The sequence below is a fragment of the Calypte anna genome, chromosome 13 (assembly GCF_003957555.1).
Source record: "Calypte anna isolate BGI_N300 chromosome 13, bCalAnn1_v1.p, whole genome shotgun sequence".
Lineage (NCBI taxonomy): Eukaryota > Metazoa > Chordata > Aves > Apodiformes > Trochilidae > Calypte > Calypte anna.
Window position 1 is genome coordinate 2,056,040 of NC_044259.1, and position 104,882 is coordinate 2,160,921.

At 55.0% G+C, this 104,882-nt stretch overlaps 7 protein-coding genes and 1 long non-coding RNA gene across 13 annotated transcripts; 4 read left to right on the top strand and 4 right to left on the bottom strand.

The window, feature by feature from the left end:
* Positions 1-314: 314 nt before the first annotated feature.
* Positions 315-8,963, bottom strand: IK (IK cytokine). Its single transcript, XM_030458888.1, has 20 exons — positions 8,917-8,963; positions 8,098-8,164; positions 7,817-7,909; positions 7,327-7,386; positions 6,571-6,738; positions 6,382-6,496; positions 5,304-5,374; positions 5,161-5,207; positions 4,785-4,948; positions 4,594-4,702; positions 4,193-4,232; positions 3,836-4,001; positions 3,499-3,517; positions 2,955-3,033; positions 2,630-2,710; positions 2,209-2,266; positions 1,738-1,826; positions 1,448-1,556; positions 893-927; positions 315-538 (listed from the first exon to the last, which is right to left on the bottom strand). Exons 1-20 carry the CDS (start codon positions 8,930-8,932, stop codon positions 511-513), a joined length of 1,614 nt encoding a protein of 537 aa, XP_030314748.1. The 5' UTR covers positions 8,933-8,963; the 3' UTR covers positions 315-510.
* Positions 8,964-9,065: 102 nt separating this feature from the next.
* Positions 9,066-11,440, top strand: NDUFA2 (NADH:ubiquinone oxidoreductase subunit A2). The gene is made up of 3 exons (XM_030458891.1): positions 9,066-9,217; positions 9,342-9,448; positions 11,246-11,440. The coding sequence occupies exons 1-3, from the start codon at positions 9,117-9,119 to the stop codon at positions 11,335-11,337; spliced, it is 300 nt and encodes a 99-aa protein (XP_030314751.1). The 5' UTR covers positions 9,066-9,116; the 3' UTR covers positions 11,338-11,440.
* Positions 11,441-11,508: 68 nt separating this feature from the next.
* Positions 11,509-19,639, bottom strand: TMCO6 (transmembrane and coiled-coil domains 6). 2 transcript variants are annotated; one of them, XM_030458890.1, is made up of 12 exons: positions 19,344-19,639; positions 18,500-18,612; positions 17,336-17,445; positions 17,036-17,177; positions 16,147-16,251; positions 15,617-15,702; positions 15,028-15,144; positions 14,001-14,112; positions 13,714-13,891; positions 12,940-13,034; positions 12,197-12,373; positions 11,509-11,883 (listed from the first exon to the last, which is right to left on the bottom strand). In XM_030458890.1, the coding sequence occupies exons 1-12, from the start codon at positions 19,426-19,428 to the stop codon at positions 11,719-11,721; spliced, it is 1,485 nt and encodes a 494-aa protein (XP_030314750.1). In that variant the 5' UTR covers positions 19,429-19,639; the 3' UTR covers positions 11,509-11,718. The 2 variants fall into 2 exon arrangements, with proteins under 2 accessions (XP_030314750.1, XP_030314749.1); XM_030458889.1 differs by having other exon boundaries at positions 17,036-17,219; positions 19,344-19,463.
* Positions 19,640-20,851: 1,212 nt separating this feature from the next.
* Positions 20,852-24,279, top strand: LOC103534772 (toll-like receptor 2). 3 transcript variants are annotated; one of them, XM_008500762.2, is made up of 2 exons: positions 20,852-21,295; positions 22,094-24,279. In XM_008500762.2, the coding sequence occupies exon 2, from the start codon at positions 22,104-22,106 to the stop codon at positions 23,457-23,459; it is 1,356 nt and encodes a 451-aa protein (XP_008498984.1). In that variant the 5' UTR covers positions 20,852-21,295; positions 22,094-22,103; the 3' UTR covers positions 23,460-24,279. The 3 variants fall into 3 exon arrangements, with proteins under 3 accessions (XP_008498984.1, XP_030315316.1, XP_030315315.1); XM_030459456.1 differs by lacking the exon at positions 20,852-21,295 and adding an exon at positions 21,319-21,383 and having other exon boundaries at positions 22,094-24,278; XM_030459455.1 differs by lacking the exon at positions 20,852-21,295 and adding an exon at positions 21,628-21,915.
* Positions 24,280-26,432: 2,153 nt separating this feature from the next.
* SLC35A4 (solute carrier family 35 member A4) lies at positions 26,433-29,148 on the bottom strand. 2 transcript variants are annotated; one of them, XM_030459251.1, is made up of 3 exons: positions 29,075-29,148; positions 28,895-28,993; positions 26,433-28,780 (listed from the first exon to the last, which is right to left on the bottom strand). In XM_030459251.1, the coding sequence occupies exons 1-3, from the start codon at positions 29,087-29,089 to the stop codon at positions 28,583-28,585; spliced, it is 312 nt and encodes a 103-aa protein (XP_030315111.1). In that variant the 5' UTR covers positions 29,090-29,148; the 3' UTR covers positions 26,433-28,582. The 2 variants fall into 2 exon arrangements, with proteins under 2 accessions (XP_030315111.1, XP_030315110.1); XM_030459250.1 differs by lacking the exon at positions 29,075-29,148.
* Positions 29,149-36,609: 7,461 nt separating this feature from the next.
* Positions 36,610-43,843, bottom strand: TMEM173 (transmembrane protein 173). The gene is made up of 7 exons (XM_008500759.2): positions 43,632-43,843; positions 42,860-43,104; positions 42,156-42,336; positions 41,259-41,367; positions 40,866-41,101; positions 38,548-38,734; positions 36,610-36,971 (listed from the first exon to the last, which is right to left on the bottom strand). The coding sequence occupies exons 2-7, from the start codon at positions 43,102-43,104 to the stop codon at positions 36,778-36,780; spliced, it is 1,152 nt and encodes a 383-aa protein (XP_008498981.2). The 5' UTR covers positions 43,632-43,843; the 3' UTR covers positions 36,610-36,777.
* Positions 43,844-50,506: 6,663 nt separating this feature from the next.
* Positions 50,507-79,340, top strand: UBE2D2 (ubiquitin conjugating enzyme E2 D2). Of its 2 annotated transcripts, none has more exons than XM_030458833.1 (7): positions 50,507-50,859; positions 59,340-59,403; positions 64,218-64,249; positions 64,341-64,418; positions 64,508-64,613; positions 75,815-75,908; positions 77,621-79,340. In XM_030458833.1, the coding sequence occupies exons 1-7, from the start codon at positions 50,836-50,838 to the stop codon at positions 77,664-77,666; spliced, it is 444 nt and encodes a 147-aa protein (XP_030314693.1). In that variant the 5' UTR covers positions 50,507-50,835; the 3' UTR covers positions 77,667-79,340. The 2 variants fall into 2 exon arrangements, with proteins under 2 accessions (XP_030314693.1, XP_030314694.1); XM_030458834.1 differs by lacking the exon at positions 50,507-50,859 and adding an exon at positions 50,909-50,986.
* Positions 79,341-88,137: 8,797 nt separating this feature from the next.
* LOC115599077 lies at positions 88,138-90,626 on the top strand. Its single transcript, XR_003988132.1, has 3 exons — positions 88,138-88,218; positions 89,536-89,714; positions 90,381-90,626. It is a non-coding gene; the product is annotated as an uncharacterized LOC115599077 (long non-coding RNA).
* The last annotated feature ends 14,256 nt before the right edge of the window (positions 90,627-104,882 follow it).

Sequence of the window (104,882 nt, forward strand, 5' to 3'; positions counted from 1 at the left end):
AAGCACAGACCCCCCCCAAAAGCCCCCCTCCCCCAGTGCCACCAGTCAGAGGAGCTTGGCCAGAGCTTGTGCAGGGGAGACAGTGACATTCCCACCCTGTGGGCCACCAGGTTCCTCCCGAAGGGTCTCATTTCTCCCTGAGGCACAGGGGGGCTCAGCCAGGATTATTCCCCCCCCCCAGACAAGTTTAGTTGTTGATTTTACTCAGGGCTCGACCCAAAAGGCTCTCCTGCCAAACCCCCGTGGCCAGGGCTCACCCCGTGGGAGCTGGGGAGGGGGCAAAGGGGCACAAGGAACCCTGCAGAGCTCAGAGCTTCAAATCGACTGCACATTTATTATTGCCACCACATTTACACAACACCAGGGGCTGTACAGAGGGGAGGGAGAGCCTCAGAGCAGCCCCAGGACACAGGGCTGGGGGCCATGGGGGGCAAGGAGAGCACAGCAAGAAGCTCAGGGGCAGCAGCAGCTGGCAGGCTCCTGGAGCTGGAGGAGAAGAGGCTGGAGACATCAGTATTTGGGTCGTTTCACCTCAACCCTAGAAGAGACAGAGGGGTAGAAGGGAGGTGAGGATGGGGGCAGGCAGCTTTGCCACCCTCCCACCCAAAGCTCAGCTCTGAGGTCCAGTTTCACCCCACACAACAGCCCAACAATTCCTCAGGGCACCCAGGAGGAGGGTGGTCAAGAAGTCCCAGCAGGGTGCTGGGGTCTGCTCAGCACCACCCCCCACCCAGAGGAGAGGGGTCCCACTGGCTCTGCTGAGCGGGGCAGGGCAAGAACACCCCGAGGGGTCCAAATATCCCCTGCTCCCCTTCCAGGGTGGTCTCTGCCTGCTGCAACCCCAGGGAGAGGTGGCAGGAGGTACCAAATCCCAGCACCAAAATTTACTGACCCATCAGCCTCCAACTTCTTCCTCTTCTCAATGATCTGCAGAAAGAGCACAAAGTCCTGTTACCCTCAGAGCAGCTGCCTGCCCACCAGCAGAAGGGTGCAAGGGGAGCACTGGAGCCAGGCAATCCCAGTGAGCTAAAGCTGCCCACCAGCTTCCCCAAGTCTGGAGAAGTTGGGCCTGTCACCCCTTTGCTCCATTTTGGTCACCAAGGACCATTTGTTCTCCCCCTCCCCGAGTCCAGGTCACACTTGTGGCCAGCTCACCCTGCTCTGACAGTTCAGACAAGTGCCACTAAACCTGTCTTGTCCCCACCAAGCCCCTCTGGGTGGCTCAGAGCTGCTGGTATGGACGCAAGAAAGTCCCCTGATGGGGACTGCTTATGGAGCAGCAACTCCAGACCCAGCTCCAGCTCCAAGTTATAAAGGCCCAGGGAGCAAACCAAACTTTTGAGAGAGAGTCTGACTGCTGGGACATGGGCTGGGAAGAACTGGGAGCAGGACAGGGAGGGCAGGAGCAGGGGGCAGCTCTCCTGGGCTGCAGTGGGTCAGCACTCACTGCACTGATCTTCTTCCACTGCCTGTCCAGCTCTGCTTTGTCATTGGTCTCCTTGAAGCGACGGGTTTTCCTTCCCTCTGACATCTTGATCCCGTACTGGAATGCTGCCCTGGGGGAGGGACACTCAGTGAGTGGCACTGAGAGCAAGGACAAGCCAGCAGGCCCAAGATCCACAGCCCCTTACCAGGGGTTCTCATAATTTAAACTGCAAGAGGACCAAGGTTGGCCAGCACTGCCACCCCAACCCCCCCTCAGACTCCTGGCTCAGCCCCTGCCCAGGCTGCACTCACTTGGGCAGAGCCTCCTTGTTGTTCATGTATTCACTGTACTCCTCCTGGGTATCAAAGTCCCAGCGGCCCAGAGGTCCTTTCTTGTTACCCTGCAGTGAAAGAAAGACCCAGCAGCTCCTCAGCTGGTGCTGGTCAGGGCTTCTCATGCAGCCCCACACACTCAGCCAGGATCTCCATCCCCCAGTTCAACAGGTTTCTGCACCCAGCCTGGCCTCGGCTCCCAAATCCCCTCAGAGAAGCCTCAGACAGGAGATTCTGTGGAAGGAGGAGCTAAGATGGACTAGCACACCCCCCCCCAAACCCTCTTAGAGCCACACGGGTGCCCCCTGGACAGCAGATCCCACCCAGCCCCAGGCAGAGTTCAGCAGATCCCAAATCCCACTGAGCACCCAGCTCCAGGGCACCCAACCCCTGTGCACAAGCCTGTTTGTCTCCTCCAGTGATTTGTCCTCACAGCTGGAGATGCCATACCTGATCCATTTTGCTGTAGTCCACCTCTTCATCACTGTCCACAGCCATATCATCCATCCTGAAAAGAAAAGAAAAAACAAAGAAAGGGTTTAGAGCAGGTCCATGGATCAGGAGCTGGTGGGAAGCTCCTCCAACTGCAGACTCTGCAGCTGAGCTGGACCACAAAGGCAAGAGCTGTCTCCAGGCAGCAAGCTTGTTCCTCTCCTGCTGAGGGACTGCTCTGTGGGCAGAACTAAGCCCAGAAGACTCCCAGGTACCCATTTCTAGCAGAACCAAGGACTTGAGGAGCAGCTGGATCCCCAGAGCCAAGCCTGCTCCTCTCCCCACACACAGGGCTTGGCATTTGGGAGTCCTGGTTGCAAGGGAACCCCCAGCCCAGAGCACACCCCACGCCCACCCCAGCCCCTCACCACCTCCTTACGTGGCAGGGTAGCACTCAGCATAGCTGTTGGACATGCCAAAGAAGTCCCCCAGCTGCTTCTTGTCTTCTGGTTTCTTCAGAGTGACAGCAGTCAAGGAAAGCAACACTTCAGAGCCTCCCAGCTGCGGGATGGGTTATCTCCTGAGCCATCTCCTGCCCCAGCACCACCCACCTGGAGGCTCCTGGGGTTTTATTTGGTGAGGAGCAGCAAGGTTTGGGTGGCCTTTCCTTGCTATGGGAGGAAGATCCTGCCCAAATGAGGACAGCCTTGTGAGGGAAGCCTGGCCCTGCCACCAGCCAGGCTGGCACAGACACTAAAGGATATGACTCTGCTCCTTCCCAGCCTGTAGCTCCAGCAAACTTCTCGTTGATGGATTTGATGAGCTCCTTGGCTGAGCCAGGTCCTGGGTCAGAGAGAGCAGCAAGTTGAGATTTGGGGGCAGAACAGCTCAGTGCAAGACAGACAGGGCTGAGCAGAGCCCCTTTTGTGTGACCAGTTCACTGGGATGGGGCAAGAGGCAGGACAAGGTGCATGGGAGGAAGGAGAACACTGAGAAGCAGTAAACCAGCTGAAGCACAGACAGGGGTGGGATGACCCCAGGAGACCCTCAGTCCCCCTCAGCTTACAGCCAACATGAAGTTGTTGGAGCTGCTCTGCTGCCAGGGAAGGATCTGCAGCCCCACCTTGGGCTGGGAGTGCCAGCATGTGGCCACCAGACTCTTCACCCCCAAGCCCCCATGGCAGGAGGTCCCCTCTGTCACAGCAGCCTCTGGGGGAGCAGGGAGCTGACCCAGGCCAGTGAGCCAAGCAGTTCTGCAGTCTGCAACCACACACAGCCCCAGCCAGATGTCCACACCCCTTTACTCACCTTTCTCAATGTCTGTGGGCTGCAAAGAGAGAGAGAGAGACAGAGGCACCATGTCACTTGGGAGGGCTGGAACAGCCAAGTGGCAGTGCTGCACGAGCTGCAGTTCTGCTTTCAGACTGTGGCAAGCCCAGAGCTGAGCCATAACAGCACTTGGCTTGTGCTGGACTCATTGAAGGAGAGGACAAACTCCCACCCAGGCACCCAGCAGCCCCTGACAGAGCTCAGCAAACCCGGTCACCTGTGGGAGCACGGCCAGAGACACCCAAAGTCACCGGGGTGACCACACCAACCCCAAAGGGCAGAGCTCAGGTCTGAGCTTCACAAAGCAGAGGCTCACCTCATCATCAGCCTTGGGCTTCTCAAAGTAGCTGTGTCTCTTCTTCTCCTCCTCCCTCTCCCTCTCCCGGTCCCGGTCCCGCTCTCTCTCCCGGTACCTCTCCCGCTCCTTCTCCCGGGGCACCTTGGCAGTGGAGGGCACATAATCCCCAATGTCCTCAAAGATGCTGCAGGGGGGAAAAAGAGCCACAGTGGTGCAAAAGAAGAGGCCACAAGCATTTCCCTCTGAGGAAGGAGCCCTCGGCACCAGCACCTGAGGACACCCAATAGAACTGCTGCCTGGTCCTGGTAGCCCAGGACAGGAGAGCCCTTGCCTGCCTCAGGCTTGAAGAGACAAACCAGTGCAGGGAGCACTTACTTCATATCAGCTTCAGGGGGCTTCTTCTCATCCAGCTTCCCTGCAAGGACACAACAGCAGTGAGAGGCTCATCATCCACTCTGCCACCTGCACCTTTTCCCTGTCCCCATCCAGGCTTCCAGGCCCCAAAGTGGTGACTTGGGAGGGTGTCCTTCCCACCTCCTCCATGGTTTCCACATCATACACAGCCCCCTCAGGAAGCCACTGTTGTGTCCTCCCCACAGGGGACAATTCCCCAAGGAACTGGACCTTAACCAAGACCAGAGCAGCATGAGCCACCCTCAGTTTCTCTGCTGGTCCCCCATGGCCCCACCATCAACCTGCCCTGAGGCTACTCTAGGGGATGACAGGGAACACATTTCCCTTCTAAGTCCTTCTGCTTGATTCACTTCAGCTCCCACCTTTGTCTTTCTTCTTCAGCTTCTTGTTTCGGGTCCCCTGCCTGAGGTAGGAGAGGATCTGTGTCAGTTTGCTGATGACAATGTCATTGGTGGTCAGCGTGGTCTGTGCCTGAAAAGAGAAACCCCCGATGGATTGGATGCCTCCCTGCTCAGAGAACCCCTCCTGGCAAGACCCGGGGCAATTTGGGTACCTCCATGGTGGGGCAGTCAGCCTTGCTCCTGATCAGGGTGGTTGGGATGTCAGTATCAGCATACTCATCATCCAGATCCACCACGTAGGCCATCCTGCCTGGCAGGAACAGCTCGTTCCTCTCGTAGGCTTTGCTCTTGAAGAGGATGCGGTAAATGTTGCGACCTGGGGGGGCAGGGAACCCCTGTGAGAGCTGCTCTCAGCACAGCAAGAGACCTCCTGAAGCACCTTAACTCAATCCCTAGGGACACGCTGCCTCCAGCCCTCAAATTCAGGACATCTCCAAGCTCAGGCTCTTGTCCCTTCATTCTGCCCCCCAGGATTTCTCCCCCCTTCCCAACAGGAGGTGGGGAACAGCCACACCCACACAGCCTTACCCAGACGGGTCTTAAATTCAATTTTGTTCTCTGGATCTTCATCTTTCCTGAAAATAAAATCAGAAGAAAGGTCTCATGCTAAGCAGATCCTCCTCTGCAGGGAGGCAGCTGTGCTTGGGAGTGCAAAATCCTCAGCCACTCACTTGGTTTCCTTCTGGGGCTTCTCCATCATTTCCTCCTCTTCCTTCTCCTTGCTGGCAATCTCAGCCCGTACCTGCCCAGAGGGAATCCATGCATTACAGACCCACCCGTGCCACTGCTGCCCACCAGAACCCCTACCAGGCCCTCAACTTTTCATAAACCTCTCCCAGAAAGAAAAATTCACACTGAGAAGATCAAAGCACCCCTAAGTGGCAGCTACTGGGAACAGGGAAACTCTGTCCCCCCTCCTCTCAGCCTGTGGCAGCAGGCAGGGTGTCCTCGTTTGGGCCAGGATCAAGGGGATTTTCTGCCTTGTGCTTTTGCTTTCAGCTCAGTCTCTTGTCAGGAGCTGCACTGCTGAAATGAACAGCAAGGTTCTCAGGCAGTGGCTGCTGCTGGGACTGAGCCCACTCCATGGTTAGAGTTACTGCTGGAGCCTGGGCTGCAGAACCAGGGACACTGCTCAGCTCTGAGGAACATTTTGCCCTCCCGAAGGAGAAAAGGAGTCAAGAGGTCACACCTGAAACCCTCCCTTCAGGAGGAACAGACAAGAGAAATGACCAGAATTGACCAAGCAGAGGATTCCATCCCATACACCTCATACTCAGGATACCTTTGAGGGATCACCAGGCTCAAACCCCTTCCTGATTCCCCTTCTTCCCCTCTCCCTCTTTGCTTCAGCACCCTGGGAGGATTCCATCCCTTCCTCTGCCTGTGCTCCTGATCCATCCCAGCCTGAATCTGTGTGTTCCTGCCTCCAGCTCCCAACTGCTGCTGACCCCAGGATTCCAGCCTGGACTTTCCCAGGGCTGCCCTGCAGCCTCGGTGGTGATGTGAGAGTGATTGGGGGAGAGGGGGGAGGAACCTGGGATCAATTTTCTTGTGTATTTGTATAGATTTAGTAATGTTTCCTATTTACCATTCCTGTTTCATTAAAGCTGTGTAGTTCAGTTCCCAACCCATCAGCCTCTCTCCCTTATTCTCTCTCCTTTCTTCATCAGGGAGGGAGATAATTAGAGAGCATCTGTCACTGGGTTTAATTGCTGGGCCAGCGTGACACAGGGCAGACACAGAGCTCACCTTCTGCAGCAGAGCAAAGTCTAGCCCCTTCACCAAGTGAGTGTGCTCCATGTCACCACCCAAGAACTTGGACTCCTGGATCAACTGCCTCCTCTTCTCTGCAGCAGATTTGTCCCTGGTGCCAGAAAGATGGTGGCAGTGAGGAGGCAGCCCCTCCACAGGGCCCCTGCCACCCCCAGGCTCACGTACGCCTCCGCAGTGGGTCCCACAGCTCTGTAGTTGGCAGTGGTGCTGATGAGCTCTGTCTCCTCATAATCCTTGTTGACCCCATCTCTCCTCTCCTTGGCTCGATCCCGGTACTTCTCAGCCAGTTCCCTCTCCCGTTCGATCTCCTGCTGCCGCAGCTTGGCGTAGTAACTGGGAAAACAGCTCAGGGTCAGAGTGTTCTGGGTGTATTGCTGGGGTGACGGTCCCCAAAGGCCCCAGGTCTGCCTGTTCTGCTCCTGAGCTCTTCCCCAAAACACCTCCTAAAGCACCAGGGGACACAGCACACCCAGGGGACACCAGGAGCTGCTGGAGCAAAGCTCCCTGAGGAGCTCAGTCTGCCCTTCCCAAGGGAAAAGGCTGGGTGCAACCTTTGGGGCAGATGTGTCCCTAAAAACATGACTGCTGAGGTCCCACCCCTGCCCTGCTCTGACAGGACCCCCACACAGCCCCTCCTGCTTCTTCCAGAGGTGATGCTTCACCCTCATCCTCCTGTCACCCTCCCACAAGCAGTGACAGTGACCAGTCTGAGCTCTTCTCACTCTGCCTGGCTCCAAAGCCCTCAAATAATCCAGGCCATTCAGGGGCCTTTTTGGGAGCCCAAGAGCCCAGAGTGAGAGAGACAGAATGTAGGAAGGGAAGGGAATGATTCCATGGGAAGGACAGAGTGTAGGAAGGGAACGCTTCCATGGGAGGGACAGAACGGAAGGGAACCCCCAATGCTTTGCTTTTCCTATTTACCTTTTTTTCTTCCTCCTGCGAGCTGCTGGATCTTCATCTTCGTTGTACTCCCGGGGCATCCTGGAAAAGGGTGAAGAAAGCACAGGTAGAGTCTGCAGAGCCAACATGGGCAGCTGGACAGCACAGTCCCCCAGACACAGCAGAGCACCCAGGAGGTGGAAACAGTACAGTTCTGTTTCTCCCTAAGCCCACCCCATCAGCAGAGAGAGCAGGAGAAGCACTGATTTTCACAGAACAAAACACAAATCTGCCTTTTGCATGCAAGACTCACTGTTATTCCTAACAGCCCTGACCCTCCTGTTTCTCCACTTAACACACATGGGCAGCTGGCATGGACGCGAGCACAAAGCAAGGGCAAGACCTGCACACTTGTTAGCAAAACCCCCTTTAAATCCTCTGCACAGGGCCAGTCAGTCAGGGAAGAAAGAAGCCCCAGAGGGAAAGCAGCCAGGGTTTGTTCCAGAGCCCTGCAAAACACAGTCCCACTCACTCATGGTGGCGAGATTTGGAGGGTGGTGCAGATGTTGGTGCAGCCCGCGGGGTCATGAGAAGCTTCCTGAAGTCTTCATTGGTCAGCTTGGATCTGCAAGGGAGAGGGGAACCCCAAAACTGTCACCTCCCAAGCAGCTTCCAGAAGGCAAAAGTTTCACCAGCACATCCTGGGTGATGGAGCTGGGGGCAGGGTCTGGGGGGAGGTGATGATCCCTCACACCCTCTGGATGGGGGAAGCAGCCTGGGGGTCCCGCAGACCCCTCCCACTCCCATACTCACTGGTGGAAGGAGTGGGAGTCGTCCACATCGTGGCCATCTGGGGCCAGAGGGTTGGAGAACGGTTCATCTGGGAGGGGAGGGAAAGGAGTGCTCAGCACCGCACACATGGCCCCGACCCCCCCAAACCCCATCCCGACCCCCCCAACCCCGCATCCCGAGCCCCCATCCTGACCCCCCAACCCCGCATCCCCAGCCCGCCATCCCTACCCCCCGATCCCTCATCCCGACCCCTGCAACCCCAAATCCCCAGCCTATATCCCGACCCCCCAACCCCCTATCCTAACCCCAGATCCCCACCCCCCCATCCCGACCCCTCATCCCGACCCCCGCAACCCCAAATCCCCACCCCACATCCTGACACCCCCAACCCCGCATCCCGGACCCTGCTCACCCCCAGCTTCACCCGCACCCCTCCAGGTCCCCTCCCCTGGGGAGGATCAACACCCTGCAGGGCCCCCCCCCCATCCCGCATCCCCCTCCCTCCATCCCCGCACCCCCAGAAATTCTCTTCCCCACCCCCTCTCCCCTTCCTTCCCGTCCCGCAGCGACTCCTCCCCCGCCCTGAGCTCCCCGGGAGCTCCATCCCGGACACCCCCTTCCCCTCCTCCTCCTCCTCTCCCCTTCCCCTCCTCCTCCTCCTCTCCTCAGCGCCCCTCACCCCCTCCCACCGCACCTCGCTACCCCCAACCCGGGCTGGGCCTGCACCGCCCACCCCTATTGCGCTACTCGGCGATTCCCCGGCACCCCCCGCCCCTCTCCCGCATTCCCGGGGTGTCCCCTCTGTCCCCCCCTGTCCCCGGTGTCCCCCTCCCCACTCACTGTCTCTCTCCGGCATGGCGCCCGCTGCCCCCTGACCACAAACACCGACACCCGCACGTCCCGCCCACCCTCCCCCTCCTATTGGTCAGCCGCCGGCAGGAGAGCGCTGCCATTGGTCAGCTTTATGATTGACGGCTTCCACCATGGGTTCCCGCCGAAAGCCCCGCCCCCTCGCTGTGGCTGCCCGGCTCAGGGAGAAGATGGCGGCGGCGGTGGTGCGGGGCCTGGGGAGCTTGGGACGCGGCGTGCGGGAGCTCCGCATCCACCTCTGCCAGACCTCTGCCAGCAGCCGCGGTGTCAGGTGAGCCGGGGCCGGGCTCAGGGCGGTCCGGAGCGGGGTAGAGAGGCAGCGGGTTGCCCTCAGCCCCCCCCCCGCCGTGCTCGCTGCCAGCCCCGCGGCTTCCTCCTCCTCCTCCTGCCCTCAGGGAGTTCATCGAGCAGCACTACGTGAGCCTGAAGAAAGCCAACCCCGAGTTCCCCATCCTCATCCGAGAGTGCTCAGGGGTGAAGCCCAAGCTCTGGGCTCGTTACGGTGAGTCCTGGAGGGACGGGGAGGGAGGGGCTGAAGTCTGGGTATGGGAAGGGGAAAAAGCCACGGAGGTGGGGAAGGGTCTGGAGAACCCCAAAACTCTGACCAGGGGTTGGAGCATGTCCAGAGAACGGAATGGAGCTGGGGAAGGGTCTGGAGAAGAAGGATCAGAACTGAGCTGAGGTCACAACAACCCTGGGTAAATCTCCAGGTTTGGGAAAAGGGGGAAGTTAAAAGAAAAAAAAAAAAGTCCTTCTTGAGCCTGTCAGGAATCTCAGCTGTGTCCTGGGATCACAGAACAGCCCATTACTACAGCTCAACCATTACTGAAGTCTCAGGCCTGAGTTCCAAGGCAGGAGGGGTCAGTTCTCTTTAACACCTTTATCAATGATCTGCTCAGGGGATCAGGTGCCCCTTCAGTCGGTCTGCAGGTGACACCAGGTTAGGGGGGGAGAGCTGGGGGGTTTCAGGGTAGGAAGGGTCTGCAGAGGGACCCGGGCAGCTCTCCAGGTTTGGGAAAAGGGGGAAGTGTCCGGGGGCAAAGGAGCTGAGGGTGTTGGTTGAGGCAGGAAAGCCCCCCTGGCCCTGCGTGGTGTCAGTAGGAGCAGGGCAGGGATGGTCCCTGTGCTGGGCACTGCTGAGGCTGCAGCTCCAATCCTGGGCTCAGTTCTGGGCCCCTGAGGAGCAGAAGGAGCTTGAGGGGCTGGAGAGTGTCCAGAGAAGGGAATGGAGCTGGGGAAGGGTCTGGAGAGCAAGGAGAAGGTCTGGAGAAGTTGTGAGGAGCAGCTGAGGGCCCTGGGGGTGTTGATCCTGGAGCAGAGGAGGCTGAGGGGAGACCTTGTGGCTCTCTGCAACCCCCTGAGAGGAGGTTGGAGCCAGGGGGGGTCGGGCTCTGCTCCCCAGGAACAAGGGATGGGACAAGAGGAACTTTTGGCACAATCAAGTTGTGCCAGGGGAGGTTTAGGTTGGAGCTGGGGAACAATTTCTCCCTGGAAAGGGTCTCAGGGCCTGGCCCAGGGGGATTCCCCATCCCTGGGGGGGTTTCCAAGCCCTGGAGATGTGGAGCTGAGGGACGTGGGGCAGGGGTGGCCCTGGCAGTGCTGGGGTAATGCTTGGATTTGATGATCTGAAAGGTCTTTTCCAACCAAAATGATTCTATGACCTGGTAAGACACAAAGAGAGGTCTGTGGTACATCAGGTACTTTGCCAGCTTGTGCCTGTGGATTCCTCTACAGAAAACCATCTCTTTTCCTTTGTTTTCACTGCATAATCAGTGAAACACCCAGAAAAGCTCTGTAAAGGCTCCGTGTTCTTCCTAAAGCCATTTGAGCTGGAAAAAAAATAACTCAAAACTTCTTCAAGGAGGTTTCAATGACTTTAACCGTGTGCTTCTCGGTGCAAGCACAGAGGGCAGCAGAGCTCCTGGTGTCTGTGTGAGCTGCAGCCAAACCAAACCCCCCCAGCTGGAGGCTGCTGGAGGAGCAGCAAGTTTTCCAGCACTGTTTTCCTGAAGTGCTGGTGAGGATCTGGGTGGGAAAAGGCCAAAAGCCCCCAGGTTGCTTTGGGATGTGGTGGGGGCCTCTGCCCAGCTGCTGTGCTGCAGAAGTTAACAAAAAGAGGGAAGGAAATGTGTTGGGAAAGGACAAGAGAAGGTGGGAGGAGAAGGAAGGTGCCAAAGGGTGGTGGTGGGAGCTTGGGTTGTGACACCTTGGGAATCCCAGCAGGAGAACTCTGGGTTGGCCTTGCAGCAGGAGGAGACTGAGGCACTTGCTGCCCCTTGGCCTCTTGTTTTTCCTGCAGAATTTGGCAAGGAGAAGAGCATAGCCCTGGACAACCTGGGTGTGGATGAAGTGGCCAAGGCCTTGGAGAAGATTGTGAAAGGCAAAGTGTGAAGAGAGACAGTAAATAACAGCCGTGCTGCAGCCTGGGCTGATGGATATTTAATGTAAAATGTAAATCCTTTAACTTGTCACTTGTATAAACAGCAGATGATGACCCTCAGCTTCATTCCCCTCTTGACTTTCAAGGCAAAAAGGAAAAGCTGAGCTAGGGGGGGTCTCACCCCACCCCTCAGCACCCAGAGCCCCAGCCCTGAGCTCTGGGGAGGCAGGGGGCAGCCTGCAAGGGATGGGGACAGCCACATCCTGGCCAGACCCCATCCTCCAGTGCTGCCACTGGTGTCTGACCCCTGCCCAGCCCCTGGGGCAGCAGGGACAAAGGGTTTGCTCCTCCTTGGAGCTCAGGGTGGGAGGAGGGAAGGGAGGTGGAGTGGCCTAGGAGGAGGCAGGCAGTGTGGTGGGGCAGGGAGTGCAGGCAGAGGTTCCTGGGGGCTGCCTGAGCATTTCCAGCAGTGCTCCTGCCCTCTCCTGCAGCTCTGGGATGCTCTGGTGCTGCTCCAGGACCTGGTGCCCACCCTGCCTGAGGAAGTCAGCAGCAGCCTGTGCCAGGGGAGAGGGGGCTGAGGGAATGGCCCCAAGCCATGGGGAAGGGCACAGAGCTGAATCAGAAAGAATCCTCACCAGATAAAGGGGACAAACAACCTGCCTCCCCCCTCTAAAAAAAAAAACAAACCCAAAACCAAACCAAACATGCTCATTGTCAATAAAAAGGAACCCCCCAGGGACACAAGAGGTTCCACATGTGTCCCCCTTCAGCCTCGTGTGGGGGGGGGTGGCTGAAGGTGCAATTATTTCTTCATCATCATCATTCCCAACTTTACAATCTCCTAGTGGATTCTGGGCAGGCTCTTACCTCTGGGCAGTGGAGGAAGAGGAGGTGCAGCAGCTCCAGGCCCTGTCCCAGCACTTGGGTGTCCCCAGGTGGTGCCAGGAGGGGCAGGAGCAGGGAGAGGAGCAGGGGCAGGGCCCGGAGCAGCTCCTGGCAGTGTCCTGCTCCCTGCACAGCCACATTGCACAGCACTGTCAGGACCTGGAGGGAGGAGCCAGGAGAAGGAGGGGACAACGGGGACATCCAAAAACCCTCCCTGTCCTTCCTGGAGGTCCCGCCAGGTGCTTCCCCAAAGTGCCCACCAACCAGATGGCTGTGGAAAATGCTCTTCAAAAGCCTCCTCCATCTCCACCCCCAGGCACTGCTCAGCCCCCTGCCTTGGCTCAGCCACCACCTTGGCAGAACCCCCCTTCCAGGACCCCCTAAACCCCAAGGGGCTTCCAAAAGAAAGTGGCAGCAGCCCCCCCAGGGCCACTGCAGATCCTCTGCCTTGGGACCCCTCTTCTGCTGGGACAAGTCTGGCAAGGGCAGACACACCAGGAGTTCAGGGGAGGTGACCACACTACCAGAGCTCCTGCCCCAAAACCAACCCCAACCCCAGGCAGGTGGGGTTCAGGTTCCCAAGCTCCTGCCCCAAAACCAACCCCAGCACCAGGCACGTGGGGTTCAGGTTCCCAAGCTCCTACCCCAAAACCAACCCCAACCCCAGCACCAGGCAGGTGGGGTTCAGGTTCCAGCCAGGCCTGGGGCAGGAGCTGAGGTCTTACCAGCACACGGACCACCTGGGAAGAGGAGAGGAGCTGCAGCAGGGCTGGGAGCAAGTCCAGGGAGAGCAGAGCAGAGCAGAAGAAGGGTTCATCAGCTGGGGTGGGCAGAGAAGGAACACACAGCATCAAAGTTCCTCAGGGAGATCTTGGAAGCTTCTCCAGGGAAGTTCCCCCTGTAGTGATGGTTCCGCAGCCCTCAACACGAGGATGTGGAGCTGGTGGAGCCAGTTCAGAGGAAACCACTAGGATGGTCCTACAAGGGCTGGAGCAGCTCTGCTCTGAGCCAGGCTGGGAGATTTGGGGGTGTTCAGCCTGGAAAAGGCTCCAGGGAGACCTCAGAGCACCTTCCAGTGCCTGAAGGGGCTGCAGGAAAGCTGGGGAGGGACTTGGGACAAGGGCCTGGGGGGATGGGATGAGGGAGAAGGGTTTCCAGCTGGAAAAATCCAATGCTGGGACAAAGGATGATGGCTTTAAAATGGATGAGAAATTTAGATGAAGTTTTAAGAAGAAATTGTTTGGTGTGAGGGTGGTGAGTCCCAGGTTGCCCCCAGAAGCTGTGGCTGCCCCATCCCTGGCAGTGCTGAAGGTTGGATGGGGCTTGGAGCACCCTGGGCTGGGGGAGGTGTTCCTGCCCATGGCAAGAGGGTGGGAATGGATGGTCCTGAAGGTCCCTTCCAACCCAACCCAACCCAGTCTGTGGTTCTGTGGTCCCTGTGCTCAGGACTCCAGCACCAGCCGTGGGAGGGGGCAGCAGCAGCTCCAGGGGGAGCTCACCCGTGAGGTTGTTGAGCAGGCAGAGACATTCCTGGGCCATGAAGGGATGGTGCTGGAGGAAGCTCTGCAGGATGAGGAAGAGGGCGACGAGCAGGCGCTGGTCCAGAACCTGGTTCTGACAGCAGAACCCCTGCTCTGCCAGCAGATTGCTGAGACACCGCAGCACCGGGCACACCAGCTGCAAGGAGGGGGGGAAAAAAAACCCCAAAAAACCACACAGAGCTCTTGATCCAGAGCTCATCCCCACAGCAATACCAGGAGCAGGGGGCACCAGGCTCCTGTCTTACCAGCTCCAGGCCCTCGGGAGGGTTTGGGGGGATTTCAGAAGCCAAGTGGAGCAGGAGGGAGGTGAGGGCAGGCAAGGCCCCCAGGGACAGCAGTGACGTGGTGGCTGTGTGGCTGCAAAGGGAAGGGACAGGGTGGTGGCTCTCAGCCAGGACACAACAGCCAAAATAAGAAGGTTAGGTTTGTCTTTTTTTTCTTTTTGGCATTCTAGCTGGTTTGGCTCTATAAACCAGGGTCCATAGAATATGTTGTGTTTTTGTAAAAACACTGCTCAGTGTTACCACTGTGTCCTCCTTTACTTCTAACACTTTTTCATACACCTGTTGTGCCAGTTAATGGGCTCAAGAACTCAGAATAAACCACCAGTAGTTCTGGTTGGTGAAACAATGAAATATGAAAGCAAACTAAAAAGCCCCCCCATCTCCTGTAAATCAGAAATATTCTAAAGCTTGCCACCAGTTTGTGTCTTTAGTGTGAAGGGGGTGGCCCAGGTTGTCCCCAGAAGCTGTGGCTGCCCCATCCCTGGCATTGCTGAAGGTTGGATGGGGCTTGGAGCCCCCTGGGCTGGGGGAGGTGTCCCTGACCATGGCAGGGGGTGGGAATGGGATGGGCTTTAAGGTCCATTCCATCCCAACCCAAACCAGTCTGGGATTCTGGGATTTCTTTCTTTTTGCTGAGGCTGCTGAAAGAGATGGCACCAGAGCAGCCACCCCAAGGCAGGCAGGGACAAGGCCAGGTGACAAAACTTAGAAGATGGAGAATTTAGGGAGCTTGTCTTGGGGTACAGGCCCAGACATGGGGGGGGCAGGAGGGATTTCAGAGCACTAGGAACAGCCTGCTCAGGTTTGTCACCCTGGAAAGGAGCTGAGTGATCCTGCGAGCAGCATGTGTGCACTCAGGGACAGCACTTTCCCAAGGGAAGAGAGCAAAGGGAAGCAATCCAGGTCCTCCTGCAGGACCCTGAGCCTTTGTGCCTCCTCTGTCTGGCTGCCCCCAGGGGACTCCAGATGAGGAGTGAAGCAGCTTTACCTACAGATGATGTAGTGCAGACACCAGGCAAACTCCACGGCTGCTCCTGTCCCAGTCTTCAGACCAGAGCAAACCAGTCGGAGCATGTGCTGGGGGAGAGGAGAGTCCAGCACCAAGCTGGGGGCAGAATGGCAGAGTTAGCAGAGAAACCAGGGGACAAGCAAGACACACAGACAGCTGAGAAGGAGACACGAGCCATGGCCACCCAGCAAGGAGCCTCCAGAAACACCCCCGGGAGAAACTCTGGCACAAGGTCCCCCTGTCCCTGTGGGACACCTTGTCTGGGGTCACCCTTTGGGCACTGGGAGTTGCTCTTTTCCTTCTGAGGAGGAACACAGCCAGAATTTTGCTGTGAGCCTGTCCTGCTCAGCACTGCCCTTCACTGAAACACCCGAGCTCTCTGCTCAGGTCAGGCTGAAGGAAACGGGTTCTGCACCCTGATCCCCCAAAAAACCCACCATGGTTCTGTTGGGCTTCGGCTCTGCACCATTAGTGTCACTGGGATGGACAAAGCATCCTTGTCCCCAGCACAGGGGGGACATCAGCCCAGGGCCCCTCCTGAGGTGGGGGTGAGGAGGTTGGGACTCACGGGATGATCTCTGTGGGGGCTTCCTTGGCTTGGAGGAGCTGGGAGAGGGCATAGCCCAAAGCTTCCAGCACAGCCTGGTGGGGGGACTGCAAAGAGAACAGTGGGCAGTGTAGGGGCACAGAGCAGAGGGGGGGACAAGGGGTGACAGAGCAAGCTGTGCTCACACTGAAGCTGAGCTGTCCCCCCCCCCATCCCTGCAGCCTTAGGGATCCAGGAGCCCAAAGAGCACAGCAGAACTGCTTTGGGTCTGCAGAGGACAGCCCTGGGGTGGCCTCAGGTACCACCTGGAGCCCCTGAGGCTCCCCATGTCACAGATGATTTATTTGATGTGAGAGATTCAGCTGGGGGAGAGCACAAGGTCATGGTGACCTGGGCCCCAAAAAAGCTCAGGAGAGCCCTGAGAGACCTTCAGTCCCAAGGGAAGAGCAGAGGGGACTCTGCAGCAGCTGTAGGGAGAGCTGGGATCTCAGTCCTGTCAACCAGAGCCCAGAGAGGCCAGGAAAAGCCTTTTTGGGGCAGAGCTCACCCACCTGGATGCAGGATGCCAGCACTGGAATGATGCCCTGAGGCAGAAGCTGTTTCCTCACAGCTTCACTTTCCACCACCAGGTTGCCCAATGTGTACAAACACAGCTCCTGAAAAACACCCCAGAGAGGAGGTCCCTTCCCCCTTGGGGACTCTCCAGCCCCTGGATCACTGTGTTCCATCCCTCTCAGAGTCTGAAAGCCCTACTTTACTTCCTCACACTCAAACTAAAACAAGCAGCTTCAATTCATCCTCTTCCTAGCAGGCCCTGGTTGGGATCTGATGACTTTTACTTTGGAGGTGATTTCTGTGCCATTTCCCCAAGACCCCTCTGATTCCACTCCCTTAAAATGTCACCATGGCCTTGGGCTCCCTCCCTGCCTTGTCCCTGACCTCAGATCCCCTCCCAACCTGCATCATCCCTGATGTGTTCCTGCTTTCCCCAGCACAAGGACACCAAGGTACCCCCTGGCCAGGTTCACTCTGCATCCAAGAAGCCAGAGCAGACACCTGGTGATGGAATTCCAGCTTCCCCAAGCAGAGTTTGAAGCTGGAGAGGAGGAACCCACTGCAAATGGGGCCAAACTCTGCATCCCTCCCAGCCTGGGTGATGCTTGGGAGCAGCCTGCAGCTACCAGGGAGGGAATCTAAACACAGTGGAACCCAACTCTTCTTGGTTTTGGGATGGGGCACGGTGAAGAGGGTCTCCATATTTCCAAGAAAAAGCCACACTGCCCTGGGATAGCACCAGGGACAGTCCTGCTCCCAGGGGAAGGTTGGACTGGAGACTTCCAGACATCCCCTTCCCACTACCTTAGGTTAAGGCTGCCCAAAAGAGGACAGCACCTGAGTGCTCCCCAGGGATCATCAAGCAGACACAAGCCTGGATCTTACCATGAACTCCACGCTGTGTCCTGAGAGGTAGGTGAGGAGGTAGGGGGTGGCTGGCAGACATGCCTCAGCCACAGCAGGGTCACTGGAGTGGGACAGCTCGTGGAGGCAGTGGGCAGCTTCCATCTGGATGTCAGCCAGGGGGCTGGTGAAGACCCCAAGGAGTGTCCGGATGCTGCCATCCAGCCTGGGGGAACCCAAAGGCTGCTGGCACCCCCTGCTCCCCACCCTTCATCCCCCACAACAAGGGGGACAAAAAGCCACTTTGGACTTTGCTAAGAGCCCTGCAGTGTCAAACCTGACCTGACAAACTTCTGCTGAGTTTCCTTGTTCCTCAGGGCCCTGTGGAGCTGTTTGAGGGATCTCTTTCTCTCCTCTGAGCCCCTCTGCATGCCCTTGAGCAGCTCAAGAACCTATTAAAAAATTAAAAGATGGGTCAAGCAGGGACAGCATTGAGGTTTCACCCCATCAATCCTGGACCACAAAGATGCTCACAGACTCATCTGGGTTGGAAAGGAGCTCTGGGATCATCAAGTCACTACTCATTGATCCACTCCCCCCGTGGTTCCCAGCCCATGGCACTCAGTGCCACATCCAGGCTCTTCTTAAAAACCTCCAGGGATGGAAAATCCACCCCCTCCCTGGGCAGCCCATTCCAGTGTCTGAGCACCCTCTCTGCAAAGAATTCCTTCCCAATATCCAACCTAACCCTCCCCTAGCAGAGCTTAAGCCCATGCCCTCTTGTCTTGCTGAGAGTTGCCTGGGAAAAGAGCCCAACCCCCCCCTGGCTCCAACCTCCTTTCAGGGAGTTGCAGAGAGTGATGAGGTCTCCCCTGAGCCTCCTCTTCTCCAGCCTCAACACCCCCAGCTCCCTCAGCCCTTCCTCACAGGAATTCTGCTGGATCCCTTCACAGCCTCCTTGCTCTTCTCTGGACCTGCTCCAGCACCTCAATCTCCTTCCTGAGCTGAGGGGCCCAGAACTGGACACAGGACTCAAGCTGTGGCCTCACCAGAGCTGAGCACAGGGGCAGAATCCCTTCCCTGGACCTGCTGGCCACGCTGTTCCTGAGCCAGCCCAGGATGCCATTGGCCTTCTTGGCCACCTGGGCACACTGCTGGCTCCTGTTCAGCTTCCTGGCAATCCAGACTCCCAGGTCCCTTTCTGCCACTCTGTGCCCAGCCTGGAGCTCCCCATGGGGTTGTTGTGTTGAACCTCATCCCATTGGGATCATCCCAACTCTCCAGTCTGTCCAGGTCCCTCTGCAGAGCCCTCCTGCCTTCCAGCTGATCCACACTGCCCCCAACTCGGTGTCATCTGTGAATTTCCTACTGGTTCCTACTCAATCCCCTCACCCATGCTCACACAGAACCTTTCTGGTTCTCACCCTCTCTGTACAAGTGGCTCAGCAAACCCTCCCAAACCCCCCCAGGGGCTGATGCAGACCCAGGGAACACCACATTCCTCACCTCAGCCTCCGAGAGAGGCTCTGGCACCATCTCTGCTCCATCCTCTGCCTCTGTCTCCTCCCTCAGGAGCCTCTTGCTGACCAAGTGCTGCTCCCGACGGGCTTTCCTCAGGGCTGACACCAAACCAGGTCCCTGTCACCTCCCCAGGAGGTGGCCTGGAGCCTTCTCCACCCCCTCCAGGGAGCTCTGTCCCTCCTCACGGGGAGGGATGTGGTGGGGCAACCAGGATGGGAGGTTGGGTTCCCCGGGGGTGAAGCTGGGCAGGAGGGACCCAAAGAGCCTTTTCCTGGGGAATCCCACCCAGCAGGGAGGGGGTGGAGGGAATGGGACCTCTGGAGCAGAAAACACCCGGAGATGAATGAACACAAAAGCTGCAGAATGCTTCTCAGAGCAGTGCCCAGGGTCCCATAGAACCCCTGGGACATATCAACCCACTCTGGGATCCCACAAACCTCCTGGGACCCACAGACCTGCTTTGGGGGTCCCATGATCTCACCCTGAGGTCCCACAAACCCCCCAGGACCCAAGAACCCACCCTGGGGTTCCACAAACCCACCCTGGGGTCCCTGATCCTGCTCTGGGAGTCCCACGAACCCCTCAGGACCCAAGAACCCACCCTGGGGTCCCACAAACCCACTCTGGGGATCTCACAAACACCTCAGGACCCACGAACCCACTCTGGAGTCCCACGAACCTCCTCAGGACCCACAGACCCACTCTGGGGTCCCACGAACCCACCCTGGGGTCCCACGAACCCACCCAGTGGTCCCACGAACCCCCCGGAACCCGCTCTCCCCCCGCACCCCAGCCCTGGGTTGGGGTTCCCCGCACCCCGGTTCCGTACCCGCCTCTCGTTCCCTCCTCCGAACCCGCAGCTCCTCCGCCCCGAGCCCTCCCGGTCCGGTCCAGCGCAGCCTCCGGCCCCACATGGCGGCGGGGGGAGGAGGAAGAGGCCGGGCCGGACCGGGTCGGGGCGGAGCGGTCCCCGGCAGCCCCGGGAAGGCGGAGCCGGACTCGGATTCTCCCGGGACACCCCGCGGGTTCTGCGGTTCCGGAGAAGCGGGTCCCGCTGGGTAGGAGGGAACTGGGCCGGTCCTGATGTTGCCGTTGGTGTTTGGGTCCCGAAAGGCGGCGGAAAAAGGGGATTTCGGGGGTGATGATGTTGTTTATTGCAGGTTTTGGGGGGGTGTCGGTGGCTTCCCACAAACCCAGCATCCCAAGGGAGGTTTTCCATGAGGTGTTGCTATATTAATTAGCTAATTCGTTAATGAGTGACGTCCCAGAGCCACCCGCTTTGCCCTGACCCGTTAGCAGTTTCCATATAGAATCAGGGAGCCATAAAATACATAGGAGTGGAAGGGACCTTAAGGATGATGTAATTGTCCCCTAGTTTTAATATCAGTGCCTCGACTATAACGTGTGATCAGGGTCCTCACCTGAGGACCTTTTTGGGGTCTCTTTGAGCTGGAGGTGTGATTTTTTTAGGATTATAATAGGCTAAGTTTACCTAAAGGACACAACATCACAGGTTCTATAGCACCAGGGCTGGTTCTGCACTCAATCATCTTGATTTTGGTTCTTTTTTAACACCTCCTGCATTCCTTAGGCACAAATATCCATATAGACCATGAATCTTCTCTATCAAGTTCGTGATGTACAGGAGACACCCTTAAAACCTCTAAGAAATTCCCTTTTTCAAGGCCAGGTTGTGCCAGGAGGTCCTTGCTCCCTGCTGCCTGTGACATTTTGTCCCTTTCCAGCCACCTTTTTAACCTGCCTGTATCTAGAATCATAGAATCATAGAACTGGCTGGGTTGGAAGGGACCTCAGAGATCATCAAGTCCAACCCTTGATCCACTCCCGCTGCAGTTCCCAGCCCATGGCACTCAGTGCCACATCCAGGCTCTTTGGAAAGATCTCCAGACACACAGCAAATGGGGACTTGTCCTGTCCCCATCCTACACGGGACACATGTGGCTGTATCTTTAGGGTGCTGGGGTGGCCCAGGTTGCCCCCAGAAGCTGTGGCTGCCCCATCCCTGGCAGCGCTGAAGGTTGGATGGGTCTTGGAGCCCCCTGGGCTGGGGGAGGTGTCCCTGACCATGGCAGGGGTGGCACTGGGATGGGTTTTAGGGTCCCTTCCAACTCAAACCATTCCCTGACCTGGGGATGGTCTGGGTGCTGGGTATGACAGTGCCTTTCTGCAGGGTGCTCAGCACCCAGTGGGTTCTGGGGTACAGCGAGCCCAGAACATCCAGAACCCAATGGGCTGGTCCTGAGTGTGCATTTAGGACACCTTGACCCCACTCTTTGCCCTCATCCTTCCTCAAGAAGCCATCAGACTAAACCCCTCCCCAGCCTGCAGCCATGCCCAGCTGGAAGATCCCCTGGTTACTGGGAAGAGAAGCAGAAGTGTCCGAGGTGGTTGCTGAGCAGTGCCCCGGGGTTGGCCTCATCCTGCTCAGGAAGTCACCCAGGGGGGGCAGAAGCAGCACCCAGAGCTTGGCTCCTTCAGCCCCGACCCAGCCGGCTCTAGGGGCAGCCGGAAACCCCAGAAACAGCTGGAAACCCCAGGAACAGCTGGAAACAAACCCCAGGAACAGCTGGAAACACCAGGAACAGCTGGAAACAAACCCCAGGAACAGCTGGAAAATACCTGCAGGCTCTGAGGTCTCCTGGAGGGGAACAGGGGGTGCTGGGGAGAGCTGAGCACCTGCAGAGCCTCTGGCACCCAGGAGTTGGCAGCAGGGAGAGGAAGGAGCCGTGGGGCAAGGAAATTTTGGGTGTGAGCTGGCAGGTGAGTCAGAGACAAAACCAACCCGGCTTGGGAGGGGAATTTGGAGCCGTGCAGGAGGGCGCTGGAGCCCCGGGACAGCCCCGAGCAGGTAGGGAGAGCTCCGGCCTTGGGATGGAAAAGCTGCGGCTGATCGGGGTCAGTGCTGGGCACGGCTTTCCTTGGGGAGGAGACCTCCCAAAACTCCTTGGCACAAACCCGCCCGGCTGCTTGGAGACTGCTGAGAAAGCACATTCTTATAAGCCTTGAATCTTCACTTGCTGCCTCTTTCTTTTTTGTTTTTTTGGTTTTTTTTTCTTTCAATCTGTGGAGAGGTCTGTCCCAAAGCAGTTTCTGGGGTGCACCCAGCCCCTCCGCCCTGATTCCCTACTTTCCCCTTGGAGGCTGTGGCAGGGAATCAGATTGTTGGGGGAGAAAAACGAAACCACGAAGCCTCTGTTGCAATTTCCTGCTCCAGATGACAGAGAAACAAACAGAGCTGGGGCTCTCCCACCCTCCTTGCTGCCGGGCTGACCCATCTTCCTTCCCTGCTTAGAACTCAACATTCCTGGCTTCTCCTGACCCGTGGGGTTTCTGATCCTCACCCAGAACCTGCCTGCCCAGAACCCCCTTTCTGGGATGGGGTGAGACCAGTGCTCCTGGATGAGGGGCTCTGGGGGTCTGAGCTGGGCAGGAGGGGTGAGGACAGCTCTGTGTCCCCCAGCAGTGGCTTTCTGGGGCTGGATGTACCCAAGCCAGCCCTCCAGACACCTCATCTGCCCCCGGGGTGCTGCCTTTCACTGCTTTTCTGCTCATTTCTAGGGTGCTCACCATGAGGGTGGCCGTTCTCCTGCTCCTGGGGGTGGTGGAGGCAAGAGGTCCCTGTTTCTTCAATCGCACCCAGGAGCACTGTGTGTGCTACAACCTGTCCCAGAAAAGCATCGGGAGCCTCATCCAGTGCCTCGCAGCCTCAGTTGTGGAGTTTTGGGGGGGAGAGCTGGAGAGATACACAGCCCAGCCCATCACTGACCTGGAGGATGCTCCCGGCGTGCTGGGCTCCCTTATCATCAAGAAAATCGTTTTTGGTGATCTCCTGGTTCCTGAGGTGCTCCTCGCCCAAGTCCTGAGGTTCTTCTCCTACACCCACGTGGAGGAGTTGGTGTTTAAGAGCTGTGTTTTCCAGGGCAGAGGCAACTGGGCTGGCATGGCTGGCCAGGGCTTGCCCATCTTGTCCCTTCAGTTCCACAATGTGACATCTGCCCCTCTGCTGGGGCGGGAGGAGGAATTTTCCAGCCTGGGGACCTGGCTGGAGACCCTGCAGGAGCTGGCTGTCACCGAGTCCCATGTCACCAGCCTGCCCTGTGGCATTGGAAGGCTGTTCAAAGCCCTGCACTCCCTGGATTTGGCAGGGAACAGCCTCGGGGATGAGAGTTTGCTGCCCACCTTCTGCCAGGGGGCTTTTCCCCAGCTCCAGGTGCTGAGCCTGCAGCACAACGAGCTCACATCCTACCCTGGTGTCTGCCAAAGCCTGAAGCTGCTCCCGGAGCTCCAGCACCTGGATCTCAGTCAGAACAAACTCCTGGCAGACCCATCCTCCTCCTCCTCCTCCTGCCAGTGGCCAGAGACCCTCCGAATTTTCAACTTGTCAGCCGTGGGTTTGGATGAAGTCCTCAGACCTCTGCCTCCCCACCTGGAGGTGTTGGACCTGAGCCGTAACCACCTCCGGGCTGTGGACATCTCCCTCAGCTTCCTGAGGAAGCTCTTCCTGAGCCAAAACCTGCTGGAAGCTGCTCCCTCCCTCGGGAATTGCCCCAGGTTGGACACCCTGCACCTGGAGAACAACTCCATTGCGGAGCTGCCCTGGGAGGAGGTGAAGCTCCTGGGGGTCCTGCAGGAGGTGGCTCTGGATGGGAATCCCTATTCCTGCTCCTGCTCCGGGGCTGGGGGGCTCCAGGCACTGGCAGCCACGGGGCACCTTGGCCAGGGCTGGCCCCAGGACTACAGGTGCCACTTGCCCCCTGGCTACCAGGGCTGGCAGGTGAAGGATGTGCCAGTCTCAGGGCTGCAGTGTCACAGCGTGGCTGTCATTGTCCCCATCACTGTTGTCCTCATCCTGCTCGGCCTGGCCGGGGCTCTCTGCTTGCTCAGATCCAGACTTGGATTTCTCCAGCCCTGCTGCAGGGTGTGAAAGGGGAGGTGGGGACTGTCCCCCCCCCGGGATGCAGGGCCAGGAGCTCCGTGGGAAGGACCTTCAGGTGATGGTGAGGGCTCCATCCGTGTGTCCCCTGGAGAGCAGGATTGTCCCCAGCAGCATTCCAGGCATTGGGATGGCCCAGGACAGAGGTGGAGTCCCCATCCCTGGAGGCATTTAAAAGGCATTTGGAGCTGGGCCTTAAGGACAGGGTTTAGGAGCTGACTGTGGTGTTGGTCACAGGTTGGGCTGGATCAGCTTGGAGTTCTCTTCCAACCCAAATATTCTGTGATCCCAGGGTGGCTGTGCCTTTGCCCAGCCAAGTTTTGGGGCAGAAAGCCCATTGCCATGCTCTGACTTGGGGAGGGCTCCTCTGACCCCCCCTGCACCCACTGACCTGCCCAAGAGGAGTCCAATTCCAGGAGATCTGGAGGTGCTCAGATGCTCTGGTTCCACCACCCCCAAAAGTCTCACCCAAACCTTGTAGCCCTGTGTCCCCTGTCCCTGCTGCTCGGTGATTTAACACTGGATAGAAACCTCAAGGGACAGGGAAATGAACAAATTAAACACCACCACTAATGAGCAGGAGGCAGCAACCAAGACCTGAGCTCTTGAGGCACTGGGGGATGAGCCCCTCGAGTGTGGCTTTGAAGAGGTTCAGCCAGAAACTTTATAACTGGTAAGAAGAAAATGGGTTTATTCTGCCTTCTGGTTAATTCAGGAAATGCCTCCAGGGAAAGAGAAAAGGGATCTGGGGAAGCTGAGGGAGATGGGGGGACACAGAACTTACCATGGAGCTCTGATGGGGAGGGTCAGAGGGAGAAGGGTTCTGGGGAAGGAACAAAGATGGAAAAAGGGGCACGGGGGAGGAAAATGGGGCTGGTGGGAGGCAGGCAGCACTGAGCTGTGCTGTGGCCCCATGCTCTGTTCTGCCTTCTCATTAAAATCTAATCCTGGCCATTTGCTGTGTCACCTCACCCTCTGTGCACACACTGGGCTGGGCTCACCAGGGACTGGGAAACCAGCCTGGAAAATCCAGGGCTGGAGAGGGACAGTGGCTGGAAAGGACCCAAGGTCCAGCCCTGGCCCCATGGTGGCCTTTGGGGGTCTGCTGCCTGTTTGGTGGCACCCAGGGGTGCACCTGCCTGTGGGGAGCCCCTGGTTGGGGTCCACCCCCCTGTGCTGATGGGTGCCACCAAACCTGGTGGTCCTGTGTGCATCTCCACGTTGTCCCTGCTCCTGTCCCAGTGCAAGGGGCAGGGGCTGTCCTGGGACCTCTCTGCTTTCTGCCCCACTCTACATTTCCACAGAGCACACAGATCCTCAGCATTTCCTTTTGTGCTTTCCTGGTGGGATTGATCCCAACGTCTGGGATGCCCAAGACTGGGATTGGGTATCCCAATAACTGGGATTCTGGGGGTTGGGGTTGTTTCTGGTGTCCAGAGAAACCTTTATGCCAGTCCAAGGTCCCTCACCTCCTATCCCAGCTTGCACAGATGTCCCTCTTGGAGCCAGGAGCATCCCAGTGGGGTGAGTGGAACCCCAAAACCAAGCATTGGGCTGGGCTGGGAGCAAGCAGAGGATGACTAAGGGGGTGCTGGTGTGCAGGAGGAGGGGGGATGTGACCCTCCTTGGTGGCTCTTGTCTCTCTTGGCTTCCAGGATGGTGGAGGAGGCACTGGCAGTGGCTGTGCCCCATGCCCAAGCTGCCAGCAGTGCCTGTGCCTGGGGGCTGGGGGCTCTCCTGGCCCTGCAGCCCCCCCAGATGGGTGCTGAGCCATGCAGGGGTGAGGGATTTGGCTCCTCCGGATTGGGCCCTGGGGTGCTGGGGTGTCAGGGGGCTGGTGACAGCTCATCCCCCCACCCCTCCCCAAGGCCCAGCAGCACCCTCTGCACTCTCACCCTGGAGCAGGAGGTGGAGGGTGGCAGAGTCCTGGCATCCCCTGAGCTGTAGGTACTCAACCTGTCACCCCCCAGGTGACCCCGTTGGGCCTGGAGGCAGCAGCTGACCTGGACCTGGAGATTTTGGTGCAGACCCAGAAGCAGGGGATGCAGAACTGCAAACAGAACCCCCTGCAGGTGGGCAGGAATGGGTACCAGGGCCATGCCAGGCACCCCCAGGTGTCCCCATGGGACCAGCAGCACGGGGCAGGCATTGGACCTCCAGAGGACAGCAAACAGCTGGGCACAGCTGGCACTGCCACACAGACACCCCGAGCCAGCACACCAGCCTGGGGACCTTCAGACCTCAGACACCCAAACCCCCCACTGGGAATGACACTGGGAATGGCACCATCCCCACTGCCCCCAGGGGACAGCTTCACACACCACCCACTGGGGACAGACCCCACCATGGCACTGAGATACCCCCCTGGGGACAAACCCCACTGTGGCACTGGGACAACCCAGGGGGATAAACTCCTTTGGCACTGGGACACCCCATGGGGACAAATCCCTCTGGCATTGGGATACTCCATAGGGAAAACCCCACTCTGGCACTGGGACAGCCCATTGGGACAAACCCCACTGTGGCACTGGGATACCCTGTGGGGACAAACCCCACTCTGGCACTGGGACACCCCATGGGGATAAATCCCATTTTGGCACTGGGACACCCCATGGAGACAAATAAAACCCCACTCTGGATACCCCCCTGGGGACAAACCCCACTGTGGCACTGGGACAACCTGTGGGGAAGAAACCCTCTGGCACTGGGACACCTCTGTGGGGACAAACCCCACTCTGGCAGTGGGACAGCCCTGGGGACAAACCCCCCTGTGGCACTGGGACACCCCGTGGGAGCAGGGTCTGGAAGAGGAGCAGAGCAGGCATGGCAGGAGGGTGGGTGACCCCCCCACTGCTGCCAGCTGCAATAAAGCTGCTGTCACCTCCCTGCTGAGTGTGGTTTGGGGCAGACAGGTCCCTGTCCCCCAAACCTCTGCCCAGAGGGACAGAGGAACAGACACACCAGTGTGTTAACTCCAGCTTTAATAACCCTGCCCAGAGCCACCAGGGGCTTCTGCTTGCCACAACTCCCTGGCCACAGTACAGGCACACACCTGGGTGCTGCCCACCCCTCTCCTGGGTGCTGCTCACCCATCTCCTGGGGAGCAGGAGAAGCACCAACCCTGTGCTGTGAACTCCACAGACAGGGAGGGAGGGAGACTCCTTCTTCCTCAGCCCAGCAGGGGCTCAAGGGGTCACCTCAGCCCAGCAGAGGTGACTCCCCAGAGCCCCAAGAGAATCCCAAAGCCCAGGGCTGGGGAGGAGCTGGGATGTGGGATGCAGGAGGCCCTCCTGGCAGCAGCCCTGGGCTGGAGCTGAGAGCAGAGAGGGGCCAAGCACTGCAGGAACATCTTGAGGCACAAGAAATGGGTGCTCTTTGGTGTGGGGAAGCAGCTTGAGAAGGTGACAGAGGTGCTCGGGACCCAGGCTGAGGTCTCCCTGGTGATGTGGGGAACCCATGGAACAGCCAGGCTGGAGCAGGACCCAGCTGGGTTCAGGGAGAAGGAACCCCCCCACTTTGGGCACTCCTCCTCTGGGGGCCTTTTGCTTGTCTTGCACAGCTCCCTGCAAACAGCAAGGTGGGGAGGTTGTCAGGCAAAGCACAGCCCCAAGCCCCAAACAACCCTGAGGAACAACCAGAGAGCCCCAGCACATGCAGGGCAGGGAGGCAGCAGCTACCTGACCCCATAGTAGAGGTGAACAGCCAGGCCAATGCAGGAGGCAGCCACAAAGAAGAGGAGGGTGAGCTGCAGGTTGAAGAGGGTGACAGACAGGAGGGCATTGACCAGGAGAGAGCAGGAGATGACAAAGAGCCTGGTGATGTTACTGCTGTGCTTCATCACCACAGACATGATCAAACCATTCAAGGCCTGGCTGACCACGATCAGCAGCACCCAGGAGGAGAAGCCCTCCAGGAAGCCCCTCTCTGCACTGCTCCAGAAGTAACCCAGCAGGTTGAGCAGGACCCCGAAGAAGTAAAGGAAAAGGTTCTGAAGGCTGAGAGGCAGTGCTTGGGCTTTCAGGATGGCTTCTGTGTAGACAGCAGACAAGCCTGATATCAGGCAGTACACCAGGAGCAGCAAGAAGCCCACTGGGGTGATGTGCAGCTGCATCTTGGAGGGGCTGCCAGGGTCCTGCAGGCCACCAGAGCTGTAACTCACCCCGGCAGCCACCAGCAGGAAGAGAGCCACCCATTTGTGCAGGCTGAGTCTTTGGCGAAGGAAGAGGCTGTAGAGGAGTGCAGTGCTCACAATCTTCAGGTTACTGAGGACCTGGTAGGTGCTGGGATCCATGAAGAGCTGCATGTGAACCACCAGGTTGTTGTTGGCAGCATAGAGGAGGGCAGAGAGGGCGAAGGGGACAACGTGGTGCCACGAGACAGCAGCTCCCAGCAGCTCCCTGTCCCAGGTCAGCAGGAACAGGAGGGAAAACACCAGTTTTGTCAGCTCCACCAGAACCACCACAGAGGTGGAGCTGAAGGGGATCACACCATCCACCTTGCAGAGGGTCAGGAGGGGAGCGTGGGAGCCGTAAATGGCCACAGAGAGGAGCAGCATCAGTCCCCACAGCCCCCTCCTCAGCACCCGCTTTGCAGAGCCAGCAGCATTACCAAAAATCACCATTTTTCAGGTGGCAGCCAGGACAGGGGGAGCTGCTTTATGTGCAGCCAGACTCCTAACCCTAGGAGATTCAAGAAGAGACCAAGTACCGGGAATTTAATGAGCCTGATGGGAACAGGGATGATGCCACCTGCTACATCTCTGATTTTGTGTTTTGTCTTTTGTTAGGAGGAGAACTACGGAGCCACCCCAGGAAGCCACACAAAGCACATTCCTAGGGCAAAGCATGAGCTGGGTGGAAGGGTGTCCAGGTGGCCAGGAGGGTGACATGTCACAGGCAGCCCTTCAGTCTCCAGGGGCATGGAGAGGAGAGAAAAAAAGAGCAATAATCAGCTGGCAAACCGTTGGTTACTGCTGTGTCCGAGCTGCCGTGGGTCAGTGGAGTGGTCACTGCTGTGGGGACACTGGGACAAAGCCCCCATAGCCCCTGGGCAGGGATGAGGGGGGTGCTGTCAGGTGCCTCCGGTCCTGCTGCCCCCGGGGGGGCTCCTCCTGGCTAATCCCGACCTTTTTTCAGGGAGCTGAGGTAGTCCCGCAGGGTTTTCTCAACGTTGGGCACGTTGTAGTTCTGAGCAGCGTACACCCCGGTGCAGGTGCCCACCAGGAACCCCAGCACGGCCGAGAACCGCAGCTTGGCTACCACGTAGCCGGCCAGGAAGCCCTTGAGGAACGGCGAGGCCAGCAGAGAGCCATCCTGCGGGGAGGAGCAGAGAGTCAGGCCGGGCAGAGGGATTTTTCCGCCGATTCTCCCCTCAGGACGGAGGGGTTGGTGCCCGCCGGGGCCCGCAGGCCGCCCCGCCGCCTTTACCTGCCCCACGCCCGCCTGCACCTCGTCCTCCACCCTGCGCTGCAGGCTCTCCAGCTGGTCCTTCAGGAAGGCCAGGTCCTTCAGCTTGGGCAGCGGGTCCTGGGGAGGGGAAGGTCAGAGAGGGCGGCTCAGCCCGGCTGGGCTCAGCGGGACTGCCCGGCTCCCCTCACCCGCACTCACCTTCCCGTCCGACATCTTGAGGCGGCACCGCGGGAATGCGCGATCCTTATTGGCTGCTGGGGGGGACACGTGACGGGGAGCCCGCCCGCCGCCATCTTGAGGCGGGGCTGTCAGGGACCGCCCGGGAGGGAACGGGGCGGGGACCTTCCCTTCCCTTCCCTTCCCTTCCCTTCCCTTCCCTTCCCTTCCCTTCCCTTCCCTTCCCTTCCCTTCCCTTCCCTTCCCTTCCCTTCCCTTCCCTTCCCTTCCCTTCCCTTCCTCCCTTCCCTTCCCTTCCTTCCCTTCCCTCCCTTCCCTTCCCTTCCCTTCCCTTCCCTTCCCTTCCTCCCCCTCCCCTTCCCCTTCCCCCTTCCCCCTTCCCTTCCCCTTCCCCCTTCCCCCTTCCCCCTTCTCCCTTCTTCTCCCCTTCTCCCTTCTCCCCTTCTCCCCTTCTCCCTTCTCCCCTTCTCCCTTCTCCCCTTCTCCCTTTTCTCCCTTTTCTCCCTTCTCCTCCCTTCTCCCTTCTTCTCACTTTTCCCTTTTCCCTTCTCTTCCCTTCTCCTTCCTTTTCCTCCCTTCTTCTCCCTTCTTTTCCCTTCTTTTCCCTTCCTTTCCCTTCCTCTCCCTTCCTCTCCCTTCCTCTCCCTTCTTCTCCCTTCCTTTCCCTTTTGTCTCCCTTCTCCCCTTCCTTTCCTCCTTTCCTGTTCCCCCTTTTCTCTTCCCATTTCCCCTTCTCCCTTCACTTCCTTTCTCTTTCTTTCTCTTTCTCTTTCTCTTTCTCTTTCTCTTTCTCTTTCTCTTTCTCTTTCTCTTTCTCTTTCTCTTTCTCTTTCTCTTTCTCTTTCTCTTTCTCTTTCTCTTTCTCTTTCTCTTTCTCTTTCTCTTCTCTCTTCCCTTCTTCCTTTCTTCCCATCTCCCTTCCCATCTCCCTTCCCTCCCTCCTGGCTCTCTCTGCTTTCATCCCGTGTTTAGGATCGGGTATCCTCACCTTTGTGTTGGGAATGGGCAGGGATCAGCTCCTCATCCCCCTGGGCAGCACCAGGGACATTTATTCCCAGCCCTGCCACCTCTCAGGGAAACAAAACATCTCCCAGCCTCATTAACCTCTCCTCCTTCCCTTCCATCTGCAGGGTGTGTGTGTGCAGACAGCTCCAGGGGCTCTTTTCCTCAGGTTTGGAGGCAGGAATTCCACCTTCTGGCAGTGCTGGATGTACCAGGGAGCTCCCAAAGCCATTGGCATGAGTGACAGCAGGGGAGATACGGATGCATAAACCTCACTGCAGGATTTATCCCATTTCCTGGAATTAATCAATATTTGCATTCTCAGGTGTAATATATGTGTGTGTTTGTGAATTCATGTCGAGTAATTATTTGAATAATTATAAAGCATTTACTAACCCAACTTTAATAAAGTATTTTGCTAACCCTTTTTTGAGAGGAGTAATAATACATCTGCCTTCAACATTGTGAAAGATGCAAAGATAACTGTTCTTTGGGTAAATGCAAGGCTTGGGGGAACAAGAAACGAGACATAGAATCATAGAATCATAGAATTGGCTGGGTTGGAAGGGACCTCAGAGATCATCAAGTCCAACCCTTGATCCACTCCCCCCGTGGTTCCCAGCCCATGGCACTCAGTGCCACATCCAGGCTCTTTGGAAAGATCTCCAGACACGGAGAATCCACTACTTCCCTGGGCAGCCCATTCCAATGCCTGATCACCCTCTCCAGAAAGAAATTCTTTCTCATCTCCAACCTAAACCTCCCCAGGCACAACTTGAGACCCTGCCCTCTTGTCTTGCTGAGAGTTGCCTGGGAAAAGAGCCCAACCCCCCCCTGGCTCCAACCTCCTTTCAGGGAGTTGGAGAGAGTGATGAGGTCTCCCCTGAGCCTCCTCTTCTCCAGCCTCAACACCCCCAGCTCCCTCAGCCCTTCCTCAGAGGAATTCTGCTGGATCCCTTCACAGCCTCCTTGCTCTTCTCTGGACCTGCTCCAGCACCTCAATCTCCTTCCTGAGCTGAGGGGCCCAGAACTGGACACAGGACTCCAGATGAGCTCCTTCCCTCTTTCCTGTGCAACACTCTGCAGTCAGCAGTAAAAGCACCTGAAATTGCAAAGCTCTGTGGTGAGCAGCGAAATCAGCTGAGATTAGCACAACAGAATATACATTGTAGTGTTTTCATGGTACAGAAACTGGAGTTTAGAAAGGATATTGAGGTGCTGGAGCAGGTCCAAAGGAGGCAACTGGGCTGGTGAAGGGACTCGAGCACAGATCCTATGAGGAGAGGCTGAGGGAGCTGGGGGTGTTGAGGCTGGAGAAGAGGAGGCTCAGGGGAGACCTCATCACTCTCTACAACTCCCTGAAAGGAGGTTGGAGCCAGGGGGGGGTTGGGCTCTCTTCCCAGGCAACTCTCAGCAAGACAAGAGGGCAGGGTCTCAAGTTGTGCCAGGGGAGGTTTAGGTTGGAGATTAGAAAGAATTTCTTTCTGGAGAGGGTGATCAGGCATTGGAATGGGCTGCCCAGGGAAGTAGTGGATTCTCCGTGTCTGGAGATATTTCCAAAGAGCCTGGATGTGGCACTGAGTGCCATGGGCTGGGAACTGCAGTGGGAGTGGATCAAGGGTTGGACTTGATGATCTCTGAGCTCCCTCCCAACCCAGCCAGTTCTATGATTCTGTGTGTGGAATCGAAGGGTAAGGAGATGGGAAACTGAGGCAGACACTGACTTCATCCAACGACCACCAGCTGGGGCTCAAAAAGCCCCCCAGAGATAAAGTGGGCATGTGCCTTTGAAGGCCTGCCCGTGCCAAGAACTAATAAACATAACCCAGCCTGTTCCTAGAACAGTCATGAATATGTATTAGAAGTTATGAATATGTATTAAATACCTATGAATATGTATTAAGGTTTGGAATATAAACTAAAAGATTAAACTTTACGGGGTTTGTGTGAGTGGAGCACAGACACCCCCCGCACCCAGCACTGGTTTGCTCATTGCAATTTTATTAATTAAAATAAACCATTAATAGAAGAATATTGAGTCTCAGTCATTTATAAGCTCAGGTGTGTGTGGGGGTGCCTTTGGTGATTTTCCTGGCAGTCATCCTGCCACGTCCTCCTGTTAATCCCTCCTCCAACACAGGGATAATGTTGGGCTGCAGATTTTAACCAATTTCCATTTCCAAGGCCTCACTTAATTCCTTGAGCTTTTTATCTATTTACATGCAAAGGGCCTGGACTCAGCCCCAAATCAACCTCCTGTTGTTTAGTGTCAGAAGAGCCATTTACCCAGGACTGTGTTTCTCACAGAACAGAATTTCTTTTCAGGAAACTCATCATTCCCATAAAATCCTTTTGATCCCCCAGCCCTCACTGGAAGCAGCTCAGGTGTTGCTGCTGTCCTGGGGATGGATCCTCTCTGCATCCATGGTCACCCAGGACATTCCTGGCTCCCAGGGGATGGGAGCAGCAGCCTGGGGGGGACCCCAGCACAAAACTGGGGAGTAAGGCACAAGGGAGACCCCCAAACCCCCCCCCTTCAGGTACTCCCTAAGGATTAGGGCTGGCAGCTCCCTCTTTGCCAACAATTGGGAAGGGCTCCCTCAGCCTCCTGTGACCACAAACTGGCCCCTTCTTCCCTCCTTTGGGGCTTTAAATTGTTTTTTTTTTTTTAATTTCCTTTCTTTGTTCACCTTCCTGTGGGATTTGGGGGACCCAAACTCTGTCTGCCACGCCAGTTAAAAAACAAGAAGCAAGGCTGATGAGTTCTGAGAAATGAACATTTTGGGGGCTTGGCTACCCAGGGAATTAAAAAATGGCGATTCTGGGGTTCTCTTAGTGCCAGGGTTTAGAGGCTCAAGGATTTAAAGGTGTGGATTTGGGGGCTTGGAAATTTAATTTATATCCCACTCCACCTGGAGATTTCACTGCTCCCATCCAGCTGGGGGAGGTTGTGAAGCAGAGGCAGGTAATGAGCAGGTAATTCCTCAGCTGCTTCCAATCAGGTCACTTTTCAAGCTGGGTTTTTACTACTACATGAAAGGTAAAAAAAAAAAAAATTAATAAAAAAATATATGTATATATATAAATATATAAAGATTAAATAAATATATGTAAATATACTAAATAAGTAAATATGGTAAATAAATATATATAGTAAATATATAAATATATAGTAAATATAATAAATAAGTATATATATATATATATATATATAAAGATTTAAAAAAAAATGATGTGATTTCAAGGACGATGGAGCACAAGCACCAAACTTAAAACTGCAGCTTAGGGACCCCCACAAAACTTGAAGCTTTGCCCCCCCAGGGTGAAGATGTGGCTGAGCAGCAACACAGGAGGGCAGCAGAGCTCCATCACAACCCCATTTTTTTCCGTTTTTCTGCAGTTTGTCCCCATGGAGCACTCAGCCCCCTGGGTGGAACGGGCACCTCTTTGCCAGGAACTTTATTTCAGCCTCGTGAAGTGGCTGTGAAGCATCATCCATCCCAGAGTTGGGTTTGGACCTGCAGAGTTGTGGACCTGCAGTTACCTCCCAGCCAGAGCTGCTCTTTAGAGGTAAAATGGGTGTAAAGTTTAAAGATCTAAATCAAAGGAGGTCCTGATCCATCTTTCATAAAATCACAGAATTGGCTGGGTTGGAAGGGACCTCAGAGATCATCAAGTCCAACCCTTGATCCACTCCCCCCGTGGTTCCCAGCCCATGGCACTCAGTGCCACATCCAGGCTCTTTGGAAATATCTCCAGACACGGAGAATCCACTACTTCCCTGGGCAGCCCATTCCAATGCCTGATCACCCTCTCCAGAAAGAAATTCTTTCTCATCTCCAACCTAAACCTCCCCTGGCACAACTTGAGACCCTGCCCTCTTGTCTTGCTGAGAGTTGCCTGGGAAAAGAGCCCAACCCCCCCTTGGCTCCAACCTCCTTTCAGGGAGTTGGAGAGAGTGATGAGGTCTCCCCTGAGCCTCCTCTTCTCCAGCCTCAACACCCCCAGCTCCCTCAGCTTCTCCTCAGAGGAATTCTGCTGGATCCCTTCACAGCCTCCTTGCTCTTCTCTGGACCTGCTCCAGCACCTCAATCTCCTTCCTGAGCTGAGGGGCCCAGAACTGGACACAGGACTCAAGCTGTGGCCTCCCCAGAGCTGAGCACAGGGGCAGAATCCCTTTCCTGGACCTGCTGGCCACGCTGTTCCTGAGCCAGCCCAGGATGCCATTGGCCTTCTTGGCCACCTGGGCACACTGCTGGCTCCTGTTCAGCTTCCTGGCAATCCAGACTCCCAGGTCCCTTTCTGCCACTCTGTGCCCAGCCTGGAGCTCCCCATGGGGTTGTTGTGGCCAAAGTGCAGGACCCGGCACTTGGAATGTTGAACCTCATCCGGTTGGGATCATCCCAACTCTCCAGTCTGTCCAGGTCCCTCTGCAGAGCCCTCCTGCCTTCCAGCTGATCCACACTCCCCCCCAGCTTGGTGTCATCTGCAGATTTGCTGATGATGGACTCAATCCCCTCATCTAAATCATCAATGAAGATATTGAACAGCACTGGGCCCAACACTGATCCCTGGGGGACACCACAGCCGCCATTTTGATGCAGCCCCGTTCAGCACCACTCTCTGGGCCCGGCCCTCCAGCCAGTTCCTAACCCAGCACAGGGTGCTCCTGTCCAAGCTGGGGGCTGACAGCTTTTTCAGGAGGATGCTGATGTGCCAGAACATCAGCAGAGAAACTGCCCTGGTGTTTTCTCTTTGGCTCTGGGGACCTGGGAATGGCCTCTGTTTGTTTGGTGGAGGAGGGCAGGGTCACTGCTCAGCCAACCCGGCCACCTGCAGCAGGAGTGGATCAAGGGTTGGACTTGATGATCTCTGAGGTCCCTTCCAACCCAGCCAATTCTATGATTCTATTTTGGTGCCATTTAAAGAAGCAGAAAGCTAGGAACCTGGGTGGCACAGGGCATCTTTTAATTAAATTAATTTAATCTTCTAATTGCCTGAAGTTTTCTGGCATGGAACTGCAGGATGGTGCCTTCTCCTGCTGGCATGGGCAGGGGGGGGTTAGACTTAGGGGGTTGGGGTGACTTTGGGGGTCACAGTGACCTCTCCTGCTCAAGCAGGGCTGTGCCAGAACAATGTGTGGTGACACCCCAGGTCTTGGCACCCTCCTGGTGCTGATGCTGAGGGGCTGGGGCTGCAGGGAGGACACACCAGGGCTGGGCCAGGCTGTGTCTGTGCTGCTGGAACCTTCACCCCCCCAGAAACTGGGGAGCCCTGGGTCAGGGGTGAGGTGGAACACTGCAGTTAGCACAAAACCTCAGCTTGAGCTGTGCAGGTAGGGAGCCCAAGGAGGGGGGTAAATGGGGATTGCCAGCATTGAGGTTGGGTTTTCCTGCCTGTGATTCTGCCTGCTGAGGTTTTTTCCCCCTGCCCTTGAGCCCTTGGTTGGCAGCTGGGGCTCTGTGGGGACAAGGTTGTAGTCTCAGGGTTCCTCTGGGCTCCTGCCCGTCCCTCTACCTGTCCCCTCAGCTGCCCAGCCACCTCCTGGCTGGATAAGTGTCCATGTGGGAAGGGAGCAGGAGGATCCCAGTGGATTCAGGGACTTTCAGGGACTGCAGCTTTGCTGCTCCTGGCTCTGCCCATGCTGCTGAGCTCATCCCTGCTGCCACACGTTTCCCTGCCATCCCAGCATCTGCTCTGTGCCCTTGGGAAGGCTGCTCCTTAGCAGGAGGTGTGGGATCAGGACCCCAGACCCTCTGCTCCATGCACCCAGGGGCAGGGGGGCTCTGCCCTCTCCAGCACTGGGCACTGGGCCCCTCCTGGCAGCCCTGGCAGAGATCCCCAGCACCTCTGCAAAGCAGGAGGTGAAGAGGAGCTGGCTCTGAGCTGTCACAACCCCCCCTGCTCATCCCTTTCATCTGCTGGCTTTGCCTTTTGCACAGATGCAGTTCCCAGAGATTATTTTGCTGCAGATTAAGGGTTCACTAAATCCTGGAATGGTTTCCAATGCCCCAGCCCCAGCAAGACCGAGGTGCAGCTGAATCTCCTCTGTAACCTTGCTGGGAGGGAAAGCTGGGAAGAGGCACTTCCCACCCTGTTCTTCCATGGGAGGGAAGGAGGGAGCTGTGATGCTCCCCTGGGGCAGCTGCCAGGCAGGAGCAGTTTTATCCAGGGAAGGAAAGCTGGGGAGAGGCAGGAGGAATTGGAGCTGTTTCAGGAATGGTTTTAGCTCAGGGAGGAATAAGCCCATCCCTCTTAGGGCCACCCGGGGCAGGAGGACTCAGCACCAAGCACACACCGAGGCCACAGGGTGGCACCAGGACAGCAAGTGCTGTCCCACAGCTGCCCTGGAATCTCCTCCACACATTCCCTGTGTCTGCAGAAAGCATGGGATCAGCCAGCCCACACACACCCCCCCTCATGGCCTGGGATTTCCCAAGCCCCATCCAACCCCACAGGATCTCCCCCTTGTGCCCCAAAGCCAGGGCCATGCAGGTTATTCCAGAGGGTTCCATGGGAGAGGAACTGAAGGAGATGGAAAAGGAAATAATGACACAAATGTGGGTTTATATCAGATCTACACACCACAGGAACCGGGAAGCCTTTCCCAGGACTCCAGCTTGATGCCAGAGGTTTTTGGTGGGCAATTCCTGCTGGGAAGAGAGGGTTTGGGAAAGGGGGGGTGGAGCCCCGAGGCTGCGGTGAGGGGCGGGCTCGGGGCTTTAGAAGTGGTCGCTTCGCAGGGGTTGGGGTCTGTCCGAGACACTGAGCTGGAGGTTGAGCTCTGCCGAGCTGAAGGTGGTGGATGGGCTGTGCTGCTCCCTCCCCTCGGACACATCGTACTCCTCATCCCGCTCCTGCCGGAGGTGCCAGAGGATTTCCCGGGACAAGAAGTGGCTCTCGGCTTCGCCTGACTCTGGAAGAGAGGGAAGATAAATCCCAGCCTGATGGTCTGGCCCGAAGCAGGGAACAGAGGGAAGTCTCTGAGAGACGCCCCAAAATATGCAGAATGTCCTCGGAGGTCAAAACACGGATCTCACTTCCTCCTCTGCTCATCCCAGAAGGAAGAAAAGAAACCTCCGAATGCAGGAAGCAGAGAAAAATCCAGGAACTGTGGGTGGGTTCCCAGAAGAGGTTGTGGTGATGGGAACCACCGTGCTGGGTAGGAACACTTCTCAGAGTGTTAAACACAGAGGGTCATTCCAGCAAGAAGCAGCAAGCTGTCCCCTGCCTGGACATTCCCAGGAAGCAGGGATGCCTCATTCCTGCTCCTCTGCCAGCTGGAATGTCACTGAGCACACACCAACACCTCTCCCAGGGCCAGGAGGGCTTTGCTAGCCCCAGACATTTCTCCCAGGAATGTCAGCAGTGAAGGGAGCTGCTCCTTCCCCTGTTAATCCCTGAGGGATGTTCTGCCTGTCCCAGGGGAGACTGCCTCCCTCCGGAACTTCTGAGGACTTCATGGAATGGGTTGGGTTGGAAGGGACCTGAAACCTCATCCAGTTCCAACCCCCTGCATGGGCAGGGACACCTCCCACAGCCCAGGCTGCTCCAAACCCCATCCAACCCCTGCCCTTCAACCCCACCCTTCAACAGGGACCAACTCTGCCAGCATCCTCTTTCCTCCTGTGTTGGGAACGCCCCCTCCTTCCCACCAGGACAGGGACCCCCATGCCCATGGCAGTGCAGATGTCAGCCAAGCACTGCCTGGATCCTGCTGCTCCCCCTTCTTGCCCCTGATTCACAGAACCTCAGACTCATCTGGGTTAGAAAGGAGCTCTGGGATCATCAGCTCCAACCCTTGATCCACTCCCCCCGTGGTTCCCAGCCCATGGCACTCAGTGCCACATCCAGTCTCTTCTTAAAAACCTCCAGGGATGGAGAATCCACCCCCTCCCTGGGAAGCCCATCCCAATCATCCTCTCTGCAAAGAATTTTTTCCTAATATCCAACCTAAACCTCCTAAACCTGCAGGTGGGAAGCACCATTCTGCCTCAATCCATGGCAGGGGCAGCAGGACCAGGGGTGTTCCCTCCTCCCAGGATGCAGGGGCAGAGGCCCCATCTGCATGAGGTGTGGAAGGAGAGGAATATAATGGGCAAAGGGAGGGATTTAGGGCTTGTCAGCCAAAAAAAAAAAAAAAAAAAGGTTTCTGGGGCAGTGGGGTGGTGGGGGGTTAGGTTGGATATTAGGAAAAATTAAAGCCCATGGCCTCTTGTCTTGCTGAGAGTTGCCTGGGAAAAGAGCCCAACCCCCCCTGGCTCCAACCTCCTTTCAGGGAGTTGGAGAGAGTGATGAGGTCTCCCCTGAGCCTCCTCTTCTCCAGCCTCAACACCCCCAGCTCCCTCAGCCCTTCCTCACAGCAATTCTGCTGGATCCCTTCACAGCCTCCTTGCTCTTCTCTGGACCTGCTCCAGCACCTCAATCTCCTTCCTGAGCTGAGGGGCCCAGAACTGCCCCGTGCCGGGCACCTTCCTCCCCTCCTCACTCACCCTCGTAGGCAATCAGCCTGTAGGTGCCCGCACATTCCTTGGAACCCCTCAGGATCTCCTCCAGGCTCCTGTAGAAGAGCTTGGTCTGCTCCAGGCGCTGCTCCCGGCTGAAGGCAGCACCCTCCTCCTGGGACATGGCATAGAGGGACTGCAGGGAGGTGGCAAACTCCACAGCACAGAGCCAGACCTGCAGGGATGGAAGGAAACCTTCACTCCCAAGGGTGCCGAGCCCCTGGTTGCCCCCAGAAGCTGTGGCTGCCCCATCCCTGGCAGTGCTGAAGGTTGGATGGGGCTTGGAGCCCCCTGGGCTGGTGGGAGGTGTCCCTGACCATGGCAGGGGTGGCACTGGGGGGGCTTTAAGGTCCTTTCACACACAAACCAGTCTGGGATTCTGGGATTCTAAAAAGGCATGGGGGCAGGAGGACCAAGAGCCTGACAAAAGGCTTAGGGCAGAGCCCTCAAGACCCCTTAGAAGCTTCATAGCCCTGTACTGGGGGTTCATGGCCCCCTGACAGGGGTTCTGTCCCCAGGGTCCCCCTGCCTTGTGCTGAGCAGGGAAAGAGCAGCTGGGCTGGCAGGGAGGCAGATATGGGTGTGATATGGGTGTGATACGGGTGTGATGTGGGTGTGATGCGGGTGGGATGCAGCTGTGATATGGGTGTGGTATGGGTGTGATGTGGGTGTGATGCGGGTGTGATGCGGGTGTGATGCAGCTGTGATATGGGTGTGTTATGGGTGTGTTTTGGGTGTGTTGTGGGTGTGATGCGGGTGGGATGCAGCTGTGATATGGGTGTGGTATGGGTGTGATGTGGGTGTGATGCGGGTGTGATGCGGGTGTGATGCAGCTGTGATATGGGTGTGATATGGGTGTGATACGGGTGTGATGTGGGTGTGATGCGGGTGGGATGCAGCTGTGATATGGGTGTGGTATGGGTGTGATGTGGGTGTGATGCGGGTGTGATGCGGGTGTGATGCAGCTGTGATATGGGTGTGATATGGGTGTGATGCAGCTGTGATATGGGTGTCGTATGGGTGTGATATGGGTGTGGTGTGGGTGTGGTGTGGGTGTGATGTGGCTGTGCCTCAAGAAGCCCTCTCCCAGAGCTCCCATTGGCTACATCAGCACAGGGAGGGATGTTCCCCATGGAGTTTGGTCCTCTGTGGAGATGCCCCTTGGGTTCTGCTCTCACCTTCTCCTTGGCTTTTAGAGGTGGGAGTCTGATGGAGAGAGCAGGAGACTGGAGGATAAATGCAGAGCTAGGAGGAGGCTGCTCAAACAAATGAGCTTTGTTTACAAAGCTGTAAAAATTCCAAGGTGGAGCAGGGTTACCAGGAAGCCTTATACTGGGCAAACTGGAAAGTTTCATCAAGTCTGTTAGGAGGAAGAAAGATGAGACCCCTGGGTAGATGCAGAGCAGGAGGAAGAGAGGGAGGGAGGGCAGTGCCAAGGACAGGAGCTGGGCTGGCTGCCATGCAGGTGGCCAGCAGTGGCCAGGAGCAAACTGGGGGACAGATTGTAGGGACAAGGCACAGGGGGTCAGGACAGGTCCAGGCTGCAGAGTTGCAGGGGCTGGGTGGGTGCTGAGTGGCTCAGGAGGGGACTGGCAGATGAAACACAGCATCCTAACAGCAACAGCCCCACTCTGACCACAGGAACAGAGCCAGGAAAGTGCCTCTGGGTTTTTAAAAGCAGCAGCTCAGGGGTGCTGAGACGCAGGTGGGGGTGGGAAGCATCATTCTACCCCAATCCATGGCAGGAGCAGCAGGACCAGGGTGTTCCCTCCTCCCAGAGTGCAGGGACCCATCTGTTGGAGATGGGGAAGGAGAGGAATGTCATGGGAGCTGGGAGGGATTTAGGGCTTGTCAGCCAATAAAAAAAACCAACCAAACAAAAAAGAGGTGTCTGGGGGAGTGGGGTGGTGGGGGGCTCAAATTGTAGGGGTCACAGGGGCATTTTCAAGCACCTCTTGACAAGGAAGGGGAATATTCACCCATCCCATGGGAAGTGGTACTATGGAGCCCACATCTGCTGTTTTTTTCTGCTGGGTTTTCTGCTCTTTTCCAGACTCAAACCAACCCCAGGAGGGGTGAAGGGAGCCCAGCATCCCTGTAAGAGCTGAGCCTGGGGGGAGGCAGCCAGGAGGAAGGGGTGCGGGAGGTTGGCATGGACAGGACCTCCCCAGCTCATGAGAAATTCCTGCAAGCTGGGAGCACCTGATAGGAGTGGGGACACTGTCCTGGCCTTATGGAAAGGGTCTGAGGTCAGGAAGACCTCTGGGCTGACACATGACAGTCACTGCCCCCCTGGTGCCTTGTACCTTGTCTTCATCCCTGATGGTGTACAGACTGTGCCTGTAGACCCTTTTTTTGATTCCAGCTCTGGTCAGGGTGATTTCGGGGAGGTCTGTCAGGTACTGGATATTGCTGTCAGCTTTCTCCAGGTCATCATAGACCTCACAGCTCAGAGGGACCAAGATGTGAAGCTTCCAGGTCTCCTTGTAGGTCAGCACGTTGGGGTTGGCTCTGCTGAATTCCTCCAGAGACTTTTTCACTCCTGGGGAAAGGGAGCATCAGGCAGAGGTGCCTGGAGTGAGTTCAAGCTGCTCCCACCTTGCTCCCCGTGTCCCTGCTAACACTGTAAAAGTGGGAGGGTGGTTATTGGGAGCTGGTTCTATTTGTGGGAATGATAATGCAGGGAAACAGCTACGTACGTGGCAGGACTATTTTTAGGTACCCAACATAATAGGACCAGGCCAGACCATGAGCAACGTTCTGCTGGGACCTCTCAGCCAGCTCAGACACCTCCACAGCTGAGGGCTTCTGTGGAGAGAAGGGAAGAGAGGAGCAGGGATGGGAGCAGCCCCTGGGCTCTCCTGCAGCACCCTGCAAAGAGATCTAGAGAGGGAGCAACACTGCTGCCTGCTCCCACCAACCCCTCGGGCAGGGGGGGCAACAGCCCCCAGGGGCCATCCCTGCAGATGAGGACACTGGTGTGTTTCTGGCTGCATCCTTTCCTGGGATCCTGTGTCCCATTGTGACCTCTGCACCTTCCCAGTGCTTCCAGTGTGCAGGAGGAGACATCCCATCCCCTGATGCTGGGATGGCCAGGGCACAAACAACCCCCGCCAGCTCTCTGTGTTCATTTGGATGTTGAATCCCCCCAGGCAGCTGATGTCTGCCCTCCCCAAAAGTGTCTTTTTGTAGCCTGGGTGACTCTTCTCCTGTCCCATCTCTGCTGAGGTCAAGCAGAGTCCTCCCAAAGCTTCAGAGGTCCCTGCAGCTTGGGTCTGCACCCAAGGGTGCCTGGAAATGAACTCTTTGGGGTCCCCTTCCCCCCAGGGCATCACCTTGATGGGCAGATTTAAAAATACCCCTTTGTGTGTGTGTGTGTGTGTGTGTGTGTGTGTGTGTGTGTCAGCAGGGCTGCTGCCAGCACTGGGGGGTGGTTGTGCTCATGAAGGGGCAGCCTGGCAGCACCAGCCCAAGGAGCTCAGCTCCACGGGGCTCAGCTCCTGCTGCAGGGACCCCAGGTGTCCCCAGGCCCTCTTGGGGTGGTCACATTCCCAGGGGTGCCCCTGCCAGGCTGGGGGTGGTGGTCGGTGCCTTACGTCGAGCCCCAGGGCGAGGCTGAGGAGGTGGCAGAGGCTGGCCAGGCCCAGGTGGAGGCTGAGGGGTTGTCCATCCCCATCCAGCAGAGCCACGTAGGCTGAGCCACAGCTGAGCAGCACGAGGCCGTGCCAGGGCAGGGGGAAGCAGGCACTCAGGACCCTCTGGAAGCTGCCGTGGTACCTGGATGGGAGAGGGAGACAGGAGACAAACTGGTGGCTGCCCAGTGCCCCCATCCCCACCTGCAGCTCCACAGGATGCTCCCAATCCCCCCCTTCCCAGTGCTGCTGAGCTGTGGGACCCTCCCCGGGCACTGTGGGGGAGAGCTTGGGCCTCTTGCAGCACCCATGGGTCTTGGGAGGTGGTGAGGGGGGGCAGTGGGTGCAATGTTGTCCAAGAGAGCTAAGGGAGATCAGCTCCAACATCCCTGTGTGCTCCTGGGCTGAGATCTGCTCCTCAGTGCAAGGGAATTCCAGGGAGCTGCCATGGAGAGGTCCATGGACACAGCAGGGAGGGGGAAGGCAGGAGAAGGGAGAGGAGGAGGAGGTGGAGGAGCTGAGAAGGACTCCAGGATGGTGGTGAGCAGCGTGTGCTGCCAGGTCACGGCGAGGGACACCCGTGGGGACAGAATCGAAGAGCAGATCCCCCCCAGCACCCAGGGGCTGCCACGCTTTTGTCCCCAGGGTGGGTCCCCAGGCTGTCTGACCTGGAGTGGATGTGGAAGATCTCCTCAGCCAGGTGACAGATGGCCTTGAGCAGCACCCCGACGTGCAGGGTGACAAAGTGGGAGAGGAGGGTGCGGGCAGTGGGCAGCGGGGACAGCCCGGCGAGGCACAGGGCTGTGACACACAGCGACAGCAGGAGGTACACGGTACATCGTGCCCGTCCTCCCCGGGCCCGGGGGATCAGGGGGGTGCTGGGGTGACGCGGGCACTGCCCTTCCCGGGACATCTAGGGAGGGCAGAGGGGGGAGGTCAGCACCATCCGTGTCCCCAGGGCCCGGGGAGGGGACGGGAGGAGGGGACACGCAGACACCCGGCCCTCGCCGAGCACCCAAAAGCAGGCGAGAGGAGCATCCCCTGCACCCAACCCCTCGGGGCTGCCCCCTCTGCCCACATGGGACCATCCCCCTCCCAAACCCCCCTCCCAAACCCACCCCTCTCCCGAGCCCCTTTCCCAAACCCACCACTCTTCCCAAACCGCCATCCCAAACCCATCCCCCTCCCAAACCCCTCTCCCAAGCCCCTTTCCCAAACCGACCCCTCTCCCAAACCCACCTCCCCAACCTCCCTCTCAAACCCATCCCTCTCCCAAGCCATTCTCCCAAGCCCCTCTCCCAAACCCCCCTCCCAAACCTCCCTTTCAAACCCATCCCTCTCCCAAACCCCCCTCCCAAGCCCCCCTCCGAAATCCCCCTCCCAAGCCCCTCTCCCAAACCCATCCCACAGCCACGGGTTCCTCTCTCCTCCTGCACTCACCGGAGCAGGTACCAGCCTGGGCTGCTTGGACAAGGGGTTCTGTACTCCAGCCCGGGCAGACACAGCTTTTTTGGGGGGATGCTGGTGCAGAGGGACCCCCCAAGCCCCTGCCCTATGCGGGGTGCTGCGGGTGGGGCTGCACAAGTAGCCAGCAAGGAGGAAAATGAAACTGAAAGGAGCTGGGGCAGCTGCAGGCAGAGGGCAGAAAGCTCCAGAGCTGGGAAGCACTGGGGGGATGTGGGAGGTTCCCATCTCCGTGGCCTTACACTTCTGGAAAGCCCCAAGGGATGTGCCAGGTCGTGGTGGGGTGGAACTCGGTGGAAGGGAGGAAGGAGAGCAGGATTTATTGAGATTGAATTGCTTAATCAGTGCAGGAGGTTTCTGGGGACAAAACAGGAGGTTTGTGACTCACAGCACCCTGGGTCCCCCCACCCACACAGCTCCAGGAGATGTTGGGATGGTGGGGGCACAGCAGGGACTTTTGCTGTCCTGGTCCTGGTGACCATAAACCCAGAGCAGCTGAAGTACTCCAGGCCTTCTTTGACTCAGTTGTTCTTGCTGGGCTTTGCTCTCAGGCTTCCCAGATCTTAGCAGCAGAGAGGGATGACCCATCCTGGAGGAAGAGGGATTTAGGATGCACCTGAGCCAGCTGAAGATGCAGAGATCCCTGGGATGGGCTGGGATGCACTCAGGGTTGCTGAGGGAGAGGCTGATGCCATGGCAAGGCTCCTCTCTCATCTTTTTGGGGCTAGGGCATGACACCAAAGCTCTTTTAGACCCTCACTCCAATGCCCAGAGAAGCCCCAAGTGCCCAGGGGGTTCTTTCTGAGCAAAACTGGGAGCAAACAATGCAGAGCCTGCTGACAGCTCAGCACTGCCTGGATTTCTGCCCCAAAACCTCCTCTTGTTTCTCTTTCCTGTGGTTAACCATTCCACCATTGTTCAGCATCCCTTGGTAGGGATTTTTTTGGCTGGTTGGTTGGTTTTTTGGGGTTTTTTTTTTTTAGAAATGCTTTGAAGTGAGATGCGGAAGAATCCCCCTCTGAGACCAAAAAGCTTTTTTGCTGCCAGCCTGGGCAGCTCAGCCCAGGCTCAGGAAGCTTCTGTGCTGGCATTGCCCTGGTTCCTGCTTCTGGGGATGCCTCTGACCCAGTCTGCACCTCAGCTCACTCTCCTCTTGGTTAAGGACTCTCCAGGCTGTAACAGAAGGAAAAATCCACATGGAATTATGGTTTTGGGTGGTACTGCTGGGCATGGCACCTCAGGGCCAGGAGCAGCCTCTGCTGCACCAGCTTGATGATCTTTTGAGGTCCCTTCCAACCCCTGACATCCCTGTGGTTCTTCTGCCCACAGCTCAGCTGCTCCTGGAGGAAAAACCAAGGAGCAAGAGGAGAAAGTGGCTTCTGGGCCTGGTTTTAGAAGACAGAGGTTTTAGCAGCCATGGGGGCACCTTGTGCTCCTCAGCTCAGAAAGAGCTGCAGGTCCATTGCTGTTTGCCAAGGGAGTTTCCTTCTCCCCAACCCTTCCCTTCACTTTCTCTGCTGCTCCAGTTTCGTTTTTCTGGGAATTTTTCTTTTTTTTTTTTCTGTTGGAACTCAGCCACTTGTGTGCCCAGCCCTGGTAAAGTGTGGGTGTGGGTGTTTCTTTTTCCAGCTGTGTTTTATCACCTTTAGAGCTCCCTTTTTTGCACCTCCTAACAAAGCCCTCAGTGCTTCCCAAAGCCTAGCAAAATCAGAATTACCCAGTGAGGCTGGGAAGTTTGGATTCTTTTGACCTTCTGTGCCCGAGCATGTTTAGGGTTTTATTTTTTTCCCCCCTCACAGAGCTCTGCAACCTGACCCTGTTGAGCAGAGCCAGACAAAAGAGGATGGGGAAGGAAAAGCACATCCTCCCTCCTCCTTGGAAGGAGTTATCCGAGGGTAAGGCAGGGCTGACTCCTCCAGGGATGCTCTGTAGTGCTGGTGGTGGTGCTGGCACCCCAGGTCTGCAGCTCTCACCCCAAAAGACAGAAAGGTGGAGGTGGAAGATGTAAAATGGTGTTGCAGGGTGCTGGGAGAGGGGCCAGGGGCAGCTGGGGGGGACACAGCCTCTGCCTGACACTTCCTCTGCTGCTGGGGGTGGGGAACAGCTCCCAGTTTTCCAAGCAGACCTGGCCCAAAACATCTCCTGTGGTGCTGGTGGCCAGGACTCGTCCTTTTGGAGAACTGGACCAGGAGATGATCTGCTGGGGGACAGAGGAAAGTGTGGATGGGTCAGTGCTAGGATTGGGGCAGGAGGAGACTGAGGAAGGGGAGGGGACACCTCCAAAAGTCCCAGGTGTCAGGGGTTAACAATTAAACTGAATTGAACAATCCAATTAAACTGAATTAAACAGTTGAACTGAGGGCTGGCAATTAAACTGAATTCCAGGTGTTCTCTATGAATCCCCTTCCCCTCCCTGATAAAGGAAGGAGAGAGAATAAGAGAGAGAGATGATGGGTTGGGAACTGAACTACAGAGCTTTAATGAAACAGGAATGATAAATAGGAAACATTACTAAATCTATACAAATATTCAGGAAAATTGATCCCAGGTTCCTCCCCCCTCTCCCCCAATCACTCTCACGTCACCACCGAGGCTGCAGGGCAGCCCTGGGAAAGTCCAGGCTGGAATCCTGGGGTCAGCAGCAGTTGGGAGCTGGAGGCAGGAACACACAGATTCAGGCTGGGGTGGATCAGGAGCACAGGCAGAGGAAGGGATGGAATCCTCCCAGGATGCTGAAGCAAAGAGGGAGAGGGGAAGAAGGGGAATCAGGAAGGGGTTTGAGCCTGGTGATCCCTCAAATGTATCCTGAGTATGAGGTGTATGGGATGGAATCCTCTGCTTGGTCAATTCTGGTCATTTCTCTTGTCTGTTCCTCCCTAAGGGAGGGTTTCAGGTGTGACCTCTTGACTCCTTTTCTCCTTCTGGAGGGCAAAATGTTCCTCAGAGCTGAGCAGTGTCCCTGGTTCTGCAGCCCAGGCTCCAGCAGTAACTCTAACCATGGAGTGGGCTCAGTCCCAGCAGCAGCCACTGCCTGAGAACCTTGCTGTTCATTTCAGCAGTGCAGCTCCTGACAAGAGACTGAGCTGAAAGCAAAAGCACAAGGCAGAAAATCCCCTTGATCCTGCCCAAACCAGGACAAGAGGTGAGGTGGAAGGGAAGTAAATGTGATGCCAGGGTAACCTGGAGGCCCCAAATATCATTGTTCCCCATTTGTCCCCCTCCCCCCTGAGGGAGCAGGGGAATCAGTACCACAGCACCAGCCATCCAGGAGCCCTTTCTGTGGGGTCCCAACCCGGCTTAGGGGCTCTAAAAATGCTCTGGTCAGTCTTGGCCCAGAGTATGTGTCCCAGATCCTCTGGGATCAGAAAGGTGGGATCAGGAAATCCTAAGCTGAGAAAGGCAGCAGGGAGATTTAGGGATTAAAGGTTGGGTCTGATGATCTGAGAGGTCCTCTCCAACCTTCTGGGATTCTGTGGGACAAGCAGAAAGGTGCAGGCAGGACCACAAAGGGGAAACCCAAACCCCACAGAGCTCAGCAGGGAGGGAAAGAAAAGGGGAAGAGCACCCAGAGGCCATGGAAACCCCAGTGGGATGGAGGCAAAGCCAGGAGGGGAAGGCTGGCTCTGCCCCCGTGTTTGTGGTTCTTTGTGCCTCATTTTCTTGCATCTTGTGGCATTTTTAGACAGGTCCAAGCTCCATAAAAAAGGTTTCTTCTCTTGCCACATGGAAGATCTCCCTGTAATTGTTGGGAGGAATCCCTTCTGGATCAGACTGGGAGTGTTCAGTGCCCTGCAGCCCACAGCAAGTGACCATCCCTCCAGGTCCTGCTGGGATTTGCCTTTCAGCAAGTTCCAGAGTTGGGAAGAGCAAGGAGGAAAATGACTTCCAGAGAAGCTCACATCCACCTGGTGAGATAAACCCACTGCTTTCCTACCTCTTGATTTCCAAATCTGTTTATTCCCTGGGCAGAGCTTCCCAGTGCTTCCCTCCACAGATTTCTCAAAGCTTGACAGGGAACAAGCAGCAAGCCAGAGCGTTTCCATTGCTACTGGGAGCCAAAAATAATTTTGCAAATTGGGGACAAAATCCAACACTTTTATTTTTTTTTTGTGAGAATACTGGAAAGAGATGAATTTAATCTTGGCTGACACGCAGACCTCTGAGGAGTGAAGTCCTTGGAGGCTGTGACTTGCAGGTGGGTTGAAAACCACCCCAGAAACATGAGATTGTTCCCTGAGAGATGCCTGAGGAGGGGCAGAAATTCCTGTCCTGGCAACGGTGCTGGAAGCTAAACTGAGCTGCAGCAGCTGGTTCTAGAACAAGAAATACCTTAAATCATGCATGGTTTGTCACTGAACTCATGCCAGGAACTTTTTACCTTGCAACTGATCATTTGTTAGTGAAGGGGAGAAGTGATCAAACTGACCTGATGGGTTCTGGGCTCTTGGTGTTCTCATCACTGAGGAAATAGCTCAGTTCAGACCTGGTGAAGCTTTCACTTGTCCTACTTGGAAAATCTTGTCCCCCAGGAAAGCCCCCCTGGCCCTGTGTGGTGTCAGCAGGAGCAGGGCAGGGATGGTCCCTGTGCTGGGCACTGCTGAGGCTGCAGCTCCAATCCTGGGCTCAGTTCTGGGCCCCTGAGGAGCAGAAGGAGCTTGAGGAGCTGGAGAGTGTCCAGAGAAGGGAATGGAGCTGGGGAAGGGTCTGGAGAGCAAGGAGAAGGTCTGGAGAAGTTGTGAGGAGCAGCTGAGGGCCCTGGGGGTGTTGATCCTGGAGCAGAGGAGGCTGAGGGGAGACCCTGTGGCTCTCTGCAACCCCCTGAGAGGAGGTTGGAGCCAGGGGGGGTCGGGCTCTGCTCCCCAGGAACAAGGGATGGGACAAGAGGAACTTTTGGCACAAGTCAAGTTGTGCCAGGGGAGGTTTAGGTTGGAGCTGGGGAACAATTTCTCCCTAGGAAGGGTCTCAGGGCCTGGCCCAGGGGGATTCCCCATCCCTGGGGGGGTTTCCAAGTCCTGGAGATGTGGAGCTGAGGGACGTGGGGTAGAAGTGACCCTGGCAGTGCTGGGATGGGCTGGATGGAACCTGGGGGTGTTGATCCTGGAGCAGAGGAAGCTGAGGGGAAAAGACTTCCTGGAAAGTCCTGAGGCTTCCAGCCCTGATTAGAAACACTCTTGGCATTTTTCTTCACCCAGTACCAGGGCTGCCAACTTGGAAGGGTGCAGAGAGCACGGGGCAGCACCACTAACCTCATCCCGAGAGGCAACCATCCAGCTGCAATTCCTGGCCCAGAGCTGGGAAGAGAAGCAGGAGCAAGAGGAATGAAGGGGCTGCCCAGGGAGGGGGTGGATTCTCCATCCCTGGAGGTTTTTAAGAAGAGCCTGGATGTGGCACTGAGTGCCATGGGCTGGGAACCACGGGGGGAGTGGATCAAGGGTTGGAGCTGATGATCCCAGAGCTCCTTTCCAACCTGGATCAGGCTGTGGTTCTTTAATCCAATTTCATGTAAAACCTCCCCTGGAGGGGTTTGTGTGCGTGCAGGCAGTTTGGTTGTTAGGCTGCAGGGACACAGCAGCACACCAAGTCCCAGGCTGTGTCCCCTCCCCAGCCCAGCTCCTGGTTTTCTGGTGGCTCAGGCCAAGGACAGGTCAATCCTTTCCCTTCTGACCCCACGGAGCCTTCGCCCCTTCCTGCACTCAACCTTCTGCTTGGTGGGGCCACCAGGATGATCCCCTGGCTTCTTTGGGATCCCAGCTGCTCAGTTATCCAAGGAAAAACACGGGTTTGTCCCACTCGGTGCTCTCCATGGGGACACTGGATCCATTTTCCTGCTGCTCCCAGAGCTCTGGGTGCTGCTGGAGAACCTTCAGCTCCCTCCACCACGCCACTGGCTCCCTCACCTCGAGTTCCTCGCTCAGTGCTGTGGTTATAGGGTGCTCAGCTTCCCTTTTGGGGTGCTCAGTAATATTATTTTTAATTTATTTTTTAAACTGGTTGGAAACAAGTGCTGAGGCACTAGCAGGCTGCCCCATTCTTACCTCTGCTGTCAAGAGTGCTCCCAAAGAACGTTTCTCAATATGGTGACAGGCGCTTTGTCAATAAACATACATACAAATATGGATTTAAACATTTATTTTATTTTAAATTTAAACATAAAAGCCTCTCAGGCCGCTCAAACCTTTACACAGCCACCCCAGCTGCTGCCTCCCGCCCGCCCCTCAGACACCCCCGGTACCTCAGGGGGGACCTCGGGGTTCTCTGCCTCCCCGGGAGACCTCACAACCCCCAGCCCACCCCCGAGAAGGTGCCTCAGCCCCTCTGCCCTCTTCTCCTGCCCGCCGCAGCCGGGATGGGGACAGGGGGCAGGGAAGGTCCCGATGCCCCCATTGCCTCAGGGCTCCCCTTCCCCTTCCCCCTCCCTCCTCCGCCATCGCCTCAGCGGCCCCAGCGCGGCGGCGCGGCCGGGACTTCTTCCCGCTCCGACTTCTCGCGAGAACTCCGGCATCTCGCGTGATCCTTTGGCCACCGCACGCTCCACCGGCGTATCCTTCCGCTCTCTCCCCCTCCCCCTTCTGGAGAGTTCTGCACGGCTGCCGGCAGGGAAAATAGTCCCCACCCATCCCCTCCTCCCCCCTCAACCCTCCGCCGCTCCTCTCTCAGCGCCTCCCTCCCGCCTTCCCCTCCCCGCTCCCCACCCGCCCTCCCTCCTCCGCCGCCGCCATTCCCCACACACCCTCCCTCTCCTCTCTCCCGACCGGCTCCGGGTGAGGGGATAGCTCGGAGCGGCGGCGGCGCGGGCGGAGTGATACGCGGAAGGGCGGCGAGGAGGCGCCAGCGCATAAAGCGCTCGGCGGAGGGATGCGGTAGCGCTGCGGCAGCCGCTCCAGCTCCAGCCCCGCCGCGCCAGGGGAGCAGCGCCCGGACGGCTGCCCCCCCGCTTCCCTTTCACCCTCCGGGGGGGCCGCTCCACCGCCTGCCCTCCCCCTTTTTTTTTTTTTTTTTTTTTTAAAAATTCCCCTCCTTCTTTTCCCCTCCCCCCTCCGCGCTCCTCCTTCCTTTCCCCCCCCCTTTCATTCCCCCCCTCCCCTTTCCCCCCCTCCCCTCACCCCCCCTTCCCCTCGCAAAATAGTCCCCGCGGGCTGCCCCCTCCCCGCCCGCCCCTCCTCGCCGCTCCGCGCACACAATGGCGCTGAAGAGAATCCACAAGGTAAGGGGGAGGGGGGGCGAGGGGGGGGGGTGAGGGGGGGGACGGACCTGCCGACGAACCGGACCCCACGCACCGAACCTTACATAACCCACCCGGGCCCACGGCGCCCGAGCCCGGCGGGAGAAAGGTGGTGGGGAAGGGGAAGGGGATGGGGGGGGGGAGGGTGTTAGGCCGGGCCTGGCCGTGGGGCTTGGGGGTCTCCTCAGGGGGAGCGAGGCGGGGGGGTCCCGGTGTCTCTCGGTGCTATGAGGGGCGGCCCGGGCGCTTTGTTTGCTTCCCCCCCCCATCCTTTTTTTCCCCTCAGCGGGGGGGTTTCTCCTCAGGGGTTTAGGAGGGGGGGGGTCTCGGTGTCTCCGGGGCCTTCCCCCGGCAACGTGGCCCCGGAGGCCCAGGCCTGGGACCACGAGAGGGCGCCGGCGGTGGGCAGGGCCGGGGCCCGGGGGGCGGCAGCTGCTGCCCGGGGAGGGGAGGAGGTGATGGGGAGGGGGGGTGAGGGTTGGAGGGGAGGGGGTGTTGGGCGCTTGTGTAGTAAGTGTAGTAAAAGTGTGGCGTTGGAAGGGGGGGAAGAAGCGTGGCTTGGAGGAAGGGGATGCGGCCGACAAACCTGAGTCATCGGGAGGGTGAGCCAGGGGCCTGCTGCTCCTGCTCGGCCTCCACAGCCCCAGGCAGGCCCTGGGGAAGCCGGGATGCTCCCTCAGGCCCATCGCTCTGCTGGGTTATCGGAGGGGATTCTACCAGGAAATAAAGAGGAAAAATAAAATAATAATTATCGCAGTCTGCTTCTATGACTGGGGTGAGGCAGGCCGGGGTTTGAGATCCTCTTCCCTGGGGCTGTCAGTTTGGACCCTCCCTGCAAGGTTCGGCTGGAGGAGCCAGGCTCTCCCCCGGTGTTTCTGTGCTGGGTAAATCGGATTTCTGCCTAGAACCAGGGGTGAGCCCGCTGCCTCCTGTCTCAGAGCAGCTTGCTGGCTCTGTTACCTGCCCCCTGGCAGAGTTGGATCCCGTGTTAACATCTTTGCTTTGGTTGTAGGTTATCTTGAAGTTTTTGTGAAGCCCCCTGTGTCATACTGAGCAAATTAAAGCTAAGATGGAGAAGAAAATGGAAGAGAGCTTGAAGGCTTAACGTGTGCTCTTGGAATAGGTAGAGCTGGAAAAGGGAAGGATTTATTTTATTTTTTTTTTCAGTGTAATTGTAGATGATTGAATTTTCCAGCTCAGTTGTACGGGGATGGGTTACACGAGGAAGTTGTGCTCCAGCTGAGCTTTGCTTCTCTGCAACATTCTGTCCCCTCCATTGCCCGTACTCGATACAACGGGACGGCTGTTGGCTCGCAGGGCTTGAGGGAGAGCTCCTCCTCCTCCGGAGCGGGTCGAACCGGACCTGGGAGACCCGGCAGTGAGTGCTGGGGGACACACAGGTAGCACAGGGCTCCTGCAGGCAGAGTGTGTGTTCTCTCAGCTCCTTTGTTGTAGTTTCAGGTGTGCTGAGGGCTTCTCTGGGGTTTTTGACACAGGAGCTGAACGTGATGAGTGCTCATGGACTTGTTTCAATTTTTTTTAAGTTTTTTTTTAATGCTGCTCTTTAAAGATGGAGTCCTGAGGGGTGGCAGGGACTGTGTGAGGTTTGGAGAGTCCTTAAAGCCTCGGGAAGGAGCCAGAGCATCCCCAAAGCAGTGGTGGGTGTTGAGCTCTGCAAAGTAGCAAGTGTTCAGTGGTGGCTTTTGAGGAGAGGGGAAGGTGATAGGGCTGTAGGTGACATTGCCAAGAGAAGCAAAGTATGAGCAGGGAAATAAAACTGCTTATTCCAGCAGTCTGGATGCTGGGAAATTTAGATAGGAGTCAAGCTTCTGACAAGAAGTGGAGCACTCTTAATTTGAGTGGCTGTGGTTGTTTCACTCAGCTGCTTAAGGAATAATCACTGGTTATTTACACTGGCTCTTCTTGGGAGAGTGTTCTGATCATCCTCTGGTTTTTAGTCTGCTCTCTGGGAAAAGCAGCAATACCTTGGGTGTAGCAACCAGCCCTGTCAGGGTAACAAAGGGAACAAGCAGCAAGTTTCTGACCTTTGCTGTTGGACCTTGTGGCAAGAACAAAAGCCTGCAGAAAGTGGATTAAGCAGAAATAATCCCAGCAGGCTGGAGTACAGAGAGTGATGGGAAGGAAAGCTGCTGCTCAGGCAGGGCTGGAGGGTATTATCAGTCTCCATACATCACTGGGCCTCAGTTTTCCCACTGCCTCTTGTGCTTGGCAGCTTTGCCTTTCTCCTCAACCAGAGACCAGAGCTTTTTTTTTTTTTTTTTATTGTTTTTCCCAAATTTTTGTGTCCTTGAATGATACAGGGCTGGCCAACTTGGGAATCAGCAGAAAATCCCAAGAGGAAACCTTTGATTCCAGCCTTACCTGAGGTGGAACTCTTGAGGGCTGGGAGAGGGGCAGGACAAGGACTTGTTTGCAACTGGGTCAGTGGTGTTGGTGTGGCCAGAACCTCCATGGCCCAACCTGTCTCTTGGAGTTGCCCAAAGGCAGGAGCAGCTGCTCTGAAACAGCTCAGAGATGATTCCTGCTGTGGGGTTGCTGTGTTATTCACCACAGCCTTTCAGGTTGGGGTGTTCTTCACCCTTTTTTTGGGGTGCTGGCTTGTTTGCTCCAAAACTTGAACCTCTCCTGTGAGGAATGTTGGAGGGGTGGGGTGGGCAGTGCTGCCAGGCAGAGCCCCCCTTCCCCCAAGTGTAGGGATAACCAGGAGGCAGAACAATTTCATTGTTGTTTTTATATATATATATAAATACCACTGACCTATTTAATATATATATCATAAGAAATATGAATATATCCAGCGGGAGGCTTGGAGTGGTGTGAGAGGGCCAGGATGAATGGCTTCTATTTTAAGATTTAAGCTGAGGCACTTTGGATTCAGCCCCATCCCCATCTGTCTTGCTGATCTCTTGGAAATGCTTTACCTCTCAGGAAGCTGGGACACGGGTTGGCTTTGGGTGGGAGAGCAACTAAGAGGTCAGTTCCCTGTCTTGTGTGGCTTTCCCTGGGCCTGACAGCAAAGGGGAAATCAGAAGCTGAGGAAGAATGGTGGTTTCTTGCTGCCCCATAATGCTGCTCAGGGCTGTGATCCTTGCTGCTGGCCCTGCCCAGCCTTGCTGTAGCTGCTTGACCTTTTGAGGTGCTCAAACCCACCCCACAGTGGATGGTTGGACTTGGTTAGTGGCTGAGCAGCAGTGGTGCTCACCAGGGTGTGTGTGTTCTGAGCAAACTGGTTGTGCTGTGGGTCTGCTTTACAAGAGGCAGTGGGGAGGCCTTGGACCTTCCCTTACAGCCTTGGACCTTCCCTTACAGCCTTGGACCTTCCCTTACAGCCTTGGATCTCTGTTAAAGATCTCCTGTGTCACCTGGAAGTTCTGGCTGCTAGCTGGGCTTTTCTGGTGTTCAGGTTCCTCAGCAGGAAGGAGTTAGACATTACTTGGGGATTCTTGCTGTTCAGACTTAAAAAAAGAATAAAAAATGAATAAACAAGCTCTGATGTAACTGTCACCTTCTAACACGTACCTTTAGGTACATTAGGAAATAACTTTTTCCTGTGAGGGTGATGAGATGCTGGAATATCACCCAGGCAAGTTGTGTGAACACTTCCCTGGCAGTGTTGGAGCACCTTGGAGCACCTTGGGCTGGGGGGAGATGTCCCTGCCCATGGCAGGGGGTTGGAACTGAATGAACTTTAAGGTGCCTTCCAACCCAACCAGGCTGTGATTCTAATAGATTTAATCTTCCTGAAGTCCCCTTGGACTGGCAGGTGTTTGGAATGAGAAATCCTGTGGACCAGGGGAGGAGCTATGGATGCTGCAGGGAGTTTGTGACCTTGGTGTGGACATGTGAGTGCTACCTCATACCTGGGTGCCAAAAGTGGAGGAGAAGAGGGTTGGGATCAGCTCTGACACCTCACACTCCACAGCACCTTCTGCTACAAAGAGAGGTGGAATCTGCTGACCTGAGAGCAGGCCCTGCCCCACAGCCCCTTCACACCTCTGTCACACAGCCCAAAACTCTCACTGAAAGGTTCAGGGGCTCCAGGCAAAGAAAGTTGCTAAAGGTGGATTAAAATCTTGATTTTCTGTCAGGTTGCTGCTCCAAGTGAGAATGAAGCTGTCCCAAGCTAATGCTGGGGTCTGGGAGGAAATAAAATGGAAAACAGCTCAGAGTAGAGGAAGGAGGAAAGAGCAGGGCGTGGAAGCTGCAGGGAGGTGGGAATCTTGTCTGGAGGGGCACATCTGGTGTGTTGGGGTGCACCTGGAGCTCTGCTGTATACCAAGGTTTGGAATTGCCTGCTGAAGGGTGCTTGGTTGGTCACCTTCCTGATGCTGGCAGTTCCACTAAGGGCTGGAGTAGCATTAACTCCATCTTTACAACAAGTGTTGTGGCCAGGAATGTGGGGAGGAAATGGTTGGGCTGGAGGAGTTAACTTGAACTTCTCTAACTAATGCCTTTGGAGTTAACAATTAAAACTAATTATAACTTGAAACACGTGCAGGGTGAAGGTAGGACTTAAAAAACACTGGTGTTCAATAGTGTTTTAAATACTTGTGTGGAGTTGGTGAGCTCCTTGGTGAGGAGGAGTTTTAGCTGGGTGTGGGAGGAGGGTCCCAGCTGGTGGTGACATGGGGCTGGTGGCAGTGCCCTGAGACCTTCCATGACTTAGGAAGCAGAAATAGATTCCCTCTTCTATCAGATGCCTTCCTGGAAGGAAGCCCTGAGTAGGGGTATGTTTTGTTGGGAACTGAGGAACACAAATCTCATTTTGGAGCCTAAAGTTCCTTGGAGAAGTGGGGCTTTTGGGATATCCAATCCATGGGTGTGATGGGTGGTGGGCTCACCCAGCAAGGCACCCTGCCCCTTCCTTTGCATCATACTTCCTCATTTTTGCTGAGAAACTGCTGAATGCTGGGAGATGGGTCAGGTGAAGGCTGTGATCCTCACCAGTGGGCACAGCCCCAGGGGTGTTGTGCTGGAGGGGAGATGGCAGAAACTTTTAAGGTGGCTTTCTAGATGAAGGCAGGTTGTGGTGAGGTGGCCTCCTGAGAGCCAACTCAAACTTGAGTCTTCACTTCAGAGTTCCTACAGCAAAACCTGCTTGTGCCTAAGGCTCAGAAACTGCCTGGAATGGTAGGGAGCTATGGCTTTCTTCAGGTTTTGGATTAAAATAAGTGTTGTCAGGACCTTGGTTAACCAACCCTCCCAGAGAGCTGCAGTGGTAGGGGGTTTGTAGGTGACAGCAGTTTGTAGGTAACTGAATCCTCCAAGGCTGAGGAGTCCCAGTTTGATGTCAACCCTGGAGTGGTTTGTTCTGGGTTACACACACAGCTGCTTCCCACTCTTCCTCAGCAATGTCTGGAAGCAAAGACCTCGCTCAGGCTGGTGGCAGGAAACTGCTGAGGACTTTTTAGAAGGCAAAATAACCTCTTGGTTACTTTGTACCTTCCCCGTGGTACCTGGGCAGACACAGCCCTCTGTAGCCACCAGGCCTGTTCCTGAACTTGCCTCTGCAGGTCTGACAGGTGAGTGGTGGGAGTCACAGCAGCACCTTGGAGGGAATGAGATGGCAGGAGGCAGCTCTGCCCTGCCAGGGAATCCAGCTCTGTGGTGGCCTCTGGGCTGCAGAGCCAACTAGGGGGCTGCTCCAGCTGGGGGCTGCTCTCCAGAGGTGACTTGTTGGAGGTTACACCTCCTTGTTGTTGTTCTATTAAAGTTGGGAGGTGTTTTGGCTTTTTTTAATTTTTATTGCAGGGCCTTGGAGTAAAAGTTGTTACTAAACTTTTCCCAAGCAGAAGGAACCCCTGTGTTGTTTTTTACCTGAGCCTTTAAACCTGGGATGCTTCAGTCTGTATTGCTGGAGCAGAACCTCGAGTGCTGCCTTAGGAGAGAGCTGCATCCCCCTGACAAGTGGTGTGAGTGTTGCCAGTCAGCTCTCTGCCAAGATGCTGTTCTGTTAACCAAGCTGCTGGAACTGGAGAGGAAGAAATAATATTTTGTTGAGGATCTCCTGCTAGCTGAGCTTCACTGCTACCTCTACACCAGCCCTGAGACTTCCTTCATGGGCTCACTGAGGGGGTGTTCTTCCATCCAGTTTGTAGGGTGAGTGAAGATCAGGGCAGCTTTGGAGCTGTGGATTTTCCAGCTGGGAGGAGGAGGAGTGCCTGAGCTGCAGCTTCCCCAGAAGTCACTGCTTCCCCTTTGGAGGAGGGGAGGTGCCCGGGTGGCTCTTAAATAGAACCCCCAGGAGGTTGTGATCAGACATGGAAATCAGTTCTTACACCTGTACTCCTGACTCTGGTGGTGTGGCATTGGATTTCTGCATGAAACAGGGGTGACAGGGATGAGAAGTGGTATGGAAGAGAGGTTTAGGTATGGGGTTTTTTTAATAGATGTGTTTGGGGTTTTGAGTGCTGCAACATTAATTTGTCTTTTCCAGAAGATGGGTGTTTGGAAGTGGGCTGTACTCCATGCACCTGGAGACAGAGGAGCTGTATTCCTGGCTGTTAGGTTTTCATGCCTGTACTTTTTGATTTTTTGGGGTATGTGGAAGCTCCATAACCAGGAGCAGGCTGAGCAGGAAGGTGTGTGGCCTTCAGGTGACAGTGTTCCTGTCCCTGCACTGCCTGCCCAGGGTGTCTGCTGCCCTGGCAGTGCTGAAACACTGCCCAGACTGCTAGCAGACTGTAGGCTTCAAGCTGTTTTATCTAGAAGCTTCTCTGGTACCTGCAGCCCTTTAGGGTGGAGGAAGAGTGTTCCTCTGGTGCTCAGGTTGGTGGCTGCCATCTCTGGGGTTGTAAGCAGTGAGCATGTTCTGCTCCTCAGGCTTGGAACTCAGAGGTGAGGAGGGAATCCTCACTTGGCTGGAGTTGGTTGCTCTGGATTAACACACACAGCTGACAGCTCTGAAGGGCTTTTCCTCCTCTCCACTTCCAGAAGGGAGCAGGAATTGCATGCTCAGTGTCTCCTGTACAAATCCATGCAGAACCACGATCAGTGTGTGTGGATCAGTTCTGTCAGGAGCTCAGGAGGAGAGCTTTGGGGACCTGGTGTTGAGCCAGGAGGCTTTCAGCTGGGCTCTGGAGAGGTTGGGAGAGCAAAACCAGGCTGGGAAACACTTCCCAGCAGTTAAGGTGTGTGAAGCTTTGCATCTCCACTGCAAGGGGGACTGAGGGAAGAGTCCCCAGAGCCACCTGCTTGCTGTGAGGCCACGTTCTCCTCTGGCAGCAGAAGAGGGTTTGGTTTGTGGTGCCTTCAGGTTGAAACTCCTGGAGATCCTGGATTGAAGAGCTCAAATGCTGCCTGTAAACAACGAGAGGAGAGGAGGGGGCTGAGTTTTTCCTTCCTGCAGTCACTTTGTCTTGCTGGTTGGTGTGAAATCCTTTCTCTGAGAAGTGTGGCACCTGAGCCTGCTGCTGGTAACCCTGGAGGAGAAAACCAGAAGAGAGCAGCCAGGCAGGGAGCCTCCCCCCAGTGCTGGGTTTAGTTGTCCTGAGGATGGTTGTCTGCTCTTGGTTTACCTTTCCAGGCTGAGCCAGCCCAGAAAGCAGGGAATGTGTTTGGGTCTGACGTGCAAAGCAGCTCAGTGGTTGAGCCAGAAATAGAGCAGACAAATTTTGACTACAAGCTTCACTCTCTTTGCCCTTCCCACTAAATGTCTCTTTCCTGAGGAAATTGCTCCTGTGACTGTGGTGTGGGGATTCTCATTCTGATCTGGGCTGAAGTTGTGTTTGGAATGGAAACTTGGGAGTTGGGGAGTGTTCTGAATCACTTGACCCACTCGGAGCAATTGAGACTCATAATAGGATTTCTTCTGGAGAGGAAAATTTGACTGATGCAGGTACTTGAGAAGTGAGGATTTATTTCCAGCCGGGGGTCAGCAGGTCCCTGTAACCACCTCGAGTCACTGGTGCTGCTGGAGATGAAACCAGCACAGGCTGTGGGAGCTTGGTGTACCCCAAAAAGGCTTTGGAGGCTTGAGGTGATAACCAGGCTGACTGCAGCTGGAGCACCCTGGGAACTGGTACAGAACAGGGGCTAAAATGAGGCTGACAGTGTGAGTGGTTGGACTGAGGCCACCTTATCTCAGTGACCTGCAGATAGTGGAGGCTCTAATACCCCTAATGCTTGGGCTTTCTGGAGGTTGGTTATCAATGAAGGGAAACCTGATAGAGCCTGTGACTCAGTGAGGATTGCTGTGATGTGACAGGTTATGGAAACCAGGACTGACACACCTGGATTAAAGGTGACGCAGCTTTGCTTTGCCCTGCCTGGGAGTTTTATGGTCTCACCACTCTCTCCATCAGAAAACACTGCTGTGAGCATGATGTTTGTGAGCAAGAATGAGAGCCAGAGTGCTCCATGGTTTGGTTTTGGGTTTTTTTTTCAGCAAGAACATGTTGGATGTGAAATGAAATGCACTGAATTGTTGCTGTTTTTTCCAGGAGTTGAACGATCTGGCACGTGATCCTCCAGCACAGTGTTCAGCAGGGCCTGTGGGTGATGACAGTAAGTATGCTGCTCCCAGCCAGCACTTCCCATCCCTGACTTCTTTCTAAAACAGGATGACCAAGAAAACACTCCTGTCACTTCTGGTTAGAGTGTGGCTTACTGCTCCACATCCTAACCTGATGTTTGTCACCTCTCTGTGTCCCTGATGCCTTCCTCCTGGGTCACTGGAGATCTTGGTCACTCCCAGGGTGTGGATTGGGTGCCTGTGTGCTGAAGACACCTGAAGTTTCACCTTTCCTGCTGGGATATTTTCACAGCCAGGAAACTCCAGTACTTCTGTGGCCAACCCAGCAAACTGCTCTGTAGAGCTTCCTGAATTTCAGTGTTACCAGACCTATATCTAGTGTACTCACATGGTCCTGTGGAAGTTAAACAATCTGCTCCTAATCCTCTGCTACAGCAAGGTCAGGGGTGATTGTATTTTACACAAAATTTAATTAGCACTGTGTTTTGCAGGAGGGCTGCATGTAATCCTTGTGCAGCAGTGGTTAAAAGGTGAATAGAAGGAGACTAGTTGGTAAAACAAATCTTAAATCATGAAGTAATGTTTATTTGATGATATAAAAGTAGATTTCTTTTTGAAGTTTAATTGTTCTGTCAGATGAGTTACAGCAGCACTGGAAACATTGGTTCTTGAACCCGTTTTGAGCTCTTGCATTACAGAGCAAACCAGAGGACTGAAAAAAACAGGTTTGGCTCATTATTTTTAAGCAAGATTTCACTCAGTTTGGAGTATCACTTGTGGTTTTCTCAAGAAACCAAATGAGAATGGGATTCTTGCTGTCAGGGCTCACTTGTTGCCTGGTTTGGGTGTAGCTGCTGAGGTATGGAATAAGGATGCTCCATCTGCACTTCCTAAGTCACAGAGTGTTGGTTTTAAAAGCTGTACTCAAACCAGTTGGCCCTGTCAGCTTCTGTTTTGGGGACAGCCCAGGATGAGCTTTTTAACCTGTGCATCAGCAAAGCTGTTTCCCTGCTGTGGATTGGAGTTACTCTTCCTTTGTGAAGCTCAAGGACCTGTGTTAAAGCAGCCAAAAAAAGGCAGTTGTTATTTAAATTCATACCCAGATTATTTTTTTTTGTCCAACATCAGAGATCTGCCACCTAGAACACAGATTTTTGCTTAGAGAGGAGGGCAAGATTTCCTGTGTGATCTGAGTGCTGCCTTAGTTTAGTTCTGGGTTCAGTCTTCTCCATTTTAACAAGGATTCTACACTTTCTGGTGAGCTACTTTGCTTTTTTAATAGCAGCATTAAACCTCTGGTCATAGCTTAGGTGAGCAAGGTAAGAAAGGTGCTTGCTGTGAGCCAGGAACACTTTGCAAATTCATTTTGTGCTTTGTTACTGCCCTGGGCCTTGGGGGGAGTTTAGGAACTTGCATGATGGTGGAATTTAATGCATAAAATGCCTGAAATGAGAGGATTTGTTTACAGTGCTTGTAGCAGCTCTGCTGTTGTAGGAACCCTTGGAAGCTGCAGCTGGGATGCATTGAATTTGAGCAGTATTTTCCCTCTTCAGTGAAGCACCCAAGCTCAGGAGAGGGGGGGATATTTGAGCAGGGAAACCCTCAAGCTGTGCCTTAAGAACTGTAAGGTTAGGTATCCTTTCTAAAAAGAAAAAACTCCCTGCCAAGAGCTTTCCAAATAATTCCTGAACTCTTCAGAGAAGTGCCAAAATGTACAGAAATTTACATGTCCCTATAGGAATCCAGGACTGGATTAAAAAAGAAAAAAAAAAAAGCACTTGAAACCTGAGAATGAAAATGCTGAAATGAGTGGGGATGTTCCTGTTCACTGCTTTCAAGCCAGTGAAAAGCTGTCTTTTTGGTTTTGAGGGTTTTCAGCAGTAGTATCAAGTTGGTTCTGGTTATTCCCCAGCTTATTTCTGCTTTCAGAATAGTATTTCAAAGAAGCTTGGAGTTCTGTGGAAGAAAAGTTACTAAGATGTAGAGCCAGTCTTGAGGGTTTTTTCCCCTCCTTAATTTTGCAAGTGTGATTTGTGCTGTGAGAAGCTCCTCAGTGGTTTCCACAGGGTGTATCCAAGGTGACAGAGCTCCTTGGAAGGTAACAACTTGATCAATTTTGGTTATCAAAGGTTACTTCAGAGTTGGTTTTTATTTAATCCATCAGTAACACTCAGTTCTTCTCCTGATACTTCTCTCTGACAGACCTCAGATGAAAGGTTTTTTTCATTGTTGAGAGCAGCATTCTGGATGGCTGTGAGTGGAGAAGCAGAAGGTTTCATCTATGAGGTCCTGGTGCTCTGGCTCTGCCTCAGTTGCCTTCTCTGAGTGATGTTTCTCAGAGTTCAGGACATGCTCTGCTTGCAGAGAGGACCTTGTGGCTGCCCCAGCCCCTGCAGACTGTCCCCAGTTGTCACCTTCTTGTCCCTGTAGGTCATAAACTGGGGAAAATGGAGAGCTGGGAACTGGGACAGGATTTCCTTTCTCCTGGTGATGTCACTTCAGCTCTCTTCCACCCACCTCTGGCCTTACTTTGGGATACATGCTTGGGATTGGGTTGCAGTGGGACACAAAGTGGTCTGCCAGGAGTCAGCAGCCCTTCTGCTTACTGGAGAATTTGTTGAATGACTGATTTCAAAGTAAAGGAATGCCTGGAGTAACCTCTGCCTGATAAATCCATCTTTCAGCTCATCAAACATTCCTTGGCTGTTGTGAGAATCTACAGCTTGGCTTTCAACAAGCACTTTCCTTGAGGCTGGAGGAGGAAAAACCAACTAACCAAACATCCTTGTAGCTTGTCAAGTGTTAAGATTTGCTCTGAAAGCGTTTTTCCTTTCTGGTTTCTCTTGGGTTTAAGACAAAAGCTTCAGGTCCAGTGCAGTCACAGTGAATCCTCCTGACACCTCCTGATGCTTGGGAAATTCATGGCTGATTTTTCTCTGATTAGACCCAAACTTCCCTACTGGGTTTCTGCTCCCTTTGTCCTCCTGGTGGAGGTTTCTCACTGTCCTGCTGCAGGTGATGGGTGCTTCCTGTGAAGCTCTCTGACTCTCTTACACTGGGTGGGCACCAAGTAGGAACTCCCAAGCCCCTGTCTTGATTTCCTTGCCCTGGGCTCTTCCCACTCAGCCTTTTTGGGTTTCTTGGGGTTTTTTTGTTGTCTTTTTTTTCTCCCTCCTCCTTGTATGAGATCATTCCCAGTCATAATGCCTCTACCTCATGTAATTAAAAACTGCTCATGCTAAATGAGAACAAGTAGTGCCACTCTGGGCCAAAATTGCTGTTGGCACAGGTAGTCTGGGGAGCTGCAGACACCACTGAAGTACTCAGCTTTACTTCAGCTTCTGTGTCTGGGAGCCTCACCCTGCAACAACTGGAGTCCTGATGGCAGCTTCCCAGTTCTGAGGAACTGTTACCATCCAGAGGGAAACTTCCCATGGTACAAATAATCTGTTGAGTTGGGGCTCTTGGCCTTTGGAGAACATGGGAACCCTGAGAAGATCCTGCTGTGAACAGCATTGATTGTTTTCCTTGTGTTCTGCAGCATAAAGGCATTCTTAGGGAATTTTCCATCCTGGAAGGATGACCAGGAGCCAGCAATGTGTCAGGAAGTCCTATGGCATCCTGGGGTGCACCAGAGGAGGGGGGGTTAGTGGGTGGAGAGAGGTTCTGCTCCCCCTCTGCTCTGCCCTGCTGAGGCTGCATCTGGAATAGTGTGTCCAGTTCTGGGCCCCTCAGTTCCAGAAGGACAGGGAGCTGCTGGAGAGGGTCCAGCACTGAGCTTCCAAGGTGATGGAGGGAACATCTCCTGGTGAGGAAAGGCTGAGGGGCTCTGCAGCTTGGAGGAGAGTGAGGGGTGAGCTCATTAATGTCTATAAATATGCAAGGGGTGAGTGCCAGGAGGATGGAGCCAGGATCTTGGTGCCCAGTGACAGGACAAGGGACAATGGGTACAAACTGGAGCAGAGGAGGCTCCACATAAATACAAGGAAGAAATTCCTCACTGTGAGGGTGAGGGAGCCCTGGCCCAGGGGGGGTTGTGGAGTTTCCTTCCCTGCAGACATCCAGACCCTCCTGGCTGTGTCCCTGTGGGACCTGCTGGATGGAGGTGACCCTGCTCTGGCAGGGGGTTGGACTCCATGGTCTTTGGAGGTCCCTTCCAAGCCCTCACTTCCTGTGATTCTGGGAAGAAGTTCTCTCAGGCAGAGCTGTGTGAGACTGAGTTTTTGGTTCATTTCACCTCAAGTGTGCACCAGAGCACATCCTGGTCCCGTGTGTGCAGCACATGGGTGGTTTTGCTCTCTGTGAAGGTTTCTAGTGCCTTCTACTGCTCTGAGGAAGTCTTGAGGGCCACTGAGACTCAGCTTCAATGCTAAGCCAGGGCTCACATCACCTCTTTACCTGAGGTTTACACACAGGTTACTCTCCCCTGAGCTCAGGACCTCTGCGGGATGGATCCTGCCTGGCAGACACGAGTTGATGCTGCACCCTCCCTGCTCCACCAGGGCAGGCAGTGGCAACTGGGCTTGGCTTTTTTTTTCTTTTGGTAACTACAAAGCTGAGCTTGCAGAATGATTGGGTCTGAGCTGTTGCTCATCTCTGAGTGGATTTTTAGGGCAATGGGATTTTTTGCAGAGCCCAACACGAGCGTGGCCCCACAGGGATCCCACAGCATGGACCAGGTGGATGTGGAGTGTTGAGGACTTTGTCTCTATTTAATTGTTTGGCTTGGCTCCCCACAGCCTTGCAGAAGGCTTTGTTATTTTAGAGTAGACTTCTCCACTGCTTTGTCTGGAAGTTAAGTGGCTCATTGCTTCTCCAAACTGAAGTAAATCTTTCTCTCTTTCAGTGTTCCATTGGCAAGCGACAATAATGGGACCAGTAAGTATGAGAGAATTCTCTTCATAGCTTTTTATGGAGAATCCCTCCTGGAATAACTCCTCAGACTTCACTGGTTCTTTTCTATTAACAGAATGACAGTCCCTATCAAGGTGGAGTATTTTTCCTGACAATTCACTTCCCAACAGATTATCCCTTCAAACCACCCAAGGTGAGTGCCTTGCCCCATAAATCTCTTCATTCCCATATGCTGTAATGCACATTTGTTGAGCCTACACTGAAATTTTCCTTCTTCTGCAGGTTGCATTTACAACAAGAATCTATCATCCAAATATTAACAGTAATGGCAGCATTTGTCTTGATATTCTACGGTCACAGTGGTCCCCAGCACTAACTATTTCAAAAGGTACCTCCAATGCTCATTTAATTTTACTCTGCTGAAATGAATTACTGATTTGGATTTAGGATGTAAAGGAAAAAAAAAAAAAAACCAAACAAAACTGCTGCATTCCTGCTGTCAACCATTTCTGTGGTCACTGCTTCAGCCTTGTGACTCTGCCTCTGGCCTGCAGCCAATTCCTGAGCACAGGATGCTCTGGACATCCAATTTCCCTGTGACCACAGGGAGACTGCTCAGCTTTGCCAGTGGATTGGAGAGGTCTTGCTGGTACTAAGTACGTAGCCTTCCCACCTCACCTCAGAGTCTGAACACTTGGAACTAAAAAAAGCAAATAAAAAAACCAAAACACCCACAAAATTAAACCTCGTGCACAACAAGGAAGACTTCAATGGTCAGAATGCACAGGGCAAATCCCACTACCTGTGGCCTTCAAAAAACACCAAGCCTGCTTTGATTCTTTGTCATCTTAAAAAAAACCAACAAAAGTCCCTTTTTAAAGGCAACATTGGAACCATGTTGGTCATTTTTTAACATCCTATAACATGGGCTACTTTAATATTAAAGTTTAACCAGCTTGCAATTTTTTGTTTTTTTTTTCTTTTTATCAAAACCCATCTTGGTCCATGTGAATTGTGCTGGCCTGTGGGGCACAGGAATGTCTCCTGTGCCTGGCAGAGCAGTGTTCGTATTATTTAATGGAAATGGGGGTTTAAAACACCTTGAAAGGAGAACCAGGATTGAATCTTAGGGATTTTTCTGGCTGCTGGAAGCATAGATCTGTGGTTTGTAGATTTAGCTGTGGCATTTGACAGTATTTTTGGTCTCTCTTTTGAGAGTTTTGGTCATGTGTGGACCATGTTCTGACCATTCCATTTTTGTAGTTTCAGACTTTCTTTGTAATTAAAAGCTGCAGATAGCATGGATTTAATTACAGCTTCCTTCACACCTTGTCCCAGCAATATGAGGCTATCCTGTTGCCTGGAATTCTTCTCCCCAGCTCCATGTGATGTTCCCAGGCACTTTCTGGTTCAGACAGGTGACTTCTGGTTACCCCTCACTTGCACACCACAACTTTGCTGAACTCACAGGTTCTTCTGTCCCACTGAAGGCTTCTGTGTTTGTAGGAAGGCAAAAAAATGGACTGGGGTCTTGACAGGAGTGGATCTGGTTGAGCATGGAGCTGAAAGTCTTCCCTGTGAGTTCAAAGAATGGAGAAAATGATGGCAGAACAGGGAAAGTGATTGTCAGGTTGATGCAGCTTTCTGTCCCAGTGCTTTGGGGCCAGCAGGAGCTCCTGTGAGAAGCCCTGAGTTAGTACTGGTGACTCTCACCTTGCTGACCAGCTGGTTAGAGTACTAGAGATGGAGGGTATGGAATGTGGTGTGGCACCTGACTTCAGGGAAGGGGAAGTGACTGTAATGGGCAGTGTGGTGCTGGCATGTTGGAACACTGGGGGATGGCCTGGAATTAGGACAGCTGGGAAAAGAAGGGGGAAGAATTTCAGAGGTTAGTTGAGGCCATCAGTGGATTACCTAGTTAATGACTGTCACCTTTTAATCACACACTAAATACCTTCCTGTGAATTTTGCAACTCATGCAGTGTGCCCTTAACACCTCACTCTGCCTTGAATTAATTTATTTTTTTTTTTCTTATTCTCTTCAAACTGCATCCTGGTGGCACAGCTGGAGTGAGCCCCAGGATCAGTGTGACTGCTCTGTGCTCCTCAGCCTTGTCTGTCACCTCCCCCTCCTCTGAAAGGACACTCCTTGAGTTAGGTGTCTTCATGGTGCTGATCCCTCTGTGCAGAAACATCCATGTGAACAGGAACTCTCCTTCCTCCAGCACTAAACACACCTAGGAGTGACCAGTGGGAAACCAGTCCTGTCTGAGTCCCCTGGGTCTTCATTCCATGAAGAAATTCTTATGGGTGACTTCAGGGGAATTGGGAATCCTTCCCTCAGAAATAACAGGGGTGGCTGGGCAGGAAACAGATCTCAACTTAGGAGGAAACAAAAGCTGGTAGTTAAAAGGAACATTTCTGGCTTGAGCAAGGGTAAATTAATTCCACAAAGGCAACTTTGGTCATTTAGGGTGGAAATCTTGTTTTCAGTCAGTTTAGAACTGTATCTTTGCAGACTTTGGGGCTATCTCAGCCCCTTGTAACTCTTTGGTAGACTTAGCAAAGAATGAATGTAGGACTAATAAATATAAGTGAGAATGAATCTTCCTCTTGGTAGGAAGAGCTCTTGGGTTAGGTAATTAAAACTGAAGTTATTCAGCAGGCAGCTTACAGCCCTTCCAGAGCAGCAGTTTGGGATTTGTAGTCTAGGTTTCTGAGAGCATTTCCTAACTTGTGCCACCCTTGAATTAAAAAAACCTGTAAGCAGATAACTAGAACACAGCTTTGAAGAAAATGCCCATCCTTTACTGACAGAGGAATCAGGGAAGTCTAGGAACAGATCTAAGGAACAGCTGATCATTCTCAGCATCCTCCTCCTGGGGGCAGCTGGTAGGGAAGGTTCTCAGCAGCTGATGGAGAGCCAGATGTCACGTTGCAGTTGCTCTGTAGCATTTCCGTCTATAGTGCCACTTTCTTTGGTGGAAAGACTGGAAAAAAAAATCCCAGCAGTGCTACTCAGTCATCCCAGTTAAGTGGGAAAGGGAGGGAAGGCTCTTGGCTTCTCAAACTGCCTGGTGTCTGCTCTGCCCTTTTTGGGGGCTGTTGGAGCAGTTTTGGAGCACTAAATCCATAAGGGGGTTTGTAAGTCCTTCTGTAAGCAGTTTGATCCTTTCACCAGCAGAGGTGAAGGAGCATCTTGGGTTTGTGTTCTGTCTTTTTTAGGGGTTTAATTCTCCAGATCTGTTAAAATTGAGTCCTGAAGAGCTGGGAGAACAACACTGAGTGTCTCAGTAGGATAGTTAACTTGGTTGTTTTGGTAGTTCCTTAAGGAAGTGGTCCCTCAAGAATACATGTTGTAGAATAATTAGTCACAAAATAGTCTTAAACACACCTCAGTGGTTAATTTCAACTCCAAACCTTTAGCAGGATCCATAGGCTTAAATGTAAATTGTTATCTCAAAGTATCCCAATTGCCTTCAACTGCTAATAACTTCAGCCTTTTGGGGGAGAATCCCACTTTCTCTTGGATTTGGGCAGTGGATGTGCCAGAGTTAATGCACACCTGGAGCACTTTGGGAAGGCTCAGCCTTACCTGCCCTGATCCCTCCTGCTCCTCCCCTGTGGGTTTTATAAAACCTGCTGAGCCCTGGAGCTGATCTCAGGGTTGGAAGCCAGGGGAACCACAGGGGTGGCTTCTCTCTTCTTCACTTGAGTTCACTTTTGTTTGCTCACTGTGCTCTCTGCAGGGTGATTTGTTCTGTGGTGCAGCTCTTGTGGGTGTTCTGGAATTAAATTTGGGAATCTGATGGGAATTCCCACTCCCCCAGCAGTTTGAGTGTCCTTGGTCTTTGTAGTGCAGTCTTTTGCAGGTGAGGGAGTTGTGGCTGTGCCCATGGCTTTTCATTTACCTGTTGGGAGTGCTTAAGCAAAAATGACAGGAGGAGAATGTGTGTGGCTTTGTCACCTGCCACGGGTCACCCTCTGCCTGTGTGCTGAGCTGGCCTTGTCCAGAGAACTTTGGTTCTTGTGTGACAACAACTCCTTTGCAGCTTCAGTGTAGTCACTGCTGGCACTGCTCAGTGGCTGCAAGAGGAGTTGGGCCCTGCAGCTCGAGGGAGGTGACCCTGGAGCCCTCTGTCCACTGCTGGGCTCCCCAGGGATGTGGGCACACTGGAGAGAATCCTCTAAGTTCATGCTGAAGGACCTGGAGGTCAGGCTGGAGATGTGTGGTGGATAAACACCCCCAGGGAGGGTGCAGAGAGGACAGAACCAGGCTCTTCAGTGGCACCCAGTGACAGGGCAAGGGGCTGGGATCCAAGGTGGTCCCTGTGGACATTAGGGTGGAAGTTCTGTAAGGATGCAGAGCACTGGCACAGGTTTCTCAGGGAGGTTGTGGAGTCTCCATCCTTGGAGAGCCTCAAAAGCCACCTGGAGATGGTCCTGGACAGTGGGTCTAGGTGGCCCTGGCCTGAGCAGAAGGGTTGGACAAGGTGATCTCCAAAGGTCCTTTCCAACCTCAACCAGTTTGTGATACACTGGGCAAAACTTAACTTTTCTTCTCTTGTCACCAGAAATTGTTGAACTGACTTAGCAGGAATTCAAGTTGCTTTGAAGCAAGAAGTTTAAACTGCTCAGATATAAAGGTACACTTCTGTGAGACTAGGTAAGACTGCTGGAAGAGTTTGAAATGGGACTGTGGTTAAGTAATAGGACTGAATTTGAACTGAGTCTGGAGCTGCTTTAATGTACTCAGCTGCATCTTGCCTGTTCATGGTCAGAAGCCAGACATTTGGTGGTGACCAGCACCTGAACTGGTGTGTTCCCAGTTGTCCATGTCACCAGCTTCCTGTTTGTCAGTGCTGGTGGAACTTGCTGACAACTCTGTGCCTCAAAAATTGAGAAGTCTTTGGGCCTGAAACTGCAATGAGTTGATTGTAGAGACAAATCTTCCTTCCAGGAGTCAGCTTTCTCCCTCTTTTTGAGGAACAGATTGCTAAATTGTAATGGATCTCAACGTGCAGGCTTTTGACTGCCAGGCAGATGATAAGGAAAGGAGGAGCCTGAGCTGGTGTGAGAAGCAGGACAGCTGGATAAAGCCTCTTAATTCCATTTCAGAATTCCTTGGCAGTGCTGTGTGTCCAAACCTCAAATTTATGCTAGCAGAGATGTTTCATAATCCCCAGAGCAGCAGCCTGAATTCAACCTGAGCTGACAAACTTTTACTTTCATGTTTGGAACCTTGGCTGGATGAGCTGGATCAAAAAGCTCAGCACTGTGGCCTGATTTCCAGGAGGGTGACAAAGAGCTTCCTGGTGTAATATTTGTCCCTCACCTCTGGCACAGCAGGCAGGACAGGTACCCTGAGCTTGGGATGCTGGGGTGGTATCCAGGAATTGATAGCTCCCTGTTTTATCCAACTGCTCTGGGACAGTGGATGAGCTTCAGGAGGATGGGAGGCATCTTCAGGGCAGCTGAGGGAGTGTCACCTGCTGGCCTGGCCCTCTGGCACCCAAAGGGGCTGTGTCAGTGCCACCTTGGAATGGGAACAAAAATTTTCCTGGTGCACTCTTAGTGCTCCCTTAGGTGGGAGGAGAGGGGCTGAGGGACTGCTGAGACCCTTGGCACCTCGCAGGAGTTGAGTCCCCAGGAATAACTTCTCTTGAAAGGGATTTTATCCATTCCTCTCCTCCTGCTGCTGTAGGAAGCTGCTCTGTGCCTTTCACACACCAGTGAGGAGCCAAAGCTTCCACCCATGGGCTGCTGGGTGCCCAAGGAAGCCTTTTACTCCTGGATAATTCTAAATTGAGTCTCTTCTTCAGAGAGCACTTGCTGCCCCAAACAGCTCCTGAATCAGAACACAGCCACTTCAGATGGGGTTTTTCTGGGGAGCTCATTACCTTGGAAGCACTGACACTTGTTTTTTATCTCCCTGCTGTGATAGAGTTGGAGATTCCATTGCTCCTCTGTCACTTCTCCTTATCCTGAAGTCTCCCATAAACGAGTGCTTTACTGGAGCAGGATTTGTTTGCAATCCCAGCTGAACTTTAATAAAATTTATTACGGTTAATACCCTACATTGAAGGGGACAGCTGGATAGGATGGATATTAGACCCACTCAGGCTTTGCAAACACATGGAATGCTTTGAGTTCAGGGTTTGGAGGGTGACTTCTGTGCTGAGGAAGTGGAGGGAATAACAACTGCTGGGGCAATCATCTGAAGTCACTGTCAGAGCTGTCATGTCTTGGGCTTCTGCATCCAGAGCATCTGCATCTCTGATGAACTGGGGTCACAGGCTCAGAACAGGGTGGCAGGGCAGGACAGGACCCAAAGAAAGCAGAGGGTGTAGCTTCATAGCCCTGCAGGCTGTGCCTTGCCCTAACGAGGCTTAAACAGAGTTTTTTAGTGTTGAGCATCTATAGCAATTAACTGAACCCAACTGACTTGACCCCAGTGGGTAGGGAGGTGAATTAAACACTGGCTTTTGTACATGGCTGCTTCTCCCTCCTAAAGCCCACTGCCAGCTCTGGCAGCCAGAGGTGTGTGATACACTTCATTAGAACACCCACAGAAGTTAAGTGCCACCTGGAAACCTCCAGCACCTTGAATTTCCTTCTCCTGTTGTCAATTGTCAGGGTTTAATGCTGGGCTGGCAATTAAACTGAATTCCAGGTGTTCTCTATGAATCCCCTTCTCCTTCCTGATAAAGGAAGGAGAGAGAATAAGAGAGATGATGGGTTGGGAACTAAACTACACAGCTTTAATGAAACAGGAATGATAAGTAGGAAACATTACTAAATCTATACAAATATACAGGAAAATTGATCCCAGGTTCCTCCCCCCTCTCCCCCAATCACTCTCACGTCACCACCGAGGCTGCAGGGCAGCCCTGGGAAAGTCCAGGCTGGAATCCTGGGGTCAGCAGCAGTTGGGAGCTGGAGGCAGGAACACACAGATTCAGGCTGGGATGGATCAGGAGCACAGGCAGAGGAAGGGATGGAATCCTCCCAGGATGCTGAAGCAAAGAGGGAGAGGGGAAGAAGGGGAATCAGGAAGGGGTTTGAGCCTGGTGATCCCTCAAATGTATCCTGAGTATGAGGTGTATGGGATGGAATCCTCTGCTTGGTCAATTCTGGTCATTTCTCTTGTCTGTTCCTCCCTAAGGGAGGGTTTCAGGTGTGACCTCTTGACTCCTTTTCTCCTTCGGGAGGGCAAAATGTTCCTCAGAGCTGAGCAGTGTCCCTGGTTCTGCAGCCCAGGCTCCAGCAGTAACTCTAACCATGGAGTGGGCTCAGTCCCAGCAGCAGCCACTGCCTGAGAACCTTGCTGTTCATTTCAGCAGTGCAGCTCCTGATGAGACTGAGCTGAAAGCAAAAGCACAAGGCAGAAAATCCCCTTGATCCTGGCCCAAAGCAGGACAACACTCCAAGAAGAGGTCTCTCTTCTGGCTTTGGAGCTGCTTCCCTCCCCCTGCAGCTGAGGGCTGGTGGCTTTTGAAAGGCTTTTTTTCAGCTCCTGGCCTGCCAGAAGTTAAATGTTGGGTTTAAATGGAGCAGTCAGTGTTCCAGTGGGCAGGTGGTGGTTTGCTTTATTTTCTGTATTGCTCATTTGGGAGGATCTGCTGAGAGCTGACTTCAGGAATTGTCCTGATCCATGACATAGCAGAAGCAACTCAACTCACTCCATTTGCAGCTACCTGCTCTTTGTTTGAGGTGTGGCAGAACCAGGAGGATGAAATCTGCTTGTCAGGACTGGCAGCCTGCTCTGAGGGCTCCAGCAGCACAGCACAGAAACCTCCTCAGATGATGAGGTGGTTCAGGCAGTGGTAAACTGTAGCTCAGCTTGGTGACAAGCTACAAATGGTTCTCTGTCTGGAGGAGCCACCTTGAGAAAGATGGTCCTTGAAGACTGGAGTGGTGTGTCCTCTCAGGGGAAGCTTAGAACTGAGTTATTCCACTCCTAGACCTCATTTTGCCCCTGAGAGCACATGGCTGGAGCATCCCTGGTGTGAAGGGATGGTTCTGCTTGGTGAGTGCCTTTGGATCACTGCTCCAGAGGGAAGCTCAGCCCATTAGGTGTTTAAAGCACTTTGGTAGAAGTCTTTCTGCTTGGTTTTGTTCTCCCCACCCCTTGGTTCTCATCAAGCAGTAGGAAGCTCCCTGAAGGAGATTTTGTCTGTGGGGATCCCAGTTGAGGTACTGGAGTTCAGGAGACTGCATGGATAGTGAAATTAAAAAAAACCAAACTAAAACCAAACCAATTTTGTAATAAAAGGGAGCTTTAAACAGACAGCACTTGAAGTTGCTGGGTGTTTAGCTACAGACTGAGCTGCTTTGAGAGTTGTGAGTGAAGACATGAGAAGCAACTCTGTGCTTGAACCCCTTGAGTCACTGGGAAGCAAAATTCACCTCTTCTGCTCACTCCTGCCAAGCCTGCAGACTGCAGCAGTGCAGAGCACACCCCTCTGCCCTGCATCTCTTTCAGCAAAATACCTGAGAGGGGTTGCTGGCAGCCTGGCACCACTTTGCCCATGGATGAGTAGGACAAGGTGTGAAACAATGCCCCTTGCTCTCCTTTGTAGCTTATTCCACCTGCTTCTGTGGTTATAAAACCTGATTATTTTTTTTTCCAACTATTTTTTGCCTTCTAGTAATCTTGCAGTCATTTCTCTAGTGGGAGTCAAGGCTTTGCTGTGACCCTTGTTGTAATAAAAGATGATTGCAGCAGAAGATGCTCTGGTTCTCTCCCTCCCACAGTGTTGGTTTAATTACTCTGATGTTCCTGTACACAGCTAACACTTCAAGGATTACTTCATTTTCTTGCTCTTGGAACTTTGGGAAGGTGCTTTTTGTGTTCTCTGTAGTGGTCTGGAGGCTGCTGATGTTGCTTGGTCTAAAATGTGTGTATATTCAGCTGAAAAACCCTGAGAGAAGGTTCCTGAATTGCTTTTGGGCAAGTAGCTGTGTCCAGCAGGCTATTAAAGTTGTGCTAATGCTGATAACTGAGTTAATGTGAAGGTACCAGCAAGAGCAAGCATAATAAAGGGTAATTTTGATTAATGAAGGCATATGAAACTAAAGCAGCTTGAAGCCAGATAATCCTCTCCATATTTGAGGTTTTTGGAGTAACACTTCTTACAAACAAGTCAAGAGAACTGAAATCTTTAGCTTTGTATTATTATTATTTAATTTTTTTTTTTTTTTGAAGGTGACTGGATTGCCAGAATTCATCACAGGAAACTTGTAGCTGCTGATTGACTTCTGGCAACCACCCAGAGTTTCAGTAAAGAGCATTAGGAGGATGGGATTTTATTTTATTTTTTTTTTAATGGTCCCCCTCATGCTGTGACTGCTTTAAAACCAAGAAGAGAAGCTCCTAGACAGGAACAGGGGGTGGCTGTCCCTTCCCTGTCAGCAGGGAGATCCTGTTCAGGGCAAATTGCATCTCAGCAGAGAGAACTTCCCTGTGGGCAGTGTCAGAGAGGAGGTGACACCAGTGTCCTGGTGGCCCTGGTCTGAGCAGAGGGTGGTTGGAGAAGGTGGGCAGAGAGGTCTGGACAGACTCAAAACTTGGTTTTTCTGATGAAGGGTGAGATGTCTTGTTTAAAATAAAATGCTTGGTTGTTAAAGGAGTGTGGGAAGGTAGAACTGGAGGCAGTAGTAATAGTAATGAACCAAAAAGTTATGATTGGATTTCCTGTGGCTTCTCTTAAAGGGGAGGATGGGTTTGAGCTGTTGTACTCATCCAACCAGCTGGAAAAACTTCAGTGATCAGAGCAGTGAGGTCTGATAAATACAAAGAAATGAGCTCCAGGAAGATAGCTGGGCAGGTGACTGTGCTGGAAGCTAAACTGAGCTGCAGCAGCTGGTTCTAGAACAAGAAATACCTTAAATCATGCATGGTTTGTCACTGAACTCATGCCAGGAACTTTTTACCTTGCAACTGATCATTTGTTAGTGAAGGGGAGAAGTGATCAAACTGACCTGATGGGTTCTGGGCTCTTGGTGTTCTCATCACTGAGGAAATAGCTCAGTTCAGACCTGGTGAAGCTTTCACTTGTCCTACTTGGAAAATCTTGTCCCCCAGGAAAGCCCCCCTGGCCCTGTGTGGTGTCAGCAGGAGCAGGGCAGGGATGGTCCCTGTGCTGGGCACTGCTGAGGCTGCAGCTCCAATCCTGGGCTCAGTTCTGGGCCCCTGAGGAGCAGAAGGAGCTTGAGGGGCTGGAGAGTGTCCAGAGAAGGGAATGGAGCTGGGGAAGGGTCTGGAGAGCAAGGAGAAGGTCTGGAGAAGTCGTGAGGAGCAGCTGAGGGCCCTGGGGGTGTTGATCCTGGAGCAGAGGAGGCTGAGGGGAGACCTTGTGGCTCTCTGCAAGCCCCTGAGAGGAGGTTGGAGCCAGGGGAGGTCGGGCTCTGCTCCCCAGGAACAAGGGATGGGCCAAGAGGAACTTTTGGCACAAGTCAAGTTGTGCCAGGGGAGGTTTAGGTTGGAGCTGGGGAACAATTTCTCCCTGGAAAGGGTCTCAGGGCCTGGCCCAGGGGGATTCCCCATCCCTGGAGGGGTTTCCAAGCCCTGGAGATGTGGAGCTGAGGGACGTGGGGCAGGGGTGGCCCTGGCAGTGCTGGGGTAATGCTTGGATTTGATGATCTGAAAGGTCTTTTCCATCCAACACTACTTGATGAATCTCAGAGCTCTTTCCCCTTCCTCTCTGGCCCTGTTCAACTGTTCTTTGTTTCATGATCTCTGTTCTAAATGAGCTTAAAAACCCAAACTCCCCCCTGCCCCCAGAGGGAGCAGTCAGTGCCTGCTCTTCTCTTTTCTCTTCCAGTGGTTGCAGTTCAGTGGCTCTGCCTCCTGCTCCCCAGCAGGATAGGTGCAGGAAAAGGGAGGATGTGAGCAGGATGAGGCTTCTGGGAGCCACACAACACATGTTTATAGTGAAAATTTAAAGTTCAGGGCTTTGTGGTTGGTGTGAGTGTAGGAAGCTGCACTTTCTTGAGTCTTTTTTGTACACTGATCTACAATTAATCCATCTCAACCTTCCTTATGTCCAGAAAATAATGGGATAAAGCCTCTTAATTCTCTGCAAGATAAGCTTTATATATATATATATATATAAATTGTGGTTCTTTAGTAGCTATGAGCAGCTCAGGCTTCCTTCATCTCAGTTGGATCTGTCTGCTGTTTGACTTTTGATGAGGGTTTCTGCAAGTCATTCATGACAAGGTCACCTGGTTTAGGGAAAAGCTGAAATTCAGGTGCAGAAGCAGAGCTGTTCCTGAGAAAGCTTTGGGAATGGTTTTGGATAGAACACTTCTGTCCTCTGCTTTAAGGCTCCTGTCAGGCAGAGCTGTTCCAGGAAGTTCCCCTTTGGGGTGGGGATACTGGAAAAGTTGTGGTTGGGTGTAGTTAAGTGGAAAGGATTTTTATTCCAAATAACTTGACTGAAGTGTTTGGGATTGCTGCTCCATGGTGGTTTTAAACAGTGATGCTGCTACTCCTGGCTAGAGGGGAAGGAACTGGGTGGGCTGGTTGTAGAGGTGTCTGCAGCTGCACTTGAGCTCTAATTCAGTCTCTTTTTCTCTCCCTAGTACTTTTGTCCATCTGTTCTCTGTTGTGTGATCCCAATCCAGATGATCCTTTAGTGCCTGAGATTGCACGGATCTACAAAACAGATAGAGAAAAGTGAGTATGGAAACACAAAAAACCCCAATGTAACATTCCTGACAGAGCAGAATCCACCCTGAAATCCTGAAGGGGAAGGGAGAGAACCCTCCTGCACCCCATGGAAAAGAGTGTGGGCTTTGCTTTGCCTGGTTCACTTCAGCTGTGGTCTTTTTTTAGGGATTTTTCTTGGGGTCTGGGGTGCTGCCTTGCTGCAGGAGACAGGTGGATAAAGGACTTGGAGGCCTTGTGCTTCTCTGGGTTTGTTGCTGCCTCTTCACTCCATGCTGGGCTTTCATTAGTGCTGTAGCTGTTAATTGCAGATTGATTTTTTTTTTTTTTATTTATTTACTGAAAATGTGAACGATGCAAATCTTCATTTGGAGCTCTTAAATTGGGTGTCACCAGCTTTTAGGAGCCTTTGCTGCCTGCTGTAATTCCACATAACCAGCAGAGGGAGAACAAGTTATACTTGTGGGAGAAGATTTCCATGCCAGGCAGTGGTGCTGGAGTCACTCCAGCAAAAAACTAACAAAACCACCCTGATTTATCTGCACTTGACAACAAGTGGGGTAGAGTTGGGCTGGGAGGACTCCAGGCTTCTCTGAGCTAACCAGCAAGAGTGGAGAGAACTTTATCAACTCCTTTCTTTAAAAAATAACAGCTTCATGACCATTTTAAACACTTTCCTGCCTCACTGTTCCCTTCCAGACCTGAGCAGTAGTGTTTAATTTCTGGGGTCATCTGATGAGAACAAGAGAGGAAGGAAGGGAAAAGGATCCACCAAGTTGCTTGCTCTGCTGCCTGTTTGAGAAGCAGTGGTAGGAAAGTCCCTGCATCCTGGTGGCAGTGAGAGCTGCAGGAGTAGCAGCACAGTTTGAGGTGCAGCTAACAGTGGCTCTTTCCTTATTTTTGGAAAAACAGGAATTTTGGGGCTTTCTTCTCAAATAGTCTGAGAACAGACAAGTAACAAATGCTCTTGCTTTCAAGGGGAGATGTTCAAGCTGGAGAGCACTGTCTGCAGGCTAAAGTCCAGGGTCAGGTTGAACTGGGAAACTTCTTGCTCTGAGTGCCTCAACTTGCTCTACAAATCGTGTAGAACAAGAACAGGTTGGCTCTGCTGTTGGATCACAGCTTTATCAGCACTGTGTATGTGCACAAACCATCCTCAGCTTCCTCTGGCTCTGGCTATGAAGAGGTTTTGGGTGCTAGAGGTACAGGTGGCTTGGGAAATGAAGCAGAGGGGAAAAAAAAATCCAAATTAATCCTGGTGGATGAATTTGTCCTGTTCCAAACTAGCCACATGGGATGGAGCATGGAGCAATCCTGCCAGGGCTGGGCAGCTCCTGGGGCCTGGGCTGAGCTTTCTAAGGGAAGAATGGGGTGGAAGGGAATCTCTGTCTTATTCCAGAACACCAAAATGAAAGCCTGTGGTTGTAGTTCCCACAGGGATGCAGCAGCTGGGGGAAATGGGTAAAGAACTCCTGAAAAAACCTTTCCCCTCAGACCTGTGCTGGGTCTGTTTTGTGCTGGAGTTGCAAAGCTGTTTTATTCCTGTTGTAAATACGAGGAGTGATTTCTTCTCCATGAAGAACTCTGGTCTTTCTTGGTTGCCTCTGTTTGCCTGGCTCTTAACATTTTACCACTTGCTGCTGTTGCTGCCAGAGGTGGGAAGTGCTGGAACTGAAATGTTGAGCTGTGGTGTCAAGTAAATCCTCTTTTTGTGCATACAGGTACAACAGAATAGCTCGGGAATGGACTCAGAAGTATGCGATGTAATACAGAAATTATTGGATAACCTCTACAAATAAAGATAGGGGAACTCTGAAAGAGAAAGTCCTTTTGATTTCCATTTGACTGCTTTCTATGAGCCCACGCCTCATCTTCCCCTGTGCACATGTTTACCTGATACAGCAGTGCTGCGTGTTGTACATACTTGGAACAACAAAATAGAAATACTGTATTTCCCCGTACCAACATTGACTCCTAGCAGAGAAGTGTGTGTGTGAAAAAAGCTGGTTCTTCAGTCATAACTTTGTGAGCCTAAAAGCATTCCTTGGGTGGGTAAAGAAATTGGGATCACCAGATGTGAAGGGGGAGAGGGTTCAGGTGGGTTTTGTGTTTCCAGGGACGCTGTTGCTGATCCGTGAAGGATTTTAAGTGGAATCCTTTTAAACTCATAACAGTTATGAAAAGCAAGGTGAAGAACTTGAAGCTGTTTCTGTATTCATGTTATTCTGAAGGACCTACACCTTAGGTAAATGTTATGACCAATGAGAGAAGCTGTACCCACATCCTGTGTTTAAGGTCTGAGTTTAACCAGTCAACATTTAAATGGATTTGGAGCTATTAGTGAATCAAGTGATGTTGATTTGTTTCAACTCTCTCCCCTCCTTCATACTTTTTTTTTTTTTTCTGGTTTGTACGTGGTTTCTCAGTTAATACATAGCTAATAGCTCATATTTTTCTTAAGTTTTTTTTTTTTAACTGCTTAGGTCTTTCTGGATGTAAGGGTAAAAAACAAACAAAAAAATCCATTTGACAGAAAACTTTGTGTATATTTAAAGACCCAGCTGCTCCCCTGGAGCTTGTACGTTCAAGAATGATTAATCTGTGTAATAAACTGATTACTACAGTCATTACATATAACTTTGTGTGAATAGGCTTTTAATTTTAAGAGCAGTTTGATACAAGGCTAAAACTAATGGTGGATTTCTCTCAAACTTTTGCATTCACCAAGGGTTGCATTTTGGAGGCCGTGAAGCAGTTGGGTTTGCATCACACAAGGTTGTGCACCCCAGCAAGGTAAAAAAAACCCCTCAGCTTGAGCACTTACATGAAATCAGGATGTGTAGTGTGCCAGGAACTTGAGTTATTCAACCAAAATCAGCAGTTTACTAAATGAGGATCTGGGTGATGTCTTTGCAAAGCCTCTAATGGTATTATTCCCACTTGCATGGGACCTAACACAATGCATATGTACTGTAGGTAAGTGAAACCTTATGTAACTAAAATAATGGATGTAAAAGGGTAAGAAAAAAACAAAAAAAAAAGAAAAAAAAACCAACCTACCAAACACATCAGCACAAACTTTCATAAAATGTAGCTTTTACATAATTACTTTGCACTAAACATTTGCAAAATGTTCATACAGTTTTAAATTGTACTTGTTATGTGTCTTTTTTTTTTTTTTTTTTTTTTTTTTTTTGGAACAAAGTCTTCACTTGAATCTAGTGGGAAAAAAAAACAAAAAAAAAACAACAAAAAAAATGTAGTTTGAAACTTTTCTTTGTATACAAGTGTATTTGCCAGCATCGTTGGTGTGAAATAGGTGAGTCTGCAAGTTGATCTCCTCTTAGTAGAATTGTGAACAAAGCCATCAACAAGTCCAAAGGAGAGGCTGGAGCCTCCAGCTCTCCAGCCACAGGGCTCTGTCCCACCCATCTTCAACTGCATCTTGACACTCTTGCACAAATGAGGAATAAATGTCCACTGCTTTTGGTCTAAATCTGTCCCACTTGTCTCATCTCTCAGTGTCCTGGGGGCTGGCAGTGGCAGCAGGGTCACCCCTGGGGACAAGGGGGCTGTGGGGCTGGGGGCAGAGTGAGAAGTGGGGCTGAGTTTGTTCCCTGGCTGAGGGACAAGGAGGGGGTGACAGCTCCTGGGAAGGGGGGGGACAGGGGCAGTGGAAACGCTGGGGTTCTGCTGCAGGTGATAAACCAGGAGGAGAAGTTGAAGTGGCATAACGGGGCTGGGACCCTGCAATGGGGTGTGCTCGCAGCTGCTCTGCATCCTAAACTCTGGGATCCTGCTCCTCAGGGAGCCTCTGTGGCCCCATGGTGGGGATGGTGGCCCTGTGGTGAGGTTGGTGGCCCCGTGGTGGTTGGTGACCCCATGGTGGGATTGGTGAGCCCATGGTGGTAACCCCATAGTGGGGTTGGTGACCCCGTGGTGGGGATGGTGACCCCATGGTTGGGATGGTGGCCTCATGGTGGGGATTGTGGCCCTGTGGTGGGGTTGGTGACCCCATGGTGGTTGGTAACCCCATAGTGGGGTTGGTGACCCCACGGTGGGGATGGTGGCCCCATGGCGGGGATGGTGGCCCCATGGTGGGGTTGCCCTGCCATGTTTTGGCAAAGGGGGGGTCACCTGTGTTAAGCAAGCAGCAGAGGGAGGGTGGGTTGGAGTTCTGGCAGCGTGGTCCAGTTGAGGGATTCCCCTTGGCATCTGAGGAGCCATCCACCCTGGGATGGGGTTGTGGAGGCTCTGGCTGGTTCTTGGCAGTGGAATCTCTGCAGGAGAGAGAGAAGGGAGCAGGAAGGAGCTGGGGAGTGGAGGATGGGGCAGAAGCCACCCCAGGTGTGTGCAGTCAGGGTGCAGTGGGGCAGTGTCTGTGTTGGGTGGTGGTAACCCACAGGCAGAACTTGGAGAGCAGAACAAGGCTGGTGGTGACCCCTGAGGAGGGACATGTCCTTTGTGAGCTGACCTCTTGTCCTTGAGGAACTTGGGAACTTGTCCTTGGGAGCTTCATGAAGGAACCTAACCCAGCTCAGTGGTTTTGGGGTTTTTTGGGGGGCTAGAATCTTGCTCAGTGTCTGTGTCCCCATGTCAAACAGCACAAGGAGCAGGGGGCTCCTGCCATTCGTTGCCTTTGGAGGAGCTCTGAGCTTGTCACATCATGAATGTTTCAGTTCCTGTCTGATAAATTATTTTTTGGACTTGATTCAGTATTTTTTAAGACTTCCCTGTGCACGTCTGTCTGCGAGGTTGGACTTCTCTGGCTGTAGATTGTACATGCAATTTATTTTTTATTTTTTTTCTGTCGTGTGCTAAGCAAAAACCTTAAAATCCTGCTGAGCTGCTTGGGTTCTCCCAGCTCTGGCAGTGCTGGAAAGCTGAAACACTGGGCCTGGAGACTTTCTTTGTGTTCATCAGCACCTGAGCACTGCAACAAAGTCAATCAGAGGACAAATAATTTGGAATCCCAGGAGCTGGGTGCCCAGTGTGGGGCTTTGGCATCACCTGGAGCTGCTCCCTGCATCCGGCCCAGAGGGACTCATCCAGGATGTTCAGCAGCTTGGTGCTGAGCAGCCACAGGGGTTGCCAGGTGGCTTGAGAGGTCCTGTGGCTCCCAGTCCAACATCTGGGGCCCAGTGGGATGGGATGGGATGGGATGGGATGGGATGGGATGGGATGGGATGGGATGGGATGGGATGGGATGGGAGGGGACAGGAGGGGATGGGATGGGATGGGATGGAGCAGTCCTGGAGGTTTGGCTTCAATCATCTTGCTCATCCTTCTGTGCTGCTTTTTCGAGTGCTTGTTTCAAGGTGCTGTCCCTAATAGCTCTTTAGCACTGCTATAAAATGCTTGGCTTTGTTTTAAGGTGTTTTTTTTTTCTCTCTCTCACTGCTTTCAAGCAAACTGCACCCTGCAGGCTTCTTTCCCTTCAGTCTGCCCACCTGGAGGGAGGCAGAAAAAGCAGTGGGATGGAGGTGGATGTGATCCCAGAGAGCAAAGTGCCCCCTGAGCCCCAGGGCTTCCCTCCCTGCTGGCACAAACACTGCCTGGCTTTCTGACACCTTTGTCACCTTCTTGCCATCTGCAGCAGCAAAATGGTCCTGAGCTCTTCTGATTGCCTGGCCTGGTGGAGCTGTGAGCTCTCTGGCTGCTGTTGGGACATGAAGTACTCAGGGTCCCAACTTGCCAAACCCTCTGGTGATGAAAAAGCTGTGGGAGCTTCTCCACATCCAGGCTGGACCCGTCCCAGGAGGACATCCCTGGGCTCCTGGTGCTGTGGCTGTTCGGGTGCTGTGGTCTGGGATGGCAGGGGGCAGGTAAGTGTGAGCACTCTGGTGCCTTTCAGTCCTGAAAACCTTTCCTGACTCCAACCCTGCCTTGGAGCTGTGCAGGATTGGGGTGGGGGGAAGCTGGGAGCCTCTCAGGGCTGTGCAGACACCCAGGGAGGAGAAGCTGCTTGTGCAACCCCTGTGGAAACTCCTTGGTGCTTCCAGGTGTGGGGTGTTCTTCCAGCTCTGCCCGTCAGCCTGTGACTATGATCATTTCTCCTGGTTTTATTTGCTTTTTTATCTATTTATTTATTTTATTTATTGTTTTATTTGCTCTTCCCTTTGTGAGAAGAGCCAGAGACAGAACCAGGAGTCCCTGAAAATCTTCCTGCAAACGGGATCTGCTCAACTCGTGGCCCTTTCCTAGAACCCCAGACTGGTTTGGGTTGGGATGGACCTTAAAGCCCATCCCATTCCCACCCCCTGCCATGGTCAGGGACACCTCCCCCAGCCCAGGGTGCTCCAAGCCTCATCCAACCTTCAACACTGCCAGGGATGGGGCAGCCACAGCTTCTGGGGGCAACCTGGGGCTCAGCACCCTCACACCAAGGAATTTCTCCCTCCCATCTCCTCTCCATCTCCCCTCTCCCAGCTGCAAACCCTTCCCCCTCATCCCATCCCTCCAGGCCCTTGTCCCAAGTCCCTCCCCAGCTTTCCTGCAGCCCCTTCAGGCACTGGAAGGTGCTCTGAGGTCTCCCCTCTCCAGGCTGAGCACCCCAAATCCTCCCAGCCTCTTCCCAAAGGCTCCTCCTTTCCAAACCCCTTCCCGGGACCTCAAGCCCTGGAGCAAAACGGTCCCGACCCAACCTGCGTTCGGGGGGAGGAACCAACCCAGCCCCATCCTCCCTGGCTCCGGCTGCTCTCGGAACCTCCGGGATGGACCGAGAATGGATCTGTCCGCACCCCAAAACCTCCCTGGGGTTTGGGGGGGGCTGGGGCTTTGCCTGGGGGGTGCCCAAGCTGAGGGGTGACATGCGGGGTGGCTGTCACCTTCATCGAGGCTGTCACCTGGGTCCGGGTGACACCCACGAGGCTGGGGGGGAGATGAGGGGAAGGGGGGGGTTATCGGGTCAAGTTTGGGGGGGGCCCGTCTGTGGATGGGGGAATGGGGGGGTGTGCTGGGGAGGTGAGGAGATGGGGAGGGTGCAGAGGGACTGCAGGGTGGTCCTGTGTGGGGCACCCAGCTTGGGGGGGAAAAAACCCAACATAGAGAAAAAACAAAGAAGAAAAAAGCAGCAACACCAAAAAAAAAACCCACAAAAAAGGCCCCCCCAAAAAACAAAAAAACACCACGAAAAACTCCACCCCCCAAGAAACAAAAACACCCCAAAACCAAGAAAAAAACGCCACAAGAAACCCCAGCACACAGACACAAATTCAAAAATAATTAAAAAAAAAACCACCACAAGAAACCCAAAATACACAGAAAAAATTAAAGGTAAAAATAAAAAACCACTACAAACAAAAATAATTAAAAAACCCCACAAGAACCCAAACATACACACAAAAAATTAAAAATAATTTAAAAAAAAACACCACAGGAAACTGCAATATACACCCAAAATCCTTAAAATTACTTTAAAAACACACAAAATCCCCCAACATGCACACGAAAAATTAAAAATATTAAAAAAAGAAAAAAAAACAAACCACAGGAAACCCCAACACACAGGCAAAAATGGTAAAATAAATGTTAAAAATTATAAATAAATATAAATATAGACATTAAAAATTAAAAAAAAAACACGAGAAAAGACAAAAAAAAACCCAACACACACAAAAATTTAAATAAAAATAAAATAATAAAAATAAAATAATAAAAATATATAAAAATAATAAAAAACCAAAACAAAACACTAAAAAAAACAAACCAAGGAAAATACCTCCCCGAAAGTGGAGTTGTGCCCCCCAGCCCTAGGGGACCCCCCCTCCTCCTCCTCCATCCCCAGCGCGGTCCCCACCGCTCCGCCCGCTGCCGGGGGGTGGCAGCAAAGGCCGAGAGACCGCGGGACCTGCGGGAACCTGCGGGAACCTGCGGGAACCTGCGGGGCTGTTTGGCCACGTGGAGTGGCAAAATCATCAGGCAGGAAGAATAAATCTGTAATTTCAACGCGATTTCTGGGTCCAATAAACGGGCGGGTGTGCTCTGCCCTGCTCCACTGCCCCAAATCTTCCCCCAAATGTCTTCCTCTTGCCGGGGGCTTCCCCGGCAGCTCCCGGGAAACCTCCCAGGGACCATGGGGAGGCACTGGGGTCCCCCCTGCCCGGGACAGATCCTACAGGACCGTGAGGAGGATGGGGGATGCTGGATGTACTCCCCACCCTACATCTGGCAGGAGCACCCCCAAACCGCTCAACCCCTCCTGCCGGCAGCCAGCAGAGGATCCCAGACTGGTTTGGGATGGGGGGAGCTTTGAGAGCATCAATTTCCAACCCCCCTGCTATGCCCAGGGACACCTCCCCCAGCCCAGGGGGCTCCAAGCCCCATCCAACCTTCAACACTGCCAGGGATGGGGCAGCCACAGCTTCTGGGGGCAACCTGGGGCTCAACACCCTCACCCCAAAGAATTCCTCCTAAGATCTCGCCTCAATCTCCCTTCTTTCACCCTAAAATCATTGCCCCTCATCCCATCCCTCCAGGCCCTTGCCTGAGCCTCTCCCCAGTTTTCCTGGAGCTCCTTCAGGTGCTCTGAGGTCTCCTGGGAGGTTCCTCTTTTCCAGGCTGCCCAATCCCAACTCCCTCAGCCTGTTCCCCGAGCAGAGCTGCTCCAGCCCTCCCATCACCTCCGGGGCTCTGTTGGGGCAGGCTGGTGATGCTGTGGTGGCCAGACCCCCACGGGCCACCTTGTAGCCACAATGGCCACAGGTTGGGGCACACCTGGGGGTGCTGCATCCTACCAGGACCCTCACACCTCTGCTCCCTTTACACCCGTTGTGGGGGGCCTTGCTCCAGCTGCCTCTGTTCCCCCCTGTTTGGGTCCCATCCCTGGGAACCTCCACGGCTCTGGCTTCCCCCTCCCTGCCCGGCCTTGCTCCGTGTCCTGCCATCTTGTGCCTGTGAATAATTCACTGCCTCTGTCCCCGTTGTTTCCTTGCAGGTATTTATAGCCCGTGCTCACGTCTCCTTGGAGGCAGCTCGCTCTGCAGCCGGGTAAATTTAGCTCCCACCACCTCTCACGTGCTGTGCCCTCCAGTCCTTCTGGGAGCCCTTCTGTGTGTCCCCCACCTTCGCCTTCTGCTGCACCCCCACCCCTGTGCTTGCCTGCTGCCCACCTGGGTGCTGGGAGGTGCTGGGCCATGTCCTGAGGTGCCAGGACCATGCTGTGCCATGTTAGGCCATGTTGTGCCATGTTATGCCATGTTGTGCCATGTTGTGCCATGCTGTGCCATACTGTGCCATGTTGTGCCATGCCCATGCCACTCGTCATCTTTCAATGGGGGGGTGAAGGAGGGAAGGGAGAAGGGGCTGGTGCTGCTTCCTTCGCTCCAGTGACCAAAGAAAGGATTCAGGGAGGTTTACATAGATATCAGGAAAAGGGTTTTTTCACCCAGAGGGTGGCTGAGCAGTGGAAGCAGCTCCCCAGGGAAGTGGTCACAGCACCAAACCTGCCTGAGTTCGAGAAACATTTGGGTGATGCTCTGAGGCACACGGGGTGATCCTGGGGGTGCCCTGCACAGGGACAGGAGATGGACTCGATGATCCGGATGGGTCCCTTCTGAATCGGCAGGTTCTGGGATGCTGTGCCATGCCGTGCTGTGCCATGCCGTGCTGTGCTGTGCCATGTCGTGCTGTGATGGCTCATTCCCTGCTCTGTGTCCCGGGCTCAGAGGCCGGGGCAGCTCCAGTCGCCTCCAGCAACTGCGCGGGGCCACCGAGTCGTTCAGCTGCTGCGACAAGGGGGGCGAGGAGGGTGGGGAGGGGGGGACGGGGACGCTTTGAAATTCCTGGGCTGCCATCTGTGCTATGCAAATCCCTCGGTCTGACGGCTGCCCGCGGAACCGCGTTCGGACCCGGAGACTGGGAGCTGTTATTATCCCTCTCCTCCTCCTCCTCCTCCCTTCCAGCAGCCAGCGGAGGATTCGGAGCAGCAGGAAGGGCGCCCTTCCCACGGGAAAAAGCCCAGCAGCCTATGCCAAGTGGCTTTTGCTCTGCCTGAGCTGGGCCGTGGAATCCAGAGGGGATGGGGCAGCTTGTGGGGGGACAGTCGAGGGCCAGTCACCTCGAGTCCCCCGGATCCTGACCCCCCCGTCAGCATCCCTGTTGCCCCCACCAAGGAAAAAGACCTGGGGACAGGGGACAGCAGGGGCAGGAGCAGGGTACAGAGCCAGGTGTGGGGTGGGGGGGTTCGGCCATACGGGTGGGCTCCAGGGATGTGATGGTGGGGACCGGGGTGTGCTCAGCCACTGGAGCTGCCACCAAGGTCCTGGAGATGAGTTGGGTGAACCGGGCAGCCCCAGGATCAGCGTGGGTGTCCCGGGAGTGGGGTGGGTGGCACTCAGCTGCTTCTCCACCCAAGGGACCCCGTCCCACGCCTGGAGGCTGCAGGAACCACACACAGGCACCAAACCAGCAGAACCCAGCATCACTCTTGTCCCCCTCCCTCCTTTTGGAGCCGGGGGGCTGTGGGGGCACAGTCCCTCCCCTGAGCTGCCCCCGGGTCACCCCACGAGTGCCCAAATGCCAGCAGCGAGGGGACAACGACCCTGCTACCTGTTATTTAAACTGGGAGGGTGATGGATCCCCCGGGCAGGGTGGGTGCAGCCCCGGGGTACTGATTGCAGCGGGGGGGGGGCAGGTCGGGCAGCGGGAGGGAATTAATGAGCATCCTGCGCTGCTCCCGCCGCTCCTGCATCCCCCCGGGGACCCCTCGGCTGCCACCGCCTGCTCCTGCTGCCCTCGGGGGCCGGGGGACCCGGCGATACGGGGCCTCGTTAATATTTTAGGAGCTCTTTTGTCCGCAGGGGATGGGGGGGTTGGCTGGCAATCGCCTTTCATCTCTGTGAGGCCACTGCGCGGGCTTCAGCCTCTTATCTGCCGCCTCCTCACTGCTGCTACAGACAGCTCCTTGTGGGGCTTGGGGGGGGGTTGTGGTGAGTTTTTTGTGGTGGTGGTGTTTTTTTGGGGTTTTTTCTTTTCTAGGCAGGGTTGGAAAAAAAAAAGCAACAAAAAAAAACCAAACGCTGGCTGCTCCTGGCAGAAGGAGCATCCCTGCTGGTTCCTGCCTGCCCCACACCCCTGGCTCCCAGGGGCTGGATGTGGCCCTGGGGATGGCCTGGAGGTGGCTGCTGGAACTGGGGACACGGAGGGGAAGGGACCCTGTGGTTGGTGGCAGAGAGAAGAGGTTTGGGGAGAGGGGTGACCTGCCAGGCTCCTGGCCAGGGATGAAGTTGTGGGGGGACCTGCCATGGGCTGGCTGTGTCACCAGGGCTGGTCCAACGGGTGGCTCTGGAGGCCTTGTCCCCCTTGGGATGCTCTGGAACAGCATTTGGGGCACTTCCCAGCTGGAGTGGATGGGGCAGAGCAGGGCTGGTGTGAGGAGAGGGAGGGGGATGGAGCAGCCCAGAGCTGCAGAGGTAACAGGGACTGTGCTGCCTTTCTGCTCCCCCAGAGCTGGGGAACCTGGGCAGAACTGGGGGAGCAGAGAATGGGTGCTCTGGGAATGGGCCCAGCCCAGCCCTGGGGCTTTTTCCAGCCGTGTCCCACAGATGGGACCTCCCATGGTCCTCTCTTGGTGCTCTCAGCACCTTGGCTGATGTCCAGCTGTCCCTGTCTCCCACACTCATGGGCTCAGCCCCTCTTGACTTCCTCAGCCACTGGTGCCAGTCCCAGAGCACTGAGGTTTGGGCTGCTTGGGGACCTCGCTCGGGGTCCCTGAGGACTCTCCAAGGGTCCCCTCACACCTGGGCTCTGCTGAGGGTGGTGTTGGATGTCTGACTCTGCCCATTCCGCTGGCACAGAGGAATGAAGGATGCAGCAGGACTCCCCCAGCCCTTTGAGCCTGGCATCTCCGGGTGTTGGGAGTGACTCTGGCAAGGACGAGACACATCCACCCACGTGTCCATCCCACTGGAGCCAAACCCATTTCCCTGTCCCTTTGCCCAAGCAAGAACACGACTCCCAGGAGGAGACACAGGAGACTTTGCCAGCTCCCTCCTGCTTGTGGGGACAGCTTCTTCCCATGGGAAACTCCTTCACCCTCCTCCAGTGACGGGCTTCAAAGCTCCTCCATCCCACACCAGGCACGGGCAGGGACCGGCGCTGTCCCCAGGGAAGGGGACATCCCTGCCGGTGGTGGCACTGCCCATGGGGCCGGGCTGGGGGACCGCAGGGAGGGCTGGCGCCTGCGCTCGGGGGGGCGGTGAGCTCCCGGGTTTCATTTTCTGGAGGCTCGGGGAGGCTCCGACATTTGATCCTCCTTCCAGGAAGGACGCGGCGAGTGCCTCATCCCCTGGGGCTGCCCGGCTCGACCTTGTGGGAAGAGGTAAGAGCACATCCCAGCTTTCCCACCCCACTGGTGTTGGAGACAACAGCAATTTCGTGTCTCCCTGATCACCCCGGATGAGTTTCAGGCACTGGTTAAAAAAATAAAACCAAACACCTAACTAAATAAAGAGGCATCTGCTGAGAAATGTCCCCCTCAGAGTCCTGGTCCTCCAGCAGGGGACCCGATGTCCTCAAAGGGACTCCTGGTACAGGGGCTCTCACTCACCCTCTGTGCCCAGTGGAGGGGTGACAGCCACCAGGACAAGGTGGGAGCTGTGACAGCTCCAGCCCACCCCCGGGTGAAGGTCTGGTGGCATCCTTGCTGTTCTTGTGTCACCTCGGCTGTCCCTGTGCCATCCCACCTCTCCTGGCCCTGGGGCAGATGCATGGGCTGAGATGCTCCCATGGGATTTGCACTGCTGGCCCCACTGGTGACCCAGAACGGGCAGCAGGGATGGGTCTGATCTTCGGATGAAGGAGGAGTGGAGATGGACATGGCCTGGTCATGGAGAGCCCTCCAGATCTGGCTCTCCAGGCCCAGCTCTCTGACCACGGCTCCCCAGACTCAGCTCCCTGAGATGGTTTCCCAGATTCCTTTCCTTGGGCTCCATTCCCTGCTGCTCCCATCCTGCAAGCTCTTCAGGCTTGGTTCCTTAGGCATGGGTTGCTGGACATGGCTCTCCAGGCTTGGCTCCTGGGAATTACAAGTCTGGAGGTGGCCTTCCAGGCTTGCCTCTCCAGGTTCCCTTACTGGAGGTGGCTGTCCAAGCTTGGTCTTTCCAGGCATGGCTTCCTGGAAGTGGTTCTCCAGGCTTGGCCCTCCATGGCTTCCTGGAGGTTGCTGTCCAGGTTTGATTCTCCAAGGATGGCTTTCCTGGAGGTGGTTTTCCAGGCTTGATTCTCCAAGGATGGCTTCTTGGAAGTGGTTCTCCAGGCTTGGCCTTCCATGGCTTCCTGGAGGTTGCTCTCCAGTCTTGATTCCCCAAGGATGGCTTCCTGGAGGTGGTTTTCCAGGTTTAATTCTCCAAAGGATGGCTTCCTGGAGGTTGCTCTCCAGGCTTGATTCTCCAAGGATGGCTTCCTGGAGTTGGCTTTCCAGGCTTGGTGTCTCCTTGGTGGCCTCAGGGCCAGCCAGGTGCCAGCAGAGGGGCCTCCCTTACCACACAGAAGTTATAAACCACATTATCTGTTTGGCCAAAATGTTGAGGAATCGACCAGGAAATAGGATGGAGTTTGTTCTTCTCCAAAAGACCAGAGACAACATCTGTGTGTGTGTGTCCCAACTTTATTTTTTTTTTTTTTTTTTTGATGCCAGCACTGGAGCTGCATGAAAGGCGTGGGAGTGTTCATCATTAAAATGGCAATTGCAAAGTGAGGCAATAAATTTAACATAATAAAAGGCACGGGGAGGGTCTCGCTCATCTGTTGCTCTTCAAAGCAAAGTGTTAGTTGCTCCTGAAAAATAAAGGAAGAAATAAAACTGGGAAGAAACAGGTGAGAAGGAAAGAGGTGGCAGCTCTCCCTGGCTGCTGGAGTGGGGAGGAGAAAAGGGTTTGACCAGGGAGATGGGACCTTTGGGGATGGGGCTGCTGGAGGAGGGGCTGTGTGGGGGATGGGGGTGATGGGAGGGGGGGGGGGATGGGGGCGATAAGGGTGATGGAGGGGATGGGGGTGATGGAGGTGATGGAGGGGAAGGGGGTGATGGGGGGATGGAGGGGATGTGGTGAGGGAGGTTATGGGGGTGATGGGGATGGAGAGGATGGGGGGGATCAGGGTGATGGGGGTGATGGAGAGGATGGGGAGGATGGGGGAATGGGGGGGATGGAGAGGATGGGGGGATGGGGGTGATGGATGGGATGAGGGGGATGGATGGGATGGGGGGAATGGGGGGGATGGAGGGGATGGGGGGGATGGGGGTGATGGGTGGGATGGGGGAGATGGGGGGGATGGAAGGGATGGGGGGGATGGGGGGAATGGGGGGGCTGGGGGGGATGGGATGATGGAGGGAATGGGGGTGATGGGGTGATGGATGGGATGGGGGTGATGGAGGGGGTGGGGTTGGGGGTGATGGAGGGGATGGGGGTGATGGAAGGGATGAGGGTGTTGCAGGACCATGTTGGTACCACCCAGCACCTCCCCGTGCTGGGGTTTTCCTCTCAGGCTCTGCCCACCGCGCTGGGGAGAGGCTGTGTGGGGAGCACCTCCCCTTCTTCTGGCTGGGGGGGGGGGGCTCTGTCCTCCTCCCGGGCTGGCCGGCAGCAAGAGGGCTGCGAAAAACTCCGCAGCAGGGGGGGAAGCGGGCAGGGACCCCCACTTTGCCCCCAAATACCGTGGCGCCGGCGGGTCCCCCCTGGGCTGGGACCACCCGGCTCCCACCTCCCTGCCGATAGCCATCTCCAGGCTCCGGCTGCCGGCAGAAGCAGCCGTCGGGTTGGAACCGGGAGCTAAATAATTCAGGAGATTTTTTTTTTCTTAGCTCTTTTCTTTTTCTCTCTCTCTTTTTTTTTTTTTTTTTTCCTTAAGGTCGCGGTATTTTCCCAGCCGGGGTTTGGAGCAGTGAGGAGGGGGTAGGGACAGGGACAGGCTCAGGTGACACTGCCATGTGTTTACAGCTCGGCTCCCGGCGTTATTTCGGGCTCGGGAACCCGCAGCTGCTCCCCCGCTCCCCTCTTTCGCTGCAGTTCATTTTTTAATTTTTTTTAAATTTCATTTTATTTTCCCCCCCTCCTCGCTGCTCTCCTCGCAGCAGCAAAGGTGAACCCACCCCCCCCCTTGCACCCCCCTTTCTCCTCTTCGTTATCAGCTTTAGGAACCCTGAAGCCAAGCCAGGCAAACGCGGGTGGTGTTGGCTGGGGTGAGGGGTGGTTAGGAGAAGGATGGAGGAGCCTGGGGAGGGATTAACACCCCCCTCCCCAATTCCTGGGGGCAGAGGGGCCGGAGGGTCGGCAGCAGCCAGTGGGTGAATAATGGGGAGGGGGGAAAGCTCCGGGAGCTGATGAGAGGTGGCCCGGAGAGCAGACGCCGCCGAGGTCCCGGGGGGTTTCTGCTGCCAGGATTAAAATCTCTGCTGGGGGGAGAGAGCCGGGCTTGGGGGGGAGTGGGTCGGGAGTGGGTACCCCCACGACGGAGGGGTGGGGGTTAGGGCAGAGGGGTGAGCCCCCAAAAAAAGGGTTTGGGGGGTCATGGTGATGGGGGAAGCCTCGTGGAAAGGGTTTTGGGGGGGTCTTGGTGGTGAGATGAGCCCCATAGAGGAGGGTTTGGGGTCCCACTGATGGGATGAGCCTTGTGGAAAGGGTTTTGGGGGGGTCTTGGTGGTTGGATGAGCCCCATAGAGGAGGGTTGGGTGGTCACAGTAATGGGATGAGCTCCACAAAGAAGGTTGGGGTCACAGTGATGGGGTGAGACTCAAGGAAGGGGCTTGGTGGGGGTCATGGTGATGGGATGAGCCCCACAGAGGAGGGTTTGGGGTCACAGTGATGGGGTGAGCCCCACAGAGGAGGGTTTGGGGTCACAGTGATGGGGTGAGCCTCATGGAAGGGGTTTGGTGGGGGTCACGGTGATGGGATGAGTCCCACAGAAGAGGGTTTGGGGGTCACAGTAATGGGGTGAGACTCATGGAAGGGAGGTTGAAGGGGGTCAGAGAAACAGGATGAGCCCCATGAAAGAGAGCTGGAGGAGCTCACATCAACGGGACCCCCAGAAGAGGGTTGGGGGAGTGACAGAGATGGGATGAGCCCCATGGAAGAGCACTGGGGGTTGTCACATCAGTAAGAGCCCCCCAGAAGAGGCTCGGGGTGTCCCAGTGACAGGATGAGCTTCATGGGAGTGTTGTGGGGAGGGGTCGAGGGGGGGGGAGGTCCCAGTGATGGGGTGAGCAACAGAATGAGCTCCACGGACAAGGACTTAGGGTGACAGTGATGGGATGAGCCCCATAGCAGGGTGCTGGGGGTCACTCTGGGGGGGCAGGGCCCATGGCAAAGGATTTGGAGAGCATGGCAGGGGGCTGGGAGGGGGAGGTCCCCTGAGGGTGCTCCCGGGGCAGCCATGGGGCAGGCATAGGGCAGAGCCAGGGTGTGGGGCAGAAGGTCCTGGCAGCTCTGCAGGCAGCCCCCATGCTGCTCTCCATCCCCTGCTGGGCTCGTCCTGGCCCAGGCACCACTCCTGCCTTCAGCCCTTGCCAGAGGAGGGGTTTTAATTAAAACCAGAAGACGTCGCTCGGCGTCCCGGCCCTTCGGGGATGACCACTGCTCACATCCTCTGCCTTTGCTCTTCCTGCCTGCACAGCTTGACGTGGGGAGATGAAAGTCTTTGTGTGTGTGTCTGTGTGTCCCACCCCATAAAAGAAAAAAAAAGGCATTTGTAAAATGACACCACGGAGATGTCCCCAACCCAGGGTCTGGTGAAGTGGTGGGGGCTCCCAGGAGGCACGGGTGGGAGCCAAGCCCAGCCCTGCTGCCCTGGGGAGCTGGGTTTGGAGGGCAAACCTCTGGAAAGATCACCAGGGCCTGGAGCAGCTGAGGTGGGGCTGGAGGAGTGTCACAGGGGGGGTTCAGCCTCCCTGATTCCAAGGGAAGGGGGAAGAGGGGCTGGAGTCCCCTGAGGAGAGCTGCTGGGGTTTGCCCAGCTGGAGTGGAGCTGGGGATGTATCCAGGCTGGTGTTCAGCAGGACAGAGGCCAGGCTGTCCCTGGGGGTTGGGTAGAGGAACATCCTGCAGCCCCAGCCAGCCAGCCAGGGTGGGAGGGCAGCTATGGAGCCAGGGCTGGGGCTTTGAGCAGCCCACAAGGTCCCAGCCCACCCACGAGTCCTCCAGCCTCATCCCCACGCAGGATCCCAACCCCCAGCCCAAATCCCTCCAGCCCACACCCACCAGGTCTCCAGTCTTGGGGTTCATCCCCACCACTCCTGCAGGAGCTGCTGGGATGGTGCTTGGATGCTGGAGATGATCTCAGCTGATGCGGGGATGGCCCCGTGCAGGTCTAGCACCCCCCTGATGCCCATGCCAAGCCCATCACCTCTTTGGACCAGAGCCCTGCTGCCAATGCCCCACTCCCACTGCACCCCCAGCTCCACGCTCACCTTCCCATCACCAAGCCCATGGTGGGACCACTCAGCTTGGTCCCTTGGTTGCCTCATTGCCTGGAGACCCCTTAGGGCTGCCCTGGGCATCCCTGTGGTTCTGGGTTGCCCTGGCTCATGGGTTTCCAGCCAGTCTGTTCCCACATTTAGTTCCAGCTCCCAAATGAGGTCACAGGGAGAGACACCAAACCACCCCTGGAGTGGCTCCTCTGGAGCTCGTTTCCTCTCCACTCATTACATCCTCGTTCCCCAAGAAAGGGCCATAGGAGAGGAAGCCTTGGGGAAGCTGGACCTAGCAGCATCTTCCTGACACCAACCCCAGCATTGGCTCTGGCAGAGTGAGGTTTCCTCAGGATCCCAGCCTGGTGTCTGTGCCCTGGCAATAAAATTCTGTGGATCTCCTTCCCCTCTCACCTCACCAGGGCCCCACTCATTCTTCTTCCCAGTTTGCATTTATCAAGCTCACAGAATATGAAATCCCAACCTGGTTTGGGTTGGAAGGGACCCTGAAGCCCACCCAGTGCCACCCTCCTGCCATGGTCAGGGACACCTCCCCCAGCCCAGGGTGCTCCAAGCCCCATCCAACCTTCAAGACTGCCAGGGATGGGGCAGCCACAGCTTCTGGGGGCAACCTGGGTCTAAGGTCACAAAAAATGATATCCCATACCTTCTGTTCAACATCTGGTGAAAGCCATGTGTTTTCCCCTGCCACCAGTGTGTGCTGGATTTCCAGGTGCCTCCAAACCTCTGCTGAGTGGCTGCCATTGGGACTCGTGGCCAAAGCCCTCCTGGTCCTCTGGGGGATGGTGGTGTTTGGGCATCATCCTGGGGTGGCAACTTTCCTGTCCCAGTGTTGTTTCTGAGCAGGAAGGTGGATACCACCCTGAGTGCTTGTCCTTAGCAAAGCCCTTGATCACTTCTCTCTTGCTGCTGGGGTGACACCCTCACCCTTCGTCTCTTTTCCATAGGCCAGGATGCTCCCGCAGCCCTTTCCTTCCCTCATCAACTTCTTCTACCACCTGCAGACTCCTTTTCCTCCCTCGTCACCTGATAACATCCCAGGGGTCCATGAGAAATGGGGTAATGGACCATCATGGACATCTCTGAGGTTGTGTGGCTGGAGAGGAGCAGATTTGCCACCTCCTTGTGTGTGCTCAGCCTGGTCCCTGCTCCCCATCCCTGCCTGTGCCAACCCTGGCCCTGCTGCCACTTCTTGGGAGCAAAAATCCCTGTTCCACATGCAGATAAGCAAACCAGGGGGGTTTTGTTGGCGTCTTTGTTTTCTTTTAGAGCCATTTTGGGGGCCTGGAGGAAAAAGCAAGATCTTGGAGAAGTGGGGTGGTCAGTGGCTGGGAGGCAACCTTGGGATCCCCAACATGACCAGGAGGGGCAGTGAGGGAATTGTCCCTTCTGCTCCACTCTGAGGAGTGCGGGTCCTGCTCTGGGGTCCCCATCAGCAGAAGGACACGGAGCTGATGGAACCAGTCCAGAGGAGGCCCTGGAGCTGCTGGGAGGGATGGAGCAGCTCTAGAGCCAGGCTGAGAGCTGGGGATGTTCAGCCTGGAGAAGAGAAGGGAGCAATAGGGAGACCTTAGAGCACCTTCCAATGCCTGAAGGGGCTGCAGGAAAGCTGGGGAGGGACTTGGGACAAAGCAGGGAGTGATGAGACTAAGGATGATGGCTTTAAACTGGGAGAGAGATTGAGATTTTAGGAAGAAATTGTTTGGTGTGAGGGTGCTGAGCCCCTGGCTGCCCCCAGAAGCTGTGGCTGCCCCATGTAGTGGAACAAAGCAACCAGCTGCCTCTGATTACCAATAAGTGGGTGTGAGCCAGTATCAAATCCACCTGTGCCCAGTTAGGGCAGGCCCCCTATTGAGCATGTGCAAGACCAGGGGGCCAATAAAAGGTGAAACTCACACCCACAGACTAGCTCACTCTTGGGCTAGTCACAAGAGAGGCTGGTAGCTCATTGAGCCACGGTCCGATCTTGCTAGTTCCACTACAGCCCCATCCCTGGCAGTGTTGAAGGTTGGATGGGGCTTGGAGCACCCTGGGCTGGGGGAGGTGTCCCTGCCCATGGCAGGGGTGGCACTGGATGGGATTTAAGATCCCTCCCAACTCAAACCAGTGTGGGATTCCGTGATTCTATGACATGGACAACCACTCCTCAGGATGGCATCTCCTGGAGACAGCAGCTGATGGAGGCTGGGCTGAGACTGAACCCTGAGCTGGGCTTGTCCTCAAGGCAACATTTCCATGAGGGGCAGGGAAAAAATGAGCCCTCCCAGCACGGGAGACAGCAGGAGAGGGCAGCAGAGGAAAGGCGAGGGAGGAGGTGGCACCCTGAGAGGAGAATCCCATGCTGGTGGGAGGCTGGAGGGGTGGAGGTGGCTCCAATTCCCTGGATGGCTTCAGAGAAGGAGGCCCTGGCAGCTCGGGGCGGTTCCCAGCTGTGCTTGTCTGAGATTCAGCCATCCCTACTTCCCCAAAATACTTGGGAGGGCTGGAGTAGGCCAACTCCACCACCCTCATGGATGTTGCAGGGAGCCTATTTTAAGGCTTGCCTAACGTGGGAGGATTAAATTGGGCTGGCTGAGACACGTCCTGCTCCCAGCTGCCCCCCAGCTTCCCCTGAGCTTGGCAGCTCTGCTCCAGGCACAGCTCACGATGCTGGAGCCTCCCCTGGACCCCCAGCGTCAGGAGTCCTGCACCAGGGGAACCCAAAACTGGTTCCCCAAAACTGGGGCATCTTCCTGGATGCAGAGGCACTGGCTCGGATTGGCAGCAAAAGCTCTTCCAGGTGTTGGCATCAGCAGGTTGGCCCAACCATGGGATGAAACTGGTGGGGAGCACCATGGCATGAACCCCAGTGAAATGGGGGGTTGGAGGGAGCCCAGATCTCCAGCTCCACCACTGCAGGGACCAGTCCCCTTACTGGGAGGAGCTGAGTGATCAGGGGGTCCATGGTTTCCCCTGCAGCCCACAACCAGTGATAAAGGTCAAGAGCCATCTTGGGAGTCCCTGCCCTGTCCCTGTCCCTGCCTGCCAGGGATGCTGCTACCAGAGGAGCCCCACTTAGCCCAATTCCTTGATCCATCCCTGCAGGCATTGGGCTCCCATGTTGTGTGGTGGTCCTTTCACTCACCTGGCTCTCCATTCCCACTTAGACTCTCCATTCCCAGTCAAGCAGGTTGTTTTTATTAATTCCTGGGCTGCCCGTTGCTGGGGGCCTGGAGGAGAAGCCTGATGGAAAAACCCCGCTTTGCCTGCAGAGATTCCTCTGCCCGGCGCCTGCAGGGTTGGATATTTAAGGGATCGTGGCAGGCAGGCAGCGCTGACCGCCTCACCAAACGCCGTCTGGAGGTTGGGAAGCGAGGGACAAATGTTGGGCAGGAGGAAATGAGGCAAGAGGCGGAGGGGAGAGAGCTGATTTACACCACGACCTCCTCTCGAGCCCCGCGTCGGTCTCCGTGGCTGCTGCCGCCGCCAGAGGGGACATCGCTCCGCGGCTTCTTCCTCCCTTTGGAGGACGAGGGGGTAAATAATACCCAGCACCTATTTGCGAGGCCGCTGTGAATTTTCATGAGCTTCCATCTGAACGGGGCTTTGAGCAGGAAAACTGCTGTCTCAGCTCTAGGCGATGATAAACAATACTCAGCATTTACATATTCAAAGCACTTTGATTAACTCTTGGGGTTTAAGGACTTGACCGAGTCCGGCAGCTGGAGGGGGAGGGGGGAGTCTGGGGGCGAGCTGGGGCTTCACCCCGCTGGGCAGAGGTGGGGGAAACCCCTTGCCAGAGTCACACAAAGCATCTTCAACCCTGCCTAAAAAAAAAATAATAAATAGGGCTGGTCCCTGCCGGCAGGAAGGGGCGAGATCCTGCCATGTGAAGCGTGGAGCATCCTCGGTTCTGCTGCAAAAGCTGTAGCCGGTTGCTAAATAGCTGTGAAATTCGAACTTGATTCATGCAGGAGTTGCCAAATAAATGTTGGAGCTTTTTTTCCGTTTCCTTTTTTTAATTTTTTTTTTTTTTTTTGAGGGGGGTGAAAAAAATAAAGAGGGAAAGGTTGGCCTCTGCTTTCCCTGACGCACAGCACCGCAGCTACAGTGTGAGCCCCTCCCCAACACCACGGGGGGAAAAAACCGAAGGAGACCAAAACCCAGGAGGAGGATTTATCATTGAATTCAGCAGATTTGGTTCTTTCTTACCAAGTCTTTTCAGTCTCCTTGATTTTAATTTGCCCCGCCCAGCCCGGCCAGCCCAGCGGATGATGGGTCTCCCCCGGGCGTTTCCTGCTGCCAGAGGAGCCTTCAGCATTATTATTAAAATCAGGGGCAAACAAGAGCAAATGTGGAGAAACTTTGGTCACCCGGTGACTCCAGATGAGGGCTCTGGGTGCAGGGTTCCGTGGGGATTAACACCTTTACCAAATGCTGTCAGCTCCTGCTGCTATTAATTAAAGGCACTTTGGGAAAAAAGTAGCGCTCCCTGCTCCAGCCTTGGGGGACAACCATCATCCCACACCTCGGGATTTCCGCACGACTCCCAGCCTAAGGGAGCCGGAGAGACTGCTGCCATGTCCAACGCTGCCGGTTTTACACCCCCACCCCCTGTCCCCAGCCCTGAAAATCCGGCTTTGCTGGGAATGAGAAAGGGCAGGGATGGATGTCCATCCCTCCCGGTGACGGGCCGTGCTGGCCCTGGCGCATGTGCACTGCGAGCCAACCCCTTGGCTTTCCTAGATTAAAAAAGGTTTTTCCCTGCCGCCAGGAAGGAAACTTTGGGCAACGTCCCCTCTGCAGCAGCCTGGAAGCGGCAGCCGGAGCGAAGCCCTCGCCAGCTCCGGGGATGGCAGATGCTGGGAGCTGGCAAGCAATGGGGCGAGCGTGGGGACAGAACCGGCTTTGGTCCTGGTCCCAGTGGTGGTGGCTGGGCGTGGAGGTCTTTGAGTTTGGGTGATGGAGACACCCACCTGCAAGGAGCCACCGAGGCCCACGGGTGTGGGGGGAGACCAGTGGAGGGTCAGGTCCTGCCAGGGTCTGGAATGGCTTCACCAGTTGAGGGAGGGGAGACAGCCCACCCCCCGTGAAATGTCCCAGCTGGTGCTTGCTGCAGGATGGGGGGGACCTGAGAGGGTGGGGGACACTCGGGCTGGGTTTGGGGTGTGGGGGTGATGCCATTCGTCTGTGTCCACTGAGGACACGGTGACAGGGCGGTGTACCCCAGCAGACTCGCTGCTGGTACCCGAGGTCGTGTGTCCCCCTCCCCGGTCCCCGGGAAGGTCTCCGGGTTGGGCTCTGCGGCTCACCCCCTCCCTCTCCCCCCTCCCAACCCCGGTCCCGGGGGCTGCGCATCCCTCGGGGGTGAGAGAGGGGAAGGGGGGGTCTCCCGCTGAGCCCTTCGCAGGGGGAAGGAGGAACTGCGGGAGATGGCGAGTGGGACAGCAGGGGAGTGGAGGAGACCTCGGGGGGTGCCAGGAGGGGAACAATGTGGGTAGGGGAGGGAAGGAAGCAGTGGGGAACACCGGGGAGCACGGGGACACCGAGGGGTACCCGGAGGGGACACGGGGGAGGCGGGGGGGGAGTGACATCGGGGGCATCGAGAGGGGACATTGGGGGTAGCAGGAGGGGACAGCGGGAGGGGGGACATGGGGGGAGCAGGAAGGGACACTGGGGGCACCGGGAGGCGACAGTGTGGCCAGCGGGAGGGACCCCGGGGACAGCGGGTGCCGTCCGTGCCGTTCTTGCCGTGCCGAGCGGTGGTGCCGCCCGCGCGCGATCGTCCGCATCGACCGTCCCCGCCGCTGCTCCACTTTTCAGCCATGTCGGGGCGGCGGCGGCGGCGGCCCGGGGAGCCCCGGCGGTGGCACCGCGCACCCCGCCCGCCCGCGCTGCCCCGAAAGCCCGCCCTGGACCCAACTGGACCGGGCAGGACCCGTCTGGACCGAGCAGGACCTGCGTTTGCCCCTCCGGTGGGCAGCGAAAGGCGGGCAAACAACTGGCACCGAGCAGGGTGGAGGAGCGGGTACAGAACGGGCAGTGGGCCGGCAAATAACTGGCACACAGGCGGCACTGGAAGGGGTACAGAACAGGGAACCCCCAGTGGGCACTGGGCTTGGCACTAAACAGGATAGAGAATGGGGAACAGAACCGGGCACGGAACTGGGCACCACAGTGGGCAGCAGACTGGGCAGATGTCTGAGTAAATGGATCAGACACAGAACCGGGCACTGGAGCAGGCACCAAGCCAGACACCAGATCAGCACTGAACTGGGGCACTGTGCTCAGCACCAAACAGGGAACTGAGCTGAGCACAAACCCAGCCCCTGGCTGGGCACTCCTGTGGCGCACTGAACCGGGTACTGGACCAGGCAGTGAACTGGACACTGGGCCAGGCAGCAAACTGGATGTCAAATCAGGCCCCAGGTACCACAGTGGGCAGTGCCAGGCCAGGAACAGAACCTGGCACTGCTGAAGCAGACACTGAACTGGGCATTGGGCTGGGCAGCATCACCCCAGCAACCAAACCTGGCACTGAATGAGGCAGCACATCAGGCAGAACCATGGCAGCACCAAACTAGGTGGCACAGCACCAGGCACCCAGCAAGGCACTGGACCGGGCACTGTCCTGGCACAAAACCTCACTGGTACCACACTGGGCAGCACTAGCCCAGGCCAGTGCCCAGGCTGCCCCAGGCACCGAACCACACACACTGCCAGGCAGCACCACACCAGCACCAAACTGGGCCGTGCTGGTGGGCACTGGGGCACTGCCACACTGGGTACTGCACTGCACACCATGGCACCGGGCATTGCCCTGGGCATCACCTACGGCAGCCGACTGTGCCAGGATGCACTCACAGTGGGCACCGTGCTGCTGCCCTGTGCTGCACCATCATCCTGTGCTGCTGCACCACCATCACCCACCACCTTGCACCACCCCACTGGGTGACACTGTCACAGGTCCCCACCCTGCTTCCCGCTGGCCCTCGCTCCTTTTGCCAGCAGGGAAAACACCCCAGGACACCAGGAATGCTGCAGCTCTGTCCCCTGGGCACCCCGAGGAAGTGCTCCTGCACCCACCCAGCCCTGCCACCCAAGGGTGCAAGTGCCACCCACTTCCATGGTTAACCCCAGCCTTCCAGGGACTGATGCCTTCATGATTTCAAGGTGGGAGCTGAACCCACAGAGCTGGGTCTTTATCCAAGCAGTCCCCACAGCAGGGCCAGCCCCACCATCCCCCCCCCAAGCACCCATGGGTGGCAGTGGGTGATCTGAGAGGTATTAAGAACTCCACGGCCCCGGGTGGGTGCTGTGCAGCTGTGGGAGGGTTTGCCTGCTCGCCTTATTTCTGTGATAGCGTCGAAAATCTGTCCAAACACTGCCTCCATTATCTCCTCCTGGCTTCTGGGAGCGAGCAGGAGAGCAACCCCGGGCATGTTTTGCAACGCAGGCTTTGCGTTAGGTACACAGAGCTGCTGCTCCTGCCTGCCGGGGAAGAGCTGGCTGCTGGCTTCATAGAGCAGCTTTTCAGCGTCTGGGGGATGCTTGGGAACTCAGCCACCACTCACCTCAACCACGTCCCAACCAGCTGGGAAACAAGGCTGACCTCCTCATAAAGCTCCTGGTGGAGAAGCTGCTCCTCAAGCCCGTGTTGAGAGCACCGGGGATGAGGTTTTGGTTTTTTTTTTTTTGTTTGTTTTTGTTTTTGTTTTGTTTTGTTTTTTGGTTTTTGTTTTTTTGTTTTTTTCCACGTGTCTTTGTGAGGAAGGAGCGTTTGTGAGGCTTTAATGCCTTGAGAACTTGAGAGGGTGCTCAAAGGAGCAGCGAGGAGAGGATCAGGAGAGGGAGAAGTGTTGGGAACAGCAGCAAAAGCAGGAAGCTGGGAGGTCCCTGTTCAGAGCCGTGGGTCACCTGTCCCCACGGGTGGGCCTGGCATCCCTCTGGGTCTCCTCCTGGGATGTCCCTCCAGGCCAGCAGTGCCCCTCAGGGGCTGGGCCGGGCTGGTGGGGCTGGTTCAGGTTGCCCCCCCCAGCAGGACCCCCTGGAGCACGCAGAGCAGTGACAAAGTGCTGCGTGTCAGCAGTCCCCAGCAGGCAGGACGTGGGTGGCAGGAGCAGAGGGGGGTGAGGTGATCCCAGGGTGGGCGGTGGATGAGGCACCCTAGATGTGCCCCCCTCAGGCGTGGTGGCATCCCCCTCCTTCCCCGGGGGAGGTGGGGGCAGGACCCCCGTTCAGCAGGGGAGCTGCAGGAGGTGACTCAGTTTCCCCGGGGTGACAGTGGCAGGGGGCCAGCGGTGGTGGCAGCGGTGGCCGCTGGGCTGGCAGGGGGTGGGTGCCGAGGCTTCCTGTTTCCGCAGGCTCCAGCTGGCATGGAGCCGTGCAGAGAGGGGGGCAGAGCCTCTTCTTGCACCTGCCCAGAGCATCTGCTAGGGAGAAATCTCCATGGCAACTCTGCCGGTTCCTCCAGCCCGTTTCCACGGGGGACAGGGGGCTTCTGCCTCTGCCTCCCCCCCCCAGCACACACGCAGACACTCAGCCTCGATGTCCCCGTGGTGGGGACGTGCCACCGGTGCCCTGGGAAGGAGGGTTTGGGAGGGAAGCTTTGCCTCTGCCAGGGAATTCCGCTCATCCCTCCCTGGCGGGCTCCAGGTTCCAGACCTGGTGGTGGGAGGTGAGATCTGGGCTTCCACCACCTTTTTAGGGAACAATTCCCAGCTCCAGGGAGGGCGGGGAAGGTAGGGGGGGTGGGGGTTTCCCATCTTCCCATCCACATCCCATCAGGACACACCAAACCTTCCCTAGGCTCAGGTGGAACTGAGACCTTTGTCCTTTTGGGACAAAACTGGGGAGACCGGGGTTGAGCACAACCAGGCTGGGGCTCTGGAGCCTGGAGCAAGAGCAGAGCCCAACTACAGGGTGCAAAGTCCACCTTTATCCTTTGGGAATCCACCCCTGGGCTCCAGATGGGGGTGGCTGGCAGGAGCCAGGGGCTCCAAACCCCCTCCTCACCTCCTAGGGGAGCAGAGAATGGAGTGGGAAGTTCCTCGTGGTTCTTCAGTGTCCCGTGGGAAGCTGTGAACCCACAAACCCTGAGCACCCATCTTATCTCCAAAGCTCCCTGAGCTCTGGGCATTGGAAGGGGCTGGAGATGAGGTGGGAGGAGATGGTTTCCAGCCAAGAGTGGAGAAGAAAGGGAGGGAAAGGGAACTGGAAGCAGCGTTGCTGAGGGATGTGGAGATTGTCCTCTCATCATCTGGCTCTGTGGCTCTGAGGACACAGAAGCACCGAGGGAAATCCTGGAGTTTGGAGAGCTTGGAGTGACTTGGGGTCTTTTCTCCTCCTTCCTGGATGGCTGAGCCCTGGGAAACCTCCTCCATCCCTCCCTGAGTCTCTCTCCCAAGCCTGGGAATTCAGGCAACCTCTCAGCTGCTGGAAACCCCCAGCCTGGGAATTTTAATCAGAGGAAGCAAATGGCAGTGTCAAGTGAGGGAAGGACAGTGCTGAGGCAGGAGATCATCCTACCCTGATGCCAAAGGTTTCATTTCTGCAGCCCCGTGCCAAGAGGCTGCTTCTGCTCCAGAAGCTTTGCCATGGGAGGATGAGAGTGGGAAAACTAAAGGAATGACCTCTCTGCTTTATAAAGCTGGGAAACTGAGGCACGGGGTGTCAAGCCATGCGTGGCATGGATAGTAAGTGATGTCCCATGCACATGGCCTGAAACTCAGGCTCTTTTCTGAATTCCTGCTGAAAATTCCAGAAGCAAGAAAATAGCAGTTTTCATTGCCTCTGGAGTACTCATTGAGGATTCTGAACCCTCAGGAAGGCCAGGAAAATCTGCCAGGCACCAGTCTGAGGACAGGGGATGGTCAGGCCAGGAGAGAGCAGAGGACAGAGGTGATGCCCTCCTCAGGACCACGTTGGAGATGGGGATTTGGGATCATCTATGAAGAGGAATGAGTGTCAGCAGGCAGGTCTTTGTGGAGCATCTGCTAGGATAGATGGTGACCCCTTTTTAGGTGGTCATTTGTACCTGGAGGGTTCAGGGTTGCTGGTGCAACCGTGCCATGTGTAGCTGGAGTCATTTCTGGGATGCTCACAGAATCAAAGAACAGTTTTGCTTGGAAAAGACCTAAAGGTCTAAAAGTCCTAAAGATCATCAAGCCCAACCCTTCCCCCAGCACTGCCAGGGTCACCGCTACCCCACGTCCCTCAGCTCCACATCTCCAGGGCTTGGAAACCCCCCCAGGGATGGGGAATCCCCCTGGGCCAGGCCCTGAGACCCTTTCCAGGGAGAAATTGTTCCCTAGCTCCAACCTAAACCTCCCCTGGCACAACTTGAGTTGTACCAAAAGTTCCTCTTGTCCCATCCCTTGTTCCTGGGGAGCAGAGCCCGACCCCCCTGGCTCCAACCTCCTCTCAGGGGCTTGCAGAGAGCCACAAGGTCTCCCTCAGCCTCCTCTGCTCCAGGATCAACACCCCCAGGGCCCTCAGCTGCTCCTCACAACTTCTCCAGACCTTCTCCTTGCTCTCCAGACCCTTCCCCAGCTCCATTCCCTTCCCTGGACACATCCCCTGTGCCCATCTTCAGGCCAGCCCAGCAGCAGTGGCCAAAGCAGCACCAAAACATCAGTTCTAGGATGAGGACCCAGCTGCTCTGGGACCCATAAATCTGACCCCATTTCAAGGACTTAGTTTGAAGGATCCTGGTTTCCACCTCCAGGACCCTTCCTGGAGACCTTGCTGGGGGGCTCCAGGGACCGGGTGTCCCTTTTGCTGGCTGCTTGAGGGAAAAAAGCTCCTCCTGGCTTTGCCTCCATCCTGCTTGACGTGTCAGGTGGTGGCAGAGTTTGGCCTTTGCTGTGGGCAGAGTGAAGAGCTTGTTGAGAACTGCCCATGTGTAAAGATAAAACCCAGGGAATGTCACGTCCTGGCGCTGCCGTCTCCAGGAGCAGCTGAGGGGTTGGGAGCACTCGGGAGGGCAGAGCAGCACCAGGAGATGGTTCCACCCCTTGCAGACATCAGCTCTGGGGTTTGTGTTGAGCAGAAGGATCCCCAGGACCTCCCCAGGGGGGGGTCTGAACCCCAAACCCTCCTGTTTGCTCCTCTGCAGAGGGTTGTGTCCCCCCAGTCCCAGAGTGCCTGGATTCTGGGGGTGGTCACATCCTGATCAGGTGGGGGTGTGAAATGGGGAAGAATCATAGAATGTTTTTTGTTGTAAGGGACCTTAAAGTTCATTCAGTTCCAACCCCCCTGCCATGGTCAGGGACACCTCCCCCAGCCCAGGGGGCTCCAAGCCCCATCCAACCTTCAACACTGCCAGGGATGGGGCAGCCACAGCTTCTTGGGGCACCCAGGGGCTCAGCACCCTCACCCCAAAGAATTTCTTCTTAAGCTCTCATCTAAATCTCCTCTGGGCAACCTGGGCACTCAAGAAGTACTCTTGAAAACGAGATATCCCACAGTTGGGTGGCCCTGGCACCTGGTTGGGTGTCCCTGGTGACACTAGTGACAGTGCTGCTGGCCAGGAGGCTGCGAATGAGGAGCTTGGGTGCTTGGGACCTGAGAAAGGGCTGGACAAA

Bases quoted from the DNA above. Each gene is read 5' to 3' on its own strand.
- TMCO6 (XM_030458889.1), bottom strand. From the start codon at position 19,428: ATGTGGGGCCGGAGGCTGCGCTGGACCGGACCGGGAGGGCTCGGGGCG. The intron at 18,613-19,343 runs GTACGGAACCGG...GTTTGGTGTCAG, and splicing joins GAGGAGGGAACGAGAGGCGG to CCCTGAGGAAAGCCCGTCGG. The intron at 14,113-15,027 runs GTAAAGCTGCTT...TTCCCTTTGCAG, and splicing joins CTGCACTACATCATCTGTAG to CCACACAGCCACCACGTCAC.
- SLC35A4 (XM_030459250.1), bottom strand. From the start codon at position 28,089: ATGGTGATTTTTGGTAATGCTGCTGGCTCTGCAAAGCGGGTGCTGAGG.
- TMEM173 (XM_008500759.2), bottom strand. From the start codon at position 43,104: ATGTCCCGGGAAGGGCAGTGCCCGCGTCACCCCAGCACCCCCCTGATC. The intron at 42,337-42,859 runs GTCAGACAGCCT...TCTCCCATCCAG, and splicing joins ATCTTCCACATCCACTCCAG to GTACCACGGCAGCTTCCAGA. The intron at 41,102-41,258 runs GTACGTAGCTGT...CCCTTTCCCCAG, and splicing joins CCTAAAAATAGTCCTGCCAC to GAGTGAAAAAGTCTCTGGAG.
- IK (XM_030458888.1), bottom strand. The intron at 4,949-5,160 runs GTAAGGCTGTGT...CTGCCCCCCCAG, and splicing joins TGAATTTAAGACCCGTCTGG to GTCGCAACATTTACCGCATC. The intron at 1,827-2,208 runs GTATGGCATCTC...CTTTCACTGCAG, and splicing joins ACTACAGCAAAATGGATCAG to GGTAACAAGAAAGGACCTCT.
- NDUFA2 (XM_030458891.1), top strand. From the start codon at position 9,117: ATGGCGGCGGCGGTGGTGCGGGGCCTGGGGAGCTTGGGACGCGGCGTG. The intron at 9,218-9,341 runs GTGAGCCGGGGC...TCCTGCCCTCAG, and splicing joins GCCAGCAGCCGCGGTGTCAG to GGAGTTCATCGAGCAGCACT. The intron at 9,449-11,245 runs GTGAGTCCTGGA...TTTTTCCTGCAG, and splicing joins CAAGCTCTGGGCTCGTTACG to AATTTGGCAAGGAGAAGAGC.
- UBE2D2 (XM_030458833.1), top strand. From the start codon at position 50,836: ATGGCGCTGAAGAGAATCCACAAG. The intron at 50,860-59,339 runs GTAAGGGGGAGG...TGTTTTTTCCAG, and splicing joins CGCTGAAGAGAATCCACAAG to GAGTTGAACGATCTGGCACG. The intron at 64,250-64,340 runs GTAAGTATGAGA...TTCTATTAACAG, and splicing joins AAGCGACAATAATGGGACCA to AATGACAGTCCCTATCAAGG.